This window comes from Symphalangus syndactylus, chromosome 24 (genome assembly GCF_028878055.3).
Source record: "Symphalangus syndactylus isolate Jambi chromosome 24, NHGRI_mSymSyn1-v2.1_pri, whole genome shotgun sequence".
Taxonomy (NCBI): domain Eukaryota; kingdom Metazoa; phylum Chordata; class Mammalia; order Primates; family Hylobatidae; genus Symphalangus; species Symphalangus syndactylus.
This window is the reverse complement of record NC_072446.2, coordinates 28874720-29015853: the sequence shown is the minus strand read 5'-3', so window position 1 is coordinate 29015853 and position 141134 is coordinate 28874720. Positions and strand designations below refer to the sequence as shown.

The 141134-nt window shown below is 47.1% G+C and overlaps 3 protein-coding genes and 1 pseudogene across 8 annotated transcripts; 3 read left to right on the top strand and 1 right to left on the bottom strand.

The window, feature by feature from the left end:
- Positions 1-2232: 2232 nt before the first annotated feature.
- L3MBTL1 (L3MBTL histone methyl-lysine binding protein 1) lies at positions 2233-43461 on the top strand. 2 transcript variants are annotated; one of them, XM_063634194.1, is made up of 22 exons: positions 2233-2634; positions 6025-6170; positions 6369-6592; positions 7166-7307; positions 7541-7691; positions 7825-7948; positions 8627-8711; positions 21200-21288; positions 21806-21910; positions 22826-22961; positions 23341-23432; positions 25611-25762; positions 26180-26256; positions 26846-26931; positions 27122-27232; positions 27666-27780; positions 28675-28774; positions 28935-29132; positions 29246-29295; positions 32994-33151; positions 33593-33655; positions 40627-43461. In XM_063634194.1, exons 2-22 carry the CDS (start codon positions 6035-6037, stop codon positions 40759-40761), a joined length of 2529 nt encoding a protein of 842 aa, XP_063490264.1. In that variant the 5' UTR covers positions 2233-2634; positions 6025-6034; the 3' UTR covers positions 40762-43461. The 2 variants fall into 2 exon arrangements, with proteins under 2 accessions (XP_063490264.1, XP_055122332.1); XM_055266357.2 differs by lacking the exons at positions 2233-2634; positions 6025-6170; positions 6369-6592 and having other exon boundaries at positions 6605-7307; positions 28920-29132.
- LOC129474764 (transmembrane protein 14C-like) lies at positions 15734-16100 on the bottom strand (annotated as a pseudogene).
- A 4462-nt stretch (positions 43462-47923) lies between the features above and the next one.
- Positions 47924-73673, top strand: SGK2 (serum/glucocorticoid regulated kinase 2). Of its 3 annotated transcripts, XR_010119532.1 has the most exons (14): positions 47924-51445; positions 52632-52690; positions 53219-53268; positions 53814-53871; positions 54084-54167; positions 55554-55685; positions 56797-56909; positions 57205-57241; positions 58234-58320; positions 61084-61179; positions 62405-62560; positions 66644-66733; positions 69795-70020; positions 71495-71633. XR_010119532.1 is itself a non-coding variant. In XM_063634200.1 (13 exons), the coding sequence occupies exons 2-13, from the start codon at positions 52655-52657 to the stop codon at positions 71657-71659; spliced, it is 1104 nt and encodes a 367-aa protein (XP_063490270.1). In that variant the 5' UTR covers positions 47924-51445; positions 52632-52654; the 3' UTR covers positions 71660-73673. The 3 variants fall into 3 exon arrangements, 2 of the variants coding, with proteins under 2 accessions (XP_063490270.1, XP_063490271.1); XM_063634200.1 differs by lacking the exon at positions 69795-70020 and having other exon boundaries at positions 71495-73673; XM_063634201.1 differs by lacking the exons at positions 61084-61179; positions 62405-62560; positions 66644-66733; positions 69795-70020; positions 71495-71633 and having other exon boundaries at positions 57857-58314.
- Positions 73674-78177: 4504 nt separating this feature from the next.
- IFT52 (intraflagellar transport 52) lies at positions 78178-139542 on the top strand. 3 transcript variants are annotated; one of them, XM_055266393.2, is made up of 14 exons: positions 78178-78345; positions 82315-82439; positions 84356-84443; positions 91987-92116; positions 92410-92485; positions 93224-93295; positions 100921-101047; positions 106471-106557; positions 108382-108450; positions 111210-111364; positions 124601-124688; positions 125833-125941; positions 134839-134984; positions 138963-139542. In XM_055266393.2, the coding sequence occupies exons 2-14, from the start codon at positions 82321-82323 to the stop codon at positions 139008-139010; spliced, it is 1314 nt and encodes a 437-aa protein (XP_055122368.1). In that variant the 5' UTR covers positions 78178-78345; positions 82315-82320; the 3' UTR covers positions 139011-139542. The 3 variants fall into 3 exon arrangements, with proteins under 3 accessions (XP_055122368.1, XP_063490269.1, XP_055122369.1); XM_063634199.1 differs by having other exon boundaries at positions 78218-78639; XM_055266394.2 differs by lacking the exons at positions 78178-78345; positions 82315-82439; positions 84356-84443; ... (2 more) ...; positions 93224-93295; positions 100921-101047 and adding an exon at positions 105780-105888.
- The last annotated feature ends 1592 nt before the right edge of the window (positions 139543-141134 follow it).

Sequence of the window (141134 nt, the reverse complement as noted above, 5' to 3'; positions counted from 1 at the left end):
GCTCGGACCACAGCTAGGCGCTGGGCGGCCACCGGCTGGCCAGGCAGGTAAGCACCCAGCGGTGCGTGGGCTCAGACCTTGCGTCCCCTGGGCGCCGCGCCACCCCGCTCCGTCCAGAGCGGCGAGGGCTCGGGTCTGCGGCCCCGGCGTCTCGCTCCTTCCGAGCGCCTCCGGCGCGGGGCGCGGGCTGGGGAGGAGGTTCGGGAAAACGCCGGGGAAAGCGGTCTGGGCGGAGCGCGCAGGGGACCGGGCGGGTGCGGGACTCCAGGCCCAGCCGACCCTGCGGCGTGGCTTTGGGCTGCGATCAGGAGGGGCGTGGAGGATGGAGGCTGCGTGTTTGGAGATATGCAATCAATTAAGAGTTTTTTATTAATGGAAAGGAGGTGTGGAGGGCGGGGTTTTGGTTTTCTTGGGAAATGAATGAGTCATTTGGCAAACTTTCCTACCATTAATTTTCGATTTTTATAATGGAATATGGAATTTTTTTTGTTTCTCTTTTTTGTTTTTTGGTGGGGTTTTTTTTGGCCATAAAGAGAAAGAATAAAAAGAATTCCGCCATTTTAGCGTTTTAAAAAGTAACCGTTCCGCGGAACTGTCGGATCAGTGACCGCCCCGCCCGCCTTTGCCTGTACGAATCCCGGGAGGCTGGTGGCGGGTCCCGATCCTGGAACCCTGCGCTCAGGGCCGCTTCTGTACCCTCCCGCGTCCAGGAAGCAGCTGCGGCGAGGGGCGGGGCCGAGGCCCCAAGTTTGTGGCCCTCAGCCTTGCTGTGTGTTGTTTTCGGGGTAGCTGTCGAAGGCTCTACTCCCCACCCAACACCTATAGTAAGGGCATTTATTGGGTGTTTTTGTACACAAGGCCTTGGAAGGCAAGGGATTGAGGAAACCTTGTCAGACATCAAGAGAAAATACCCATGGACACATTCAGCCAACAGATATTTATTGAGCATCTGCTATGTGCACGGCTCTGGGCTGGGGCTACAATGGTTGTTTTAGGTCGGGTCCCCTGGAAACAGACTCCAGTAGCAAGATTTGAGTGTAGGTTTATCGGAGTGCTCTTGCGAATATCACCAGTAGGGGAATGACGGGTTGGGCGGAAGAAGCTGAACTGCTGATGTAGTCTCAACAGAGGCCTCAGCCTGACCTAATGGAAGCTCTGGAACTGAAATGGCCCTGCAGAGGTGTTCCAAAGTAAGGCAAGGGGGTGGGGTCTTTACACCTCATAGCAACTCGTCATTGGCTGGCGGCTTCTAGGAGAGCGTTCAAGTGAGGTAGCTCCCTGGGCTCGGAGCAGTTCCAAGAGAGGCTGACGGCAGAAGGCTGAAAACTTTCTTCAGTGTCCACCAGAAACCCAGACTCTTCTGAGTCCCCTCTTACTTCATGGCAGACTCCTTCTCAGTCCCTTTTGCTAGACCCGTTTCCTGTTCCCAACCTATAAATGTGGGTGTGCTCCAAAGTTCTCACTTTTTTCTTTATACTCAGTTATGTGGTTTTCTTTTTCTTTTTTTTTCTTTCTTTCTCTCTCTCTCCTTCCTTCCTTCCTCCTCTCCCCTCCCCTCCCCTTTCTCTCTGACAGGGTCTTGCTTTGTCGCCCAGGCTCGAGTGTAGTGGTGTGATCACAGCTCACTGCAGCCTTTACCTCCCAGGCTCAAGCAACCCTCCTGCCTCGGCTTCCCCAGTAGCTGGGACCACAGGGGTGCACCACCATGTTCAGCTAATTTTTAAAATCTTTTGTTGAGGCTGAGGCCTCACTATGTTGGCCATGCTGGTCTCAAACTCCTGGGCTCAAGTGATCCTCCCACCTTGGCCTCCCAAAGTGCTAGGATTACAGGCATGAGCCACCAGGCCTTGCCCCAGTTCTGTGGTTTTAAATGCCATCTACACATGCTGGTCTTCAAATTTATGCCTCCAGCCCCAACCTCATCCATTATCTCCAGAATATAAGCTTCATGAGAGCATTTTGTCATGTTTGTGACTGTAAACCCAGAGCACAGAATGGTGGTGACACCTACTTGGTCCTCCCATGCTTGCTGGAAAAGAGGCAGCAAACCCAAACAGAAACGCAGTCTTCAAATCCAGCTTCTTCAATAGACCTGAGATGTGACAGGGTTTGACACAGAGTGAAATTCTTTCAGAAGTAACCACATTCACTCTTAACTGCCAATATTTCAAATAAAAAGATTATTTATTTATTTATTTATTGAGACAGGGTCTCATTTTGTCACTCAGGCTGGAGTGCAGTGGCGCAATCTTGGCTCACTGCAACCTCCACCTCCTGGGTTCAAGGGATTCTCCTGCCTCAGCCTCCCAAGTAGCTGGGATAACAGGCGTGTGCCCCCATGCCCAGCTACATTTTTGTATTTTTGGTAGAGATGGAGTTTCAACATGTTGCCCAGGCTGGTTTTGAACTCCTGGCCTCAACTGATTGGCCTCCCAAAGTGTTGGAATTACAGGCATGAGCCACCACACCTGGCCTGCCTGGCTAACTTTTGTACTTTTTCTAGAGATGGGGTTTCACCATGTTGCCCGGGCTGATCTCCAACTCCTGAGCTCAAAGCAATCCACCCACCTTGGCCTCCCAAAGTGCTGGGATTACAAGCGTGAGCCACCACGTCTGGCCTAACTCTATTTAAAGGTATTTAAAATAGTACAAGTACTTCAGCTGTGCAAAGCAAATTGGAATTGAAATTCAGGGAATTATGTTTTATAATTTTTTTTTTTTTTGAGGTGGAGTCTTATTCTGTTGCCCAGGCTGGAGTGCAGTGGCATGATCTTGGCTTACCGCAACCTCCACCTCCTGGGTTCAAGCAATTCTCCTGCCTTAGCCTCCCAAATAGCTGGGATTACAAGCGCCTGCCACCACACCTGGCTATTTTTTGTGTGTGTGTGTGTTTTTAGTAGCAATGGGGTTTCACCATGTTGGTCAGACTGGTCTTGAACTCCTGACCTCAGGTGATCTACCTGCCTCGGCTTCCCAAAGTGCTGGGATTAGAGGCGTGAGCCACTATGCCCAGCTAATTTTTTTTTTTCTTTAGAGACAGGGTCTTGCTCTGTCACCTAGACTGGAGTACAGTGGTGAGATCATGGCTCACTGCAGCCTTGACCTCCCGGGCTCAAGCAATCCTCCTGCCTCAGCCTCTGGAGTAGCTGGGACTACAAGCATATACTGCAACACCTGGCTTATTATTTTTTTTTTTTTTTTGAGACGGAGTCTCACTCTGTCGCCCAGGCTGGAGTGCAGTGGCGCAATCTCGGCTCACTGCAAGCTCCGCTTCCCGGGTTCACGCCATTCTCCTGCCTCAGCCTCTCCGAGTAGCTGGAACCACAGGCGCCCGCCACCACGCCCGGCTAATTTTTTTGTATTTTTAGTAGAGACAGGGTTTCACCATGGTCTCGATCTCCTGACCTCGTGATCTGCCCGCCTCGGCCTCCCAAAGTGCTGGGATTACAAGCGTGAGCCACCGCACCCGGCCTATTTTTTAAATTTTTTATAGAGACAGGGTTTCCCTGTGTTGCCTAGGCTGGTCTTGAACTCTTGGGCTCAAGCAGTCCTCCCACCTCAGCCTCCAAAGTACTGGGATTACAGGTGTGGGCCGCTGCATTGGGCCCATACAGTGTTTTTTTGTTTTTGGTTTTGGTTTTGGTTTTTGAGATGGAGTCTTGCTCTGTCTCCCAGGCTGGAGTACAGTGGGACAATCTCGGCTCACTGCAGCCTCCACTCTCCACCTCCAGGGTTCAAGCGATTCTCCTGCCTCAGCCTCCCCAGTAGCTGGGATTACAGGCACATGCCACCAAGCCGGCCCCATACACTGTTTTTTATTAACAAGTTCAAGTTACTGAAATCCAACACAAGGACTTATTAAGCACCTACTATGTGCCAGGTACTAAGTGTCGGGGATACAGCAATGAACAAGACAGTCAGCATTTATGTGGAGATGACTGATCAAACACATAAATAAATAAAGATCACTATTGATTATAACAAAGGATGATAAAGAAAGAAATATATAATAGTAATGAGACAGATAGTGGTGGGATGGGGTGAGGGGTGTGCTGCTGCTTTAAATTCCTTGGTCAGGCTGGACTCGATGGCTCACGCCTATAAACCCAGCACTTTGGGAGGCCGAGGTGGGCGGATCACCTGAGGTCAGGAGTTCCAGACCAGCCTGGCAACATGGTGAAACCCCGTCTCTACTAAAAATTCAAAAAATAGCCAGGCTATGTGGTATGTGCCTGTAATCCCACCTAGTCAGGAGGCTGAGGTAGGAGAATTGCTTGAACCTGGGAGGCAGAGGTTGCAGTCAGCCGAGATGGCACCACTGCACTCTAGCCTGGGCAACAGAGCAAGACTCCGTCTCAAAAAAAAAAGAAAGACCTCTTCTGAGGAGGTGACTATTGAGTTGAGGCCTGGAGGATGGGAAGGAGCCAGTCAAGCAGAGAGCTTGGGGAAGGGCGTTCCAGGGGGAGGGAACAGCAAGGGCAAAGGCCGTGAGTGGGAATGTTGGTCAAGCAATAGAAGGAAACCAGAGTCTGTTGAGTGGAGAGAACAGGGGAAGGGTGGTGGAGGATGAGGCCAGAGGGAAAAGCAGAGGTCAGATTTTCTAGGGCAAAGCACTTTGATTTTACTGTAAGGGCAATAGAGAGCCAATGAAGAATTTAGATAGGGAAATTCTGTGATTTGGTTTATGTTTTTAAAGCTTTTTCTTACTGGAGAGTAGACTGTAGGGGTGCAGGAAAGGAAGCAGGGAGATGGGTTAGAAGGTAATTTCAGAAGTCCAAAGAGAGCTGATGTTGGCTGGGACTAACATGGCAGCAATGGAGATGGACAGAAGTGGTTAGACCTTCAGTGTGTTTTGGAGGTAGCACTGACAGGCCAATTTTAATACGTCTAAAGCTGTGCTGTCCAATACAATAGTCACGGCTACTGTCGCTATTTATTTACTTATTTATTGTCAGAGACAGGGTCTCGCTATGTTGCCCAGGCTAGCCTCAAACCCCTGGGCTCAAGCCATCCTCCCGTGTCAGTCTCCAGAGAACTTGGGACTACAGGCATGCACCACTGTACCTACCTTCTGGTCACTATTTAAATTTAATTAAAATTAAATAAAATAAAAAATTCAGTCCCTCAGTCATAGTAGCCCATTTCAAGTGCTCAGTAGCCACATGTGGCTAGTGGCTACTGTGTTGGACAGTTTAAGTATTGAACATTCTCATTATCACAGAAAATTCTACTGGACAGTGCTGGTAAGGCAAGTAGGACAGTGGTCAGTACATTTTAGGTGCTGAGTAAATAGATATTAAATATATTCTTTGTATCTCTAGGTCTTTTTCTTTACGTCTTTACCTGTTGAATGGACTCTGTGAAATGCTTCTACTGCCTTTGCGTTATTAAAACAAAATCACGTACTGACTTGACTGCGTTTTCGTACACTATGTCTTTGCTCTTCAGATGCATACATTTGTTCAGCAGATGTTTGAGTGCCCACCCTGTGCTTGGGGTTGGAGGGAGTGGTGGACAGGGCCATAAAAGAACATCATCAGGAAAAATCCCACCTCCCAGGAAGATGAACCCTGTATGGGTGAAGGAAAACCTGGTACTTGAGGTCTCTGAATCCCCAGAGGGAGGAGGGAGTGATTCCAGTGGGGATAGAGGTGGGGTCAAGAAAAAGGTGAGTTTGGATGTGGCCTGGGCTATGTCCTGGAGACAACTGGCCAGACAGAATCTTGACCTGAGTCATGCTCCCCAGAGTCAGTTTTGTACATCACAGTTTACAAAGTACCCTCACACATGCCACCCTACCCATCCTTACCATCCTTACAGAGACTGGGGAGGTGCGGGGCCTGGCCAGACCTGATGCTGGCCTATGAAGACACCCTACTCCCCACAGGACTGAGGCCTTTCTCTGCAGGTTACGGGTTTGAAGGTGGCTAGCTTCTCAAAGAAGCCCCATCCCTTCACATCTCCATTGCTGCTGTAGCAAAGGTCCCCACCTGATCACCCTGGGGGGCTATGTTTGGCTTGTAGGCCTGCCAGGATGGAGGGGCATGCTGAAATGGAGATGCTGAGGACACTGAAGGGGCCTTCCACAGGGGAGGTCAGCGTGCACTTGGTGGCCGGAGACAGCCCTGGTTCTGGTCCTCACCTGCCCGCAACTGCCTTCATCATTCCAGGTGAGTCAAGCTAGGGTAGGAGTCTAGGAAGGAAGAGCATCTCTGTACCTGCTCAAGCAAGTATGGATCCTGGAGAGGGGATGACCGTTTTCACTCTCCTCCACCTGCCTTCCTTCACATGCCTACACATGCATGGCCGGATTGAGGTAGGGCCACTAGACTCACCTGTGTCGTGTCTATTTGTGTATCTGTTTACAGCCAGTTCGGCCACTCTCGGCCTGCCCAGCAGTGCCCTGGATGTGTCTTGCTTTCCCCGGGAGCCAATCCATGTGGGTGCCCCGGAGCAAGTGGCCGGCTGCGAACCAGTTTCTGCCACCGTCCTGCCGCAGCTTAGCGCCGGGCCGGCCAGCTCCAGCACCAGCACAGTGCGGCTTCTGGAATGGACAGAGGCTGCGGTCCCGCCCCCAGGGGGCGGCCTGCGGGTCAGTGTCTGTGGGGATTGGCTAAGCCTCGTAAACCACAGCCATGGGGCGGGGCTTGCGGGCCCGGAGGCCGGACCTGAGGCGGAAGTGGGAGAAGCTGGCCCAGATGATGGGCCCTAGGGGTGGGCTTTGAGCGAGGAACTCTCGGGGCGTGGCTTGAGTTGAAGCACTCCTAGGCCCTGGGGACTATGGGGGCGTGGCTTGGAGTGAGGCACTCTGGGACTGGGCCTGTGGGTGTCTGGGGGCGTGGCTTAGACTGGGGCACCCTGACTGGGCCTGTGGTAGTTTGGGGGCGTGGCTTAGAGTGGGGTACCGTGGGACTGGGCCTGTGGGAGCCTGGGGGAGTGGCTTAGAGTAGGGCACCCTGGGACTGGACCCTGCAGGTGCTTGGGGGCGTAGCCTGGAGTGAGGGTTTGGCTGGTATATCTTGGAGTGAGGCGCCCTGGCGTGTAGTCTTGAGGCCTGCTGAGGACGTGAGCTGGCATGAGGCGACAAGAGGGCCATGGCACCGACTCCGAGGTGGGTCAAGGGCCCGTACGGGAGTCGCAATCCTCAGACCCTCCCGCGCTCCAGTTCCGGATAAGCGAGTACAAGCCGCTGAACATGGCGGGAGTGGAGCAGCCCCCGAGCCCCGAGCTGCGGCAGGAAGGCGTGACCGAATACGAAGATGGCGGGGCCCCGGCGGGAGATGGCGAGGCGGGCCCCCGACAGGCGGGTAGGAGCCCCGCTCCCCAGGCCCTGAGCTGGGCGCTGTGCAGGGTGGGGCGAGGCTTGAGCCCCAGAAGGTTCGGGGGCGGGGCTTGGGGTGGTCCTGGGGTGGAGAAGGCTGGAGGAGTCCATCCGATGCGGAGATGGACCGAGGCGGAGGCAGGGCCTGAGGGGGCGTGGGCGGAGCCTGAGTGTGGCTGCGATGGGGAGGGAGGCCTGAGGCCCATTTGGCCCCCGCAGAGGACCACCCCCAGAATCCTCCAGAAGATCCCAATCAGGACCCCCCAGAGGATGATAGCACCTGTCAGTGCCAGGCGTGCGGGCCTCACCAAGCCGCGGGTCCAGATCTTGGTTCCTCTAATGATGGCTGCCCTCAGCTGTTCCAGGAGCGGTAAGGGGAGGAGGTTGCAGCCCTACTTGCTCTACCTTCAGCCCCCAAAGCCTCATTTCCTGTTCAGGGGTTAGGAGAGGGGCTGGGTGGTGCAGGGCGGGTGATTCTTTCCCTGAGGCCAGCCCTTCCTCAGGTCAGTCATAGTGGAGAACTCCTCAGGCTCCACCAGCGCTTCTGAGCTCCTCAAACCCATGAAGAAGAGGAAGCGCAGGGAATACCAGAGCCCATCAGAGGAGGAGTCGGAGCCAGAGGCCATGGTAGGAAGAGGGCAGTGGGGAAGGGAGGGGGAAGCTATAGCCTATGCCTCAATTCCCACTGTCCCCTCCCATCAATCCAGATTATGGAGCTGGGCCAGAGAAGACACACATAATGACTCACTCATCATGTTTTGGGGTCCCATCCTGAGTCAGGTCCTATACCTGGTTGAAGGGAAATGAATTAATCACTCTCTTGATTTTCCAGAGCTCCCATCTCAGTTTAGTGTCAAGGTTAAGGCATAGTCACGTGAACTAGCACCCAAAGTACATGTGCAGGCAGCTGGAAAACTCCATCACTGGAGTCCAGTGCCTAGGCCAAAGGCCAGGGAACACCCAGGGCTCTAGCTGCAGAAGCTGGAAGGGGCAGAGCATGAATTCTACTGGGCGTGTAAGAGCATCACAGAGGAAGTTTTTGTGTACTCAGTTTCTCTACCAGATAATAAAGAGAGTTGTAGTCAAGCTGTTTAATTAGGATGTGCATGCTCATGTGAGTCTGTGCTCAAGTGATAGGGGGATGTCTGCTGGAGCTGCACTCCTGCTGGCGGCCTAGAAGAAATACTGCCTGTTTGGGGCAGAACACCACATGGCCAGAGAGCCAGGTAGGGGCCAGGATCAGACCCTAGGGCTTCATCCCAAACCATGAGGAGAAGAAGCTGGGATCAGGCTTGCCTTCTACAGGAGAAGCAAGAAGAAAGAAAGGACCCAGAGGAACAACCCACCGCTAGCACCCCAGAGAGTGAGGAGTGGAGCAGCAGCCAGCCTGGTACGGTGGCCTGTGTGTATATATTCGTGTGAGGTGTGTATATACCTTTGGAGGTGTGAGGCTGAGAGTGTGGGTTATGATTGTGATGGTAGGTTGTACATGCATAAATGAGCATGAGTTAGTGTGTGTGAAAGAGAGAGAGACAGTGAGAGACTATTTTGGGTTTGTGTATTAGTGTATGTGTTTTCTTGGGGGTTATATCATATGTTTGTTTATCCTCTATTATCCAGTCATGACTAGGCCCCAGTGTCAGGGAGATCTTGGCTCAATTTTTGAAGACATTAGTAACTTTTACTGGCACTACATGTCATTGCTTCTCTTTAGTGGTGGGGCAGGCTGCCCTGGTTATTGGTCTAACATTTCTGTTTGGAACCCTATTCTCACTCTTTGATTCTAAGAAAAATGGAGCAGAGGTCATTCATTTCTCTAACCTTCAGGCCTTCTCTATTACCATCTCCACATTCCCACGTGACAACTGTCAACTGTAGCTAAGTAGCATACTTGTAATCACATAGATACTGTGTAGCAGTTGGTTTAATGTCTCTCTTCTGCCCTCAAAACCGTCAACACAAGGACAGTATCTGGTTTTTTTTTCATCTTTTAAATTTTTTAAATTAAAATTTTTGGAGGGTGACAAGGTCTTGCTCTGTTGCCCAGGCTGGAGTACAGTGGTGCAAACACAGCTCACTGAAGCCTAGGCTCAAGCAGTCTTCCACTTCAACCTCCTGAGTAGCTGGGACCACAAGTGCATGTCACCTTGCATGGCTAATTTTTTAAATTTTTTTATAGAGATAGGGATCTTACTTTGTTGCTCAGGCTGGTCTCGAACTGCTGGGCTCAAGCAATCCTCCTGCCTAGGTTTCCCAAAGTTCTGGGATTACAGGTGTGAGGTACCACGCCTGGCCCTCTTTTTTTTTTTTTTTTCTTTGAGACGGAGTTTCACTCTGTTGCCCAGGCTAGAGTGCAGTAGCGCCATCTTGGCTCATTGCAACCTCCACCTCTTGGGTTCCAGCAATTCTCCTGCCTCAGTCTCCTGAGTAGCTGGGACTACGGACACATGCCACCACACCTGGCTAATTTTTGTATTAATAGAGACAGGGTTTTGCCATGTTGGCCAGGCTGGTCTCGAACTCTTACCTCAGGTTATCTGCCCACCTCAGCCTCCCAAGTGGTGGGATTACAGGAGTGAGCCAAGGCACCCAGCCTTTTTTTAAATTTTTATTCTTAATATAAGAGACAGAGTTTCACTCTATTGCCCAAGCTGGCGTGTAGAGCTATTCACAGACACACTACAGCTTGGGACTCCTGGTCTCAAGGGATCCTCCTGCCCCAGCCTCCTGAGTAGCAGAGATTATAGGCATGTGCCATTGTACTTGGTTCTTGTATCTGTTTTATTAATCATTTTATCCCTGGTGCTTAGCCAGAGCCTGGTATGGAATAGGTTCTCAATCAGTATTTGTTCAGTGGATGAATGGATTGAATGGATGCTTTGTATGTTGATGGTTTCTCTTGGACTATGGCTTAGTTGCCTCAGTCACTGTCTTTCCTGTCCCACAGAGAACCAGACAGATGAGGTCATTTCTTAGGACATTATCCTGCCTCGATGGATCCAGTGCCAGCTGGAGGAGCCCAATCTGCACCCAGGGCTCTGAACTTTTTATAGTGCTTCTTCCAATTCTGCCCATTGTAGCCAAACCAGAACTTCACTATTATGTCTCACCCATGGTGTTCATATCAGAAGGCAAAGGTTTAGCTCACTTTGGTTTATGGCCTCTTAAGACTTATGCAGAGGAAAGAAGCAGTGTCTTAACTCTGTGGGCTCAACTCCTCTATCTTACTCAGATAAATAGATTCATAAATCAACATTCTTTTAGCTGGGTCCTGTTGACCAGTACAAAGTTATCTTTTGAAGCATACTACTCACTGTCTCAACTGTGAATATTAGTGTGACATTTTCCCCCAATGCCTTTTTTTTTTTTCCCAAGGAAAGAAACTGTATCAGTAGACAGAAGTTTGCATCTATGACTGAAATGTTTCCTACTCATTTTCAGTCTTCTGACAAAAGAATCTGGGGGATAGGAATGGGGGTTGGGATTGCTTGAGTTTCTTGTATGTGGGAAGAATCTATGTTTGATCTATATTCTATTTGGCAGTTTGATGGCCAGCTGTTCAATTCACGTCCCACAGACCTGACATACCTAGTGCTGACGGAGTGCTCTGGTAGTTTAAGAGTTAAAAACGTATGACTTGTGCCCATTTGGGCCTTCTCTCTCATAGATCTTCTCCTTTTCGATAACCATATTTTGTGAATGATTTTCTAACACACCATTGCAAGTTTCTACAACTTACTTAGTCATTAATAGATATTCTGACTGTGTTAACAGTTATAGTAGTCCCCTTTTATCTGCAGGGAATACATTCCAAGAACCCCAGTGGACGCTTGAAACCATGGATAGTACTGAACCCTATAGATACTGTGTTTTTTCCTATCCATACCTACAATAAAGGTATGATAAATAATACAATTTAAGGCCGGGCACGGTGGCTCATGCCTGTAATCCTAGCACTTTGGGAGGCCGAGGCGGGCGGATCATGAGGTCAGGAGTTTGAGACCAGCCTGGCCAACATGGTGAAACCCCATCTCTACTAAAAATACAAAAAAAAAAAAAAAAAAAAAAAAAAAAAAAAAAAATAGCCAGGCATGGTGGCTCACACCTGTAATCTCAGCTACTCGGGAGGCTGAGGCAGGATAGTTGCTTGAACCCGGGAGGAGGAGGTTGCAGTGAGCCAAGATCGCGCCACTGCACTCCATGGACAACAGAGCAGGAGTCTGTCTCAGGGGGAAAAAAGAAAAAAGAGAATAGACTTTAAGGCTAGGCATGGTCCCTGTAATCCCAGCACTTTGGGAGGCTGAGGTGGGTGGATCACTTGAGCTCAGGAATTCAAGACCAGCCCGGGCAACATGGTGAAACCCTGTCTCTGCAAAAAATACAGATATTAGCTGGGCATGGTGGTGAGCATCTGTGGTCCCAATTACTCGGGAGGCCGAGGCTGGAGAATCACTTGAACCCAGGAGGCAGAGGTTGCAGTGAGCCGAGAGTGCACCACTGCACTCCACCCTGTGTGACAGAAAGAAACCCTGACTCAAAAAAAAAAAGGCTGGGCGCAGTGGCTCACTCCTGTAATCTCAGCACTTTGGGAGGCCGAAGCGGGCGGATCAAGGTTGGGAGTTCGAGACCAGCCTGACCAACGTGGAGAAACCCCATCTCTACTAAAAATACAAAATTAGCCAGGCATGGCGGCGCATGCCTAAAATCCCAGCTACTCGGGAGTCTGAGGCAGGAGAATCGCTTGAACCTGGGAGGCAGAGATTGCAGCGAGTCGAGATTGTGCCATTGCACTCCAGCCTAGGCAACAAGAGTGAAATTCGGTCTCAAAAAAAAAAAAGAAAAAGAAAAAGATGAGGTCTTGTTGTATTGCCCAGGCTGGAGTACAGTAGCGATTCACAATGCAGTCTTAGCACATTGTAGCCTCAAACTCCTGGGCTCAAGGGATCCTTCTACTTCAGCCTTCTGAGTAACTGGGACTACAGGCACCCTGCTCTTGTTTTTGTTTTTATTTTTTTCTAAATGGTGTCTTTTAAGGAGCAGAAAGTTCGTTTTGATGGTGCCCAATTTGTCAATTTTTTAATGATTTAGTGCTTTTTCCATACATTTTTATAAGGTACCAGTTCTTAATAGCTTTATTGAGATATAATTCACACACCATACAATTCATCCATTTGAAGTGTACAATTCGGTGGGGGTTTTTTTTGGTGTATTCACAGAGTTCTGTAACCATCACCACAATAAATTTTAAAAACATTTCCATCACTCCCAAAAGAAGTCCTGTTATCTATTAGCCATCATTCCCCCTAAAGGCCACCAGCAGTCTGCTTTCTATATACCAGATTTGCCTATTTTGGACATTTCATATAAATGGAATTATATATTGTGGTTTTGTATGCCTGGCTCTTAGCACAATGTTTTCAAGGTTTACATATTTTAGGCTGTATGTGCTTCTTTTTATTGCTGAATAATATTCCATTGTATGGGCATACCACACTTTGTTTATTCATCAGTTGATGGACATATGGATTGCTTCTACTTTTGCGCTATTATGAATAATGCCAGTATGAACATTTGTATACAAGTTTTTGTGTGGACATATGGACTCATTTTTCTTGGGTATATACTTAGGGGCGGAATTGTTCAGCCATATGGTAACTCCATGTTTAGCCTTTTGAGGAACTGTCACACTGTTTTTCAAAGTGTCTGCACCATTTTACATTCCCACCAGCAGTATATGAGGATTCCAGTTTATCCCCATCTTCACCAATGCTTGTTATTATCTTTTTAATTATGGTCATTCTAGAGGTTATCAAGTGGTATCTCATTGTGGTTTTGATTTGCATTTCCCTGATGGCTAATGATGTTAGCATGTTTTCATGTGCTTATTTGCCATTTATATATTTTCTTTGGAGAAATGTCTATTCAGATCCTTGCCCATTTTTAAATTGGGTTTAAAAAACAGATTTTATATTGAAATACGAGGACTGCCATATGGAGTTGGTGAACAAGTTGAGAATATGAGTGTGTAATTCAGTACCAGACATGGATCAGTATGCTACTTAAAGCAGCACTTACTTAACTGTGGTCCTTAATCTAAGTTTACATGCAAAATTCTGTGACTTGTTTATGTGAATTGTCCATGGCTTTCATTACATTTTCAAAAGGGGTCCATTTATGCTTCCTAGAAACCAAAGGCAATTTTAATGGCTGACACCAGGTAAACAATAGACTATAACATTTTGGAGTCCAGCCTCTTCAGTTTGGTGTTCCCAGGCGTAGATCCCTATAAGACACATGTTAAATATAAATGTCAGGCTCTTGGTTAAACTTTCAGTGTCTTAAAATGAACTGATTATGAATTGGCTAACCATGCTCTATAGGAGAGGCAAACATGCAAATATCTCTGTAGCAAATTGAAAGCAAAAAGACCCAGCACATAGTGGTACCCTGATGACTGCTTGTAATTAATTGGTTCTTCTTGAATCTTGGCATTCTATTCTTCCCTTTACATTTTCTGTAGACGTCGTAGTGAAAGGTCTGACTAGAACCATTAATTTTTGGATTATCTGTACTGAAGTAACTGAAAGTATCCTGAAGAAGCTTCCCGAGGGAATGAGAAAGGAAAGAAGATGGGAAGGAAGTACTGTGTTGGTTTCTAGGTTTGCATCATTGAGGATCAGGGTTGAGGCAGGAGGAGGAAGAAGAATAGAGCTAAGAGAGTGTGGTAAGAAAGAAATGCCAAGATGGAATGGGTAGTTGGCAGCACATGAAGATCAAGAGTTGAAGAATAAGAATAGGTCATTGGATTTTGACCTTAGTAACTGAAGAGAGCAATTTCACTAGTGTGTAGAGGTAGGCATGAGACTAGGTGATTAAGAAAGGAATTCATCAAAAGGGCATAAAGTTCATAATACCCCCTTTTAGTTATTTTATTTTTTATCATTATTTTTAGAGACAGGGTCTTACTGTGTTGCCCAGACTGGCCTTAAACTCCTGAGTGCAAGTGATCCTCCTGCCTCAGCCTTCTGAGTAGCTGGGACTGCAGGCATATACCACTGTACCTGGCTCCCATTTTTTATTTATAGTAAACTTTATTTTCATTGATACTCCATTTAACATAATTTCAAAGTAGCTGTGTGCCCTAAGATGAGCAAAAGAACAGATATCCTAAATATCATAAGAGATTTTCTTCACACTGTTCCTTTGAGCACAGCATGAGGTTTCGGAGCCCCCAGTGTTGCCACTTAACATTTTATTCCTTGAGATTTTACCTATAAGATACAGAAAGAGGCTGGGTGCAGTGGCTCACGCCTATAATCCCTGCACTTTGGGAGGCCGAGGCGGGTGGATCACGAGGTCAGGAGATTGAGACCATCCTGGCCAACATGGTGAAACCCCATCTCTACTAAGAATACAAAAATTAGCCAGGCATGGTGGCGTGCCCCTGTAGTCCCAGCTACTCAGGAGGCTAAGGCAGGAGAATCGCTTGAACCCATGAGGCGGAGGTTGCAGTGAGCTGAGATCGCGTCACTGCACTCCAGTCTGGGCGACAGAGCAAAACTCCGTCAAAAAAAATGATACAGAAAGAAGATATAATATCAATACACAATAATTAAACTGTATTAGGGTATCTGTGGGGTTGTAATGGTAACTGAGTTTTTCCCTGCTAAGTTTGGTGTCTTTTTTTTTTTTGGAGACAAGATCTGGCTCTATCACCCAGGCTGGAGTGCAGTGGTGCGATGTCCGCTCACTGTGACCTCCGCCTTGCAAGACTCAAGCCATCCTCCCTCCTTAGCTTTCTGAGTAGCTGAGACTACAGGCGCACACCACCATGCCTGGCTAATTTTCGTGTTTTTGTAGAGACAGGGTTCTGCCATGTTGCCCAGGCTAGTCTCAAACTCTTGATCTCAAGCCATCCATCCGCCTTGGCCTCCCGAAGTGCTAGGATTACAGACATGAGCCACTGCGCCCGGCCAGTGGTGTCTTTTTTTTTTTTTTTTCTAAAGTAAAATGTCAGATGGCCGGGCATGGTAGCTCACCTCTGTAATCTCAGCACTTTAGTAGGCTGAGGCAGGTGGATCACTTGAGCTCAGGAGTTTGAGACCAGCCTGGTCAACGTGGTGAACCCCATCGCTAATAAGAATACAAAAAAAAAAAAAAAATTAGCTGGGCATAGTGATGCACACCTGTAATCCCAGCTACTCAGGAGGTTGAGGCAGGAGAATCACTTGAACCTGGGAAATGGAGGTTGCAGTGAGCCGAGATCCGCCACTGCGCTCCAGCCTGGGTAACAGAGTGAGACCCTGTCTCAGAAAAATAATAAAAATAAATAAAGTAAAATGTCAGAATATGCAAAAATGCTGTACTTATTTCTGAAAATAAATTACCTTGAAAATAGTGGAAGTTTGAAGATTTTTAATTCTTCAAGAGTCCAAGCTGGGAGATGACTGCTACTGATGGGGTTTATTCAACATACTGATTCCAAGCTTGGCGACCATCAGCAAACTGGTACCTGCAATTAAACCTGGAGACATAAATTTTCCAGAGTGGTAGAATCTCATTCCCATAGTGCCAGCCAAGGTCTCAGATGTAGCTAGGAAAACCCAAGCATCCCTTGGATCCTGAGAGCTGATAAGCACCCAGGCCTGTTAAACCCCCAAAGAGGAATAGCATTCTACCTGCTTTTGCATAGTCAGTGATCCCTCCAGAGGCAACCAGTGCTGCCTAGCCAAAAGCCAAACCAGTGCAAAGGCACTAGTGGACCAGTATCCTGTGGCATTGTTCTCTTCTCACCCTGTCCTGTCAGACAGGAGACTATATAGCAGGCCTGCATTTGCACCGCTCTCCTGAAGGTCTGTACTGGTCAACAAGATCCCCTTATCCTTTTAATATCTGTAGGACATTTTTAAATTTCTCTTATTTTCTTTTTATTTTTAACTTTTTTTAAAGATAGAAATAGGGGAGGCCAAGGTGGGCGAATCGCCTGAGGTCAGGAGTTCGCAACCAGCCTGGCCAACATGGTGAAACCCCATCTCTACTAAAAATACAAAAAATTAGCTGGGCGTGGTGGCGCATACCTGTAATCCCAGCTACTCGGGAGGCTGAGGCAGGATAATCTCTTGAACCGGGGAGGCGGAGGTTGCAGTGAGCTGAGATCGCACCAGTGCACTCCAACCTGGGTGACAGAGTGAGACTCCATCTCAAAAAAAAAAAAAAAAAAAAAGAAACAGGATGTCACTATGTTGCCCAGGCTGGTCTGGAACTCCTGGCCTTAAGCAATCCTCCTACCTCAGCCTCCCAGAGTTTTTCTTTGTTTATTAATCAGTCTTTCCAGAAACTTACTAATTTTATTTGTCTTTAAAAAAATTTATTTCCATTTTCTTTGGGTTAATTTTACTTTTCTAACTTCATGAGACAGATTTATTTTGATTTTTAAATTTCATTAATTTTAGCCGTCCTCCTTTTCTAATATGTTTATTTAAGGCTGTCATTTTCCTCTAAATATTGCTTTGGCTGCATCTCAGTTTTTGATACATAGTTATTTCCATCATTGTTCTTTTATTTAACAAATACTAAGTGCCTCCTATGTACCAGATAGTGGGCTAGATGCTAAGAGTTCAGAGTAAGCAAAACACAGTACTAGCACTTAATGAGCTCGTAATCTAGTTGCAGAAATAGATATGTCAACAGATTATTATATAACCATATAATAAGTGTTATGTTTGAGGTATGTAAATACAAGGGGCTGTCACAGAACAAACTCTGCCTGCTGGAGTATAGAAAGGCTCCATGGGGTAGATGGGATGATATTTCATCCATCCATCCACTCATCCATCCATCCATCCTTATAGTCATTTAACAAGCATTTGTTGTGCATCTATTTTATGTAAGTATTGTGCTAGGTGCTGGAACTATGGCTATGTCTTGAAGGATGTGAAAAAGATAGGCTAATAGAACAAGGTGGGGGTGGGATTTTAAAGCAGAAGTATCAACCTATGCAAAGGCACAGAGGCACAGGGGCATGGAAATGCATGATGAAGCTGGCACGATGGGAAGTAGCTAGTTCACCAAGGCTGTATGTGGTGTGGAAAGGTGTTTAGATTTTTGGGTTTTGGGTTGGAAATGAGAAGCCATGGAACTTAAAGCAAAGAAAATAAACACGTTTTTTTATTTGATATGTATTCTGGCAGTAGAATAAGTGTGAGGCAGAGACCAGTTAAGAGGCTTTTGGACTAGGCTCAAAGCAAGGACAGTAAATGTGGAGAGATGGATATAGATCCAAGAGATACCTAGGAGTTGGAATCAGTAGAATGGAAGGATCCTGGGGAGTTTAAAAAAAAAAAAGGCATAAAGGATCACTTCCAAGTTTCTGGCTTGCGTGACTGGATGAATGGATGGTGGTGCCATTGACTAGGGTAACGAATACCAAAAGGGCCACAGGCTTTGGCAGAGAAGTTACAAGTTTGGTTTTAGATCAGGCTGAGCTTGCCAAAGAAAGTGCTATCCAAGAGCATCTGGTCTAAGGAAGCAGGAATAAACAAAGGAGCATTTCTGGAAGTGGAGAGAGGATCAGTGCCACCGCTAGCCAATATGGTACCTTTGTACAAGTTGTAAAAAAAAAAAGCACCTCTCCTGGGCAGACCAATTAGAAAAGGGCAACCTTTCTTCACAATAGACTCAGCCACTTGGCTTGGCAGAAAGCCCAGGCTGTATTTCAGCCCCATTCACTCCCTTGGCTGGGCACCTATGTATAGTGCACAGATTGTACAACCATACACAGGAGACTTGGGACTTACTTGGGTTTAGGGATGTGCCTAAGGGCTCAGCCCATTGTTCACCAATAGAAAAAGGAGACAGGAAACTGAATTTGGCTGGAGGGTTGGTCAGGGAAGGAATCTAGTAATTGCTGAAGGATTTGGTGATCAGGCCTTTTTCCAGTGGATTACATTGAACTTCTGTCCTCACCTGTGAAAGGGGTTACTATGAGCCCTCCCTATCATCTAAGGGCATTATGAGGACTCAAGGAGACCATGTATGTGAAGTCTTTCAGGCATCTCTGTACCCCCAATTTCTAGTACCAGACATGGCACACAGGTTTAACCACTAAATGGTAAAAGGAATGGTTAAGGTCAAATGAAGAGGTGCATAATGGTAAACTGAAGAATGTATACTTGGTAAGTGTTGTGACTAGTGAGCAAATATGAAGATAGTACAGGCCCAGGGAGGGACATCTTCAGGGGACCAGTGGTAAGAGATAATGGCAGATAAAGAGGGTGTTGGTCAGAGGTGTCTGCTGTGGCATGGGGGTCTCAGAGCTTGGTCTCTGGAGTATGGGTAAAGGGAAGCAAGCTGAGAATTGAAGCACCAAGGAGCAGCAGAGGCATCTGAGACAAGAAATCTGGCAGGTAGTCAGCCCCTTAGCTGATGTTACGGTTTGGGAAGAGTGAGGCAAAAAGAAGAAAGTCATCCAGGGAGGAAGAAATGGCTGTTGGGAAGGGTTCTGTCATAGTAGACAAGATTTGGGAAAAGTGAAGAGGTCTTATGCATGATGATGTGGAATCCCAGTGGCAAGAAACAGCAGGATGATGGCATCCTGAAGTCTACTCTCTCTTCTCTTTGCCCTACTCAGTAAGAATGGATGAAGACCGAGTGGGAGAACTGGAGGGTTTCTTGAGGGAACATAGTAGGTGATATGTTGTAAGGGACAATCCAGGTTTTACTCAGGACAAAGAATAGCCGGAAGAGATGAGCTCTAGATTGGTGTCCGCGTAGGTCCCTGAGAGCTTGATAGCTTGCTTGATCCATTGATGAACAAAGTATCTGCTGTGGCCCAACTGGATCAGGCAGTTGAGATCTCAAGGTTTGGTACAGTGACTGAGGAATTTAGGCAGCTGCAAGACAGGTGCTTCTAGGCCGAGTGTGGTGGTTCACGCCTGTAATCCCAGCACTTTGGGAGGCCAAGGCAGGCGGATCACCTGAGGTCAGGAGTTAGTGGCCAACATGGTGAAACCCCATCTCTGCTAAAGATTTAAAAAATAGCCACGCGTAGTGGTGGGCACCTGTAAACTCTACTCGGAGGCTGAGGTAGGAGAATCGCTTGAACCCGGGAGGCAGAAGCTGCATTAAGCTGAGATTGCACCACTGCACTCCAGCCTGGGCGACAGAGTGAGACTCTGTCTCAGAACAAACAAACAAAAACAAAAAACAGGTGCCTCTAGCCACTTAGGTCCCAACTAAAGCAAAAAGGGAAAAAGCATCTTCCTGAGAGACAGACCACTCTAAGCCTGAATTATCCAGGGCAGTAGCCAAGAGAAGCAGAGCTAGAATCCAGTCCTACAGCCTTAGTGAAGACCCAGGAGCACTGGTAACAGAAGTCCAGCACTCTGTATTTCATAAGGATCTTTTATACATAGATCTGACTTAATCATCATACTGATCCTGTATGGTGGATATCTGCATTTCACAGATGACAAAATAGAGGTGTAGAAGTTTCTAGAAGAAGCTGGAGCCATTTACCTAAGGGATATGAATTGATTCTTGTGAGTTGTTACCTCTTTAGTTGTCTGTAGACTTCGATTGGAGGCAGCTCATGCTGATCTGGTCAGCCTACATGTAACTGGATATTCTAGCCTTTAAAGGGTGTTTGTCCTCTGTTAGAGGCTAGGACTCCACCTCAGGCTAGATTGAAGGTGCTGCAGGGGTATTCATCTCCCTCCCCAGGACCCTGAGACTTGGAGGCATGGACAGGACCTGGGCTGTAGGTCCTGACCATAGTGTATACGTGTGAGTATATGTGTGTGTGCATATAGACTGTGTGTGTCTGGGAGGGCTGTGGAATCAGTATATCCACTCTGGGGGGCACCCACCAAGCACACATATGCACATTTGTGTAAGTTTCTATAAGTGTTCAGGGGAAGAAGAATAAAAAAAGTGGTTTTTTTGGTTTGTTTTTTTTTTTTTGAGACAGGGGCTCCCTCTGTCACCCAGACTGGAGTGTAGTGGCATGTTCTCGGCTCACTGCAGCCTCCGCCTCCTGGGTTCAAGCAATTCTCCTGCCTCAGCCTCCCAAGTAGCTGGAACTACAGGCGTGTGCCACCATGCCTGGATAATTTTTGGTTTTTTGTTTGTTTTTTGAGACAGAGTCTTGCCCTGTTGCCCAGGCTGGAGTGCAATGGTGCGATCTCGGCTCACTGCAACTTCTGCCTCCCAGGTTCAAGCAATTCTCCTGCCTCAGCCTCCTGAGTAGCTGGGATTACAGGCATGTACCACCACGCCAACTAATTTTTGTGTTTTTAGTGGAGACGGGGTTTCACCATGTTGGCCAGGCTGGTCTCGAACTCCTGACCTCAAGTGATTCACCTGCCTCGGCCTCCCAAAGTGCTGGGATTACAGGCTTGAGCCACCGTGCCCAGCCGTGTTTCTTATTTCTCCAACTCTTCCACTTCTTCCTATTTCATGTTTTTCTTCTCATTTCTCTTTTTCCTCTCCTTTCCTTGTGAGTTTAGATGGCATTGTGATTAACTTCTCTGGCACAGGACTTGTCACTCAGCTTTGTCATGTCAGAGGACAGGGTCCCTCTGTGGCTGAGACTTTGTAATTTCAGACAGTTGCTGAATAATCCAGAGTACTTCTGCAGACAGTGGCCTGAGGGGGTGGGGGGGAAGTGATGGGCAGAATTTGGTGTAGCCTCACCTGAGACTGAGCCTCCCTTCAGCCCCCTGTGTCTGGCACCATCATGGTGGGTGGGACCAGAGGATACATGTGAACACAGACAAAAGTTTGTTTTGGGGGTGAAGGTAGAGCTTGGTCAGGAGAAGCTGAAGAAAGTTATGTATCAGGAGCAGCCCAGGAGTTAGCCTGTCTGTCCCCTTTCCACAGCAACAGGTGAGAAGAAGGAATGCTGGTCGTGGGAGTCCTACCTAGAGGAGCAGAAGGCCATTACTGCCCCAGACAGCCTCTTCCAGGACGTGAGTTGGACAATTTCCCCCTAGGAACAGCTTGTCTTCCCAGTCTAGGGACACACCACCAAACTCAGGCCTTCTGGTGTTTTCTGTGTCAGGCATGCCTCAGTGGACTAGCAGAATGGAAAGGGAGAGACTGTTTAGGGGCCCAGAGTGGAAAAGGGCCCGCCATAAGGGGCTGCAGGGTGGGAAGAAATAGAGAGGTAGAATCTAGGCTCACTCATCACTGGGCCTGCAGACTTTTGAATTCTGGTAACTTCTACTCAATTCAGCATTGATCTTTCCATGACTTTGGAGAGAGGGAGCCCTTGAGTCCAGCCCTGACTCACCCACATTTTTCAAGGGACCTGGGAGATACTCTCTCTCTCTCTCTCTAGATCCCTGTAGTAACGATCCCCAGATAAGTTGCCCCTTTGGAAATACCAGGCGGGTGGGGCCTAAAGGCAGCTCCTTCACCCCAAGCCCACTAGGCAAGGATAAGGCTGGATGGAAGCTGGGTCCTCTCCACTCTGTGCGTTGACAGTCCCAGGCAGTCACTCACAACAAGAATGGCTTCAAACTGGGCATGAAGTTGGAAGGCATTGACCCTCAACACCCGTCCATGTACTTCATCCTCACCGTGGCTGAGGTGAGCTGGGGCTTGGTACCACCTTTCTGGTGATGTCACTCAGTGTAGACTGATGGATCTTGCTGGGGACATAGAAGGAAATACCTCCCTCCCCTCAGAGCACACACAATCTAGTAGTGGATTAAGTTGGAATACATAGAAAGCTTAAAAGAACAAAAACCAGATGGAGTGTCATGGGACAGTCCTATTACTGGATGAATGTATACTGTCCACTCTAGGGGAGCTTGAGGAGATCCCGAGGGCCAGGGATGTTGGCATGAGTCAAACAAGGTCCTTGTCCTCTAGGAGCTCACAGTTGTCTGGGGAATCAGCCAAATAAACATGTCAGTGACATGCCACAGGGGTGGCAACAGACTTGAGCTGGGAGGCACAGCTGGGTCAGTTCTGTCTGGGGAGCAGCAAAAGCATAGAGGAAGGGCCTCCTTTGCAGAGTCTTGAGAGATAAGTTGTGAATAAGGAGGGAGCTCCAGGCAGAAGGAGCAAAGTGGGCAAAAGCCCTGGGGCATGGAACGGACTGCTACCTTCAAGGAATTGCCATTAGCTCAGCAAGACTGGAAGCAGAGTGTGAGTGGGGAGCAGTGAGAGAAGGTAGCAGAGGGAAGGGTCATCAGGAGCCCTCAGCAGTCCTGAACCTTGGTGGCTGCCCTCAGAATTCTGTCCAGGGCTCACAAAGGCAAGAGACTGTCATAGGGTCCACCTCCCTTGCATCCAGAACTCAGGGCTCATGAGTACATGAACTGTCCTCACTGCAGAATAGGACAGGATGGGGTACACTGGGAGCAAAGAAAGGTGGGGTTGGGGAACCTGCTAGCATTAGAGCCCCTGAGACCACCAGACTGGGCCAGGAGAGCTGAGGGAGATGGGGAGTGGGGCATCTCCTGACATTGGAGTTCCTGATTCCCCTCATGGGGCCAGGTATGTGGCTATCGCCTACGCCTGCACTTTGATGGGTATTCTGAGTGCCATGACTTCTGGGTCAATGCCAACTCCCCTGACATTCACCCTGCTGGCTGGTTCGAGAAGACGGGGCACAAGCTGCAGCCTCCCAAAGGTAAGGCCTAACTGGGTTGGTCACAGTGAGGCAGTGAGTCCTCAGACCCTTCGCTTCTTCCCCGTGGGTCCCCCGGCTTCCAGCTCTTTTGTTTTCTGACCCCGTACCCTGTTCCAAAGCCACCCTCTCTTCATCGCATCCTGATGACTCTGCCCTGGGGTCAAGTTGACCAGAAGCCCTAGAACTTCCGCTTTGCACTTGCCCTTTGAGTGTCTACTCAAGTCGTGTCCTGCTTCAGTAGTGGGGGATCCCTGGGCAAGTTCTTGAGGGTTGGGGGGAGGTCCTCAGGCATGCCTGATTCTGCTGCTTCACTGTGGGGTGCCCTCGCCGTGGCCCAGCCTCTGCACGGCGCTCTGTTCATCCCCCTCGAGGGGCCTAGGTTACAAGGAGGAGGAGTTCAGCTGGAGCCAGTACCTGCGCAGCACAAGAGCTCAGGCTGCCCCCAAGCACCTGTTTGTGAGCCAGAGCCACGTGAGTGCCCCTGAGTGAGAGTGGATGTCACCCCCATGTGCCAGAGTCACTGCAGCTGGCCCAGGGTATCTGACTCATCAGAAGGGAGCTCATCTACTGGTTCTCTCAGCTTTGTTCTGATCTCTCATATCAGATGGGAGGGGCATAGGTGGGCAGGATCCAGGGCCAGAGATGGGAAGCTGGTTATAGTTTTTTCCCGACTTCCCTCCCTCCTTTACTACTGCAGATACCCTGTCCTCACATCCCCCTGGAGCCCCTGGCCCACTACCCTAGTCTGAGCACTGAGATGTCATTGCTCATATATTCTTGCTTTGGCTTGCTCTGCAGTTCCTTGGTGTACGGTCAATGCCTCTATTCTGGGAGCTTCTTTTTCCTTCCTTTTGCCCAACATTGAGACTCTTCCATTTATTTCCAACAATTCATCCATTGTCCTTTCCTCTGTTCAAGGCAGCTGGCAGCTTATCCGGCAGTTAAAGTATCTCACATAATCCCAACCAAAAGGCCTAAGAGATATAGGGAGCCTCCATTAAAAATATCATACTGGACCGGGCGCGGCGGCTCATGCCTGTAATCCCAGCACTTTGGGAGGCTGAGGCGGGTGGATTACCTGAGGTCAGGAGTTCAAGACCAGCCTGGGCAACATGGTGAAACCCCGTCTCTACTAAAAATACAAAAAAATTAGCTGGGCCTGGTGGTGGGCATCTGTAATCCCAGCTACTCAGGAGGCTGAGGCAGGAGAATTGCCTGAGCCTGGGAAGCGGAAGTTGCAGTGAGCCAAGATTGCACCATTGCACTCTGGTCTCAGCAACAAGAACGAAACTCCGTCTCAAAAAAAAGAAGTATATATCAATCTTACTGGCCGGGTGTGGTGGCTCACACCTATAATTCCAGTACTTTGGGGCCGGGCACGGTGGCTCACGCTTGTAATCCCAGCACTTTGGGAGGCCGAGGCGGGCGGATCACGAGGTCAGGAGATCGAGACCACGGTGAAACCCCGTCTCTACTAAAAATACAAAAAATTAGCTGGGCGTGGTGGCGGGCGCCTGTAGTCCCAGCTACTCGGAGAGGCTGAGGCAGGAGAATGGCGTGAACCCGGGAGGCGGAGCTAGCAGTGAGCCGAGATCGCGCCACTGCACTCCAGCCTGGGTGACAGAGCGAGACTCCATCTCAAAAAAAAAAAAAAAAAAAAAATTCCAGTACTTTGGGAGGCTGAGGCGAGAGGATCACTTGAGCCCAGGAGTTTGAGACCAGTGTAGGCAACATAGACCCCATCTGTACAAAAAATGTCATTAAATTAGCTGGGCATGGTGCACGTGCCTGTAGTCCTAGATACTACAGTAGCTAGCTGAGGTGGGAGGATTGTTAGAGCCCAGGAATTCGAGGCTACAGCAAGCTATGATTGTACCACTGCACCCCAGCCTGGGCGACAGAGTGAGACCCTGTGTCTAAACAAAAAACCATATTGAATGTCTAGAGTTCCCATGGGCCCAGGACTCGACCATGCTCTTCAGGCAGAGACAGTTACACCCCCACTCCAGTCCAGCCCCAGAGTTCATACTTGCAAGTTCCCAGGTGACAGGTGGGGTCCTGCCTGCTGTTGTGACAACAAATGCCGACTTTTAATTCAAACTATTTAAATACTGGCCCCGCCATTGACTAGCATTGTGTTCTGGGCCAAGTGATTTAACTTAAGTGGGAATAGCGTTGTTGTAAAGGTCCAAGGAGGTGATGTCTTTTGAAGCTTACATGGCAGGTACTCAGTTTATACTGGTTCCCTGTCTGCCTCCATGCCATAGATGTCCGCTGTTTCTTCCCAGCCACCCCACTGTTGCCACAACTGCCTCAGGACAAGCTGGGAAGGGCTTGTCTGGGTAGGGAGGATTTATACTTGGTTCACCAGGTTCTTTGGGCGAACGCATAGCCTCCTTCCAGGCACTTACCTTCTGGCACAAGCCAGGCCTCTGAGTGCACCTTGGAGGCCAGAGGTTACTGAGTGCCTCAGGGCTCAGGTTATGATTCTGCCCTGGAGGGCCCTCTTTCCCAGCTTATTTCTCCTTCCTTTCTCACTGCCCACACCCCAGGCTTTCCTAGAGAACCTATTCCTTTGTTTGCCAATGGGCTCTGGGCTGGTCCTAGCCAGCTTGTCCCTGGCCCTGGCAGCTCCTCTTTTTCCCCTAGAGTCCCCCACCCCTGGGCTTCCAGGTGGGCATGAAGCTGGAGGCTGTTGACCGCATGAACCCGTCCCTTGTCTGCGTGGCCAGTGTGACCGACGTGGTGGACAGCCGCTTCCTGGTGCACTTTGACAACTGGGATGATACTTATGACTACTGGTAGTAGGAGGGTCCAGACTTGGCCTCAGGGGGTGAGGGGATGGCAGGGGGCAACTGCTTTCATATCTCAGGTACCGTGTGGCCCCACTCAGTCCAGTTCTGACATTCAGATCTTCTTCCGCTTGGAAAATAATTGAATTGAGCTTTATCATAAGAAATACAGCTCAATATTAAATGTTTCATCTAAAAATACCATGGTTAAGATGAGCAAGCCCCTATGATTCATGATTTTCCCTTAGATATTATGGTGATGGTAGAGTTTGTAATTCATGTTGCAATTTTCTAACTTTGTCATTGCCATCTGTCTCCCTATCACTAAGAAGTAGATGAGGGTGGGCCCTGAGCCGTGCTTTCAGAGGATGGCAGGCTCAGGGCCTCAGGTTTCTCTTGGGACAGTGACACGTTCTTGGATTTCAGGTGTGATCCCAGCAGCCCCTACATCCACCCAGTGGGCTGGTGCCAGAAGCAAGGAAAGCCCCTCACCCCTCCACAAGGTGACCCTGCAGCCTGAGCAAGCCCCCTTTCCTAAGCCTGGCTCTGCTTCCCTCTCCACTGACCCCTCACCAGTAGTGCCCCAGTAGCTGGCTCTCTAGGGTCAGGGTGAGAGAACAGACATGTCCTGAAGCCTCAGCTTCTTGGCCTGGGAGTTGAGAACCCTTTGATTTTAGGAGACTCCTGTCAAACCCTGACTCCATTGGGGTTTAGGGGAAGAAAGTTACATGACCATCTCAGCAAGGAAACAGGGAATCAGAAGTAAAGAAAACGAGTCCTTCATCCTGGGAGTATTGCATTGGCCCAAATACAATAGAGATTCAGATGGGGCTGGGGTGGGAGCAACAGGCCAAGAGTGACAGGAGTCAGGGTTCCCAGACAGCCCTGTGAACTATTAGGGTAGTGCTGTGCTTGGTTCTACTAGCACCCATCTGCCTGAGGAGCCCAGTGCAAGGAGCTGGCTGTGGTGCTGGTGGGAGAGATTCTACTCCAAAGGCCTCTGTCCCTTCCATGTTCCTGGTCCTGCTTGGGGGCAGAGGGCTTCCCCAGTACACCTGGGTGGCTAGACATTGCTTTCATCCTCTCCTCCAGATTACCCAGACCCTGATAACTTCTGTTGGGAGAAATATCTGGAAGAAACTGGGGCCTCTGCTGTCCCTACTTGGGCCTTCAAGGTGGTGAGTCAGTGCTCCCTGCCCCCAGAGCTGAGCTCAGAAAGACATGGAGCACTCAGCTAGCCAGGCTGGGGCCCTAGCCTTCTCCTTTGGGCAGGCCCCAGTTTCCCCAGGCACAGCATTTGGGCTCCCTCTGTGGGGCTCAGCTCTGCTGAGCTGGGCCTTGGCCTGAAGGCAGCTGTCCCCTCTGCAGCGACCCCCTCACAGCTTCCTGGTCAATATGAAGCTGGAGGCTGTGGACCGCAGGAACCCAGCCCTGATTCGCGTGGCCAGTGTGGAGGATGTGGAGGACCATCGGATAAAGGTGGCTCTGGGACCCTAGGGCTGGGAAGTGGACAGGCCAGTTGGGCAGGAATTCTGTAGACTATTTAGAGGTCAAGGGCATCATGGCATGAGAGAAATGAAGCCAAAGATCTTGAATCTCATTCTTGCCTCATTTGTGACTTGTTTTTGTGGGCTTGGACAAGTCATTTTCCCTCTCTAAGCCTTACATCATCTGTAAAATGGGCCTAATAATCCTCGTCCCACCTAAGGATTGCCAGTGGGAGATGCCAGTAACTTAATGAGTGATGCCGTTGGAAAATGTGGTGGCCAAAACTGATTATTGCAGGGTTGGCCCCTTGGTTCTTCCAATCCAGGATCTTGCTTCTGACAGGTCCCAGGGATGGGGAGAGGACCTTCTGGCTGAGCTGGGCTCCATGAGAAACGCCTGACTTCCAAGAGCCTTTCCTCCCCAGATCCACTTTGATGGCTGGAGTCATGGCTATGATTTCTGGATCGACGCTGACCACCCAGACATCCACCCTGCCGGCTGGTGCTCCAAGACAGGACATCCCCTGCAGCCTCCTCTCCGTGTGTACCCCTAGGGCACTCTGATCTTTTCCTTCCCCCCAGGTTCTGACAGTCCTGTAGTTTGCCTACAGAGCTCTAACTCCCCATGCCCAAATGTGACACAGAGGGCTCTGATGCCTACCATGAGTTCCAGAATCCCCCATCCACCCCACCCCCGGACTATCTGCTACACTAAGCAGTGCTTCTGGCTACCCCACTTGTCGGGGTTTGGGGTGTTGAGGTGCGAAGGGGCAAGCTCACTTGGTTGCATGTGCTTCAGAGGTGGTCAGCCACCCAGGGATTTCTCTCAGCATCTAGCAGAGCCACACCGAGCGTGCACTGTGTTTGCTAAGGACATGATGGCTTCCTAAAGTAAATTCTGATTGTCTGCAGGCAGGGGTTAGAGTTCAGGTCACTGGGCTGCTCAGCCCCATTTTGACCCTTAGGATTCCCCTTCCTTATTTCCCTACTGCAACCGTGTTTGTCTCACATGGGGTGTTGATCCTTCTTGAATGTTCTCCAAGCATAGGCAGAGCTTTAAAAAAGTTACCAAAGTCTTGGGGATGAAAACAAGAAAAAGAACTGAGAGTAACATGAATCTGCCAGATGTGGCTTCTAAGGTATGGCTACACCCAACCAGCTCTGAGTGGCTCTTCTCCCCCCGAGTTCTCTCAGAGACTGAGGGCATAGCCTGCAGGTTTCAACAAAGTATTAACATATGAGAGCTAAGCCCTCCTTACCCAGAGAGGGGCAGATATCCAGTAATAGAGAATGGTGTCACAGTCAATGCAGGGCCCTCATCCTTGGGGAGTGGGTTTCTAGTGCTGATCTCCCCAGTGGAAACTGTCTCTTTCCCTGCCCCGCACTCCCCACCCCCAGCACTCCATGAGGACCCCCTCCTTTCTGCTCTTTTAGGACCCAGAGAGCCCAGCTCTGCCTCCCCTGGGGGCTGTCCCCCTCTCAGCTATAGGAGCCCACCCCACACTAAGACCTCCAAATACAGCTTTCACCACCGGTGAGTGAAGGTTCCTGCTGAGAGACCCTCAGCGTTGTTTTGCACTTACTGCATGCAGGCGACTGGGGTCCACCAAAACACACTCCAGATGGGACCAGGGCTGAGGAGGGCTCAGCGGGGACCAGTGGATTCAACCCAACTGAAGCCTCTTCTTCCCCAGGAAGTGCCCCACTCCTGGTTGCGACGGCTCTGGCCATGTTACAGGGAAGTTCACAGCTCACCATTGCCTCTCAGGCTGCCCACTGGCTGAGAGGAACCAGAGCCGGCTGAAAGCAGAGCTATCTGACTCGGAGACCTCAGCCCGCAAGAAGAACCTCTCAGGCTTCTCCCCAAGGAAGAAGCCTCGCCATCACGGCCGGTATGGAGGCCAGGGAATCAGGGCCCAGGCTTCCTGGGGGTGTGGGGCCTCGTAGCCTCTTGGACTTGCCGGACACTGATTCCCTGCCATGGACCTGGTCCCTCTTTCTCCAGAATTGGACGCCCTCCGAAGTATCGAAAGATTCCACAGGAAGATTTCCAGAGTAAGTCTGGGTTATCTGCTCCTATGTCCTCTGCTGCAGAGTGTTCACAGTGAGTGCTCTGTCATTGGTGGGATGAGACAGATTTCCCAGAGTGGGAGAAGCTAGAAGGAGGGCTGTGCCTCTTCATTTGAGATACTGAGAGCACAGAGCAGTGGCAAAAGCGGTGGAGGGGCCTTGAGTGACCTTGCGTTCCAGTCTCATGTCCCCCATGGCCTTGCTGTGAGTCTGTGGGGAGGGTACAGAGCCTCTCGGGGCCTTTGGTTCTCACTGTGAAGCAGGATGATGCTCCTGCTCTTCTCTGATTCTAGGCTTCCTGGGAAGGAGGCCATGGCTATCACTTTCTACCTGTGTGAGCTTAAGCAAGTCACTTAACATCTTTGAGCTTCAGTTTCCTCACTTGAGTAATTGGATAAAACCTGCCTTTCCATTGTCAATACCTGAAATAACAGTGGTTACTACCACTGCTTACTGAGCATCTACTATGGGCCAGGCACTATGCCAGGTGCTTTACACATACTGTGTCTAACTCTCACAAGAGTTCTCTAACATGTATATTGTTCTTCTGCGAGAGGAGGAATGTGAGTCTCAGAGGGTGAAGTCACTTGCCCAAGGTCATTCACCTTGTAAGGGGCAGAGCTGGCATTCCAACTCAGATCTGACCTGACTCCTCCTGCTGCATGCTGCTGGTATAAGAGACATAAAGTACCTAACCCAAATGTCAGTTCACTTCTCACTCCCTTTGCATTAGCGTGCTTGCTGCCGTAACAAAAATACCATAGACTGGGTGGCTTACACAACAGAAATTTATTTTCCACAGTTCTGGAGGCCAGAAGTCCAAGATCAAGGTGTTGGCAGGCTTGATTTCTTCTGAAGCCTCCCTCCTTGGCTTGCAGATCGCTGCCTTCTTGCTGTGTTCTCATATGGTCTTTCTTCTGTGCACAAGCATTCCTGGGGTCCCACGATGTGTCCCAGTATCTCTTCTTGTAAGGATACCAATTGAATTGGATTAGGGCCCATCCTAATGACCTCATTTTAACTTAATCACTCTTTAAAGGCCCTTTCTCCAAATGCAGTCCCATTCTGAGGCACTGGGGGTTAGGGCTTCAGCATATGAATTTTGTGGGGACACATTTCAGCCCATAACATACTTCAGGGGAGGGGCATAGTGGCTGAGCCCTCCCCTAGGTGGTGAATTCATCTTACATCTTCAGCCACTAGTACAGGGCCTGATGCACAGCAGGGATGCCTCAGTTGAATGGAATGCATGTTGTTTTAAGGCTAAAAGAGACCTTGAGAAATCACCTGGTTTAATGCACCTTTGGCAAGACCCAAGCTGTCCCAGTTCTTCAAGAACAGTCTCTGTAACCTGGGCAGTAAGTAACAGTGATAAAAAGCATAGCCCTGAAGTCAGACTACCTTTTACAGGCTGAGAGATCTTGGGTGGGTGACACTGCCTCTCTGAGCCTCACCTTCCTCATCTGTAAAATGCTGATAATAATCGTACCCACTGTATGATGTGGTAAGAGGCTTAACTGAGATGTTCCGTGTGAGGTGCTTAGCACAGCTCCCTGCCAGTATTATTAGTCTGAGTCTCTTGCCTCACTTCCTCTTGCTGTCATCTCATACTGTTTCCTCTTTGTGGAAACAAGCAATTTCTTCAGCCTCAGACCTGAGTGATGAGGGTCTTGGCCAGCACCTAGACCCTCAGAGTAAGGACTCCTAAGGATCAAACTGCAGTGGGCACCTCTTGTACCCATCTGTGGTACCCATGGTCAGGTCCACTGCAGGACCAAGTTCTGACCACCAGAGGGCACTTGCCTACTGTGTTCATCCCAGAATTAGGCTGTAGAATTCTTGGGAAGCTACATCTTTCCAGAGGCTGAGACTGTCACGCAGCTGGCAAAGAAGGATTCACCCAGAGCCTTGAGGCACTTCAAGGATAGAGCAGGGGCCGTTGCCCAGGTCTCACTTCTGCAGGGCACCCCTGCTCTTCTAGCTGGCCCGTCACCCAGAAGAGCCACTGGTCACTCTGGGTTTTGTTCCAGAGGCAACTTCTTACACGCTGGTGGGTAGACCTCCTTAGTGTAGGCTCTGAGGTTTGCTGGTGAACAATTCCATAGGAAGGTCTGCCTGGAGAGGACAGGGCTTGGCTGGGCTTAGTCTTTAGGCCTAGGAGTGTCAGCTACTGAAGGAACTGAGGAGCCATGTTTGAGGAGCCACGTCTGACCTGCAGCTGGGTGGTCTGCAGTTAGATAAGACACTGTAACTGCTGGTAAGTGCTCCTGGTCTGTGCTCTTCCCTGTGCTCTGGGGAAGAAAGATAAGGAGAAAAGCTCCCTACAAACTTGATGTTGTCTCCCAAACCCCACCCCAGGGTATGAAACCCAGATACAGAGTTTCGGAGAGGGAGTACCTGGGTGTACCAGAGGCCAAACCTGTGGCCAGGTAGATGAGGTGCTAGTGGTAGTAGCTGTCATGAGAGATGCTGAGTGTGCCCCAGACGGGCCATGAGAGGAGCTGGCTGAGCAGGGAGATGGGGCTGTCTGGGATATGGGCAGGTAGTAGGGTTCCGCTGATGAACAGAGAGCAGCAGGAAGGCAGTGGCACAGAAGTGTGGTTGGTAGGGCTGAGGATGGAATCCCAGAGGCTTTGTGGGTAAATAGGGGTGGAAGAGCCAGGCTGAAAGGCTGACACTCAGGGAGAGAGGGCAGGACAATCTGTGACCAACAGGGAGGGTCTTTGACAAGAGGGCACTTGGAGGTGCTGCATTGATGAGCATCTGGAATTAGCACCAGGAGAATAAAGAGCCAATGCTCCTGGACCATGGACAGAGGCTGGGAAAACCCCTTGGGAAAGTGACCACATTGCACAAGGCTAGCCAAGGCTGACAGCAGTGAGTGGGGCCAGGTTTGTCAAAGCAGCCAGAGGGGGATGAAGTCCAAGTTGGCACGTGCCAGGCCCCACCAAGGAGGAGGCCAAGGTCAGCAGCATTGGTCATCAGCTCAGTACAGCTGCTTGAGGTAGGAGGTTGGGGCCAGTGATCCCAGAGGCAGACCAGGAAGCAAAGCCACAGGCAACATGGAGCTGGGGAGTGGGTCAGGGATCACCCTCTAGTGCTGGCATAGGCAGTAGTACAGACTGGGCTGGTGAAGGAGGGGGAGGAACTGGAGCTTGAGGCATTGGCAGTGGCCAGAGGGGTGGTCTTCAGCCTAGTCAGGGGGACTGTGATCCTGAAGCAGAATCACTCTGGCTCTGAGAAAGTTGGTTGTGGCCCAAAAGGACTCACGAGAAGAAGAGTAAACAGAGTGGACTTCTGACGTCAAGGCTGAGCTTGTTTGGATGTTAAGGACCCTTTTGATGGATGGCATCTAGAAAATTATGTCTTTAGAGATGCTGCAGCAGCTCTAAGAGACTATCCTTGCAGGGCCCAGGGTGGTGCAGCCTCAGAGAGACGGGGTGAGGGTCATTCCAAATAGCTGACCTGAGAGTCTTTGAGAGAGCCACTTTACCAGCAGGAGTGAACAGTACATGAGGAGTCAGGAGATATGGCTCACCCTCTTGACTCTACAGGCTGTCAGAAGGGGCCCAGAGTCCTGTCTACTCTGCCAGCCAGTCTCCTGAGTGGTGTGGGTATGCATGGGCTTCGGGAACAGTTTAGTCCTCCGCGTAGGCCTGCCAGCCTCTGGCTCTGCTTTCCAGCACTCACGCCCGATGTCGTGCACCAGTCCCTCTTCATGTCAGCCCTGTCGGCCCACCCTGACCGCTCACTCTCAGTGTGCTGGGAGCAGCACTGCAAGCTCCTGCCAGGAGTAGCGGGCATCTCAGCCTCGACAGTCGCCAAGTGGACCATCGATGAGGTGAGGAGCGAGGGCCCTTTATCCTTCTCTTCCTCTCCTCCTCCCTCTCACTATACCCTGGTGGAAAGGCCTAGGTCAGATAGAACCCGGTACCACTCCTGGCACTACCTCTTGCTCGTCTGTCCTGTGCACAGTCCCTTCTAGCTGCCCAGTGGGGGATGACTGAGACCCTTCCTGATAGGCCCATCGTGGCAGAGGGGGCGGGAGCTGTGCTGCTGTTTCAGCCAGAAATCCAGCAGGAGAGGCAGGCTTCATTCCCAGGCCTCAGAAGCAAGGGGCCCAACTTGGCATATCTGCCAGCATAGAAACCCTAGGATCCTTTTAGGCTGGTGAGAAAAAGCAGCATTGGCACAGCTTAGAAGCACCTAGGCCGTGGAGGCCAGCTCTCCCTACATGCCTAAGCTCTGTCCTCTGGTCAACATGTGATCTTTGGTTTCCAAGGTCTTCGGCTTTGTTCAGACCCTGACAGGTTGTGAGGACCAAGCACGCCTCTTCAAAGACGAGGTAAGGTGCAAGTGCAGAGTGGGAGACAGAGCCGGGGTCACTGTCCTTAAGACGGCAGGAAGCAGGTGCCCTCCCCAGCGCCACCTCAGCTAGGGAGGGACCCGTGTTGCCCCACCGGGCAAGAATAGTCAGAGTGACCCATGTGTCTGGGAAGAATCTAGTCTGGACTGTGGCCCAGCTTGGGGACCCTGTGTGCTCAGATCATCTTCAGGAAGGAAAAGGCATCCTGGAGACAGGAGTCCATTCACTCCTCTGCTCTCTAGCCACTCATTTGCTTGCCAAACTTAGCTTTGCCAGCGACAGTCAGTAAATTAAAGTGTACTTTTTTCCCCCTTTAATCCAATATAGCTGATAATTAAAGTGTATTTTGAATGACACAGATATTGTGATTTACTGCAAGGATCCTAAGACACACATAAAATCAAGAGCCAAGGAGTAGTGAGTTGTAGATAAAAAAGAATGTCAGCTTTGGAGACAGTCTGGGTTTAAATCCCAGTTCTGTCAATTTCAGCTGTTTACTGTCTCTGAGCCTGCATCTTCTTGTCTGTAAAATGGTGATAAAGTGGGTATAATGAGGTCTACCTTGCAGAGCCATTGTGAGCATTGGAAATGATGAATGAATCATACCAGAATGTCTAGTATAATTACAGTCATGCATTGCTTAACGATGGGGATACATTCTTAGAAATGTGTCACTAGGCAATTCTGTCATTGTGTAAACATTATAGAATGTACTTACACAAACCTAGATGTTATATGTATTTTTATTTATATGTATATTTTCACATGAAAACCAAACGTCCCAGCATTATTACTGAATGTCAGTCATTTCCCCTACTTGATCTGCAATGCCAATATCAAGGGCCATGCATCAGGTTTCTGTATATGTTCCACTATAATCTTATGGAACCATGGTTTTAAATGTGGAATCATTGACAGAAATGTCTTTCTGTAGCATATGGCTGTGTATCACTAGTATATAATAGAGCAATATTATGGAGGAATATGTAGATCCAGTCACTTTACCTATACAAAGTGACTGCTATGGTGGGAACACAATAAACACCAGTTTTGACTTTTAGTGCATAGTTGCCCTTAAGCAAAGAACTTTGTCGGCCGGGCACAGTGGCTCATGCCTGTAATCTCAGGACTTTGGGAGGCCAAGGCGGGTGGATCACCTGAGGCCAGGAGTTCAAGACCAGCCTGGCCAACATGGTGAAACCCTGTCTCTACTAAAATTACAAAATTAACTGGGCGTGGTGGTGTGCACCTGTAGTCCCAGCTACTTGGGAGGCTGAGGCAGGAGAATCACTTGAACCTTGAAGGTGGAGGTTGCGGTGAGCCAAGATTGCACCACTGTACTCCAGCCTGGGAAACAGAATGAAACTCCGTCTCAAAAAACATAAAAAGAAAGTAGTTGGCTCTTCTTGCCCTGGAAGAATGTCTGTATCCAAGCCCAGCACGGCCAGTTTCCTCCTTTGAGCTGTGTGTAGTGGAGCTCCCAAACTCCTCCCACTTCCAGGTGCTTTCCTTGCCCTCTGTGTTGGTGATCTTCTTCTCTTCATGTACATGTCCAGAGCTGAACTCCCTGTTTTCGATGGCCTCTGGCCAACATAGAACACACTGGGGTGCTGCTCCCCTAGAAGTGTTTTAATTGAGATAAAATGCCTATAGAGAGATAGGCACACATCTTAAAAGTACAACTTCACAGGTTTCATGACATGGTCTGCCCTTGAACTCAACACTTCATTCAAGATACAGACATTTCCTCTCGTGTTAAGTCATACAAAATAAATTAACCAAAAAAAAAAGAAAAGAAAAAGATACAGACATTTCCCTCATACCAGAAAGTTCTTTCTCAGCCCCTTTTAGTCAGTCTGCACCCCAAAAGACAACCACTTTTCTAATTTCTAGCACATAGATGAGCTTTGCCTGTTCTTGAACTCATATAAATGGAATCATAGAGCATGTACTCTTCTAGGTCTGTCTCTGCACAGCGTCATGTTTTTGAGGCTTCTCCATGTTGTTATCTGTATCTGTAGTTTGTTTATTGCTGACTGGTGTGCCATTTTATGAGTATACCATAATTTCTTGTTAATGGACATTAGGGTTATTTTCTCTTCCCCTAGATTTGAACCCTATTTTTTTGTTAGCAAAACTTAAGTTTGCCCTAGCTTTATTATAGCCACATCACACCAGTTTGGGGTTCATAAAAGCCCCCAGGTGGTTTTCATGTCAACTACGGTCGAACCAAATTTTCCAGTGAGTACTTGCACCACTGAGATTTTTTTTTAATTAACCTAATATAAAACTTTGCATCCACCCTATTAAATGTTATCTGGTTGGTTTCATAGCCTTGTTTTAAATCTTGATTCTGTCATCTATGATGTTAATAAGGCTTTCCAACCTCATACAGCTTGCACATTTGATAACTAAGCCTTCTGTGTCTTTGTCCAAGTCTTAACATGTTTTATGAGAAGGCAGAACCATGTGGCACCCTGTTTCAAACCTTTCTGTAGGTTGACCGTAGGTCATAAGTCAACACTCTTCGAAGGTAGTTGTTCAGCCAGCTGCAGAGCCACCCAAGTTTCATCCTCCAGCCTGTGCTTGGCTTTGCATTCTCTTCTTCTTGGGACAAGGGTTGTGTCTCCCAGGAACATCTGCTGTGTCTCTTGGTTCAGCATGGTCTGTAATATAAAAAACTAGTGGCCAAAGGGAGGTGTACTGGTAGACTGCCAGCATTAAATAGAATCTCGGAGTGGAGCAGGACCTTTATGGGGTCTGAGGATCACCATCTCCAGTGTCTAGCCCATGTCATCAGTTTCCCCAGGTAAGACGATGCTCCAGGAGTGGGCTCTCTCTGGCTTAACTGATGATTGGGTATTCAGAGACACCAGTCAAGATGTTCTCCATCTGGGACACAGACCAGCCAGTAGAGGGTTGCTTCATGAGTGAGGAATTAGAGCAAAGTGCATAGATGGTCTTATGGTTGTTCTGTACTGATGGCCCTAAAAGTAGTCTGTCCAGTCCTCTCTTTGTCATCTTTATTGTAGCCATTGTGTATTTTTCTAATTCATCAGCAAATAATTATTGATGTTTACTTTGTGCCTGGCCTTGTACAAGGTGATGTGATACTGAAGCAGGTAAGAACAGATCCCTGCTCTTAAGGTTCTCTGTATGGTAGGGGAGACAGAATTGTAAGTTGTTGCTCCTGGTGGAGTGTGGTAAGGGCCGTGAAAGACACGTGTGCAGGTGTCCTGGGAGCCCAGAGGAAGGGGAGGACAGAGAGGGGCCGATGGGCTCTACTAACTGTGCAGCCAGATGGATACTGGCAGCTTTCTGCTTCCCAAATGTCCGATTTTCTTGGGCTCCTGGTAGACCACACCTTTCTGCTGTGAAAGCATAGAAGTCCCAGTGGAGTTTTGAAAGTGCTGATTAAATCTTAGCTTGACCTGTGTTAAACATTCCATGTGTGGCTCTCTCAAGATCTATCCAGATCACCTCAATTTTAGGAAATTCCCTGGACTTCTCCACAGCACTGCAGGCTGTTGCTTAGGGTGGAGTATTGTATGCCTTATTTTATCCATTTTCCTGTTGATTTCCTCTACCTTCAAGGTCAGAACATGACCCTTCTCCTGATCATATGACTCAAAACTCCCCATACCCACCAGCACACAGACAACATCTTAGATTTTCTGAGGTCATTCCATTGTTCCCTTACCTAGTCTCAGACTGCCAGACCACAGACTCTGGCCTTTGCTTTGAAGAACCTGGAACCTGGGCCTTGGCAGTTACTGTGGGTGAGAAATCTCAGGCGATGCACAAGGAACCGTATACCAGTGGGTTCTCTGAATGATAAGAACTGAAATCCTGGCCAGGGCGGTGGTTCACTCCTGTAATCCCAGCAATTTGGGAGGCCAAGGCGAGTGGATTATTTGAGGTCAGGAGTTCGAGCAGCCTGGCCAACATGGTGAAACCCAGTCTCTATGAAAAATAAAAAGAAATTAGCCAGGCATGGTGGTGCATGCCTGTAGTCCAGCTGCTCAGGAGGCTGAGGCATGAGAATCGCTTGAACTTAGGAGGTAGAGGTTGCAGCAAGCTGAGATCGTGCCACTGCACTCCAGCCTGGGCACAGAGCAAAACTCTGTATCAAACAAAAAAAATAAATAAATAAAAATAAATGAACTCCTATAAGAATCCATACTTAACTCTGCCAGGGGTTCCTTTCCTTCATATCCTGAACTTCGAGATCTCCCTGGCTAGGCTTTGTGATTCAATGGGACCATCAAGAAGGAGCCCCAGAGGCCGGGCATGGTGGCTCACATCCATAATCCCAGATGTCGGGAGTTCAAGACCAGCCTGGCCAACATGGTGAAACCCTGTCTATACGAAAAATACAAAATTAGCCGGATGTGGTGGCACATGCCTCTGGTCCTAGCTACTCAGGAGGCTGAGGCAGAAGAGTCGCTTGAACCTGGGAGACGAAGGTTGCAGTGAGTGGAGATCATGCCACTGTACTCCAGCCTAGGTGACAAAGCGACTCAGTCTCAAAAAAAAAAAAAAAAAAAAAGGTGGGGAGCTCCAGAGCCAGACCGGCATGAGGTGTCTGAATCTGGATGTTTCTGCACAGACACATCTGCTGAGGGTCAGCAAAGAGAGCTCCTCAGGTCCAAGGGAGCTGCCTCCTGGGATGACCACTTGGCATCCCCTTCACAGCTCCCAGTGTCTCAGGCAAGCAGTATCTCCAGTGCTTCCCCATCGAGGAGGTGCTGGAGAGAGAATAGAATGGCAGACTCCTTGAGAAAGGGGGAAATGTGCTTATTCACCAGACCCTGGTCTTAGACCTGGGAAGCCCCTTTTCACTTGAGGGGTCATTTTAGAGCATTAGAAAGGAAGCTTAATGCAGATAATCTCATCGGTGTGTTTGGCTGCTAGACTTTTCATTTTCTTTTGGGGGGAAGGTTTTTAGCCATCAGAAGTGCCAGTTTTCAGAGCCTCCTTGGTTAGTGAATTGGGAAAGACCAGTTAACTGTTTTCTCAGAGCTGCTGGGGGGACAGATATATGGGGTTCATTCCCCCACTCTGTCCTGCCTCTGTTTAACCTCTAAGGTTGCCAGCCTCTCTGAGATACAGTCCTGTTGTCGCCACACCTCAGAGATTCTTTCATTCATTCTTTCTGGATTTACAGAGCACCTGACATGTCAGGTAAGCAGCCCCCTGGTGCTCCTGGAAGGCAAATGAAGAAATCTGTAGAATTCAGGGGAGTTTGTGGAACTGTGTGAACTCTAGACAGAGTGGAAGGAGTGGGCAGTTCTGACTGCTGGGAGAAGCTTGCTGACAGTGAGCAGGGCTTCCTGGCAGGGGTGGTAGAGGGAACAGAGCTGCAAGGCAGAACACACCCAGTTATTGGGGAAGGGTCTGTAGTGCAGTCTGTGGAGCTAGGTGTGAGGAGGGCTCCCTTGGAACTGTGGGGCAGGGCCAGGCTTGGGCGGCGGCGCCCCCTGAGCTGCATGAGTCATGTCCATAGGATACCCCTACCCAGCTCTCACAGTGGTTAAGAACACAGGTCAGCACTTATAAGCTAGGTATATCTTGGGCAAATTCTGTAGCCTGCCTGCCCTGGTTTCCTCATCTGTATAATCGAGATAATGCTGGTATTTCTTCATAGGGTTATTGTGAGGATTAACTGAGTTAATACACAACAGGTGCTTAGGAGTAGTGCCTGGCACATAAGAAACAACATAGAAGTGTTTTCATTGCTATGATGCTTGAGGGGTGAGCATAGGAGGGATGGCATCTCCTCAAAAACAGGGTCCCCCGGCTCAGTCTCTTGACCCCCACAGCCTGCCTCCCAGCTCTCTTCATTCTATCCTGTCCTCCAATACTGACTTCCCTCCTTGACTCTACCCATATACCTAGCTGCTAGAATTAACAATTACTAATATTTGCCATATTTGCTTCACCTATATTTGGATGAAGTAATTTTAAGTAAATTTTAGACATCATGACATTTCACTCCTGAGGACATAACTTGCATCTCTAAAAACTGAGGACTTTCTTTACATAACCACAATATTGTTATCCCACTACCAAATTGCAAATAACTCCTTTATATCATCCAATACCCAGTCTGCATTCATATTTCCCCAGTTCTCAGGATACTTTTTGCAGTTTTTGAGCCAGAATCCAAACAAGGCCTACATAATTAGTTTTGGTTTTTATGTCTCTTAAGTTTCTTCTGTTCTAGAAGAGCCCCCCCATCCTTTTTTTTTCCTTTTTTAATGACATTTTTAAAAGTCTTTCAGAATGTGGTTTTTTGGATTTGTCTTGTTGCTTTCTAGTGGTGTCACTTTACTTGTTCCTCTATCCCCTGTATTTCCCATGAACTGAAAGTTATATCCAAAGGCTGGGTTAGACTTAGGTTAAGTTTCTCACTGTCACTGTCTCTGTTCCTCTCTCTTTGTCTCTCTGTCTCCCCCTGCCCCCCTCTGCTTTTGGCAAGACTAGTTCCTAGGTGATACTATGTACTTCGTACTGCCTCATGTCGGAATGCACACAATGTCTGCTTGTCTTGTTGTTAGCAGCACTAAGGTTGACCAATGAGGTCATGTGGGGACAACAACGGCAGGTTTCTCAAAGCCACTGTCTGTGAGGACTCAAAAGACATTTTGCGGAACAGACCAGTCAGCAGAAAGAGAGAAAGAGAACAAGTGTGTGAACACGGGGAAACCAGTGGCTGGCTTTCTTTCCTTCTCCGTCCCCATTGCTGTCTTCCTTTTTTCCTTTCTCCCTCCCTTCTCCTTTCTCCTGGTCCTTTCTCTCCCCCTCTCTCCTCCTTCCCTTTCTCCCACATATCCTTTACTCCTACTCCCCTCCCCCATTCCCCATGCACACCCCTCCCTTTCCTTCACCCCTGCCCCGTGACCCTTCCCACCTTCTCCACTTTCCACCTCCCTCCCGCAACCCCTCAGATGATTGACGGCGAGGCCTTCCTTTTGCTGACACAGGCGGACATTGTGAAGATCATGAGCGTCAAGCTGGGCCCAGCCTTGAAGATCTATAACGCCATTCTCATGTTCAAAAACGCCGATGACACCTTAAAGTGACTGGCCCAGGGCTGGGCCCTCCTGCGGCACCTGCTTGGCCTCCCTCTCCAGCTGATGCTTTCTTCCTGACCTGAGTTCCTCATACCCCACACGTCCCCATGCTCCACCTATATCTGACCAGGGCTGGTCCTTCTTAGAGGGTGCATGGGAGCTGAGGAGCCCTGGGGAGGGTAGGCACCCAGCCCCAAGTCCTAGAGCTCATTTGCCACCAGGCATGTCAGTGAGGGCATGACTGGCAGGGGCATTACTCATGGAGTCAGTTGGACTGTGGCAGCACCACAGCCCCAGTGGACTTTTATTTTATTACCAAAGTGTCTTTTCCTTATTAGTTGAGGAGAGACTAGTAGAGCAGCAGTCCTTCAATCTGAGGCCCCTTTCCCTTTTTTGGTATCTCTGTGTACTTTTCTCTCCTTGGCTCCTTTCCTCCTGCCAAGAAGTGACCCTGCCAGAAACATATTTACTCCTGGAGGCATCTCCTCCCTTTCTATCTGCTGGTTTTGCTGCCCTCATTCTGCTGCTTCGTTTCCTGGGCAGTGCCCCCAGCCAGACCCCATTGGCTCTTCCACCTGAGATATGTGAACCTCGGAAACATGTTTTCATAAGATCCCTTGGAAGTCTCTAGCTGCCTTTCTCTCTTTTGCCCAGAATTGAGAGATTCTGAGCCAAGATGCCTTCCTGAACTTGCCCGGTTCTGGACCAGTTGGCATTTTAGTATCCCACACCAAGTCCAAGTTCCAGCAGAATGAGCAGGTGGCTAGAGCCTGTTTTATAGATGGCAGAGGTTGAGGTTCCACTGCTGTTTTCCATACACCCTTCATGTGTGGAGTGTGGGAAGGAGTAAGCCTAGCCTGCCAGTAGCCTAGGTTAAGAGACCAGCATAAGGATTTGTTAGACAATCTCGGGTCTCTGGCCAGAGGGGCAGCTCCAGCAGGCATAGTGGTGCCTGAAGTTAGGAATAGTGTCCTCTCTGTAGCCTTGGACCTCAGCCAAGGTATTGCCCATGGGGTGATGGCTCCAGGCCTGCCAGGCCTTCTGCCATGAGAATGTAGCACTCTGTGCAGCACACACCCCCGTGACATCATTCAACCTGTCCCTTAAATGTTTACCACTAGCCCTTGCAGAGTCTTACAAAGACGGCTTGAAGTTGGGAGTTAGGAAGGTGAACTTTTCTATCTGAATTCTCCGAGTCCCTGAAGCCCTCCTTGCCACTCTCCATCTGTCTTGCACTGCCAGCTGGGTCCCTGCTGAGGCTCTGGGACTTCCATTTCTCTGTCCACATAGGAACTCAGCTTCCACTGAGTCACTGCCAAACCTGCCTCCCAGCCTGGGTGGGAAGTGGGAGAGCCACTGGCAGGAGCCAGCCCCACATGGAGGTGAGGAGCCACTGCCAACCTCCCGTGCCCAGGTGCTGATGTGGGCCTGCAGAGTGTGGGGCCGGTGCCTTCCCCCAGACCCCTTCTCTCAATCATGTGATACGTGTGTGTGTGCACGTGTGTGTGTGTGTGGCACTCTCAGAAGTGTTTGACAGGGTGCAGATGTGAGGCTCAGTGTTGGGAAAATGCCAAGGGCTATTATCATTAAAATTTGAAGCTTTATTTTTCCCTTAGAAGTGGGAAACCCAGAGCTCTGTTGATTTCCTACCACAACCCAGTAGGGGCCTCTCTCTCCCATGGGCTGGACAGCTTTTTGAGGAAGCCATTCAGCTCCCACAGTTGAGCTCCCACAGGGCTTCAAGTGTCCCTTCCCTTTCAACTGCTTAGAGGCAGCTTTGAGCACAGCCTTCCTGGAAGGAAGCTAGGCAAGCCCTGCCACACAGCGAAGGTTGGGTTTACAAGGGTGACATTGGTACTCCCTTGGCCAAGAGTAAAGAACAAGTCTAAGCCTTGCTTTTATCTTGGTTGTCTGGGTGGTGGCAGAACTCATCAGCTCCTTATCCTCAGTCTGTTATTCTAAAAGATGAGAGATGTTCACTGACTTTGCGCGGTGAGAAGGCAGCAAGTACTCACGGCTGGTGCTGTGGGACCTCACAGCTTCTAAGGAGAGGGGCTGGGAGAGCCTTTGCTATTGGATCTGCCAAGCACCTAATGCTTGCCTGTGATGAAGGCAAGATGGACCAAGGGCCTTGGAGAAAGGGGCTCCCAGGCCTCTGAACTTTGAGGCCTCGGCACTTTCTGCACTACTGTCAAACTCTCTGGAAAGAAGCCAAATCATAAAAAAGTAGAAAGAAATCTGCCTCTTGTCTGCCCTACTGCCCCTTTACCCGCACTCTGTCCCCAGATGATATTATTGCACCTTGACCTGGGAGTGCAGAGGGAGGAGGGAGTTGGCAGAGATTCCTGGTGTCCTCTGCCCTCCTAGCAACAGGTGCCACTTATATTTTGGCCCCTGGCAGCCTCGCCCAGCCCCTGATCAGCCCAGGCCTAGGGCAGTTAGGACCTTTCTGTTTATTTTCTGAAGCAGAGAGAATGATCTCAGAGTTTGCAAATGAAGCCTTTTTTGCACTTTCATTCACATGCACTTTGGTGGGGTTACATTTTTGTACTTGCCTCTTGTGTGTGCACATGTATGTATGTGTTCTTTAAGAGAATCTTCTGGCTTAAGCTAAGGTGACTCTTGAGGGAGAAAAAGTTACAAACAAAATGTGGTGTGATTTGTCAGTGTATCAAAACAACATAAATAAACTTGAACAACTGATGTGCAGCCAGAGTCTGTTTCTATTTTCATGATAAAACATCCAGAGAACACAAAATGATTATCAGTAGTGGCATTACTGAAGAGACTAAAGTGTTTTCTTTGTTGTTAGCTAGGGTCCTTATAGTTTTTAAGGTAAGAAGCAAAGGATAAGGATAAATGGGTATCTGTCTGCATTGTAAGTGTAAACAGTGGGAACTCCCAGAGATCAGTGTGTAAAAGGGCCTGATCCTTAACATTTGATAAATGATCAAGGGCAGAAAATTCAATGAAACCTCTAATTTTTAAAATAATAATATCAGGCTGGGCACAGTAGCTCACGCCTGTAATCCCAGCACTTTGGGAGGCCGAGGCGGGCAGATCACAAGGTCAGGAGATCGATACCGTCCTGGCTAATGCAGTGAAACCCCATCTCTACTAAAAATACAAAAATTAGCCGGGCGTGGTGGCGGGCGCCTGTAGTCCCAGCTACTCGGGAGGTTGAGGCAGGAGAATGGCGTGAACCTGGGAGGCGGAGCTTGCAGTGAGCTGAGATCACGCCACTGCACTCCAGCCTGGGTGACAGAGTGAGACTCTGTCTCAAATAAAAAAAAAAAAAGAACCCAGGGCCTGGGAAGCTTTGGGTCAACCCCTGAGAAAGCCTTCCCTGTTCTCCAGGGTGAGCTAATCTCTGGTTCCTAAGCCTCAAATCTCTGAAGGGCAGAGTGGGGCATGGGTTTCAACTCAGCTGTGATTCTCCCAGAACGGTGCCAGGGCAGTGCTAGGTCGGGTAGGCTCTGGGTGGCAGTCTTTGGCTTAACACAAGAAATTGCCAGAGGCTGGCTCAGGGGGAAATGAGCTGCCCAGCCCTGGAAGTTTCCATGAAATGACTGAACATAGAGGCTGGTGGCCCCCATTAGGGAAGGGGTGGAGGAGAGTGTTGTGTGAGACCAACCTTTCAGTTGCTGATTCACTAGGTTCCAAGCGAAAGGGAAGATGACTCAGCAGAGGGAATCAGGGAAGGCTGTGTAGGAGTCAGCATTTAAGCTGGACCTTGAGAGAGTGCGGCAGTCCCAGTGTTGAAAGGGACTTCAGAAACTGTCCCTCCAGCAGGACACACCATCCATCACCAATTCACATGAGGCTCAGGGAGCTGAAGTCAGTTGCCCATGGTCACATAACAAGTTGTTTTTTTTTTTTTTTTTTTGGAGACGGAGTCTCGCTCTGTCGCCCAGGCTGGAGTGCAGTGGCGCAATCTCGGCTCACTGCAAGCTCCGCCTCCCGGGTTCACGCCATTCTCCTGCCTCAGCCTCTCCAAGTAGCTGGGACTACAGGCGCCCGCCACCACGCCCGGCTAATTTTTTTGTATTTTTAGTGGAGACGGGGTTTCACCATGGTCTCGATCTCCTGACCTCGTGATCCGCCCGCCTCGGCCTCCCAAAGTGCTGGGATTACAAGCGTGAGCCACCGCGCCCGGCCTTTTTTTTTTTTTTTTTTTTTTGAGATGGAGTCTCGCTCTGTTGCCCAGGCTGGAGTGCAGTGGCGCAATCTTGGCTTACTGCAAGCTCTGCCTCCCGGGTTCACGCCATTCTCCTGCCTCAGCCTCTCCGAGTAGCTGGGACTACAGGCGCCCACCACCACGCCCGGTTAATTTTTTGTATTTTTAGTAGAGACGGGGTTTTACCGTGGTCTCGATCTCCTGACCTCGTGATCCGCCCGCCTCGGCCTCCCAAAGTGCTGGGATTACAAGCGTGAGCCACTGCGCCCGACCACAAGTTGTACTTTTAAAAATTCAGAGAGTCCCCCAGGCAGGGCCCATCCAGGAGCCAGTGGGTGCAGCCAGCTTGGTAATTCAGGTCCAGTGGTTAATTAGTAACTGAAAGGCCCTGAAGCCAGCTTCCAGCAGGCAGGGCTGGGAGGTTGAACTTGAGCCGGTTTGGGAGCCAGGAGCGAGTGGGTGACAGGTCATTCCTGACTGGGAAGGTTGCTCGACAAGTCAGTATTGTGCCTCCAGTCAGAAGGACCATGAAGAGAGAGAACAGGGCAGAGCCGTGCATGGGGCTGCTCCCCAGGACCTGAGCTGGAACCTGGAGTTTTCAGGTGAGAGGCTCACCTATGAGCAGGATGCCTGCCTGCTGGCCTATTGGTCTCCAGATTGACTAGTTACCTAGCTAACATCTTTCCTAGTACCTGTTTACTTTCTTTCCTTCCTTTCTTCCTTCCCAACTTCTTTCCCTTCTCCCTCCTTCCTTTCCTTCCTTCCCCCCCAACTATCTGCTTTCTCAGCTGCCTAATTTTCTTCCTCCTTAACTAACCAACTTACATCCTCACTTCCTTCCCACTAACTTCATTTTTTCCTTTTCTAGCTTTCTATTGTCTTCCTGAAATTCCAGGCGGTGGGCTCTGCAGTCAGATGGCCTGGGTTCAAATCCTGGTTGTGTCATTTATTAACTGTCTTGATCATGTCACTTCCCTCTCCTTGCCTCAGTTTTCTCCTCCTTAAAACAGGGATGATGATAGTTCCTAACCAGTGGGGTTGTGGGAACAAAATAAGATCAAGTTGGCACTTGAACTGGGCAGGCGTGTAAATGAACAAGTTACAGTGAAGACAGGGACAGCAGCAGGAAAGGGTGCATGGGATCAGCGGGTCATCTGGCTTCCAGGAAAGGCAATGAGAACAGATGAAAAGGTGAGCTGGAAAGACCAGGTTTGTTGGGGAATGTTCCAAGGAGAGAGAACTGTGTGACACTGTCCCACCCCCACACCCCATTTGGCAGGGCCAGGGAGCTGTAAGCAGGTCCGTGTAACAATGGGACAGAGGGAGGCAAGTCCGGGCTGTGGCAAGTTAGGAAAGGGACAGGCTTGAGGACTCATGGAGGGGCTTGAGTGGGAGCTCACGGAGTCTGAAGAGTTAGGAGAATATATTGATGTCCAGCTTCTGGCCAGAAAATTAGAACACTGTGGTGCAAGAGAGAAGAAAGCCTTAGGAACTGAGGGTTGCTTAGGTATGGGGGTCACAGTCAAGGTGATGGGGGAGGGTGTGATGGGCCATGGCCATGCCAGGTTCCCACCAGGAGCTTAGTACTTGAATATTAACAGCAATATCTTGAGAAGCTTTACACAATAGTACAAAGATAAAAGTTAAAATAACCGGCCGGGCGCAGTGGCCCACGCCTGTAATCCTAACACTTTGGGAGGCCGAGGTGGGCGGATCACCTGAGGTCAGGAGTTCGAGACCAGCCTAGCCAACATGGTGGAACCTCGTCTCGACTAAAAATACAAAAATTAGCTGGGCATCGTGACACATGCCTGTAATCCCAGCTATTCGGGTGGCTGAGACAGGAGAATTGCTTGAACCCAGGAGGCGGAGGTTGCAGTGAGCAGAGATTGCACCACTGCACTCCAGCCTGGGCAACAGAGCGAGACTCCATCTCAAAAAAAAAAAAAAGTTAAAATAACCTAAGAACCCGCTGTTACCTTGGGTCATGGCCCTCCAGTCTTTTTTTGGCAGCTGTACTCACAAATGTGTACGTGCATACATGTCTTTTGTTTTTCTTTTACAAAATTTGTACCCCTACAACACCTACTATTTTGAAACTTGGTTTTCTGCTTGATATTGTATCATATATATATTCCTGTTTTGGTTTATGTAGGTTTTATATAGTTTTTGGTTGTGTGATTTTCTACTTTATATATGTACCAACATTTATCATTTATTGATTCATTAGTCAAATATATACTGGACACCTACTATATTCCAGACCCCTTGTTCAGTGCTGAGGATTCAATAGTTGAACAGGAAGTATTTGCCCTCCTGGAGCTGATGTTCTAGTTGGCGATAGAAAATAAAAACTAATAGATACGTGATAAGGCATCAGTGCTACAAAGTAAAATATAAAGTAGACAAAATGTATAGGGAATGAGCAGGACTGGTATCAGAGTGACTAACCATCCTGGTTGGCCCACGACTATAGCGGTTTTAGCACTGAAACCCGTCAGTCCCAGACAAACCAGGATGACCTGTCACCTGTAATCAGTACAAGCCTCTCCAAGAGGTGACTTTAAGCAGAAACCTCTATGACGTTAGTGGAAAACAGCCATGCAGATGCCTGGGGGAAGAGTGTTGCAGGCAGAGGGAAAACTAAGTGCAAGGGGCTGGAGGCCAGAGAGCGCTTAGTGTGTCTGAGGACAGCAAGAGAAAGCAGAGAGGCTGAGGGCAGTCAGGAAGGAGGGGAGTGGAAGCCAAGGAGGAGATGGAGACAGCAAGCCAGGTCATATGGATCTCATAAACCATGGTAGAGGCTTTGGATTTTTTTTTTTTTTTTTTTTGAGACAGAGTCTTGCTCTGTCACCAGGCTGGAGTGCGGTGGTGTGATCTCAGGATCTCAGCTTACTGCAACCTCTGTCTCCCGGGTTCAAGCGATTCTCCTGCCTCAGCCTCCTGAGTAGCTGGGACTACAGGCACATGTCACCACGCCCAGCTAATTTTTGTATTTTTAGTAGAGACGGGGTTTCACCATGTTGGCCAGGATGGTTTCGATCTCTTGACCTCATGATCCACCCGCCTCGGCCTCCCGAAGCACTGGGATTACAGGTGTGAGCCACTGCACCCAGCTGAGGCTTTGGATTTTAATTCCAGGTGTGTTGAGAAACCACTGGAATTTTTGAGCAACTAAGGCAGATGATCTGATTTACATTTTAAGACTCACCGTGGCTTTTCATGGAGAAAGATTGTAGTAGGTAAATGGAGAAGCAGGGAGTCAGTGGAGAAGCTATTGCAATAATCCACGCAAGTGATGATGGGGGCTCAAGCAGGGCGGTTGCAGCAATGATGGTGAGCAGTAATGGTTTCTGGATATATTTTGAATGGAATTTCATGATGGAATGGAGGTGGACTGAGGGTGCACGCTTTCTGGAATGAACTCAAAAATTGCTGGCTTGAACTTTTGAGTAGGCGGTAGTGCCATTATTGAGGCTGAAGACTGAGGGAGGAGCAGACTGGGGCAGAGTGGAAGGAATATGAGTCAAGACCTTTGTTTTGGACATGTTAACTTCCAGATACCAGCCAGGCTGCAGAGCTAAACTATGTCTCAAAAAAAAAAAAAAAAAAAAAAGATTGAGATGCTTTGGCCGGGCATGGTGGCTCACACCTGTAATCCTAGCACTTTGGGAGGCAGGGGCGGGTGGATGACATGAGGTCAGGAGTTCGAGACCAGCCTGGCCAACATGGTGAAACCCAGTCTCTACTAAAAATACAAAAATTAGCCAGGCGCAGTGGCGGGTGCCTGTAATCCCAGCTACTCAGGAGGCTGAGGCAGGAGAATAGCTTGAACCAGAAAGCAGAGGTTGCAGTTAGCCAAGATCGTGCCATTGCACTCCAGCCTGGGCAACAGAGTGAGACTCTTTCTTAAAAATAAATAAATAAATAAATAAAGATTGAGATGCCCCTAGACATCTAACTAGTGAATTGTCAAGGAAGCAGTTAAATATTTAAGTCCAGAGTTCAGGAGAGAATCAGGACTAGGCTGGGCACAGTGGCTCATGCCTGTAATCCCAGCACTTTGGGAGGCCGAGACAGGCAGATCACTTGAGGTCAGGAGTTCGAGACCAGCCTGGCCAACATGGTGAAACCCCCATCTCTACTTAAAAAAATACAAAAATTAGCCGGCTATGGTGGCAGGTGCCTGTAGTCCTAGGTACTCAGGAGGCTGAGGTGGGAGTATTACTTGAACCTCGGAGGCAGAGGTTGCAATGAGTTGAGATAGCGCCACTGCACTCCAGCCTGGGTGTGACAGAGTAAGACTCTGTCAAAAAATAAAAAGGAAGGAAGGAAGGAAGGAAGGAAGGAAGGAAGGAAGGAAGGAAGGAAGGAGAAAGAAAAGAAAAAGAATCAGAACTAGAGAGAGAGATTTGGGAACTGACAAGTATAGTTGGTTAAACCATTACAATGGTAGCGATCAACTAAAGAACAAGTACGCGTAGACAGAAGCCCAAAGACTAAGCCCTGGGATAGGCTTAGTGTTTAAGGATAAAAAGAGGAGGAAAATCCAGCACAAAAGATAGAGGAAGAGCAGTCAGTGAGCTAGAAGGAAAACCAGGAGTTCCTGAAGCCAAATGGGGAACATGAGCGCACCAGATTCTTCTGAGAAGTTGAATAAGATGAGGATGAGGAACTCATCACTGGCTTTGGCACACAGAGGTCACTGGTCCATGGTTTCACTGAAGTGTTGGGTTGACAGCCTGTTTGGAATGGGCTCAAAAGAGAACAGGAAGAGGAGTGGAGACAAGGAGTCCAGACAACTCTTTTAAAGAGTTTAGCTGAAAAGGGGTACAAAGAAATGGGACCGTATCTGGACACAGTATATGGTCAAGAGAGGGAGCTCTTGCAGCTGGCAAGCATTCTGAAGTGCCCTGTGGTGGGACACTTAGGTTACTATTAGCACAATTATTTTGCTGTTATAAATAGTGCTCCTGAATGAGGGCCACATCAGGATCTTGTTTTTGAAAAGAAATGTCCTTGTTCTGGGTATGTGTTTCGTCAACATGACATCCTGCTGATCATGAATTGGCTCCACATTTCTATTTTGTTCAAGATGGAAGGCTTTGATACTGTGCACTCAGGTTTTCTCTGGTCAGCACTTCCAGATCCTCTGCATTTCAGAGCCCACAGAGAACCCCTGAGGCCCCTGGGCTCAGTTCCCTCCCTGACCAACTTTCTGGGCCCTAGCCCCATGTGTCCCTCTCCTGTAGTATACTGTAGCCACACAAAGTTTGAGAAGGGCGGGGGCTGTGGGCCCATCCACTCCTTTATTCCTGAGAACAACTGCCCACCCCTCGGGATCCTGGGGAGAGGAAGGGACCTTGTGAGTACCTAATGACCGCCCCAGGCAGCAAGGCCTTCAGGAGCCAGGGTGCTCTCTGGGACCATTTCTTACACAGCAGGAGAGTCATGGGCCAACCAGGCCTGCCCTGAGGACTGGGCCAGAGCCCTTGAGGGGCCCGCAGGGAAAGGCCCAAAGGACCAAGTGCTCAGTAAAGACCAAGGCAGGCTGGACTGAGCTAGACACCCAGGCTCCAGGTTCCTTCCTCTGAAACATCTGCAGGTTTTTGGGAGGCGAAGGGCTCTCAGCTGCCATGGCTGATGTCTGTGGGACTTTTTCTTCAGCTCCAGATGGTCTACACAGGGTTCATATACACAGGCCCCTACACGCACGCATGTGTGCACACCCACATGCACACACACACACACCCCAGAGTAAATTCACTGATATACACCAATATGAACACAGACACACAATGACTTACCTATACACACATATGAATAGATACCCATACTGCTCTGAACACACAGACATCCACACAGACTCACACTCACCCACATGCACACACACTGACACAGCACATTCACATACAAAGATACACACTGACGTGTACTACACAGAGACACGCTGAAACACATCCATATACACACCACACACTGAGATACAGTGACGCACACAGTCACAGATGCACAGACATATGCTGATGTGTATGTACAAATGTGGTCACACTGACACAAACATGCAACCATCTACTCAGACTCATACAAACCGACACAAATACCTGAAATACAGAGCCACAGACAGACACACACGGAAGCACTCTATGCACAAAACACTCACACAGTACATACCATGCCGCACACACACTGACCCAAACAGTCTAACAAGCCCCGAGGGTCTCCAGGGCTGCCCTGGGGCTACTGCCCACCCCTCCCACGTCCCCGCCAGGGTGAGATGGTGTTCCCCAGGGAACAGATGTCTCCAGTCCCATGTTAAGCTCTGCTGGATCCCGCGTGACATCAACCAGCCCCCTCGAGGCTGCCGGGAGCTGTGAGCTCTGTGCTGGGGCCAGGCCGGCACCGGGCACAGACACTTAGGCCCTTGTTGGGAGAACAGAGAGAGGCTCTCTTGTCCACTGCCTGTCTTCAGTTCCAGCTGCTGATTCTCCTAGAGGCCTGTCCTCAGACTCGCAGGTATGTGGGACCAGGGAGGCCAGGTCCTGGCCGAAGGGCCATTGGGGTCAGCCCAGGAGAGGGTGTGGCAGTGTTGTGGGCTGTTTGCAGCAGCACACACGTCTGGCATTGGCTAGGGGCAGGCTGCGCTTCCTTAGCAGTTCTGCAGCTTGCTCTTAAGGCTTGGCAGGGCTGGGCCTCAGGGCAGCCCGAGCTGGGGGATCCTCTCAGTTCGCCTTCACTTTCTCTGTTCCCAAGAAGGCCATGAGGTTGGTGCTCCAGGACCCCCCCTTGTAAAGACAGGAAATCTCTACTCAGAGAGGCTGGGCTGCAGCCCAGGCCCCACAGTGGACCAAGACTAAGGTCTTGAGATGCACAGCAACTGGGCTCTCAGGTGAGACCTCTGCTCTCAGCCTTTGCCAAGCAAGGATGAGGCTGTGGGGCCCCAAGCAATCTGTGGCGGGACCTGGGCACCCTGGCCTCCTCTCCCCTGCAGGGTGGAAGCAAGGAAGACACTATTCCTGGCCACATAGATCAGCTGGTCACACCTTCTGTTGTTTGGCCCCGAATAGATACTGGCCAGTCTTGGGTCTCTCTGTGGCCCCAGCCCAAGGCTTCCAGGACAGCTGCCTTTCCTGAGGCGTTGGGCAGAATTCCTTGTGGCAAGGAGATCATAGCACAGAGCCCAGCTGGGAGTGCGCCCAGTAATTCAGGGTTGCCATTGTTCCTCTATGGGAGTCCGGAGAGCCCAGCCTGTGCTTCACAAGGCTGTGTGGCCTTAGGAAGGTCCTTTTTTAGGCCACAGGCCTTCCACCTGTGAAATGGGGGACAGGTTCAGACTTTATGCCCTGAAAAGGTCCTTCCAGCCCTGGCCGTCTTGGACTTCTGGAGCTACCCTGGCTCACAGGGGTCTTGTTGCCCTGGGTGTCCTCAACTCTTGAAAAGAATCAGCCTGGGAGGGGCCACACCCTGAGCATCCCCCTTTATCCCTTCTGAGATGTTTGTTAGGAAGTCTGGGTCCAGGGGATATCATTTCTTGTTCCATTCATGCAGGGATTGCTTACCTCTGGGGTAGGGAGCCCTCAGGCGGTGGCAGGTGCACAGGTAGGGGAGGATGGAGAGGGCAGTGGTGCCTGAAGCCCTGGATGGGCGGAGCTGACACCCCAGCACCAGCTCTCTCATGCCTGCTCCTCCCTGTCCCCCCCAGAGCTGCCTGATCATTGCTACAGAATGAACTCTAGCCCAGCTGGGACCCCCAGTCCACAGGTGAGTGGTTCTTGGTCCCCCACCCATCATCAGGGGGCTCACTTCCTCCCGAGGCTAAGGAAATCTGTGGGTCCCAGACAATGTTAGGGGCTGAGAGGGTCACTGCAAGCACACAGAAATGAGTCACTTGCAGGGTGAATAGAGGAGAGATTTGAAATAGGGCTTCAAGATGAACTGGAAAAATCATGGGATTTGTCATGAAGACACCTGGGTTCTATCCCAACCTGGTTGCCTGTGAGACCCTGGGCAACTCCTCTCAGGGCCTCAGTTTCCTCACCTATTCAATTAGCACAACAGCCAGCTGCCTCCCAAGGCTGTTTTGAGAAGTGGGTAAGATGGTGGGTAAGTGGATTTGTGGGTGGGTAGAAGGAGCAAGGGAGGGAGGGAGGCGGGCAGGTGAAAAAAAAGAAAAGAAAAAGGCAGGCAGGCCTAGTAGAGTTGTTGGAGAAGGGATCAGGGCCTGGGCCAGGAGAAAGGGAGGTCGCCAAGGAGTAGGGATCTGCTGATCGTAATCACTTCTTTCTTTAGCCCTCCAGGGCCAATGGGAACATCAACCTGGGGCCTTCAGCCAACCCAAAGTGAGTTCTGGTTCCTCAAGCACCTTTCCTACTTGACTCCCCTCATACCTGGCTCCCCTTGCCTTGGGAATAAAATCCAAAATCTCTGGTCTAGCATTCAAGACTCTCTGCCATCTGGGCCCAGGACCTTTCCCCAGCTTTATCTCCCACAAATTTCCCAGCCTCTGCCCATGCTGAACCCTTTTCCTGCAATGCCCCCGAAATGTCTGCATTGTTAGCAACTCCCCACACTTCAGGCCCTTCTCAGGGGCTTTGGGTACCAGAACCCTGCCTTCTATGCAGGCCTTCTGTGCAGTATGTCTGGTTTTATCTCCACTCTGCCTGTTGTTTAACTTGAATTTGAGTTGCCCTGGGGCCAGGGTGAATCTTACAAGCCCTCTCTCAGCTGGGAGAACATGGGGTTCTTCGGGGGTGAGGAGGCATGGCTCCTGGAAGGCTCTCTGTATTTCCCCACTCTAAAGTTAAAAAGAAGCCCAGGTTTGTTCTCAGGCACCAGGTTTCCAGACCTTGCAAATGCTGATCCATGTTTTTCCCACTTCCCCCAGCGCCCGGCCCACAGACTTCGACTTCCTCAAAGTCATCGGCAAAGGGAACTACGGGAAGGTGAGTGACTTGGTGAGGGTGGGAAGCCTGGGTCTTCCCTTCTGCAGCCTGGGTCTTCCCTTCTGCAGCCTCTTCCAGCCCCTGCTGCCACTTGTATGTGTGAAGAGAGCGCTCACACCTGCAGACAAAAGCAGGGGCAGGCGGGAGGCCTTGTAATGCTGTTGGGAAGTCCAAAGTCACCTACAGGGCCTCAAATTCGTGTTTCTGTTCAGGTCCTGCTGGCCAAGCGCAAGTCTGATGGGACGTTCTATGCAGTGAAGGTGCTGCAGAAAAAGTCCATCTTAAAGAACAAAGAGGTACCAGAGCTCGGGCACAGGTGTTTCCTCTTCTGCTTCTCAAACCCCAGCCTAGGGTGGCTTTCAAAGATGGGTCCCACCTCTGACAGGTCCATGGGGCTGGGTGCAGAAGTGGTCACAACAAAGGGTAGAGGGGGGGTGGTACGCAGGATGGTGGCCCTTCTCAAAGAAAGCAGGCCAAGCCACCTCACCATAGGGCTTTCAGGAAAACCAGCCTGGCTTTGCCTTCCCCTGGGAAATGCAGGTTCCACGATGGACAAGTCTTCTGCCCGCTCCGAGTGGCAGGCTCCCTATCTGTATAATGTGGAGCCCCACTTTATTCTCTCTAAAGACCCTTCATGCCATCAGGCCATGTGGCTGGAGTGCAGTAGTGCAATCACAGCTTGCTGCAGCCTCAAACTCCTGGGCTCAAGCAATCCTCCCGCCTCAGCCTCCCAAAGTGCTGGGATTAGAGGCATGAGCTACATGCACAGCACATCATGGACTTCTTTTGTTGTTGTTGAGATGGAGTCTTGCTCTGTCACCCAGGCTGGAGTGCAATGGCACCATCTCAGCTCACTGCAGCCTCCACCTCCTGAGTTCAAGTGATCTCATGCCTCAGCCTCCTGAGTAGCTGAGATTAAAGGCACCTGCCACCACCCCTGGCTAATTTTTGTATTTTTAGTAGAGATGGGGTTTTGCCATGTTGGTCAGGCTCCTGGCCTCAAGATATCTGCTGGCCTCAGCCTCCCAAAGTGCTGGGATTACAGGCATGAGCTACCACACTCAGCCCCATCGTGGATTTCTTGATGCCTCAGCTGACCTGAGTTCCTTTAACACCTCACTCCATTAGTAGGCCAGAGCAGGCCCAGAGAGAGGATTGCATAGGAGATCAGGGGACTCAGAGAAAAGAGTGATTAATGTTAACAAGGTGTCAGTAGGGGATGGGAATGGGAGGTCTTCCTGAGGGAGGCAGCAGTGCAGCTGGCCTTGACGGTGGGATTCTGATGGTCTGAAAAGAGGGTGCGACATCCAGGAAGAGGAAATAGCACGAGCAAATGCATGAATATGGATAGTGCGTGGCTTCTTTCCCTTAGGAACTCATTTATGTAGGCCTCACACATGCCTTTGCTTTTCACTCCAGGGGCAAGAAGCTCTGATCTAGGGGCTAGAGCGGTGCCCACATGAACTAGCTTAGGATGAGGCTGACCACCCTGAGCCCTGAATACTAAGGAAGGAACTTGGGCCTGGCTCTGAGGGCAATAGGGAGCCATTGTGGTGTTTGAGCAGGGGCATGAGCAAGTCCTGGGTAGGATGACTCCCACCCACAAGCTTATATTGGCTGAGCGGGAATAAAAGGGGCTGTTGTGGGCTGTGACATGGACCCCTCTCTTTGTGACTCCACAGCAGAGCCACATCATGGCAGAGCGCAGTGTGCTTCTGAAGAATGTGCGGCATCCCTTCCTCGTGGGCCTGCGCTACTCCTTCCAGACACCTGAGAAGCTCTACTTCGTGCTCGACTATGTCAACGGGGGAGAGGTGGGTGGGCCCATAGGGAGGCTTCCCTGGGCTGGCTCTCGGCTGGGAGCTGTCCCTCCCACATGCCCACTGCATGCCAAGTTCTGGAATGATCTCACCTCATCTTACAATAGACCCATTTTGTAGCTGAAGAAACTGAGGTTCAGGGAGGTAATCATTTGCTCAAGGCCACCCAGCCCATACCTGGTAGAGTTAGGACTTGAATTCAGGTCTGTTAGACTTCCCACCATAATGCTTTCTTGCCTGCCTCATTCAGAGTTGCCCATAGATGCACTTTGATAGACCCAGGAAAGGTCAATGCTAAGAGGAGCTCACGGTCAAGGTTTCTAGTGTTCCCATTTTGCCCCATAGGCCACAGGGTGGGATTGACTGGTCACTGTGGTAAACAGAGACCTCAGGCCACCTCGTGACCCAGAAGCACAGCTGGGACAAGCGGGGCTCCCTCCTGGGCTTCACTCTGTCTCTCTGGTCAAGATGGCAAAATGTAGTGGGGCTCCACTCAGTGACCCCAGAGTTAACCTGCGTGACCTCATGCCTTTCAGAATGATGCCAAGAGGGGGGTTTTTGTCCTGCATCCCTAAGTGAAGGGCTTTCCATGCCAGCAAAATAGTCCAAAAACATTGGCCTATGGGTGGATCTAACCTGAGCTCAGTCTGACAACTGTATCATCTTATCGCCTGGATTGATGGAAAAGCATAATCTTTGAACCACGCAGGTTCAAATGCCAGCTCTGCCAATTATAAGCTACATGACCTTGGGCAAGTCGCCTAGCCATTCTGACCCCCGCCCAGCTTCCTCTTACATGAAACTAGCATGACATTTGTACCTTGAAGGTTGTCATGAGGATTAAATAAGAGATGTGGAAGGGCCTGACTTGGAATCTGGAACACAGGAGGTGCTTAAGCAATGCTAACTCATCTCTTCTTCTGCTGACTCTTTGGACACCCAGGACTGCTGTGTGGGGCGGGGACCAGCATGCACTCTTTTGGTAGGAAGAATGCTGCAGGTCAGAGAGGGAGTGAGCTCTCAGCCACACAGTGCGGGGAGCAGGTGCGCCCTAGCCCTACAGCAGCCACCCAGTAACTCCTATCACACTCCTCCTCCTCTCCAGCTCTTCTTCCACCTGCAGCGGGAGCGCCGGTTCCTGGAGCCCCGGGCCAGGTTCTACACTGCTGAGGTGGCCAGCGCCATTGGCTACCTGCACTCCCTCAACATCATTTACAGGTGAGGCCTGCCTGTGGCTCAGAGCCAGGACCAGGCCTTTCTTGCTCCAACAGCTAGGGGTTGTGTGGACCCTAAATCCTGATGAAATCCTGGTGGACTTGGTCCTTTGTTTTGGGTAGGGTTGGAGTCTCCTCCTCCGAGGTCCAAGTACCCAGCCTTCCTGGGCTCTCCCTCTGCATCTCTGGGAACCTCCATGAATAGTTCTCTTGCCAGGACCACCCCCCCACCCAGGTCTCCAACTCTCCTCACTAAATGGCTGAGACACCTCAAGGCTCTTTTCTCTTATTTTCTGCAGGGACCTGAAACCAGAGAACATTCTCTTGGACTGCCAGGTTGGTGTGTGTGTGTGTGTGTGTGTGTGTGTGTGTGTGTGGACATGGTTGCACAGGTACATTATCTGACCATGAGTCTGTGTGCATGGGTGTGTGTGCATTGTACATGCATGCATATAGGTAGAGGAGGCATTTGAGCATGTGTGTGTGTGTGCCCATGCACACACATGCATATGTGCACATGAGACTGTACATGTATATATGTGCATGCATGTATACAAGGTGGCAGGGGTGGAGCCAGGTGGGGGCTAGTGGAGTTTGTCTTAGACTGGGCTCCGTGGAAACAGACTCTGAGATGGAGAGGAGGCAGAAGCTTTATTGGGGAACATTCTCAAAAGAGAACACTTTTAAAGGGGTGAAAAAACAGGATTGGGCAAAGGAAGAAGCTCACCTGCGTTGTGGTTGCCAGTGGGGCCTCAGCTGATCTTGCAGGGGTGGGGAGGGCCTGAGCTGGGATGGCTGTCTAGGATTGTCCCAAAATGAAGCAAAGAGGATGGGCCTTTGTGCCCCTGAACACGGATTGCTCCTAGGGAGCGGGCATAACTTTGGGTGCGGGCAATGTTCTAGCAGCAGGGGGATGGGGATAGGCATGGTTCTTCTGTACCCTGGTTTCAGAAGAGGGATCCAGGCAGAACCCCACAGTATCTACTCACTCTACCTTCCTGCCCAGCTGCCACAAGGTATGATTGCTTTCTGAGTCCCCAGCCTCTGTCTAGGGGGTTTCTGTCCACAAGCTGCCACTGTTGTAGGGGTGGGTCTGAGTTTGTGATGAGCTGTGGGAAGACAGTGGAATGCATGTGCCCACCTGGCCCCCTGTGCTGCTCCTGGCATCCAGTCCAGGAGCCCTGGGTTGGAGTGGAGCCTCCAGCCTGTGCCTGGGCATCAGATCCCACAGCTGCTGCTCTGGGGTGTGGCATCTGGGCTTTGGGGTTAGGCCTGGCCATACCCTTGGCTTATACCACCTTCCAGCCCATTCTCTCCCTCATTCTCAGGGACACGTGGTGCTGACAGATTTTGGCCTCTGCAAGGAAGGCGTAGAGCCTGAAGAGACCACATCCACCTTCTGTGGTACCCCTGAGGTAAGCATAAACATTCCAGGAGAGGGGAGGTCATGAGTGGGTGAGGCCACAGCTCCTGATTACAGCCAACAGGTTACAGTGAAGGGGACTCACTCCTTTGACCCAAGCTTTTCTCCTGAGTTGGCTATACACTGAATCTTGGTTTCCTCATCTGTGTAATGGGGACACCAGTTCTAGGACTGCTGAGACCCAGCCAGCTAGCCGCTGGTGAAGCTCTACCGCAGTGCTATCCAGTAGAAATAGAAATAGAAACGCAGGCTGGGGGCGGTGGCTAATGCCTGTAATCCCAGCACTTTGGGAGGCTGAGGTAGGTGCATCACCTGAGGTCAGGAGTTTGAGACCAGCCTGGGTAACATGGTGAAACCCCGTCTCTACTAAAAATAGAAAAAAATTAGCTGGGCACGGTGACGGGCACCTGTAGTCCCAGCTACTTGGGAGGCTGAGGCAGGAGAATCGCTTGAATACAGGAGGCGGAGGTTGCAATGAGCCAGGATCGTGCCACTGCACTCCAGCCGGGGCAACAAGAGTGAAACTCCATCTCAAAAAAAAAGAAAGAAAGAAATAGAAATGCAAACCACATACACAATTTAAAAATTTCCAGCAGCCACATTTAAAACGTAAGAAAGTAACAGGTGAAATTAATTTTAATGATGTATTTTATTTAACCCAATATATCCAATATTCTCATTTCAACATACCATCAGTATAAAACTGGTTGAACTATTGTATTCATTTTTTTTTTTTTTCTAACTAAGTCTTGAAAATCTGGCATGAATTTTAACACTTACAGCCCATCTCAATTTGGAGCAGCCACATTTTAAGTGTTCGATAGCCACGTGTGGCCAGTGGCTGCTGTATTGGACACTATTAATCTGCAGTCCACGTGCAACAAGAGGGCCTGGCCTGAGAGTTAAGACCTGGGCTGGCAAGTGTAAACCACAGGTCCATGTCCATCTTCCAGCTGCCAAGAGACGGGAGGGTTACAATTTGCAGATCTCAGCAGTCATTCAGACATGTCTACATGTCCTACCAAGGTCTCTCTGCAGCCCTGAAGTTAAAACCTTTCTTTGGGCCAGGCGTGGTGGCTAACGCCTGTAATCTCAACACTTTGGGAGGCCAAGGCAGGCAGATCACCTGAGGTCAGTAGTTCGACACCAGCCTGGCCAACATGGTGAAACCCCGTCTCTACTAAAAATACAAAAATTAGCCAGGCATAGTGGCAGGCACCTGTAATCCCAGCTACTCAGGAGGCTGAGGTGGGAGAATCGCTTGAACCCGGGAAGCAGAGGTTGCAGTGAGCCGAGATTGTGCCATTGCACTCCAGCCTGGGGGACAAGAGCGAGACTTTGTCTCAAAAAAAAAAAAAAAACTTTATTTGAATTCCCACCAGTCTTGGACCTTGGACCTTGGACCTGAAGGGGCCCCCAGTGGCTAGACAGACATCAGGGTGAGGGTTGAAGGGCTGAGGCTACAGACTGGGAGACTCCTCCCCACCTGGCATGAGACAGGACCTCATCTGCTCTCTTTTTCTCCATGTGCTTGAAAAACTAGGTCTTGGATCTAATGGCCTCCTCACTTTGGTTCTAGGGTAGCTGATGGTCGGATGACCTCTCTGAGCAGGAGCCATTGTCTGTGTTTGTGCATGGCGGGTGGTGTTTGCTGGATAAAGCCAGCCCCCCAAAGCCTGACAGTACAGCCATCCCTTCCTTGGACGTTGCTAGGGACGGGAACAAAGGATATGGAACCCCAGCTCATGTAGGAGACATGTGGCCCCAACACATCACCTTTACCATGACTCAGCCACTGCTGTGATGTTGGGGGGCATAGGCAAGAGTAGCCATGGTTGCTCCCATTGTTCGAGGGCCAGCACACATGTTGGCATCTTAGAACGACGTCTAGGAGGGATTTGGCATATTCATTTTTAGGATGAGAAAACCAGGTTCTGAGAGGTTAAATGCCCTGCCTGAGACCACACACCAACCAGGGCTCGGGTCTGTGTGATTCTGCCCTTCCCTAGACCCACACGGTCTCTCAGAGCAGCTTTTCCTGTTGCTGAGACCTTGCCCCTGACTCAGTGGCAGAGACACCAGGCTAAAGTCAGTAAGCCTCTACTTTTTGTTCCCAGGTTCTCTTCCTCATACAAGGCATACAGACATGGTGTACACTTATTTATCAATAGCTCAGGGGTCACCCCCTCCTTCCTGACCCTCCCGTCTGACCCTAGAGTTTCCAGCACAAGGATATGCCACATTTACTTTTACTTACACTCACATTAGTCTCTACACTGCCCTGTGAGAGTACTCCTGGGGCCTTCCGTTCCCAGGACACAGATAGCCCACTGAATGCCTTTGCAAAAATAGAAAAAGGCATCCCCTCCAGGCAGACTAATTAGAAAAAGCACCGCTTGAAACAAAAATAAAGTTGCCGGATAATACCTCTGAACTAGTGTTGCAGCTTGGTGAGTGGATCACAGCCATGATTGCAGCCCCCTTTACCCTTTTGGCTGGTGCTTTTGTGTGGTACACACCATGTAAATTGCACAAAGCAGTCCTGGCTGACCTCTTCTACATCCCCAACCCGTGGCAAAGGGCCCTGCAGAAAGCAGGCCTTTGCTGAATGACTGATGCATGAACACACGCACAGCCACAGAGCACACGCACAGCAGGGTCAGCTCTTGGTCATGTTCCTCCAAGTGCCTTATTTACAGCTGGGGCAACTGAGGCTTAACGACTTATTTCAAATAAGTGTGTTTCCTTCTAACAGTACTTGGCACCTGAAGTGCTTCGGAAAGAGCCTTATGATCGGGCAGTGGACTGGTGGTGCTTGGGGGCAGTCCTCTATGAGATGCTCCATGGCCTGGTGAGTCAGGGGTAGCCGTCGACAAGGGCTATCTGGCTAGGGATGGGTCTATCTCTCATGTGGTCTACGCAAGCTCTGTCCAGGAAAATGAGCAAGCCACCTCTTCATTCCAGACTAAAAAAGATAACGCCAAGGCGAATATGTGAATTATTATTTTTTTTCAATAATGTTAGTTTAGGCCAGGGGCGGTGGCTCACACCCATAATCCCATCACTTTGGGAGGCTAAGGCAGGTGGATCACCTGAGGTCAGGAGTTCAAGACCAGCCTGGCCAACATGGTGAAACCCCATCTCTACTAAAAATACAAAAATTAGCTGGGCGTGGTGGTGGGCACCTGTAATCCCAGTTACTCGGGAGGCTGAGGCAGGAGAATCACTTGAACTTGGGAGGCAGAGGCTGCAGTGAACCGAGATCGCACCACCGCACATCCAGTCTGGGTGACGGAGGGAGACTCTGTCTCAAAAAAAAAAAAAAAAAAAAAAAGTTAGTTTACAAAACACTGTCTCACCTTGGGTGCCTCAAAATAGCCTTTGGAGGCTGACACAGCAGGAAATGGAGTTAATCATATTTTGCTGATAGGGAAATTGAGACCAAGGGAGATCACAGTCCTGATAGGTTGTGGAACCAATCCCTGACCCCAGTCCTAGGCTGCTTGCTTAGGTAGAGGCATGTGTAGATTTGCCCTAGGCCATGCTTTGCTTTGGAGTGGTTTCACCAGCATAGCTTGGTCCCTAGGAAGGAACAAACTCTGTGGATTAAGGGGAAGGAACAGCTGGAAGAGGTGTGGGAGGAAGAATAGTGAGAAAGAGAAGGGGACCCTGGATATGGTTTGGGGCCTGGCTGTCTTCCTAACTGTGCCACATAATTGCTCTGAGCCTTGTTTTCTTATCTGAAAAATTACAACTCTCTTGGAGGATGGTTATGAGGCTGAGGTGAAATGATTAAGGTGAAAGTGCAAATGTTGCCAAATGCAAAGTCGGTGTGCAAGCTAGATGAAAAGAGATGGGCCTCACACTGGTGGGAAGAGACTTCTGGCCTTCCTAGCAACTCTCTCCATTGTGCCGGAAGCCTGGAGTCCTGTCTCTTTCCAGTCTACCATGTGAGCCATTGCACAAGACAGGGGTCATACTGAATCCTCCCAGCCGCCCACCTTGCTTCAAGTCTCCCCGAGCCTGTGTTCACTTTTGCACAGGTGATCTTCCAGCTGCTCTCCCTCTCTCCCCAGCCGCCCTTCTACAGCCAAGACGTGTCCCAGATGTATGAGAACATTCTGCACCAGCCGCTACAGATCCCCGGGGGCCGGACGGTGGCTGCCTGTGACCTCCTGCAAAGCCTTCTCCACAAGGACCAGAGGCAGCGGCTGGGCTCCAAAGCAGACTTCGTAGGTGACCTGCCAGTGGAGCACTGACCCCCATGGGGCTCGCAGCTTCCTGCAGAGGCAGCTCAGAAGCACATTAATATACATCCTGCTGCCTTCTAAAACCAGGCGCTGCTCACTTGTTCATTTGGAAATTCACTACTGCTACTAGCTGACTACTTTCTCTAGTCTAGTTCTCTTAGTCAATCAATATTTACTAAGCACCAACTATGTGCCAGGTATTGAGCTAGGTGTTAGGGATTCAATAGGCTGGGTCTCTGTCCTTATTAAGTTTGGGGTGGGGGCCAGGTGCGGTATTCACGCCTGTAATCCCAGCACTTTGGGAGGCGAGAGTGGGTGGATCACCTGAAGTCAGAAGTTCGAGACCAGCCTGGCCAACATGGTGTAAACCCTGTCTCTACTAAAAATACCAAAAATTAGCTGGGCGTGGTGGTGGGCATCTGTAATCCTGGCTACTTGGGAGGCTGAGGTAGGAGAATCACTTGAACCTGGGAGGCGGAGGTTGCAGTGAACTGAGATCGCGCCATTGCACTCCACCTGGGCAACAAGAGCAAAAATCCATCTCAAAAACAAAAACAAAAAAAAAAAAGTTTGGGGTTGGGAGCAGGCAAAAAACCCAAACATTATATACAATTATCACAAGGTATGACAAGTGTCAGGAAGAAAATGAATAATGAGCTGAGATAGACAGTAATGGGAGGGGGGCAAATTAATACTGGCATGGTCAGGGAGTTCTCTCTGAGGAGGTGACAATTAAGCTGAGGCTTGAAGGATGAGAAAGAGGCAGCCATGAAGACAACTGAGCAAAGGCTCCCCAGACACAGGGCACAGCATGTGCAGAAGTCCTGCTATGGGAACAAGGAGGAGAGTGGCCAGTTTTAGGGTGTTTTGAGCAGAGGTGTGGCATGACCTGATTTAAGTTTTTAGAAGATTCCTCGGGCTTCTTTGCGGAGAGTGGACTGCATTTGCTTTTTTTTTTTTTTTCTTTTGAGATGGAGTCTCGCTCTGTTGCCAGGCTGGAGTGCAGTGGTGCAATCTTGTCTCACTGGAACCTCCGCCTCCCGAGTTCAAGCGATTCTCCTGCCTCAGCCTCCCAAGTAGCTGGGACTACAGGCACGCACTACCACGCCCAGCTAATTTTTGTATTTTTAGTAGAGATGGGGTTTCACCATGTTGGCCAGATGGTCTCAATCTTTTGACCTTGTGATCCGCCCACCTCGGCCTCCCAAAGTGCTGGGATTACAGGTGTGAGCCACCGTGCTTGGCCTTTTTTTTTTTTTTTTTTTTTTTTTGAGACATAGTCTCGCTGTCGCCCAGGCTGGAGTGCAGTGACGCGATCTCGGCTCACTGCAGGCTCCGCCCCCCGGGGTTCACGCCATTCTCCTGCCTCAGCCACCCGAGTAGCTGGGACTACAGGTGCCCGCCACCTCGCTCGGCTAATTTTTTGTATTTTTTTTTTTTTTTTTTTTTTTTTTTTTGAGTCAGAGTCTGGCTCTGTCCCCCAGGCTGGAGTGCAGTGGCACCATCTCGGCTCACTGCAAGCTCCGCCTCCCGGGTTCACACCATTCTCCTGCCTCAGCCTCCCGAGTAGCTGGGACTACAGGCGCCCGCCACCACGCCCTGCTAATTTTTTTGTATTTTTAGTAGAGACAGGGTTTCACTATGTTGGCCAGGATGGTCTCGAACTCCTGACCTCGTGATCCGCCCACCTCGGCCTCCCAAAGTGCTAGGATTACAGGCTTGAGCCACCGCGCCCAGCCTTTTTTTTTTTTTTTTTTTTTTTTTGAGACTGAGTCTCGCTCTGTCACCCAGGCTGGAGTGCAGTGGCGTGATCTCGACTCACTGCAACCTCCACCTCCCAGGTTCAAGCAATTCTAATGCCTCAGCCTACTGAGTAGCTGGGACTACAAGCACCCGCCACCATGCCTGGCTAATTTTTGTATTTTTTTAGTAGAGATGGGGTTTCACCATGTTGGACAGGCTGGTCTCGAACACCTGACCTCAAGTGATCTGCCCGCCTCAGCCTCCCAAAGTGCTAGGATTACAGGCATGAGCCACTGCGCCCAGCCAGCACTTGCTTTTTACAAATATCTGAGTACTTCTTCCTTGCCAGACCCCAGGCTGGGCAAATGGGATATAGGGATAAATGATTCATAGTCCATTCTTAGCAAATTCATTATATTCATTCATTAAAGTGGCACTTTAAAAATAATCCTACTTTTTTTATTCAACACAAGGTAATTTGGATTTACAAAAAGAAGGCCACAATACTTTTCTCACCAGGAGTTTGCTTGCTTTTCTAACATATTAAGATGAATGGACTAGGCCAGGTGCAGTGGCTCACACCCATAATCCCAGCACTTTGGGAGGCCAAGGCGGGCGGATCACCTGAGGTCAGGAGTTCGAGACCAGCCTGGCCAACATGGCGAAACCTGGTCTCTACTAAAAGTACAAAAATTAGCCAGGTGTGATGGCAGGTGCCTGTAATCCCAGCTACTAAGGAGGCTGAGACACGAGAATTGCTTGAACCTGGGGGTGGGTGGAGGTTGCAGTGAGCTGAGATGGGCGCCACTGCACTCCAGCCTCAGCAACAGAGTGAGACTCTCTCAAAAAAAAAAAAAAAAAAGATGAATGGACTATGAGGCAGACTACCTGGGTTCAGATCCCTCCTTCACCACTTACTAGTGACAGGACCTTGGACATGTTGCTTAATTTCTCTCTGTGAGCCGCAGTTTCCCCATTGTAATAACAGCACCTAACATAGCCGTTTTGAAGATAAAATGGATTAGTATTAATATATGCAAAGTACTGTCAGCAGTGTCTGGCACACAGTAAGTGCTTTTTAAGTATTTGTACCAAAAGCTTTACATTCCAGTTACTGTAAATCGTAACAACATAGGGCATCTGCTGCCTATTCCTGGACAGCTTAAAGAACAGGGGCTTCCATGAAGATAAGTCTCCTGTTCCAAGCAAAAAAATTTGCATCTTAAAAAAATATGTATGACTCTTAAAATAAGTTATACATTCACATAGATCAAAATTCAAAGGGTACAAAAGAGTATCCAGAAAAAGTCCTTCCAGCCACCCAGTCCCTCAATTCAGAGGCAACCAATGTTACCAATTTCTTGGGTATTCTTTTGGAGGCTTTTTTTTTTTTTTTTTGAGACAGAGTCTTGCTGTGTTGCCCAGGCTGCAGTGCAGTGGCATGATCTCGGCTCAATGCAACCTTGGCCTCCCAGGTTCAAGCAATTCTCCTGCCTCAGCCTCCCAAGTAGCTAGGATTACAGGCACACACCACCACGCCTGGCTAATTTTTCTATTTTTGTAGAGACGAGGTTTCACCATGTTGGCCAGATTGGTCATGAACTCCTGACCTCAGGTGATTCACCTGCCTTGGCCTCCCAAAGTGCGTGAGCCACTGCACCCAGCCTTTTATGGAGATATTTTGGTTCTGGGTTGTTAACCAGCCCACTGGGGTTCCTGATATAGGGAGGTGGAGAATAATTATTTGAGAAACACAGATAGAGGATGTGATGGAAAGAAGTTGGTGCCAATGTTGATTTTGATTAGGAAAGGTGGTGAATCATGACCAGGGCTGAGTCCTAAAATCTGGGTGTCTGGGAATCTGAAGGTCTTCTTGGGGGCTTTATTTTTCAAACCTTCCCTAGTGAGTTGATTTAGTCTACTTCTCTGGTTTGCATACTGGAAAACTCAAGACATACTGAAGCAGAGTGAGGGGAGGGGTCTCCAAGCTCCCACTGGTACTCCCTCACCCCCAGAGCAGATTCTGATGTATTATTCACTGACACCCCCAAAGCCTGGCAAAGGGTCGGTGCCCAGAGAAGATGCTCAGTAAATAGTTTTGGAATAAACAGATGCTGTAATGGGGAGAAGGGTTTGGATTCTGGATGATGAGAGAGGCTTGGCTGCAAAACTCTCTTGTCCCAGGAAACTAGCCAGAACTGCAAGTTAATTTCCAGTTGACAGCCAGTTGCTGGTGGAGCTCTGGAGGATGTGGGGGTGAGGTGAGAGCACCCATGGGGAGGGCTACTTCTAACCAGCACCTTTTTTCTGCACTTCCTGCAGCTTGAGATTAAGAACCATGTATTCTTCAGCCCCATAAACTGGGATGACCTGTACCACAAGAGGCTAACTCCACCCTTCAACCCAAATGTGGTAAGAGGTCACAGCATTCTGGACGCTGGATTTCTGGGGCTAGGGGAGCTTGCTATGCATGCCAACTCTCCTTATCCAGATGGAAAAATTGGGGGTCCAAGAAGCTCAGTCATTTGTCCTAGGCTACACAGTCAGTTAGAGACAGAACTGGTCCTGACTACAGGTGCAGCTCTTGGATAAAAAGCCATGTTGCTGCTCCATTATCTTGAGCAACAATAAATAACTCTGGCTGCAGACACTTTTACAGTTTGTGAAGTGCTCTGTGTCACATAGCACACCCACATAGGGCCAAGCCCTTTAGAGATATTTTATCTTGTTCTATTTATAGACTTTTTCCTGATAATAAAAATGACATGTATTCTTATAAAAAGTATGTAAAACACAGGCCAGGCACAGTGGCTCACGACTGTAATCTCAGCAGTTTGGGAGGCTGAGGCGGGCAGATTACTTGAGGTCAGGAGTTTAAGACCAGTGTAGCCAACATAGTGAAACTCCATCTTTACTAAAAATACAAAAATTAGCCAGACATGGTGGTGCACACCTGTAATCCCTGCTACTCGGGAGGCTGAGGTGGGAGAATAGGTTGAACCTGGGAGGCGAGGGTCACAGTGAGCCAAGATCATGCCATTGCACTCCAGCCTAGGCAACAGAGGGAGACTTCATCTCAAAAAAAAAAAAAAAAAAAAAAGGAATGTACGTAAAACAGAAAAGTTTAAAGTAGCAGTGGGGAAACGCTTATTATCTCACTACTTAAGGGAAACCACTGGCATATTTCCTTCCAGTCACTTTTCTATGTGTTTTTTTTTGTTTGTTTTGTTTTGTTTTTTCTTGAGATGGAGTCTCACTCTGTTGCCCAGGCTGGAGTGCAGTGGTGCAGTCTTGGCTCACTGTAAGCTCTGCCTCCTGGGTTCACACCATTCTTCTGCCTCAGCCTCCCGAGTAGCTGGGACTACAGGCTTCTGCCACCACGCCTGGCTAATTTTTTGTATTTTTAGTAGAGATGGGGTTTCACCATGTTAGCCAGGATGATCTCGATCTCCTGACCTCGTGATCCGCCGGCCTCAGCCTCCCAAAGTGCTGGGATTACAGGCGTGAGCCACCACTGGTTTTTTTTTTTTAACCTAATTAGGTCCTACTTTATAATATCTATATGTGTGTGTGTGTGTGTGTGTGTGTTTATTCATCTATATATCTTCCTCCTTTTTTGGCTAAAAACTGTTATAATTTCCTCATGTAAAAAATTTTATAAATACAATTTTTAGTGGCTGCATAATATTTCAATCTTATGTTGGTAACATAATTTACTCACCCATGTTCCTAATGGCAATCTTACGGTTGTTACCATGTTTTTTCTTTATCATCATGTGCTGATGAACAGCTTTAAGTATATGTCTTTGCCCAGAATTCTGGTCATTTCCTTAAGATGGATTCCAGATGGGGAATTCCCAATGCTAACTTTTTTAGATTTTTTTTTTATTTTTTATTTTATTTATTTATTTATTTATTTTGAGACAGAGTCTCACTCTGTCGCCCACGTTGGAGTGCAGTGGCATGATCTCAGGTTCAAGCAATTCTCATGTCTCAGCCTCCCGAGTATTTGTGATTATAGGCATGGGCACCACACCTGGCTAATTTTTGCATTTTTGGTAGAAACAGGGTTTCACCATATTGGCCAGGCTGGTCTCGAACTCCTGGCCCCAAGTGATCCACCCGCCTTGGCCTCCCAAAATGCTGGGACTACAGGTGTGAGCCACTGCACCCAGCCATTTTTAGATTGTTGATTCATACTACCTTTTCACTGTGTGGAAGGGAGAACTATCTACTTCCTACCAGCGGCACTTGCTGGAGAGTTCTCATCTTGCTTGCCCTCTGAAGCATGTGCGGTTATTGTTTTTTACTTTGCAAACTTGGTAAGTAAAAAACAACATCTCTTAATTGTTTTAATGTGTATTTCTTTGTCTTATAGTAAAGATGGTTAGTTTTTAAAATTTATTTATTTTTTGAGACAGGGTCTCACTCTATCACCCAGGCTGGCGTGCAGTGGCATGATCTCTGCCTACTGCAACCTCTACCTCCTGAGCTCAAGCCATCCTCCTACCTCAACCTCCTGAGTAGTTGAGAAGTGGGTGCCACCACACCTAGCTAATTTGTATTTTTTGTACAAATGAGGTTTTCCTGTGTAGCCCAGGCTGATCTTGAACTCCTGGACTCAAGTGATCCACCCCCTCAGCTTCCCAAAGTGCTGGGATAACAGGTGTGAGCCACCACACCTGGCCAGTTGTTATTTTCATTTTTATTTTTATTTTATTTTATTTTATTGAGGTGGAGTCTCACTTTGTTGCCCAGGCTGGAGTGCAGTGGCGCAATCTCGGCTCATGGCAACCTCTGTCTTCTTGGTTCAAGCAATTCTCCTGCCTCAGCCTCCCGAGTGGCTGGGACTACAGGCATGTGCCACCACACCTGGCTACTTTTTGTATTTTTAGTAGAGATGGGGTTTTACTATGTTGGCCAGGCTGGTCTTGAACTCCTGACCTCAATGATCTGCCCACCACAGCCTCCCGAAGTGCTGGGATTACAGGCATGAGCCAAGGTGCTTGGCTTTTATTTTTATATTTTTGAGATGGAGTCTTGCTCTGTTGCCCAGGCTGGAGTGAAGTGGCACAATCTCAGCTCACTGCAAGCTCTGCCTCTCCAGGTTCAAGCAATTCTCATGCCCCAGCCTCCCGAGTAGCTGGAACTATAGGCGCTCAGCACCACACCTGGCTAATTTTTTTGTTGCTGTATTTTTAGTAGAGACGGAGTTTCACCATGTTGGCCAGGCTGGTCTCAAACTCCTGACCTCAAGTGATCCGCCCGCCTTGGCCTCCCAAAGTGCTGGTTTTGCAATGTTAATTGGTAGTGGCAGTGTGAATGAAAGGAGTCCTACTGGAGGTGGGCGTGTGAGGCTGTGTGGTCTACCTGTAAAGCATGGTGCCAAGCCCCTTCCATCGAAACAGCCTGTATACCAAACACTGCCAATGTTAATTCACCATTTACATTTCTCCTTTGTTTAATTACCTAGTCATGAACTTGTCTTTGGGCACTGGATCAGATAGGATACACTTGGGCCAGGCACCAGAAAAGCTTCTTTTCCTTGGGATTTAAAAAAGACAGTGAAGATAATGTCGAACTTATACCCTGGAGAGAGAACCATACATGGAATACTAGGCAGAGACGAATGGACTTTAGAATGAGACACTCCGGAGCTGGATTCCTGGTTTTGTCACCTACCATTTGTGAGGTCTTCAGTAAGTCTCTTTAGTATCATTTTCTTCTAGGGCCACACAACTAATAAGGGCCAGGATGCACATTCTGATCTCGGAACTCTGAGTGCTGGGCTGGGACTATCTTGTCTTGTAGCCTTATTGAGAAGGTAGAAACTGTGATCTGTTTGGCTCCATAGCCCGACTCACACTCTAAAGCAGATTTGCAAGCCCTCTCCCTTCCTCACCTGCTTACTTCATAAAACCCAGGCCTCCTCCACAGAGAGACTGTATTGGTTAGCTCTTGGTGCATAACAAGCAATTCCAAAACTAGGTAGCTTAAAACAACAATCTTTTGGCTGGGCATGGTAGCTCATATCTGTAACCCCAGCACTTTGTGAGGCCAAGCCATTAGCATTGCTTGAGGCCAGGAGTTCAAGACCAGCCTGGGCAACATGGCGAGACCCCCATCTTTATAGAAAAATAGAAAATTAGCCGGGTGTGGGGCTGCATGCCCAGCTGCTCAGGAGGCTGAGGTGGGAGGCTCGCTCGAGCCTGGGATGTCGAAGCTATAGTGAGCTGTGATCATGCCAGTGCACTCCAGCCTGGGTGACAGGGCAAAAAAGACCTTGTCTCTTAAAAAAAATTATTTTGTTTGGATTCTATGTGGTTTTTTTAAGTCTAAGCCAGGCCAGCTGGTGTCTGTGGAGCTCTCTCATATCTGTGGTCAGCTAGCAGGACAGTTGGCAGTTGTTGTTCTAGAATTGCCTCACTCCCATGCCTGGGAGTTGGCAGGCAGCCAGGGCAACTGAGTTCTTCATGAGCCTCTCGTGCTCCAGCAGGCTAGTCTGGGGCTGTTCACATGGTGGCCTCAGGGTTAGAAGTACAGCAAGAGAGCAACTCCTGATGTGCAATTTTCCAGCCTCTGCTTGTGTCATATTTGGTAATGTCCCATTGGCCTAACCAAGTCATATGGCTGACTTACATTAAAGGAATGGAGAAATAGCCTCCACCTCTAGATGGGAAATGGAAAATTTGTGATCATTTTTGTAATCTCCCTCACAGGTCCTCCTCCAAAATAGCTAGAGCAGCCCCAGTCAATCTCTACCATATCACCCTATTTTATCTTCTTCATAGAACCTATCACCATCCTAAGTTATCTATTTGTACATATGCTTATTATCGATCCTCCTGCCCCCTACACAATGTAAGCTCCATGAATGCAGCGGCTCACTTTGTCTTGTTCTGTGTTCCCAGTGCCATGAACAGTACATGGTAGGCATTCAGTAAGTGTTATGTTGATTAACTGACTTGTCTAAGGATTGGTGTGGAGGCAGAATACCAGGGGGTGAGAGGAATAAAATGATCAATGTAAATGCACAGGAAAGTGACAGTCAAGTATGGATGACTGTGAAGCATGGGGCACTCACAGAGGCCTGACATCCCTCTCTGAGGATTTGGGCTCCTTTGGCAGCTCTGACCCTGGTGTTTTCTTCTCATCGTTGGCTTTTATTGACAGGCAGGACCTGCTGACTTGAAGCATTTTGACCCAGAGTTCACCCAGGAAGCTGTGTCCAAGTCCATTGGCTGTACCCCTGACACTGCAGCCAGCAGCTCTGGGGCCTCAAGTGCATTCCTGGGATTTTCTTATGCACCAGAGGATGATGACATCTTGGATTGCTAGAAGAGAAGCACCTGTGAAACTACTGAGGGCAGCTGGTATTAGTAAGGAATTACCTTCAGCTGCTAGGAAGAGAGACTCAAACTAACAATGGTTTAAACGAGAAGCAGGTTTATTTTTTCCACCACATAAAAGAAAAATAATGTTACGGAGTCCAGGGCTGGCAGGACAGGTCATCAGATACTCAGAGGCTGTATTTCTGCCCTGCCAACCTTGACAAATGGCTTCCAATGTTAGGTTTGCTACAAGATGACTACTGGAGCTCTAGCTGCCAATACTGTGTTTGCGGAAGGGAAAATGGAGGAAAGGGGAGAAGAGCAAAGGGCGCTTTTAAAGAGCTTTCCCAAAAGCTCCACCCAATGACTTCTGCTTCCATCTCACTAAGCACCCACCCCTTCCTGGAATGGAGGCTGGGGGATGTGGCTTATTTGCTGGGTATGTGACTATCCCTAATAACAAAGGGGTTCTGACACTAAGGGAGAAGGGAAGAATGTTGGGTAGGCAGCCAGCACTCTTTACCAGAGGGCCTCCTGGTGTTTGGATTTTGATCTCAATGCATAAAATGACAGAGATGTAACAAGGTCATAGGGTATCAATATCTCTTATTGTTCTACATTGATGATATTTGTCTTTGTTGTGGGTAATATTGGACATTTGTTATTGGGTCTGGGTGCCTGGTATCTGAACCCCTTCTTGTCTCCAGGGAATCCCCTATTTTATGAGACTTCATGGGGTGCAATAACTACCTCCACTTAAGAGTAGCTGAAAATGCTAGACACGGACTTTCCCAGCCTTCCCTTAGCTAGGGCCAGGCATGGGGACCAGGGATGCACCTGTGCCACACTTTGACTCAGGGAAGGGATTGGGAGCGCTCTTTTGTGTGATAACTGTGACAACAGTACCTGCAAAATTGAGTTCCTGGTGTAGAAGTGGCAAGGATGCAAACTGTAGCAGTTGGTGCTCAGTGGCAGTAGCACCATCAGATCAGCCCTGCAATGTCATTCCTGGAAGTCTCAAGTCTTTTTTTTTTTTTTAGACAGTCTTGTTCTGTCGCCCAGGCTGGAGTGTAGTGGTGCTATCTCAGCTCACTGCAACCTCCACCTCCTGGGTTCAAGCAATTCTCCTGCCTCAGCCTCCTGAGTAGGTGGAACTATAGGCACGCGCCATCACATCTGGCTAATTGTTTGTATTCTTAGCAGAGACAGGGTTTCACTATTTTGGCCAGGCTGTTCTCAAACTCCTGACCTCAAGTGATCCTCCCGCCTCAGCCTCCCAAAGTGCTGGTATTACAGGTGCGAGCCACTGCACCCGCCCAAGCCTCAAGTCTTGTCTAGCTTTCCAAATGATCTGAGAATTTCTGATCCTTTTTAATACACTCCGTTTTTGCTTAATTGGCCAAAGTTAGCTTTAGATCGCCTGCCTATGCTTGGCTAGTTGCTGTACTAGACTCTTCCATGTCTGTTACAAATTTTCCATCCAAACAACTCTGAGGTAGGAATTATTACTGTCCCCTTTTTACCAATGAAGATGCAGAGTCAGAGAAGCTGTTCTTTGCCTGACGGTCACATAGCTAATAAGGGCCAGAGCTGGGACTTGGAGCCCTACAAGCTGGCTCCAGGACTCTCACATTGAACTTTTGTGCTGATCTGCTTCTCACTCTGGCTATTAGGTCCAGGCAGAATGACTGCCAAAATCTCTAGTGAGGAGCTAAGTCAAAAGTTGGCTGGAACAAGCCAAGTGTAAGAAATGGGGTCTTGAAGAGGAGACATTGAACGGGATGCCGCTCCTGGTCAGAGCCTGGCTGCCAAGTTCATGCCGTGCTCCACTGCACATTGGGGAGCTCAGAGCTGGACAGAGCTGGAGGCTGCTGCAGACTTGATGCCTAGAGCTTCCTGGCCACCATGGAGCTCCATATGTTCAAGATTAGTCTTTTTTTTTTTAAGACTGAGTTTCGCTCTTGTTGCCCTGGCTGGAGTGCAGTGGCATGATCTTGACTCATCGCAACCTCCGCCTCCCAGGTTCAAGCAATTCTCCTGCCTCAGCTTCCTGAGTAGCTGGGATTACAGGCATGCGCCACCTCGCCTGGCTAATTTTGTATTTTTAGTAGAGACAGGGTTTTTCTATGTTGGTCAGGCTGGTCTCCAACTCCCGACCTCAGATGATCCACCCACCTCGGCCTCCCAAAGTGCTGGGATTACAGGCATGAGCCACCGCACCCAGCCAAGATTAGTCATTTCTAAAGATAATTCTGATCGGACAGAACGTGAGCTATAACACCTCATAAATTCAGAACACCCTGCACTGGCGGGATAGATTGTGCCTCCTTACTTCAGTGGAAAAGTGGTTCGTTTCGGCTGGGTGCAGTGGCTCACACCTGTAATCCCAGCACTTAGGGAGGCTGAGGTCAGGAGTTTGTAGACCAGCCCGGCCAGTATGGTGAAACCCCGTCTCTACTAAAAATACAAAAAATTAGCTGAGTGTGGTGGTGCATGCCTGTAGTCCCAGCTACTCGAGAGGCTGAGACATGAGAATCACTTGAACCCGGGAGGCAGAGGTTGCAGTGAGCCAAGATCGCACCATTGCACTCCAGCCTGGGCAACAGAGTGTGACTGTCTTATTAATAAATAAATAAATAAATAAATAAATAAATAAGTGGGTTTTTTTGTTTTTTTTTTTTTTTTTTACAAATGTGTGGTTCATACTCCTGGGTGGCCTTATTAGCTTTTTTGGTTAGGAGACAAAGGAAGGAACTTTCTTGGATCAGTGTGTGCTGGTGATTTTATTGCCTTTTCCTTTTAATTCAATCCCACTCTTTCTCTTCCTCAAGTCTTGTCCACCCAGCCCCCTGCCCCAGGAATCATGGGGGAGAAGTCTGGGAGACCATGGAAAAAACACCAATGACACTGAGCTATTAGAGATCAAAACTGGGTCAGGAAGAGTTCATGTTAAGCTTTCACATGTGCTAAGAAGGCTGAAAGATACACACTGATTTCCATCTTTTTTTTTTTTTTTTTTTTTTTTTTGAGACGGAGTCTCGCTCTGTCGCCCAGGCTGGAGTGCAGTGGCACAATCTCGGCTCACTGCAAGCTCCGTCTCCTGGGTTCACGCCATTCTCCTGCCTCAGCCTCTCCGAGTAGCTGGGACTACAGGCGCCCGCCACCACGCCCGGCTAATTTTTTTTTTGTATTTTTAGTAGAGACGGGGTTTCACCGTGGTCTCGATCTCCTGACCTCGTGATCCGCCCGCCTCGGCCTCCCAAAGTGCTGGGATTACAAGCGTGAGCCACCGCGCCCGGCCGATTTCCATCTTAATAGTGCCAGTTAACTGACAAATGTGGGACAAGATGAGGGAGAGGTCAAAATCCCCCTAACTTCCCAAAGCAAAAAACAAGAGTATAATGATCAGAAATGTAATAGTAGTGTCAGAAGCACACAATCAGCTATGGATGGTGAAACATATAATGGTTCTATCTGTTCTGAGATTGTAAAAGCACAATTATTTTCATCAGGATAAAAAATAAAAATGAAGAAAAACTATGCTGTTGAATGGAACATGCTACAACCTATGTTTATTGAGCACATTCCAAGTTTTATATGCATTATCTACAGTCCTCACTGTAAGCCAGCATTTAGAAATTATTAACTTCAGGCTGGGCACGGTGGCTCACACCTGTAATCCCAGCACTCTGGGAGGCCAAGACGGGCGATTCAAGAGGTCAAGAGTTCAAGACCAGCCTAGCCAAAATGGTGAAACCCCGTCTCTACTAAGAATACAAAAATTAGCCGGGCATCGTGGCGGGTGCCTGTAATCCCAGCTACCTGGGAGGCTGAGGCAGGAGAACTGCTTGAACCCAGGAAGCGGAGGTTGCAGTGAGCCGAGATCATGCCATTGCACTCCAGCCTGGGCAACAGAGCAAGTCTCGGTTTCGGCAAAAAAAAAAAAAAAAAAAGAAGGAAAGAAAGAAATTATTAACTTCACTTTACAGATAGGATACATTTGCTCAGAGATTATGAAAACTGCCCAAGGTCACCCAGCTGGTACAAGTCACAGCGAGGAATTGAACTTGGTGACAACTACTGATTCTAAAAGTCTTACTCTTGCTTTTTGGGGGGGGCAGGGGGGGAACAGAGTTATGCTCTTGTTACCCAGGATGGAGTGCAATGGTGCAATCTCAGCTCACTGCAACCTCTGCCTCCTGAGTTCAAGCGATTCTCCTGCCTCAGTCTCCCAAGCAGCTGGGATTACAGGCGCCCACCACCACATCTGGCTAATTTTTTGTATTTTTATTTTTATTTTTTTTGTAGACAGGGTTTCACCATGTTGGCCAGGCTGGTCTCGAGCTCTTTTTTTTTTTTTTTTGACACGGAGTCTCGCTCAGTCACCCAGGCTGGAGTACAGTGGCGCGATCTCGGCTCACTGCAAGCTCCGCCTCCCGGGTTGATGCCATTCTCCTGCCTCAGCCTCCCGAGTAGCTGGGACTACAGGCGCCTGCCACTACGCCCGGCTAATTTTTTTTGTATGTTTAGTAGAGACAGGGTTTCACCGTGTTAGCCAGGATGGTCTCGATCTCCTGACCTTGTGATCCACCCGCCTCGGCCTCCCAAAGTGTTGGGATTACAGGCGTGAGCCACCGTGCCCGGCCGTCTCGAGCTCTTGACCTCAAGTGACCCACCCGCCTTGGCCTCCCAAAGTGCTGGGATTACAGGCGTGGGCCACTGCACCCGGCCAAAACTCACTCTTTCTACAATCTCTGACAGTGGGAGAAATGCTCTGGGCAGGTGCTGTAGCAAACACTGACTGCATATCAGGCAGAAAGATCCCAAGATTTGTCCCAGCCTTCAAATGGGACGGCCTACTCTCTCTTCAGTGAGAATACTTCATTTCCATTATTAACTGCAAACTGTATTCACCCAATTTTGCACCAAAATACAGCATCCCCAAGAAGAGAACTCTTTTTTTTTTTTTTTTAATAGACAGAGTCTCACTCACTCCGTTGCCCAGGCTGAGGTGCAGTGGAGTGATCATGGCTCACTGCAGCCCGAACTCCTGGGTTCCAGCGATCTTCCCACTTCAGCCTCCCAAGTAGCTAAGACTACAGGTGTGTGCCACCATGCCTGACTAACTTTATTTATTTATTTATTATTACTATTATTATTGGAGAGAAAAGGTGTTACTGTTACCCAGGTCCCAAACTCCTGGCCTCAAGCAGTCCTCCCACCTTGGCCTCCCAAAATGCTGGGATTACAGGCATGAGCCACTTCATCTGACCAAAGAGAATTCTCAAATCCCCCTCTTCCCACTTTCTTTTTCTTTTTTTGAGACAAGGTCTCACTGTGTTGCCTAGGCTAGAGTGCGGTGGCACCATGACGGCTCATTGCAGCCTCAACCTCCTAGAATCAATCAATCCTCCCACCTCAGTCTCCCAAGCAGCTAGGACTACAGGGGCGCGCCACCACGCCCAGCTAATTTTTCGTACTTTTAGTAGATACCGGGTTTCGCCATGTTGCCCAGGCTGCTCGAACTCCTGGGCTCAAGAGATCCACCTGCCTCGGCCTCCCAAAGTGGTGGGATTACAGGAGAGAGCCGCTGCGCCCGGCCCGTCTTCACTTTTAAAATTTCCAGTGACAGAAATTGTGGAAAGCAACACGAGTTGTGTGTGTTTTAATATCCTAAACTCAAAGACAAACATAAATGTAATTAAAAACTGTCAGAGCTCTCTGCAATCTTCAGTTTGGGTCTTCCAGGCTGCTGCAGCGTTGTTCACAAATCCACACACCTCTAAAGGCAGGCACAGAGCGCTTTCCTGGGTAGTCGGGTGGCCTGTTAGTAGTTGCAGGCTTCTGGTTTCCCACCTTAATGGCGACGATGGCAGGGCAACCTGTATTGGTGATGCTCTTTGCACAAGCAGTTCTTTCTGCCCGGAACGCCCTTCCCCAGCCTTTGCCTTAATGAATACCACTCTCTCTTCAAATCTCTGCTCAACATCGGCGCCTTTTTGACCAGCTTAGTCGTCAGACTCCCTAATACAGTTCATAGTTTTCACATTTTTGTAGAATCTATTCAAGTTTTAACTCTTCACCATGCTTGCCGGCGCTCAAGCCTAGTACCATGGCAAGCGAAGATGCGGAGTTAATAAAACAGAATTATATGGTGTTACCATTCTCAACACTAAACCTGCGCACCCTTTTCCCTTAAGTAGTTCCTAATAGTCCGGCCCAGCCTTCCGCCTGGCTCCACTCTGCGCCTGCGCCTTGGGGAGCGAAGCTGGGGCGTTCTCCAACCCCCCGCTGGAAGCCTTCACTATTCTCCTCCCTGTGGTTGGAGCGAAGTTTGGGCACTTGGGTCCTACCGTTGTTATTAGTCTTTAGTCGTAATTGATATTAAAGAACAAAATTAAATGGGTTTATTTTTGGTGAAAAGTTAATTCTCCTTATGTTTGGATTTGCCCCTCATGCACCAAATGGTACAGTCCCACATCAGCCAGGCTCCCTACCCAACAACCCTGTCGCCTGGGACGGAGAGGCGCCTTCCGTGCTGTCGTCATCACGTCGGCCGGAGCTAGCGCTGCGTCCTGGGCCACGCCTGTCGGCGCACCGCCGCGCCTCCCCGGTTACTAAGGGGCCTTGGATACCTGGCTGATCCCCGGGATGCTGGGCGGTGTCAGGTGACTGGTGGTCGCTGGGCCTCAGGTAAAGGGCTCCAACGTGGTGGGCCAGCTGGGGCGTTGGGGCGGCCTGGGAGCTGGCGAGGGCCTCGCCACACTCTTCGAGGCCGCTGGGCCGGTCATAGAACATCCAGGGTCCACCGAGGTGAAGTAAACTGTGGGCGCGGACGTAGCCCGGGGTCCTGGCGCTCCGGCTGGCCGCCCATCTCCACTGCCTCGGGTGGTGCCCATTTTTTAGTCGTTCCGCTGACTATGAAAGAGCATCGGACGAGGAATCGTAAAATCTTAATCTCTCTTCTGTCGTGGCTGCGACTCCTCGGTATTCATGTGGGAAAATACTGATTTGTCTGGTAATGTTATTGAAGAGAAAGCGAGAGAATGGTTGGGCAGCGTTACCCAAATATTCGTTATTTTTATAGTTTTAAAGGCCTTATACTATTATTAAGGAAATGTATTTCTGGTCAGGTCTGACAGTACAGAAACGCAGACCTGCTACTCTCACCAGGGGCTGAACTAACAGAACAAAAAAAGATAGATGTATCACAGTGGTGGGATCATGGAGGGGGCAGTTTTTCAACTGGACAAAAAGATGTTGAAGTGCTTAAAGAAGAATAAATATGTGAAAGTAGCCAGGAAAATTCTAAAATTAATGGTAATAAGGGAGATTAGCTCTCCAGAACCACCAGATGTTATAACATAAGGTATAGCAATTAAACTAGCATAGAAGATGGGTGCAGCAGTGTGGGCCCGTAGTCCTGGCTACGTGGTAGACTGAGGGGGGAGGATCCCTTGAGCCCAGGAGTCAGAGACCAGCATGGGTATCAAAGGGAAACCGTGTTTCTGAAAATAAATAAATAAATTTTAAAAAAAAGTTTGTAACTCAGCAGGAGCTTACAGGCAGATAAAATATATTAGAACTCAGAATAAGAGCCAGTTATATGTAGGGATTTATTATATAGGCAAGGTGGCACTGTATTTCAAATCAGCATTGAAAAGATGAATTGGAGTCAGGCAGCTTTTTTAGTAATTTAGAAAATAATTAAACCAGTCCAGCGAGGTGGTTCACACTTGTAATCCCAGCACTTTGGGAGGCCAAAGCGGGTGGATCACTGGAGGTCAGGAGTTCCAGACCAGCCTGGCCAACCTGGTGAAAAACTGTCTCTACTATGGCGCGCGCCTGTAATCCCAGCTATGGGGAGGCTGAGGCAGAAGAATTGCTTGAACCCGGGAGGCGGAGGTTGCAGCGAGCCGAGATTGCGCCACTGCACTCCAGCCTGGGTGACAGAGCGAGACTATGCCTTGAAAAAGAAGGAAAAAAAAAAAAAGGAATGAAGCCCATTTTGAGCACCACAATAATTTCCAAATGGACTAAAATTTAAATGTTAAAAAATTACATCACCAATTTAGCCGGGTGAGTTGGGCGCCTGTAGTCCCAGCCACTTGGGAGGCTGAGGCACGAGAATCTCTTGAACCTGGAAGGCGGAGGTTGTGGTGAGCCGAGATCGTGCCACTGCACTCCAGCTTAGGCCACAGAGCAGACTCTGTCTCAAAAAAAAAAAAAAAAAGAAAGAAAGAAATTACATCGCAAAGTACTGAAAGAAAGCATTGTTGAATTTATTTATAATCTTAGAATGACAAAAACTCTTCTAAATGTTTCATGTCATCCAGAAGCCAGAAAGGAAAAGATTAATACTTTTAACTCTGTAAAATTTAAAATCTATATGGCCTGCAAAATTCAACCAAACCAAAAAAACTACCAGAAGCCAAATAAGCTTATGAAAATATTTGTTTAATGATCAATTAGAAAATTATGAAACCCGACCGGGTGCAGTGGCTCATGCCTGTAAACCAGCACTTTGGGAGGTTGAGGTAGGAGGATCACTTGAGGCCAGGAGTTCAAGGGCAACATAGCGAGACCGTGCTTCTACAAAAAATTTAAAAATTAGCTGGACACTGGTGCGCGCCTGTAGTCCCAGCTACCCAGGAGGCGGAGGTGGGATGATTGCTTGAGCCTGGGAGGTCAAGGCTACAGTGAGTCGTGATTGCACCACTGCACTCCCAGCCTGGGTCACAGAGTGGGACTTTTATCTCAAATAATAATAAGAAGAATAAGTTTTTATTTTTTTATTTTATTTTATTTTATTTTATTTTATTTTTGAGACGGAGCCTCGCTCTGTCGCCCAGGCTGGAGTGCAGTGGCGCAATCTCGGCTCACTGCAAGCTCCGCCTCCCGGGTTCACGCCATTCTCCTGCCTCAGCCTCTTCGAGTAGCTGGGACTACAGGCGCCCGCCACCACTCCCGGCTAATTTTTTGTATTTTTAGTAGAGACAGGGTTTCACCGTGGTCTCGCTCCTGACCTCGTGATCCGCCCGCCTCGGCCTCCCAAAGTGCTGGGATTACAAGCGTGAGCCACCACGCCCGGCCAAATAAGTTTTTAAAAAGAAAAATTTAAAGAGAAAAATGATCAGAGTACCTGGACAAGGAAATCAGAAGAAATAGAAGTGGCAGAAATCTATAGCAAGAGACTACTATCTCACTAACTTCAAAGTGGAAATTAAAACAGTAATGAGGGGGATTTTTTGGCCCTTTTTTTGGCAAAGATGACAAAGACTGGAAATAGGATTGTGTGGAAACAGAAGTGTGTTAGTGGAAGTTTAAATGAGTATAATTTTTTGGAGGGCAATTTGGAAATAATTTCCTCAGCCATTCAATAGGTGAGAATCTACAGATATGCAAAGTGCAGAAAAACATGTTTAACACTGATGTTTTTAGTATTGTTTTAGAAAATATTTGATAAAAGATGTCAATCAGTATATGACTGGTTAAATACATTATGGTAGATCCATAAAATGAATACTATGCAGCTGTTTTTGTTGTTGTTGTTATTGTTTAAAGACAGCCTCTTGCTGTGTTCTCCAGGCTGGAGTGCAGAGTGGCGTGATTGTGGCTCATTGCAGCCTCAACCTCCTGGGCTCAAGCAATCCTCTCACCTCAGCCTCCCGAATAGGTGGGACTACAGATATGTGCCACCACGCCCTGCTGATTTTTTTTGTAGAGATGTGGTTTTATCATGTTATCTAGGCTGGTCTGGAACTGCTGAGCTCAAGCGATCCTCCCACCTCAGCCTCCCAAAGTGCTGGAATTACAGGGTGAGCCACTGCACCCAGCCCTGTGTAGCTGTTTAAAAGAATATGGTAGATCCATGTGTACTGACAAAGAAAGATATCAAATATACAAGGTTAGGTGAAACAGGTGTTTCAGAATAACGCATATGGTAAGAACCTATTTCATAAAATAAAACTGTAAGTTAATATATGTATAAAAAGAATCTAGAGCTGGGTGCAGTGGCTCAAGCCTGTAATCCCAGCACTTTGGGAGGCCAAGGCAGGTGGATCATGAGGTCAGGAGTTCGAGACCAGCCTGACGAACTTGGTGAAACCCCGTCTCTACTAAAAATACAAAAATTAGCTGGGCATGGTGACACGTGCCTGTAATCCCGGCAACTCAGGAGGCTGAGGCAGGAGAATTGCTTGAACCCGGGAGATGGAGGTTGCAGTGAGCCGAGATCACGCCATTGCACTCCAGCCTGGGAGACAGAGCAAGACTAGGTCTCAACAAAAGGAAAAGAAAAGAAAAATAGAATCTAGAAGACTATACCCCACGCTTAACAGTAGTTAGCAGTGATGAGTCAGGTTGGAAACATGGTCTTGGGACACAAGAGCAGGGTGATGGCAGGGCAGGGCCATAGGTGTAGGCTGTTGGCAGGATCTGGGCAAGAGGCAGAAAGCAAAAGCAGGTAGGGGAGGGCTGGGTTGGTTTTGGTCTTAGGTTTCTGTGCTATGCATTTCACTCTCAACCTTTGAGAATTGTAGGAGTTTCCTAGATAGATTTCAGTTGTATACCCTTTCTTGATAAATTAGTAGTAGAAGGCAACTATTTATTACTTTTAGGGTCTTTGGAATTGATTTTCTGATCGCATCTTTCTTTCTTAAGGTAACCATGGAGAAAGAGCTGCGGAGCACCATTCTTTTCAATGCCTACAAAAAGGAGCTATTTACCACCAACAATGGCTATAAATCCATGCAGAAAAAACTTCGGAGTAATTGGAAGATTCAGAGGTGACTGACCATGTATATTGTTTTCCCTTCTAAATGATATTGTCCTGCTGATAAAGCTGAGAAGTCTTTATTTTCTTATGTAACATAGATTGTTTAGGTGGGAAAAGCTCAATTTAAAGGTTATTCAGAATTAGGTCTGGCGCGGTGGCTCACGCCTGTAATCCCAGCACTTTGGGAGGCTGAGGCGGGCGGATCACGAGGTCAAGAGATCAAGACTGGCCGGCACGGTGGGTGGCTGACACCTGTAATCCCAGCACTTTGGGAGGCCAAGGCGGGTGGATCATGAGGTCAGGGGTTCGAAACAAGCCTGGACAAGATGGTGAAACCCCACCTCTATTAAAAATTTAAAAAAAATTAGCCAGGCATGGTGGCAGGCGCCTGTAATCCCAGCTCCTCGGGAGGCTGAAGCAGAGAATTGCTTGAACCTGGGAGGTGGAGGTTGCAGTGAGCCGAGATTGTGCCACTGTGCTCCAGCCTGGGCAACAGAGTGAGACTCTGTCTCAAAAAAAAAAAAGATCAAGACCATCCTGGCCAACATGGTGAAACCCCGTCTCTACTAAAAATACAAAAATTAGCTGGGTGTGGTGGTGCGTGCCTATAGTCCCAGCTACTCGGGAGGCTGAGGCAGGAGAATCGCTTAAACCCAGGAGGTGGAGGTTATAGTAAGCCGAGATCATGCCACTGTGCTCCAGCTTGCCGACAGAGCGAGACTCTGTCTAAAAAAATAAAAATAAATTATTCAGAATTAAATAAATTTTTCTTAAAACGTCTCTTAGGCAGGACGCGGTGGCTCATGCCTGTAATCCCAGCACTTTGGTAGGCTGAAGCAGGCAGATCACTTGAGGTCAAGAGTTGGAGACCAGCCTGGCCCACAAAACCTCATCTCTACTGAAAATACAAAAATTAGCCAGGCATCATAGTGCATGCCTATAATCCCAGCTACTAAGGAGGCTGAGGCACAAGAGTCCCTTGAACCCAGGAAATGAATGCCTGTAGTGAGCCGAGATCATGCCACTGCACTCCAGCCTGGGCAACAGAGGGAGACTCTGTGGAAAACAAAAACCAAAAAAAATTTCTTTCGAAATCAGCAATTAGGATATTATTAAAGCAGCATATTATTAAGTTGTCTTCCAAATCACAAACCAAAAAGTTATTTTAATTATACACATATAGCTTTTTAAGGTGTTAGAGGCTTTCTTCATCTTTTGACTCAGGTCAATACTAGGGAAAGGAAACATGAGAATTAAATGAGAATAACTTGGCCGGGCGCGGTGGCTCATGCCTGTAATCCCAGCACTTTGGGAGGCCGAGGCGGGCGGATCACAAGGTCAAGAGATTGAGACCATCCTGGCTAACACAGTGAAACCCCATCTCTACTAAAATTACAAAAAAAAAAAAATTAGCCGGGCGTAGTGGCGGGCGCCTGTAGTCCCAGCTACTCGGGAGGCTGAGGCAGGAGAATGGCGTGAACCCGGGAGGCGGAGCTTGCAGTGAGCCGAGATCGCGCCACTGCACTCCAGCCTGGGCGACAGAGTGAGACTCCGCCTCAAAAAAAAAAAAAAAAAAAAAGAATAACTTTGTGTATGTGTATGTTTTTCTTAATAGGTGAGGATATGTAATCATACAAGCTAATGGTAGGGCTGATTGCATTAGTAGTTGAGGACTTCCTTATGCTTTAGCATGGCTTGATTTGAACACCTTGACTTACTGGAAGTATTTGAACAGAGGCCAGATGACTCTGGGCAGGCCTGTAGAGGGAATTCTCACTTTGGGAGAGAGACTAGACCAGTTACGTCTAAGTCCCTTTGTCTCTGAGCCTCTGTGGCCTCTGCTTCCAAATAGTTGAGAGACTAAAATAATACGTAAATTGATTTAAATTATGGACCTCATATTTGCTTTTAAAATTGTATTTCTAGCTTAAAAGATGAAATCACATCTGAGAAGTTAAATGGAGTGAAACTGTGGATTACAGCTGGGCCAAGGGAAAAATTTACTGCAGCTGAGGTAAGAAATATCCACTAAAGAAGGAATATGGTGAAATGATTAGGAGTCTGGGCTTTGAAATACCAGATTTGAATCCCCCTTCACCACTTACTGTGTGGCCTTAAGGTAGTCACTTCATCTCTCTTTTCATCATGGAGTTGCGATGATTGGATCTTGATTACCTGAGATACTCCATGTAAAGCACCAAACGCATAGTGTGGGCCAATTAAATATTAGCCACACTTCTTTTTTTTTTGAGACAGAGTCTCGCTCTGTCGCTGAGGCTGGAGTGCAGTGGCGCAATCTCGGCTCACTGCAACCTCCGCCTCCCAGGTTCAAGCAATTCTCCCTGCCTCAGCCTCCTGAGTAGCTGGGACTACAGGTGCCCACCACCACGCCCAGCTAATTTTTGTATTTTTAGTGGAGATGGGCTTTCACCATATTGGCCAGGCTGGTCTCAAACTCCTCACCTTGTGATCTGCCTACCTCAGCCTCCCAAAGTGCTGGGATTACAGGTGTGAACTACCAAGCCCGGCCACTAGCCACATTTCTTTGCTATATTTTTCCTTTGAAAATAGGAAAATTCCGCTGGGCGCGGTGGCTCACGCCTGTAATCCCAATACTTTGGGAGGCCGAGGCAGGCGGATCACCTGAGGTCAGGAGTTCGAGACCACCCTGACCAACATGGAGAAACCCCATCTCTACTAAAAATACAAAATTAGCCAAGCGTGGTGGTGCATTCCTGTAATCCCAGCTACTCGAGAGGCTGAGGCAGGAGAATTGCTTGAATCCGGGAGACGGAGGTTGCCGTGAGCCAAGATCGCGCCGTCACACTCCAGCCTGGTCAACAAGAGCAAAACTCTATCTCAAAAAAAAAAAAAAAGACAATAGGATAATTCCATTTAAAATAAAAATGTTTATTATTCTAGTTCATGGAATGGGTAAAGAATGATAAATGTAAGGCCCAGAATACAAATGGCAAGTATTGGTGAGAATGGGAAGTTATTGGAACCCTTCCACAGTGATGGTGGGAATGTAAAATGATGCAGTCATCATGAAAAACGGTATGGTAGTTCCTCAAAAATTTAAGCATAAAATTGCCATATGATGGCTGTGTGCGGTGGCCCACGCCTGTAATCCCAGCACTTTGGGAGGCTGAGAAGGGCGGATCACTTGAGGTCAGGAGTTCGAGACTAGCCTGGCCAACATGGTGAAACCTCGTCTCTACTAAAAATACAAATATTAGCCAGGCGTGATGGTGTGCGCCTGTAATCCCAACTACTTGGGAGGCTGAGGCAGGAAAACACTTGAACCTGGGAGGTGGAGTTGCAGTGAGCAGAGATCGGGCCACTGCACTCCAGCCTGGGCAACAGAGCAAGACTCTATTTCAAAAACAAACAAACAAACAAACAAAAACTGCCATATAATCTAGCAATTCCACTTCTGGGTATATGCCCAAAAGAATGGAAAACCGGATCTCAAAGAGATAGTTGCCCACCTGTCTTCTTAGCAGTACTATTCACAATCGCCAAAAGGTGGAAATAGCCCAAGTATCCATCGGCAGATGAATAGATAAGATATGGTATATACCTACAATGGAATATTATTCAGTCTTAAATAGGAAGGTAATTCTGATACATGCTACACATGGATGAATTTTACGGACATTATGCCAAATGAAAATAAGGCAGACACAAAAAGACAAATACTGTATGATTTCACTTATGCAAGCATGCGGTACGTAGAGTAGTCGAATTCGTAGAGACGGAAAATAGAAGGGTGGTGATTGCCAGGGCCTGGGGGAAGTGGGGAATGGAGAGTTGCTGTTTAATAGGTATAGAGTTTCAGTTTTGCAAGATGAAAACAGTTCTGCAGATTGGTTGCCCAACAGTGTGAGTATATTTAATAGTGCTGAACTAGGCCGGGCACGGTGGCTCACACCTGTAATCCCAGCACTTTGGGAGGCTGAGGCAGGTGGATCACTTGAGGCTAGGAGTTTGAGACCAGCCTGGCCAACATGGTGAAACCTCGTCTCTACTAAAAATACAAAATTTAGCCAGTCGTGGTGGCACACGCTTGTACTCCCAGCTACTTAAGAGGTGGATGCGGCAGAATTGCTTGAACCTGGGAGGTGGAGGTTGCAGTGAGCCGAGATTGCGCCACTGCCCTCCAGCCTGGCGACAGAGACCCTGTCTGAAAAGAAAAAACAAACAAACAAAAAAAACTGATGAACTATGTACTTCAGAATGGTTAAGATGGTAAATTTAGGAAAAGTTAGGAGTGTTTTTTCACAATCAATAAAACAAAAAACCCTGAACATAGAAAGAGCCATTTTACAGAGAATGGGAAGTATCTTTGTGCTCAGAGAGAATATGGGGAGTAGGGAGGTTGAGGCAGGGCATGGCCAATGTGGTCCTTAGATTGAGGCAGGCCAAGGTCTCCTGCTGTTACCCTGGGTGGTGCCATGGGGAAGAGGTCCACTGGGGAGCATTTCTAGTGTCCTTTGTTTCTCAATTTGATTGCAAGGTGACCTTCCCCTCTGGGAATGGCATGGAGAGAGACATGAGTGTTTGATCAGGTTAATTGACAGAAGGAGTAGGAATTACCATTGGGAATGTGGAGGTAACCAGCAACTCCTACCCACTGAGACCCTGAGGGAAATGTACACACAGAGGGCAGTGGCCTGCAGAACAACACTCTATTACTTGTTGGGCTTTGGCTCCATCTCCCCATCCACCTAGCGAAGCCAATGAGAGAGTTGGCCTGGTGTTTGCCAGGGACCAACCAGCCTCAGGAACACAGGGGCATCCACAGAGAGGATCAGAACCTCTTGGGCCTTTTCCCAAGTGGAGATGGGTGCCAGGCCAAGCCTTAGTTTGGGCTTCCAGGGATGGAAGGCTGTCGCATCCAAGAGACACAAGTCCTTCAAGAGGCAAGTTTGATGTAACTTTAGCCTAATAAAACGTCCTCTCTCAGACCAGTCCCTGACACCATGCCTTCTCTTTAGAGTTGGAGTGAGGTGGGAAGAAAAGGGAAAAAAGCTGTTAGCTTTTTTCTAGGAATCAGCATTCCCTTGTGTTACAGTTCTTCCAGTGGGCTCATGCTTGTGAGATCACTGCTTTCCTTGTCATTGCTGCTGGCCTCCTGGACTGTTACTCCTGGAGAGCTGTGTGATGCCTTTTTCATGTTGACTTCCAGAAACTTCTGTGACAGGACAGACATCATATGTCTGATATTAGATGCTAGTATCAGGCTAGAAACTAGGCTGAACAGTCTTCCCTTATTTCGACCTCAACTACATTAATGCATCATACTAGCTTTGTGGTGGTATTCAGTTACGACCAGGTAACCACGTGGCTGAGATGAGTATTTTCCAACCCTAACAGACCAGCGTCCACCTATATTACAAATGCCAACTTTGTTACCCTGAATTGAAATGCAAAGATAATTTAACCCACCACCATTAAAAAAGTAAAGCAATATAACTTCCTAACTCTAATGTACAGAAATTAAAGGATGATTTATAAAAGAATATGTGTACTTCAAATTGTAAATGTTTATGCATATATATACTAGAGGAATATACATATTTCAGTTTGTTAATGCTTGGTCATACATACGTTCGAACACTTCTTTATGTTTGACATTTTGAAATAAATGTTTAATAAATATGTAGAACTTGCCGGGCGCGGTGGCTCACGCTTGTAATCCCAGCGCTTTGGGAGGCCGAGGCGGGTGGATCACGAGGTCAGGAGATCGAGACCACGGTGAAACCCCGTCTCTACTAAAAATACAAAAAATTAGCCGGGCGTGGTGGCGGGCGCCTGTAGTCCCAGCTACTTGGAGAGGCTGAGGCAGGAGAATGGCGTGAACCCGGGAGGCAGAGCTTGCAGTGAGCCAAGATCGTGCCACTGCACTCCATTCTGGGCCACAGAGTGAGACTCCGTCTCAAAAAAATAAATAAATAAATAAATAAATAAATAAATAAATAAATATGTAGAACTTCCATGAATGGGATAGGTACATATGCAGACTGGTGGAAGTGATGTATTGGCAAATCAAATCATGAGCCGTGTTGCTGTCGGTGATGTGATTTTTCCAAAATACTAACTCTTGGTAAAGTTCTATTTTTTTTTTTTCGAGACGGAGTCTCGCTCTGTCGCCCAGGCTGCAGTGCAGTGGCGCGATCTCGGCTCACTGCAAGCTCCGCCTCCCGGGTTCACGCCATTCTCCTGCCTCAGCCTCCCGAGTAGCTGGGACTACAGGCACCTGCCACCACGCCTGGCTAATTTTTTGTATTTTTAGTGGAGACGGGGTTTCACTGTTAGCCAGGATAGTCTCGATCTCCTGGCGTTGTGACCCACCCGCCTCGGCCTCCGGTAAAGTTCTATTAATGAAAAGAGTAAGTATAATTCTTCTCTCAGTTTACATGGTAGTTGGGTACCTGGGAATTCAGTATATGTTAAATCGTGTAAAAAATACTTTGTACATTATTTACATAGAATTTGGGCTGGGCACAGTAGCTTACTCCTGTAATCTCAGGAGTTTGGGAGGCCGAGGTGGGTGGATCACCTGAGGTCAGGAGTTTGAGACCAGCCTGGCCAACATGGTGAAACCTTGTCTCTACTAAAAATACAAAAATTAGCCAGGTGTGGTGGCAGGCGCCTGTAGTCACAACTACTCAGGAGGCTGAGGCAGGAGAATCACTTGAACCCAGGAGGCGAAGGTTGCAGTGAGCCAAAATGAAGCTACTGCAGCATGGGTGACAGAGTGAGACTTCATCTCAAAAAATGAATAAATAAATTGGAGTTAGATTTTAGGCTAAGCTTCTTTCGTTTGTTTGCTTTTTCTTTTTTAAACCTATGTGACTATCTGAGAAGATTTTCAAATGCTGTGGAATAGTTCTTTATTATGTGGGACTGGTCTGAATATTGCAGGACCTTAACTTCCCTGCCCTTCATCCACTAAAATGTCCTTAAACATTAATATTATGGCATTAATATTATGCCATATTAATATTAATATTATGGTGATCCAGAATACATTCTAGATGGTTTAAATGCCTCCACTGAGAGCCACTGGCCTGGATCATCCAGTCTCGATTACAGGAAATATCTCACATTTGCTGTCACACTAACAGTGTGAATGCATTCTAAGCCAATTTCTAAAATTTAAGTCTGCAAAATTAATCATTCTTCCTGTTTTTGCCACAGAGAAATACAAGAACCTCCAATTTGTACCAAATATCTGTTCTTTTGTTAGAAGGGTTTCACTTACGTGCATAGCTGGAAACTGGGTCATAATTCGTGGAAGCTCCTTCAACTTTTGCCCACCTGTGTTATTGCATACCACGTCCTTCATGTATCTTTTTCTTAAAATGCCAGATGGCCAATAGGACACAGTAGATACCAATACCTACTATATACTCATTGCATTTAGGCAACATGGACAAATCCCAGAACCACATAATCATAAAAACCAAGTCCCAGTAGAATTTCCCAAGCAAAAGCTATGTTCTGAGAATATATATTGCAAACTAGACCTGGCTTGCTATTAGCAGTCATAGAACATAGCTTATATTTAGGGCTGTCTGGCAAGAGGAGTTTGAGAGGAAATCAAAAGGAAGAAAAAGGAAGATGAATTTAGGGAGAGATTCAGTCTGTTGTTCAGGGTCCAGGATCATGCAGTTATAACCCATTTGTTTTGTTTTTCTGTTGTTGTTCCAAAAAATATTTACTAAGGATCTGTTATGTACCTAATTATGTGCCGGGTCCTAGGACTAATGCTAGGGATCAAAGTCAAATAGCACATGATCTCTCTACTCAAGGAACTGATAGTCTAGGGGAAATGAAACAAATGGACCATCTACCAATAATGATCTATGTTCTAAGTTCCACATTTCTACAGAAGCACAGAAAAGAGGCATTGGATTATTGGGTGCAGAGGAAATGGACTTTGAGCTGATTTTTTTTTTTTTTTCTGAGACAGAGTCTTGCTGTGTCGCCAGGCTGGAGTGCATTGGCGCATTCTCGGCTCGTTGCAACCTCCACTTCCCAGGTTCAACTGATTCTTCTGCCTCAGCCTGCCGAGTAGTGGGGATTACAGGCGTCCGCCACCATACCTGGCTATTTTTTTGTATTTTTAGTAGACACAGGGTTTCACCATGTTGGCCAGGCTGGTCTCAAGCTCCTGACCTCAAGTGATCCACCCGCCTCAGCCTCCCAAATTGTTGGGATTACAGGCGTGAGCCACTGCGCCCCACCTTAATTTTGATTTTGAAATAATTCATTTTTTATTTTGGTTTTTTTTTGTTGTGTTTTGTTTTTGGGACGGAATCTTGCTCTGTTACCCAGGCTGGAATGCAGTGGTGCAATCTTGGCTCACTGCAACCTCCACCACCTGGGTTCCAGCAATTCCCCTCCCTCAGCCTCCCGAGTAGCTGGGACTACGGGTGCATACCACCACGCCTGGCTAATTTTTGTACTTTTAGTAGAGACGGGGTTTCACCATGTTGGCCAAGTTCCACCATGTTGGAACTCCTAACCTCAGGTGATCCGCCTACCTTGGCCTCTGAAGATTCATTTGTTTTATACAGTGTGGGGAAGGCAGGGGGAGAGGAAAATTCAGGGAGCATGCAAGAGCAAGAGGGCCGTGCTGTGGCAAATCTAGTCTGGGCAGTAGTTTCCAAAGTAGGATGCATATGATGAATCAGTGGGGTGCCAAAAGGAAATTACGTTTATTATTCATATTTTCATTACCCTTAAAACATTTCCTTTTTGGGAGTTGTTTTAAATTTTAAAGTACATATTTTATATAGAGATACATACATATTGAATGTATTTATATACATGTTCAGATTTTTTTCTGCTGGAGTGCTTGATGAAGAAAGTTGAGAAACTGTTTGTCTGGACCACCTACCCCAAATTTTCTCAGGCTAGACCAGCAAGATCAACCCTAGATTTTTCTCCCATCCCCAGCTTTGTGAAAACAAGAGAGAGCTTCCAGGAGATAAGCAGAAAACATGCATTTCTCTCTATGGTTTGGTTGGTCAATGACCTTGAGCAGAATTCCTCCCAGGTGTGGTATGAAATACCTTCACCCTGATACCCTCTGTGGGCAGTCAAGAGAAGGCATTGTCTAAATCAGTGGTTCTTAAACAGCGGTGATTCTATTGCTTCTTCTCCTGAGGGAACATGTGGCAATCTCAAGAGACATTTTTGGTTGCCAGGGGAAGATAGGTACAACTGGCATCTAGTAGGGGAGACCAGGGGTGCTGCTGAATGGAGAACTGAGCGCTTCCTTTAGTTAAGTCTTTCACTTTTGACTTGCTGTCTAGATAGTCAGCTTTGAAACTGTCAATTTACTTTGAGTATTTTGGAGCTTTATGCTCAAAGACAAGCTTGGAGATCCTACATAGAGAGTACTTTTTATCTTATATACATTTATATGTAAATGCCTTATAGATTTGAAGTATTTATTTTTCATCAAGTTAAGGTCTTATTCACGGTATTTCAGGCAAAAGTCTTTTGAGTATGTTCATAGATTGCTTTTTTCTTTTGTGTAGTTTGAAATCCTGAAGAAATATCTTGACAGCGGTGGAGATGTCCTTGTGATGCTAGGAGAAGGTGGAGAATCCAGATTTGACACCAATATTAACTTTTTACTAGAAGAATATGGAATCATGGTTAATAATGGTAATTAGTATTATTATTTTCAATAGAGGCAGTAATTTTCTATCTATTATTTGATATCATAGCCCTCTAGGTCCAGTGGCATAATGGAAAAAGCCCTGGGCTATGTGTGCATGTTTTAATGTTCCATTCTCATCAGCACTCTGAGCCTCCTAGGCTTGGGCTGCTTCCATTTATAAATCGAGATAGATTGGAACCAAGTTCCAGGGTGCCTTTCAGGTCAAAATTGGTATGAGTCTATAATATCAAATTTATTTCTAACCTAAAATATACCTCCTTCTCTTTTTCCCTCATAGATGCTGTGGTTAGAAATGTATATCACAAATATTTCCATCCTAAAGAAGCTCTAGTTTCCAGTGGAGTCTTGAACAGGTAAGCATGTGGAAAGCAGAAATACCTTGTCCAGGCATCGTTCCTCACACCTGTAATCCCAGCACTTTGGGAAGCCAAAGAGGACTGATCATTTGAGGTCAGGAGTTCAAAACCGGCCTGGCCAACATGGTGAAACCCCATCTCCCCGTCTAAAAATACAAAAAAATTAGCCAGGCATTGTGGCAGGCGCCTGTAATCCCAGCTACTCGTGAGGCTGAGGCAGGAGAATCACTTGAGCCCGGGAAGCAGAGGTTGCACTGAGCTGAGATTGCACCATTGTACTCTGGCCTGGGTGACAGGGCGAGACTTTGTCTCAAAAAAAAAATAAAGCAGAAATATCCCTACACATAACTCTCATTTCTTCTACATAAATCTTCCCTCATCTCTTCTCATACATTCTTTTCACTGCCCCTTCTTCTTTCTTGCCTTTTTGTTTTATGTTATTATATTTTACTATATTACTACTACTCATTCATCAAATTATTTTTCTTCATCTTTTGAAACTTACTTCACATTCAACTTATTTTTTATTTATATATATATATGTATTTTTTGAGACAGAGTCTTGCTCTGTTGCTCAGGCTGGAATGCAGTGGTGGGAACACAGTTCACTGCAGCCTTGACCTCCCAGGCTTAAGCAATCCTCCCACCTTAGCCTCATACTTACTGTACTAATGAATGCAGTGTGAAATTCTCAAATTTTTTTTGTTTACTAGATTTTAATTTTTCTTCTTCAAGGGAAATTAGCCGAGCTGCAGGAAAGGCTGTGCCTGGGATCGTTGATGAGGAAAGCAATGGAAACAATGCCCAGTGAGTGTGTTTTCTGATGCCACATGAGGAAGATGTACCATTTTGAAGAGTCTTCTTTTTCAAAATGAAAAGAGCTTTTGTTTCTGGTTACAAAAATAATCAGAATTTGAACAGTTCAAGAGGAAAAAAGTAGAAGCTCTGCACTGTAAGTCCATGCTCCTCCCCCTGAAGGTAGTCTTAATATGGTATTTAGGCCCGGCACGGTGACTCACGCCTGTAATCCCAGCACTTTGGGAGGCCAAGGCGGGTGGCTCACCTGAGGTCAGGAGTTAAGAGATGAGCGTAACCAACATGGCAAAATCCCATCTCTACTAAAAATACAAAAATCAGCCAGGCATGGTGGTGTGCACCTGTAGTCCCAGCTATTCGGGAGGCTGAGACAGGAGAATTGTTTGAACCCCGGAGGCGGAAGTTGCAGTGAGCCAAGATTGCGCCACTGCACTCTAGCCTTGGCAACAGAGCAAGACTCCATCTCAAAAAAAAATAGTATAATATTTAGATTTCTAGGTTTTTTTTTTCCATATATAAAGTTATAGGTAAGTACCTCTTCCTTTTTAATGACTGGATTAAATTGGATATATCCCAATTTATCTAACCAACTCCCTATTATTGGACATTTAAGTAGTTTATAATGTTTTTCTTTAATAATACCACCTAATGTTTGTCAAGCATTGACTGTGTGACAGGCATATATTACCTCATTTAATCATTACAACTCTGGAAATTTAGAGATGAGATACAGAGACGTAATTGCCCAAATGCACATGACTACTCTGTGTCAAAACTTAGATGCAAACATAGGCAGTCTATTCTAGAGCCTGCACTCTTAACTTCTGTTCCGTATTGTTGTTATAAACAATTTTATAGCTGGGTGTGGTAGCTCACTCCTGTAATCGCAGCACTTTGGGAGGCCAAGGCGAGTGGATCACCTGAGGTCAGGAGTTTGAAACCAGCCTGGCTAACATGGCGAAACTCTGTCTACTAAAAATAGAAAATTTAGCTGGGCATGGTAATGGGCGCCTATAATCCCAGCTACTTGGGAGGCCGAGGCAGGAGAATCACTTGAACCTGGGAGGCGGAGGTTGCAGTGAGCTGCCATCACACCATTGCATTCTAGCCTGGGGGACAGAGGGAGACTTCGTCTAAAAAAAAAAAAAAAAATTATATTTGTCATTATAGATAATAAAGCACAAATGAACTTTTTTTTTTTTTTTTTTTTTTGAGATGGAGTCTCACTCTGTCACCCAGGCCGGAGTGCAGTGGCACGATCTCAGCTCACTGCAACCTCCACCTCCCAGGTTCAAGTGGTTCTCCTGCCTCACCCTCCCATGTAGCTGGGATTACAGGCACCTGCCACCACACCCAGCTAATGTCTGTATTTTTAGTAGAGGTGGGGTTTCACCATGTTGGTCAGGCTGATCTTGAACTCCTGACCTCAGGTGATCACCTGCCTCGGCCTCCCAAAGTGCTGGGATAAGTGAACATCTTTGTATGTACACTTTTGTGCACTTATGGTAGTATTTTTTAGGGTAAATTTCTCAGCACTGAAATTTCTGGTTCAGAGGTCTTCCAACAGATGGGTTACCAAATGTAATGTATTACCAGATGTCTCTCAGGGAGGTGGTACCACTTACAGTCCCTATGAGCACACCCCTTTTTCCTCTCTTGCCAGCATGGAGTATTCTAGTAAACATGGTATCTCTTTCTTTTAATTTGCATTTTTTAAAATTATTAGTGCATAGGATGACCTTTAAAGTCTATCGGCTGATTATATTTCTTCTGTGAATTTCATGTTCACTGCTTTTTGGCCATTTTTCTATTGATGGTTTGGTTTGTCTTTTCGCATTCATTTATAATACCTCTGTACTTTGAAATATTTTACCCAATAAAAATTGACATTTTTATGTAGTTATAGCATGTTACAAAGTTTTAGTAGTGAAAATAATGTGGTCCGGGTACTGTGGCTCACTCCTATAATCCCAACATTTTGGGAGGCTGAGGCAGTCAGATCACTTGAGCTCAGGAGTTCAAGATCAGCTTGGACAACGTGGTGAAACCCTGTCTTTACAAAAAAATACAAAAATTTAGCCAGGCGTTGGTGGCTCACACCTGTATTCCCAGCTACGCAGGAGACTGAGGCTGGAGAATTGCTTGAGTCCGGGAAGCAGGGGTGGCAGTGAGCCGAGATCGCGCCACTGCACTCCAGCCTGGGTGACAGATGAGACCCCGTCTCAAAAAATATGTAAATAAAATGAAATTTAAAAATAAAATAATGTGATTGGTCGTGTGCAGTGGCTCACACCTATAATCCAAGCACTTTGGGAGGTCGAGATGGGCCAATGAGTTGAGGCTAAGAGTTCAAGACCAGTCTGGGCAACATAGCAGGACCCTGTCTCTACAAAAAAAAAATTTAGCCATATGTGGTGGCACACACCCGTAGGCCCAGCTACTCTGGAGGCTGAGGCAAGAGGATGGCTTGAACCCAGAAGGTTGAGGCTGCAGTGAGCCATGATCATGCCACTGTACTCCAGCCTGGGTGACAGAGCAAGACTGTCTCAAAAATAAATAAATAAAATAAAATGTGGTCATAATCCAGAAATAGTTTTAAAAAAATAAATAATACAGATTAAAATTAGACCAAAAACATATTTGGAGGGTGGGGGTTATTTGTGTATAGTAAAAGTGGCATTTCAAATATTAGAGATGGATGGCATAATTCTAGGTAACCATTTGAAGAAATAGTTTCATTTTCATACCACACCCCAAAATGTATTCTGGATAGGCTAAAATTTTTAATATTAAAAATGAAAGCATATGCCGGACGTGGTGGCTCATGCCTGTAATCCCAACACTTTGGGAGGCCAAGGTGGGCAGATCACCTGAGATCAGGCGTTCGAGACCAGCCTGACCAACATGGTGAAACCCCATCTCTATAAAAAAACCAAAATTAGCCAGGGATGGTGGCAGGCACCTGTAATCTCAACTACTCAGGAAGCTGAGACAGCAGAATCACTTGAACCTGGGAGGTGGAGGTTGCATTGAGCCGAGATCACGCCATTGCACTCCAGCCTGGGCAACAGGAGTGAAACTCCGTCTCAAAAAAAAAAAAATTAGCCTGTCGTGGTTCTGCATGCCTCTCATTCCAGCTACTCGGGAGGCTGAGGCAGGAGAATTCCTTGAACCCAGAAGGCGGAGGTTGCTGTGAGCCAAAATCGTACCACTGCACTCCAGCCTGGGCAACAGAGCAAGACTCCGTCTCAAAAAAAGGAAAGAAAAGGGCCGGGCACGGTGGCTCACGCCTGTAATCCCAGCACTTTGGGAGGCCGAGGCGGGCGAATCACAAGGTCAGGAGATCGAGACCATCCTGGCTAACACGGTGAAACCCCGTCTCTACTAGGCTGGGCGCGGTGGCTCACGCCTGTAATCCCAGCACTTTGGGAGGCCGAGGTGGGCGGATCACCAAGTCAGGAGATCGAGGCCATCCTGGCTAACATGGTGAAACCCCGTCTCTACTAAAAATACAAAAAATAAGCTGGGTATGGCGGCAGGCGCCTGTAGTCCCAGCTACTCGGGAAGCTGAGGCAGGAGAATGGCGTGAACCTGGGAGGCGGAGCTTGCAGTGAGCCGAGATCGTGCCACTGCACTCCAGCCTGGGCGACAGAGCGAGACTCCATCTTAAAAAAAAAAAAAAAAAAGAAAAGAAACCCCGTCTCTACTAAAAATACAAAAAATAAGCTGGGCGTGGCGGCAGGCGCCTGTAGTCCCAGCTATGCGGGAGGCTGAGGCAGGAGAATGGCGTGAACCCCGGGGGGCGGAGCCTGCAGTGAGCCGACATCGCGCCACTGCACTCCAGCCTGGGTGAAAGAGCGAGACTCCGTCTCAAAAAAAAAAAAAAAAGTAAAGAAAAGAAAAGAAAAAGAAAAATAATTTTAAAAGAAAGCATAGAAGTACTTAAAGAAGCCCAGGTACGATGGCTCATGCCTGTAATCCAAGCACTTTGGGAGACTGAGGCAGGCAGATCACCTGAGGTTAAGAGTTCAAGACCAGCCTGGCCAACCCCCATCTCTACTAAAAAATGCAAAACTTAGCCAGACATGGTGGCACAAGCCTGTAATCTTAGCTACTCGGGAGGCTGAGGCAGGAGAATCACTTGAACCTGGGAGGCGGATGTTGCAATGAGCCGAGATTGCACCACTGCACTCCAGCCTGGGCGACAGAGGGAGACACCAACGCAAAAAAAAAGTGCTTAAAAAAAATAGGTGAATATTTTAAATTATTGGAGTAGGGAAGACCTTTCTTAGTAGAAACCAAAGTAAAATCATAAGGGGGAATATGCATAGCAATATAATTCACAGAGTTAATATTTTTGACTGTCAAGAATCAATCTAGGCTGGGCACGGTGACTCACGCCTGTAATCCCAGCACTTTGGGAGGCCGAGGCGGGTGGATCACGAGGTCAGGAGATCAAGACCGTCCTGGTTAACATGGTGAAACCCTGTCTCTACTAAAAATAAAACAAAACAAAATTAGCCAGACATGGTGGCGGGCACCTGTAGTCCCAGCTACTCAGGAGGCTGAGGCAAGAGAATGGTGTGAACCTGGGAGGCGGAGCTTGCAGTGAGCTAAGATCGCACCACTACACTCCAGCCTGGGTGACAGAGCAAGACTCCATCTCAAGGCCGGGCGCGGTGGCTCACGCCTGTAATCCCAGCACTTTGGAAGGCCGAGGCGGGCGGATCACGAGGTCAGGAGATCGAGACCATCCTGGCTAACAAGGTGAAACCCCATCTCTACTAAAAATACAAAAATTAGCCGGGCGAGGTGGCAGGCGCCTGTAGTCCCAGCTACGCGGGAGGCTGAGGCAGGAGAATGGCGTGAACCCCGGGGGGCGGAGCCTGCAGTGAGCCGAGATCGCGCCACTGCACTCCAGCCTGGGTGAAAGAGCGAGACTCCGTCTAAAATAAAAATAAAAATAAAAATAAAAAAAAAAAGACTCCATCTCAAAAAAAAAGAATCAATGTAATTATTTCACTTTGTGTCAGTTCATCCAATTGGTATAGGTAAAAGAACTGTAGACTTGGAGTTAGAAGGAATTATTAGAAGTTCCTGATTCCCTCTCTTACTTGCCAAGGGTGACCCAAGGCATAGTAACTGTTAGCATCTGTTTCCCTATCTGTGTAATGGGGACAATGTTAACCTTGAAAAATTGTTGGAAAATTTCAGTAAGGTGATATTTGTGAAAGTGCTTTGTAAAGTTTGAAGCACAGTGCCCTACCTGTTGTTGTATTATGACTTTGTAATTAATTATAGTGAAGGGAGTATGTCTAGTTGTTCCTTTCCTGGATTATCCAGGAAACACAGCTTCCTGGTAGGCTTTGAGGTATGGACTAGTCCTGCTTCGTGCCTTGAAGTATCTTTGCCTGTTGGAGTCTCAGATTCTCCTTTATCCTTATTTCCTATTATGTCCCTTCTCCCTTCTCTCACTCTGCTGTAGCCACACTGACTTGGTTTCAGTCCTTAAATAAGTGAAGCTTGTACTCATCTTAGGGACTTTACACAAGCTAGGCGGGTGGATCACCTAAGGTCAGGAGTTTGAGACCAGCCTGACCAACATGGTGAAACCCCATCTCTACTAAAAATACAAAAATTAGCCGGGCGTGGTGGTGCGCACCTATAATCTCAGCTACTCAGGAGGCTGAGGCAGGGGAATTGCCTGAACCCAGGAGGCAGAGGTTGCAGTAAGCTGAGATCACGCCATTGCACTTCAGCCTGGGTGACAAGAGCAAAACTCCACCTCAAATAATAATAATAATAATAATAATAATAATAGCGGATAGTTTTTATCTTACTACTCAAGTGTCCATTCTCCCTTATGCCTTGAGAATCATCTTCCATTGATTGCATTTGGGGAAAGTGTGGGGGATAGATGTGCATTGATCTCCATATAACTATTTCTCCCACCTACTTTTTCTTCCTCCATGGACAACTGCTTGTTTTCTTCTGCTTCTGGCCCAGAGATCATGGGCTGTAATCCACCTTGCTGGGATACTGCTGGAGTAAGGGTAGAAGGCGGAGTTTGGAGAATGTGGGCCAGGTACCACTTCTCTTTCATAGTATGACAACAAAAGTCATAGGGTAGATGAGACTTTACTGAAGGAATGGGAAAGATTAACACCAGAGGGAGGCCGGGCCCGGTGGTTTATGCTTGTAATTCCAGCACTTTGGGAGGTCAAGGTGGGCGGATTGCCTGAGCTCAGGAGTTCAAGACCAGCCTGGGCAACATGATGAAACCCGGTTTCTATAAAAAATATAAAAATTAGTTGGTGTGGTGGCATGCATCTGTGGTCCCAGCTACTTAGGGCACTAAGGCAAGAGAATCACTTCAGTCCAGGAGATTGAGGCTGCAGTGAGTCATGTTCATGCCACTACACTCCAGCCTGGGCAACAAAGTGAGATCCTGTCTTAAAAAATAAAACAAAACAATCAAACAAAAACACTAGAGGGAAATAATTTTAAACTTAAGCTAAAAAGAATTTTTGTGGTCTAAAGAAAAAGGGAAATTAAAATCTCTATGAGGAACTCCTCATGGGTGCTTCCCCTATACCCCTGCCCCAGTTTCTAACCTTATGCTCTGGTGTTGAGATCTGTGTTTCTCTCCATTCTGACAGCACTTCCTTCAAGCTTTGCAGAGCCCCATCTTTGAGTAAAACCTTAGCCCCTCCTAAATGGGTTGGCCTCACCCCAGAATCTGCACCCCACCTTTGCTCCTGTATCCCACACCCTCTCCAGGAGTACGTTGCCCCAGGTCAGACCAATTCACTCTAGATAATCTAAGACAAGTCTTTGTTAGGACAGTGGAGAGTAGAAGAGGGACTCCAAAGCAGATCTGTGTAGAAGTGTCCATTGTAGCGTATATTTATGCCTCTGTTCATGTGACATTTAACTGATAACATACCCTTCCAGTGACATACATTAATTCTTAGAGATAGCACTAGCCAAACCTAACGAAGAAGAACGTATTTACCACTAAGATATTATTATGCAAAGCAGCTCGAGTTCAGTTCTTGGATGAGGCCACATCCTCTTCCTCCTCCCTCCATCAGGGGCTACTTTAATTCTCCCAGTTACAGTCATTTACACTTTCCTGTTAATTTACTTTCATGTTTTTTAAAATGCTTTATTAAATGTGTAGCTAGAGTTGTCCCAGTTTTTAAGTTAACAAACCAAAGCTTAGGAAAAATGTTGTGTTTGATAATGAATCAAAGAGTGTTACTCGGCTGAGCACCGTGGCACACACCTGTAATCCCAGCACTTTGGGAGGCCGAGGCGGGCAGATCACTTGAGGCCAGGAGTTCAAGACCAGCCTGGTCAACATGGTAAAACCTTGGCTCTACTAAAAATACAAAAATTAGCTGGGCGTGATAGCAGGCACTGAGGCTGGAGAACAGCTTAAACCTGAGAGTCGGAGGTTACAGTGAGCCAAGATCGCACCACTGCACTGCAGCCTGGGTGACGGAGTGAGACTGTTTCAAAAAAGAGTGTTACTCTAGAAACATTGAGATTATTTTCAGAATTTTTGTATTCATGTTTTTAAAATTTGAATGTGTTTCTTTAATTTCTTACAGGGCTCTCACCTTTGTGTATCCTTTTGGTGCCACATTGAGTGTCATGAAACCAGCAGTGGCGGTTCTGTCTACAGGTTTTGTCTGCTTCCCACTTAACAGACCCATTCTGGCTTTCTATCACTCAAAGGTACAGCCTTTCTTAGAGATGGGTATAGATGTTATTTTTATTGTTGAAATAATAAAAACCACCTTACCATTTCCAGAAGGCTTTTATATGTTTTCTCATTGGTCTTCCTGCCAGTCCTGCAAAGTAATATTTCAGCTATATACATTTTGCTTATGAGGAAACAGTGGATTGTCCAGTAATTGATGAGGTTAAGGCCTAAACCTAGCTCTTATTATTCTAAACCTGAAGCTTTTCCACTGTAGCATGAGGCTACCTGTATTATAACTTTTTTTTTTTTTTTTGAGACGGAGTCTCGCTCTGTTGCCCAGGCTGGAATGCAGTGGTGCAGTCTTGGCTCACTGCAAGCTCCGCCTCCTGGGCTCACGCCATTCTCCTGCCTCAGCCTCCCGAGTAGCTAGGACTACAGGCGCCTGCCACCACGCCCAGCTAATTTTTTGTATTTTTAGTAGAGACAGGGTTTCACCATGTTAGCCAGGATGGTCTCGATCTCCTGACCTCATGATCCACCCGCCTCGGCCTCCCGAAGTGCTGTATTATAACTTTTAAAATAACTTTTTTTTTTGATCCCATGGCAGCATATTGATGAAAATAACTTTTAATCCTGTGACTATGGACTGTCACCCTCAGTGTAAAGAGAATACATTCAGGAACAGATGGAGTTAACATATTACACAAAATAGCACAGAATTATGTTGCTGTTAGTTTATCCTAGGAAAATATATCAGAAAACTATTTTTCCAGTTATTATCCTAGAGACCCCATAGAAATGTGGGCACAGCTAGTCCCAGGCAGTGACCCAACATCCCACTGCCATTCTTTTTCTTTTTTTTTTTTTTTTTTTTTTTTTTGAGATGGAGTCTCACTCTGTTGTGCAGGCTGGAGTGCAGTGGCATGATCTTGGCTCACTGCAACCTCCGCCTGCCGGGTTCAAGCAATTCTCCTGCCTCAGCCTCCCGAGTAGCTGGGATTACAGCCGCCTGCCACCAAGCACGGCTAATTTTTGTATTTTTGGGAGAGACGGAGTTTCACTTTGTTGGCCAGGCTGATCTCAAACTCCTGACCTCAAGTGATTCACCCACCTTGGCTTCCCAAAGTGCTGGGATTACAGACATGAGCTCTGTTGCCCAGGCTGGAGTGCAGCGGTGCAATCTTGGCTCACTGCAGTCTCCGCCTCCCGCCTCAGCATCCCGCCTCAGCCTCCCAAGTAGCTGGGATTACAGGCCTGCACCACCACGCCCTGCTAATTTTTGTATTTTTAGTAGAGATGGGGATTTACCATGTTGCCCAGGCTGGTCTTGAACTTCTGAGCTCAGGCTATCCCCCCCAACTCAGCCTCCCAAAGTGCTGGGATTACAGGCATGAGCCACTGTGCCCAGCCCCCACTGCCTTTTAATTCACATTTTGCTGAATTTACCTTCATCTGCCCCCTAAGACAGAATTCACCAGCTGATCTCCTAATTTTTTTTCTAGGGACCTAGGTGTCTCTAGCTCTTAACAATCCTATTTTTCTTTGTGGTACCTAGGAATTACCTTTCCCTTCTTATTTAAAAGCTCTTGGGCTGGGTGTGGTGGCTCACGCCTGTAATCCCAGCACTTTGGGAGGCTGAGGTGGGTGGATCACTTGAGGTCAGGAGTCCAAGACCAGCCTGGCCAACCTGATGAAACCCTGTCTCTACTAAAAATACAAAAATTGACCAGGCGCAGTGGCTCACGCCTGTAATCCCAGCACTTTGGGAGGCTGAGGTGGGTGGATCACTTGAGGTCAGGAGTCCAAGACCAGCCTGGCCAACCTGATGAAACCCCGTCTCTACTAAAAATACAAAAATTGACCAGGCGCAGTGGCTCACGCCTGTAATCCCAGCACTTTGGGAGGCGAAGGCGGGTGGATCACGAGGTCAGGAGATTGAGACCATCCTGGCCAACATGGTGAAACCCCCTCTCTACTAAAACTACAAAAATTAGCTGGGTGTGGTGTGGTGGCATGTGCCTGTAATCCCAGCTACTCAGGAAGCTGAGGCACGAGAATCGCTTGAACCCAGGAGGTTGCAGTGAGCCGAGATCGTGCCACCGCACTCCAGCCTGGGGACAGAGTGAGACTCCATCTCAAAGAAAAAAAAAATACTGAAAAATTAGCCAGGCATGGTGGCGGTTTATGCAGCATTTGCTGTTAACGTGGTACAAGTCAGAGTTTTTTTTACCAATTTTTAAAAAATTTATGGAATGTGTGTATTTATATCTCTTGACATCTCTGGCTTAATATAATTCTTTTCCTAGGGAAATTATAACTATGCCTGTTCCCTGTATGTGATGTAGCTAAAAAAACCGATTTCATTTTGTATTTTTACTATTGAACTGGTTTTCTCATTACAAAAGTAATATGTGCCTATTGTTGGGCTGGGCGTGGTGGCTCACAACTGTAATCCCAGCACTTTGGGAGGTCAAGGCGGGGGAATCACTTGAGGTCAGGAGTTCGAGACTAGCCTGGCCAACGTAGTGAAACCCTGTCTCTACTAAGAATACAAAAATATTAGCCCAGCATGATGGTGAGTGCCTGTAATCCCAGCTACTCCAGAGACTGAGGCAAGAGAATCACTTGAACCCTGGAAGCGGAGGTTGCAGTGAGCCAAGATCATGCCACTGCACTCCAGCCTGGGCAGTGGAGCAAGACACCGTCTCCAAAAAAAAAAAAAAGTAATGTTGTAGAAATGTTACAATAATTGTAGAAAAAATGAACAATACAGAGATAAAGCAGAAGAAAAAAATTCCCCCATCGCACTACTCCAAGACTCTAAGACAGCCCAGGTTGACATATTATTCACTTTCTCCCACTTTTGCTTTGCCTTATTTTTATTTATTTGCCTCATAAGCTTTAAAGTAGAATAGCAATATAATTTATAGTATAGGTCAGGCGTGGTGGCTCATGCCTATAATCTTAGCACTTTGGGAGGTTAAGGAGGTAGGATCACTTGAGGCCAGGAGTTTGATACCAGCCTTGGCAACGTAGCAAGACCTGTCTCTACAAAAAAGTTAGCTGAGTGTGGTGTTATGCTCCTATAGTCCTGGCTACCTGGGAGGCTGAGGCAGGAGGATCACTTGAACCCAGGAGTTCAAGGCTACAGTGAGCCATGATTGTGCCACTGCATTCCAGCCTGGGAGACAGAGTGAGACCCTGTGTCTAAAAATGGGAAAAAAAATTATAGTATACTTTTTTTTAACCCAATGATGTGTTGGAAGCATTTTCCCATGTTACTGAAAACCCTTTATAATATGAAATTTAACTGCTAAAGAAGGTTCCATCATTCTGAATTACTTTTTTGTGAACATTTGGATTTATTTCTAATTTTTGGTGACTATAACTATACAACTGGGCATAGAATTTTTTATGTTTCAGACCGCTTTTGTTGCATATGTTAATAGTTTCAGCAACAATGTGTGAAAGAACTTATTTCACTAAAATTTGACTAGCGCCGTTTATATCGTATTTTCTTTTTTTTTTTTTTTTTTGAGACGGAGTCTCGCTCTGTCGCCCAGGCTAGAGTGCAGTGGCGCGATCTCGGCTCACTGCAAGCTCCGCCTCCCGGGTTCACGCCATTCTCCTGCCTCAGCCTCTCCGAGTAGCTGGGACTACAGGCGCCCGCCACCGCGCCCGGCTAATTTTTTGTATTTTTAGTAGAGACGGGGTTTCACCGTGGTCTCGATCTCCTGACCTCGTGATCCGCCCGCCTCGGCCTCCCAAAGTGCTGGGATTACAAGCGTGAGCCACCGCGCCCGGCCTATATCGTATTTTCATATTTATTTATCTGATAGGAAAAAGTACTTTGTTTTTATTTGTTTAAAGTTACAAGTATTGAAAATTTTTCTTATTAACCAGTCGTTATTTTATGACTCTTTCATGCTTGTGCCTTAGTTTTCTGGTTTTTTTTGTTTGTTTTTTTTGGTTTTTTTTTTGAGACAGAGTCTCACTCTGTTGCCCAGGCTGGGGTGCAGTGGTACGATCTTGGTTCACTGCAATCTCCACTTTCCCAGATTCAAGTGATTCTCATACCTCAGCTTCCTGAGTAATTGGGATTACAGGCATGCACCACCATGCCTGACTAATTTTTGTATTTTTAGTAGAGACGGAGTTTCGCCATCTTGGCCAGGATGGTCTCGAACTCCTAGCCTCAAGTGATCCACCCGCCTCGGCCTCTTAAAATGCTGGGATTACAGGTGTGAGCCACTGCGCCCAGCCTTGCCTTAGCTTTCTTTGAGACTGAGTCTTACTCTGTTGCCCAGGCTGGAGTGCTGTGGCGCGATCTCAGCTTGCTGCAACCTCGCCTCCCAGGTTCAAGCAATACTCCTGCCACAGCCTCCCAAGTAGCTGTGGGAGTACAGGGGCATGCCACCAACCCCAACTAATTTTTGTATTTCTAGTAGAGACAGGGTTTTGCCTTCCATGTTAGCTAGGCTGGTCTTGAACTACTGATCTCAGGGTGATCTGCCCACCTCAGCCTCCCAAAGTGCTGGGATTACAGGCGTGAGCCACTGCGCTCAGCCTGCGTTAGCTTTCTATTTGGATCTTACTTAAATACTTTTTTTTTTGGTACCTATAGGTATCTTTAATTGTACAGACTGTCTTTGAGTTTATCTTTTTTCCCTTTAAAATTATGATCTTCATTTATAAGATAAATAACAATGGGAAAATGCTGTAGAACCAATTTAATTTTTTTTTTTTTTTTAATTTTTAGAGACAGGGTTTCCCAAGCTGGAGTGCAGTGGTGCAGTCATAGCTCATTGTAACCTCGAGCTCCTGGGCTCAAGTGATTCTCCTGCCCCAGCTTCCCAAGTAGCTAGGACTACAGGTATGCCTCACCACACCCAGCTAATGTAGAATTAATTTATGTTAGTTTTCGTTAAAGCCAAATAGAAAAATACAGAAGTATCTAAAATGAGAGACAGGTTAAAGTGTAATAGTTATTATAGTTGGTCTTTCTTTTTTTTTTTGGGATGGAGTCTCGCTCTGTTGCCCAGGCTGGAGTGCAGTGGTGTGATCTCAGCTCACTGCAACCTCCGCCTCCCAAGTTCAAGTGATTTTCCTGCCTCAGCCTCCCGGGTATCTGGGACTACAGGCGCATGCCACCACACCTGGCTGATTTTTTTTTATTTTTAGTAGAGATGGGGTTTCACCATGTTGGCCAGGCTGGTTTTGAACTCTTGACCTCAGGTGATCTGCCCGCCTCGGCCTCCCAAAGTGCTGGGATTACAGGCTGAGCCACTGCACCTGGCCTATAGTTGGTATTTCTAAACTTTAAAATCTGGGTGTGAATTGACACTCTTCAGTATATAAGACAGTTGCTAGCATGATTCTGATAAGTGTCTGGGGACTAGGATACATGAGATGCATTTTCGAATTTGAGTATCTGACCCTGCTTTGTCATCAATAGAACCAAGGTGGGAAGCTGGCAGTGCTTGGTTCATGTCACATGTTCAGTGATCAATATTTGGACAAGGAAGAAAACAGCAAAATCATGGTAAGCTTTTCCTTTCATCACATTAATGTACAATGTGTATTATTTTCATGTCATTTAAAAAAATACTGGTAAGTTTATTTGCTCATTTAAAACCAGCTACTTAGAACCCATTATATGCCAGGCACTGAGAATACAAAGTTGAGTCAGGCATCGTCCCAGTTCCTGCTTTGGAAAAGTTTGTAATACATTGAGAGAGAGAGAGACAAATTAGTAAACCCAGAAGGCTGTTTCTGAGCATGTCAGGTGGGATGGGAGCTGAGCCTGGAGAAGCAGAGAGGAACAGGCTCAATAGCAGTATCACGTGTAAGGCCAAGGAGCTTGAACTTGATGCTGAAAGCCACAGGGAGCCCTTGGGTTTTCAGCAGCCTTGAGCATAGCCAGATCTGTGTTTCTTCTTTTTGTTGTTGTTGTTGTTTATGAAAGAACTTCTAGAATGTTTTGGAAAGATTCTTCTGTCAGTTGTGTGGAAAGTGTAAAGGAGGAGGCAGCCTAGAGCCAATTAGGAAGGCGGTGGTGTCCCCAGGCAAGGAGGAATGGGGACCTGAATTACGGGAGTCAAGGTGTGAGTGGAGAGGAGGGGCTGGTGGGAATGGGAATTAGGAAGTGCTCTGTAGAGGACTACTCACTGACTGATGTGGCATATAAAGTAAAGGCATTGCAGTTTTGTCAAAAAAATGCCAAGGGAACATGTCTTATGGAAGATGGCAGAGTGGGGAAGCACATGTCTGTACAGCATGTGCCAGAGCTGTCCATTGGTGATTCCAGTGAGAGAAAGAAACGCCTTGTAATTGTTATATTGGGAGATTGATTAAGATTTTATTTCTGTGGAATTTACATGAAGTTTCAATGTCTCTAGACACATTATGGGAGATCTAGATATTCTACTTTTTTTTTTTTTTTTTTTGACATGAAGTCTCTCTCTGTCGCCCAGGCTGGAGTGCAATGGCACCATCTCGGCTCACTGCAACCTCCGCCTCGTGGGTTCAAGCAATTCTCCTGCCTCAGCCTCCTGAGTAGCTGGGATTATAGGCACGTGCCACCACACCAGGCTAATTTTTGTATTTTTAGTAAAGATGAGGTTTCACTATGTTGGCCAGGCTGGTCTCGAACTCCTGACTTCAGGTGATCCGCCCATCTCGGCCTCCCAAAGTGCTGGGATTACAGGCGTGAGCCACCACGCCCGGCCTAGATATTCTTCTTTTCAAAAGTTTTAATTTCAGACTTTCATCACAGTAAGTAGGGATTAATTCAGGATTGTGAGCAAAGGTTAATAAATTTTAGCTTGTGGTTAGAGGTTAGAGTGCTTAAAGATACATTATAAATTTCTGATAAAAGTTGCATTATGCTGGTCACAGCAGCTCATGCCTGTAATCCTACCACTTTGGGAGGCTGAGACAGGCGGATCACCTGCGATCAGGAGTTTGAGGCCAGCCTGACCAACATGGTGAAACCCCATCTACTAAAAATACAAAAATCAACTGGGCCTAGTGGCAGGCACCTGTAATCCCAGCTACTCAGGAGGCTGAGACAAGAGAATCGCTTGAACCCAGGAGGTGGAGGTTGCAGTGAGCCGAGATCGCGCCACCGCACTCCAACCAGGGCGACGGAGCAAGACTCTGTCTCAAAAAAAAAGGTGCATTAGGATGAAGAAAACCTTTGAGTTCTCATATGATTTCATCAAGACAAGGCTGGCTACCCTTTTCTGAATCACTGGTTTAATCTTTTTTCCTTTATCGTTCTTCTTGATTTAATTCTCTAGTCTTGACCTTCAGCTTTTTCAAATAACCAACTCTCCTAATTATATACTTTTTTTTTTAAATGTAGGATGTTGTTTTCCAGTGGCTCACGACAGGAGACATCCACCTAAACCAGATTGATGCTGAGGACCCAGAGGTAGGCACCGAATTATTAGAAACTTTTAAATGAAAAATGAGTCCAGCTTCTCAGTACCACTTCTGACAGCTCAAAAGGAATACATGTCTGTTTTACCTCATCTGTAAGACAAATGGAAAGAAGGGATGATTTTGGGGAGATGAAGGCCATATTGTAAAAAATAAGTAAATAAACAAAATATGTAATTAATCATAGAATTAATTGGAAGGGGAGCATACATACATACAGTATGTATATAAATTAGAATTTAAATTATGGGCACTCTGGCCCAAACTTTCAAAATGAGCATCTGCAGAAAAATACTTTTTTCATAAATCTGAAATTTTCTTACAAAGAAACAAAGACTATCAGAATTTATGTTGTAAACTATAATTTTGTTGCCTTTAGATTTAACAATTCTAAAGGCATTATGATAATATTCATCAGACAAGGGAAAGTGGTGAAACCAGCACAGTGAAATCACCACTGGCTCTTGGACCTTATACAGGTTCTTTCTGACCATTTTTCGTCCTAGTTTTCTTTATGGAAAAAAAAATATTTTGTTTTATTTATTTATTTTTTGAGATGGAGTCTGGCTCTGTTGCCCAAGGCTGGAGTGTGGTGGCACAATCTCAACTCACTGCAACCTCTGTCTCCTGGGTCCAAGTGATCCTCCTGCCTCAGCCTCCTGAGTAGCTGGGATTACAGACGTGAACCAACATGCCTGGCTAATTTTTGTATTTTTAGTAGAGGTGGGGTTTCAGCATTTTGGCCAGGCTGGTCTCAAACTCCTGACCTCAAGTGATCCACCTGCCCCAGCTTCCCAAAGTGCTGGGATTACAGGCATGAGCCACTGGGCCCAGCCATCTAGTTTTCTTATCTGTGAACAGGGAACACTAATACCTGTGTTCTCTGCCTCACAGGATGATTGTGCGGGCTAAGTTAATAGATGGTAATGTGTCAGGCATTGTATGCCATATACTTCCACATAAGCCATCTTATTTAATCCTCATAACCGCCCTGGGAGGCAGATGGTCTTATTCTTATTTTATAGATGAGGAAACTGAAATCCTTCAAGATTGCAGTGTGTTCAAATGGCAGGCAAGTGCAGAGCCAGGATCCAAATCCAGGTCTCCTAATTCAAACTGCACTTACTCTACAATTGTTTCTCTATTTCTTAAACTCTGAAATGTCAGGAAAATGATTTCCTGGCCATTGGTCATAGGAGGTAGGTGAGAAGACAGTCGAAGATGGCTGTCCACTGACTGCTTCCTCCCTCACCTAGGGACATGGCTTCTCAGAGACTGATTTGGGTTAGGAAACAGGAGAAGTGCATGTCTAAAATATTTCCTTATATGGAAATATTAAGCATATGGATATTTTGCTTCATTATTTAAGTGTAATATATTTAACTACTCTCGGCCAGGTGCAGTGGCTCACGCCTGTAATCCCAGCACTTTGGGAGGCTGAGGCGGGCAGATCACGAGGTCAGGAGATCGAGACCATCCTGGCTAACACAGTGAAACCCCGTTTCTACTAAAAATACAAAAAAAAAAATTACCCGGGCGTGGTGGCAGGTGCCTGTAGTCCCAGCTACTCGGGAGGGTGAGGCAGGACAATGGCATGAACCCATGTATGTACATATAAATGTATATATTTTATATGTAAATATAAATATATATTTTTATATGTAAATATAAATATATATATTTTTATATGTAAATATAAAAATATATATATATTTAACCACTGTCCTGTTGGCAGGCATTTATGTTTTCCTGGTCTTTTACTGTTACTAGTCCACAGCATGTGTCATGACTGAGGGCTCTCAGCAATGCTGGAGGGATGTCCTTGGCTAGGGGAGAAAGACTGGGGTCTAGTGTACCAGTGGAGGAACTGTCTATACTGGTGTCACAGGTGCTCTGGCATGTATCAGGAGGAAAGAAGCCGTTAGGGCCTGGATGCTAGGGGGTGGGTACATGTTATGGTGGGGGCTTGTGGACTTTCTTTCATGATTTCCTCTATTTTCTTACTAAAATAGAAAATAAGGTCATTGCTAAAATGGTGAAAGGGAAAACCAATTTTTTTTTTGAGACTGAGTCTTACTCTGTCATCCAGGCTGGTGTGCAGTGGTTTGATCACAGCTCACTGCAGTGTTGACCTCCTGAGCTCAGGTGATCCTCCCACCTCAGCCTCCTAAGTACCTGAGACTACAGGCACACACCACCATGCTCAGCTAAATTTTTTTGTATTTTTGTAGTGACAGGGTTTTGCCATATTGCCCAGGCTGATCTCCAACTCCTGGGCTCAAGCGATCCACTCACCTCAGCCTCCCAAAGTGTTGTAGGTGTGAGCCACTGCACCCAGGTGGGAAAATCATTTTGATGGCTGAACTGACAAAAGGGAAGTACTGCCTAGAAGAATGGGAAAGTGAGTAGACTACGGAGATGTAGTTGATTGCTGAGCGCTCAAGATCAGAGATCATGAAATTAAAAGACCAGTTGATAGGACTGTGTGTTTCTCCAGCTGTTTTCAGCCATGTGAGTACTGGTGTAATTGGAGATTTGGATTTAGCCAGTGCTGGGGTTTAGCCAAGTGAGTTTTGTTCCTCTTTCCACATAAATTGGCTTATTTAAGGTTTAGTGGTCAGTGATCATGAACAGTAAAATTTCTTGGCAAGAGAGTATAAATGTTGCAGATTTAGACCTGAGACAGTGGAGACTTGACAGAATAAATGCTTGCTCTTGCTGTGCTGAAAGGAACCCTCTTGTGGCTTTCAGATTTCTGACTACATGATGCTGCCCTACACAGCCACCCTATCAAAGCGGAATCGAGAGTGTCTCCAGGAGAGCGATGAGATCCCGAGGGACTTTACCACCCTCTTCGACCTGTCCATCTTCCAGCTGGATACCACCTCCTTCCACAGCGTTGTCGAGTCAGTACCTGTGGGCCTCTGAGCCACACTGCACTCCATTCTGAGTGTTTGGTTTGGAAACATGAACCTGGGAACGGGAATTAGGGTCACAGTAAATGTGACATGCAGAACATGTTCTCAAATCTATGATGAGGTCAACAAAGAAACTGGGCTGGGCATGAGGGGTTGATGTAGAGGAACTGCCAGAGGTTATTAGCCCCTGCGTGTTCCAGATTCTGGACCAGGCATTTAGGGTGACCAGCTTGTTTCATTTTGCCCGACTTCTGGTTTTAGCAGAGAGAGTCCCCAGTCCCAGGAAAACCCTCAGTGAATGGAGATGGTGGTCACCCCATTTCTCTCTGGGTATCTGGGCAACTGGTAATGCTATTAACTGGCACTTAGAATGCAGGAAAAGGAAAGATAAATGGGCTGTGTTCTGGGTATTCTCAGTCTAGTGCGGATGTGCAGGTGGAATTACAAGTTTAAAGGTGAAAAGATCTGTAAAGCCGTTAGGGAAGCTGTGGGATGGGATGAGGACATCAGGGACAGCACAAGAATGGGAATTGGCCTTGAGACAGGACCTCACAGCTGTCAGTGCTTGAGAGGCAGGAGAAGAAGAGGGCCAAAGACGGAAGCTGGGGAAAAGCAGTTAAAAGTACAGGATGGCAGGCAGCATCCTGAAGGCAAAGGAAGAGGAAATGACACAGAAGCAGAGGGGTTCAGAAAGGGGCCAGGGCTCATCTTCACTGTTTCTAACCTGAATTTCGCTCAGGGAGAAAATTGTTTAGCTTGTCTTCCTTTCTCACCCCCCTGTATCCGGAGAGCAAGAGCCATGTCTTATCAACCTGGAATCCTCATTGCCTAAGACCCAGAGCCCAGCAGATCCTGGGCATTTGGGGGATGTTTATGAAATTAGCATGCTGCCATTCTCCCTGTGCCTTGCTTATACATCCACTCAGCAAGTATTTGTGGCACAACTACTGTTCCAGGATCTTGGGATGCTTCAGGGACCTCAATAATGAAAATCTTTGCCCTTGGCCGGGCGCGGTGGCTCAAGCCTGTAATCCCAGCACTTTGGGAGGCCGAGGCGGGTGGATCACGAGGTCAGGAGATCGAGACCATCCTGGCTAACACGGTGAAACCCCGTCTCTACTAAAAATACAAAAAAATTAGCCGGGCATGTTGGCGGGCGCCTGTAGTCCCAGCTACTCGGGAGGCTGAGGCAGGAGAATGGCGTGAACCCGGGAGGCGGAGCTTGCAGTGAGCCGAGATGCACCACTGCACTCCAGCCTGGGGGACAGAGCAAGACTCCGTCTCAAAAAAAAAAAAAAAAAAAAAAAAGAAAGTCTTTGCCCTTTTGAAGTTTATTATCTAGCAAAACAGGCATCAAGACATTTCTATATGTGTGATGTAAATTAAAGAATATGTTAGAAGATGATTACATACGTCAAGCAGAGTACTGGGGAAGAGGAGTGCCAGGCACATTGCATTTTTAATAGGGTGATCAGGCCAGACATGGTGGCTCATGCCTGTAATCCTAGCCCTTTGGGAGGCCAAGGTGGGAAGATCATGAGGTCAGGAGTTCGAGACCAGCCTGGCGAACGTGGCAAAACCCCGTCTCTACTAAAAATACAAAAATTAGATGGGCACGGTGGCGGGCGCCTGTAATCCCAGCTACTCAAAGGCTGAGGCAGGAGAATCGTTTGAACCCGGGAGGCAGAGATTGCAGTGAGTCGAGATCGCACCATTGCACTCCAGCCTGGGCGACAGGGGAAGACAACATCTCAAAAAAAAAAAAAGGTGATCAGGATGGCTTCATTGAAAAGGTGATGTTTGAGGAAAAACTTGAAGGAGGTAAAGAATTTAGCCTTGTGGCTATCTGAGGGAAGAATATTCTGGGCAAAGGAAACAGCCTGTCCTAAGACTGCAAGACGGAGGAATGCCTGATATATTCAAGGAAGAGCAACAAGGCCATCGTGGCCACTGCAGAGTGAGTAGGGGTGAGAATGGTGGGAGATCAGGCCTGGCCTACTTGTTTGCCTCTGTAAGGACTTCCTTGGCTTTCACTCTGGGTGAAAAGAGGAGCCACTGAGAGTTCTGAGCAGAGGTATGGCATAATGACTTCCTTATATCCTGAACATCAAGGAGCAAGAGTGGAGGCAGGGCCTGAAGGGAGCTGTCACAGTAACTCAGGCATGAGTTACTTGGAAGGCTAAGGTGGGAGGATTGCTTGAGCCCCAAAGGTTAAGGCTGCAGTGACCCACTCCAGCCTGGTCAACAGAGAGATATCTTGTCTCAAAAAAAAAAAAAAAAAGTTGCAATAACTGAGTTGAGAAAGACTGTGAGTAGATTTTGCAGGAAGAGCAGAAGTTCAGTTTGAGGTATATGGAGCTGAGATGTCAATTAGGTGTCCAGATGATGTTTAGTAGCAGTTTTATATGTTAACCTGGTGGTCAGAAGAGATATCTGAGCTATACATTTAGTTTGGGAGTTTGGGGGCACATCTGTATTTCATCTAAAGCACACATCTTTTCCTTTTTTTTTTTTTTTTTGGAGACAGAATTTCACTGTTGTTGCCCAGACTGGAGTGCAGTGGCGCAATCTCTGCTCACTGCAACCTCTGCCTCCCAGGCTCAAGCAGTTCTCCTGCCTGAGCCTCCTGAGTAGCACCACCATGCCCAGCTATTTTTGTATTTTTCGTAGAGACGGGGTTTCACCATGTTGGCCAGGCTGGTCTAGAACTCCTAACCTCAGGTGATCCACCTACCTCGGCCTCCCAAAGTGCTGGGATTAAAGGCACGAGCCACAGCACCTGGTCCTATTTTCAAATCTATAAAATCAGGATGAATCTTTTTTCTTATTTTTTGCCTTTTTTTCTGTTTTTCAGGATGAATCTTAACAATACATGATGTATTAGTTTAATTAGCATTTTTTTCTTTCAATGGGCCATAAATTATGATGCATCTTACCTTTGGTGGATTCTTAGATTTGATGAAATATGGTAGATAGTATGTAAAGCCATGTGACTGGATGAGCTCACAAAGTGTTATAAGTGTTGATAGAGAAGAAAAAAGGAGCCGGGCGCGGTGGCTCACGCCTGTAATCCCAGCACTTTGGGAGGCTGAGGCGGGTGGATCATGAGGTCAGGAGATCGAGACCACGGTGAAACCCCGTCTCTACTAAAAATACAAAAAAATTAGCCGGGCGTGGTGGCGGGCGCCTGTAGTCCCAGCTACTCGGAGAGGCTGAGGCAGGAGAATGATGTGAACCCGGGAGGCGGAGCTTGCAGTGAGCCGAGATTGCGCCACTGCACTCCAGCCTGGGTGACAGAGCAAGACTCCGTCTCAAAAAAAAAAAAAAAAAAAAAAAAAAAAAAAAAAAAGAAAAAAGGACCATCTATTGAGCCCTGGGGCACCCCAGAGTTTAGAATTTAGGAAGAAACAGAAAAGCCAGCTGGGCATGGTGACTCACACCTGTAATCCCAGCACTTTGGGAGGCCGAGGTGGGTGGATCACTTGAGGCCAGGAGTTTGAGACCAGCCTGGCCAACATGGTGAAACCCCATCTCTACTAAAAATAGAAAAAAAATAGCTAGGCATGGTGGCACACGCCTGCAGTCCCAGCTACTCGGGAGGATAAGGCAGGAGAGTCACTTGAACCCGGGAGGCAGAGATTGCAGTGAGCCAAGAACACACCACTGGACTCCAGCCTGGGCAACAGAGCAAGACTCCATCTCAGGAAAAAAAAAAAAAAAAAGGGAAAGGAAGAAATAGAAAAGCCAAAAGAAGAGAAGGAAAAGCAGCAGCCAGTGTGAGATGAAGAAAATCAAGTGCATGATATTCTGCGAGCCAAGCAAAGAAAGTCTGTCAAGATGGAAAGGGTAATCAGCTGTGTTACATACTTCTGATGGGTCATAAAAAATGAGGGCTGAGAATTTATCATTGGATTTAGCAACATGGAGGTCACTGGTGATCTAGACAGGGTCTTTTTTATGACATGGTGAGGGTGAAAGCTTATTTGAAATTGGTTTAAGAGAGAATTGGACATAGCAAATATAGATAGCTCTTTTAAGGTATTTGCTACAGAGAGGAACAGAGCAGGGGCAAGGGCCAGGGTCAGTAACTAGCTGGAGGAAGTAAGGTCAAGAAGGTGTTTTTTGGATGGAAGAAGTCACAGGATATTTTTATACTGGTGGGAATGTTCCAGTAGAAAGAAAAATGGATAATGTAGGAGAGAGCGAGGAAAATGGCTGGCGTGAAACACGAGAGTAAGCAAGAGACAGTGGGAAAGGGGGTTTGGTAAGTGGTCTTAGCTCTTTTTCTTTTTTTTAAAGACAGGTTTCGCTGTTGCCCAGGCTGGTATGGAACTCCTGGGCTCAAGCAGTCCTCCCATGTTGGTCTCCCAAAGTGTTGGATTATAGATGTGAGTCACCATTCCCAGCCTGGCCTTCGCTTTTATTTTTATTATGTCAAATATATATATATAGAGAGAGAGAGGTTTTTTTTTTTGAGATACAGTCTCACTCTTTTTTTTTTTTTTATAAATTTTTTTTTTTTATTTTTTTTTTTTATTTTTTTTATTTTTTTTGAGACGGAGTCTCGCTCTGTCGCCCAGGCTGGAGTGCAGTGGCGCAATCTCGGCTCACTGCAAGCTCCGCCTCCGGGGTTCACGCCATTCTCCTTCCTCAGCCTCTCCGAGTAGCTGGGACTACAGGCGCCCGCCACCACGCCCGGCTAATTTTTTTTGTTATTTTTAGTAGAGACGGGGTTTCACCGTGGTCTCGATCTCCTGACCTCGTGATCCGCCCGCCTCGGCCTCCCAAAGTGCTGGGATTACAAGCGTGAGCCACCGCACCCGGCCTAGTCTCACTCTTTACTCAGGCTGGCGCGCAGTGGCACGATCTCGGCTCACTGCAACCTCTGCCTCGTGGGTTCAAGTGATCCTCCTACCTCAGCCTCCCTAGTAGCTGGGACTACAGGAGTGCACCACCACACCTGGCTAATTGTTGTATTTTTAGTAGAGATGGGGTTTCACCATGTTGGTCAGGCTGGTCTCAAACTCCTGACTTCAAGTGATCCACCCGCCTCAGCCTCCCAAAGTGCTGAGATTACAGGCATGAGCCGCCACACCCGGCCCAGTCTTAGTTTTTAGACAGGAGCATGGATCATTCAGTTGGTAACAGATGGGAAACATGGGTGCAGACTCTGGTGGATGAGAAAAGTTGTTGATTGAAGATTGTGGAAGTTCTCAGGGCTTCAGTCCTTTTGATGAAATAGGAAACAAGATCATCAGTTAAAAATTGCCAAAGAAGCCGGACATGATGGCTCACGCCTGTAATCCCAGCACTTTGGGAGGCCGAAGCGAGCAGATCACGAGGTCAGGAGTTTGAGACCAGCCTGGCCAATATGGTGAAACCCCGTCTCTACTAAAAACACAAAAATCAGCCGAGCTTGGTGGTGTGTGCCTGTAGTCCCAGCTACTCGGGAGGCTGAGGCACAAGAATCTCTTGAACCTGGGAAGTGGAGGTTGCAGTGAGCCAAGATCGTGCCACTGCATTCCAGCCTGGGCGACAGACAGAGCAAGACTCCATCTCAAAAAAAAAAAAAAATTGCCAAAGAGATAGTGGAGATTTAGGAGAGAAGGCATATATTAGGCCTCTAGGGGAGTGGGAGAGGGAGTAGACAAGGTTTCTGTAGAAGGATTTGCCAATCCCACTGGAGGTTAGAGGTTTTGGATCTAAAGTTCTACAAACCAGTAGAGTGGTATGTTTTCCTCCAAACTTGTTTAGCTGTGTAGCTGCAGGCAGAGTAGGCCCAGACATGGATTTAACCATTGTGATTTTGTCAAGCAAGTGGTATAAAGAGGAAAGGGCAATATCTTTTGTAAATGCCCAGGAATTATTTAGTTGCATGTTTTAGTATAAACAGTAACTGCTATAATTGTGGTTTGAATTAGCTTATTTTGTAAAACCTTATACATCATATCCAAAAGCTCTGTTGTACATTTTTGTTTTTTGTTTTGTTTTTTTTTTTTTGAGATGGAGTCTTGCTCTGTCACCCAGGCTGTAGTGCAGTGGTGCGATCTCGGCTCACTGCAAGCTCCGCCTCCCAGGTTCATGCTGTTCTTCTGCCTCAGCCTTCCCTAGTAGCTGGGACTACAGGCACCCGCCACCACACCCAGCTAATGTTTTGTATTTTTAGTAGAGACGGGGTTTCACTGTGTTAGCCAGGATGGTCTAGATCTCCTGACCTCGTGATTCGCCTGCCTCGGCCTCCCAAAGTGCTGGGATTATAGGCGTAAGCCACCGAGCCTGGCCCCAACTTAAGTTTTACAGACATTGAACCCCCACTTTCTGCCAGGAGCCTGTAAATACTACCACATTTACTGTTTACAACAATTCTGAAAAGTAGAGAATAGCTCCATAGTTAACTTCTAAGAAGCTGAGGCGTGGGACAATTTGCTCTAAGTTAAACAGCTACTAATCAAGCCCTAACAATTATCCTTAGCTCCCCTCTCATCTCCCCTTCCTTCAATATTAATAACAACTAACATTTATTTTAGTTAATAACATTTATTTATCATGTAGCAAGTACCACAGTATGTTTCTTATGTACTTTGCATTATCATGTAACAACCAAAGTGAGGTTGTTATCTCCATTTTACATCTGAGGACGCTGGGGCACAGAGAAATTAAGTGATTTGCTCAAAATCACACAACTAGTTTTCATTGGGACCTGAATTTGAAGCCAGGCAATTTTAACTCTGAATCTTGGAAGAAATTATTTGAAAATGTGTTACTGTAGGAGGTGAGGGTGCTTTTAAGAAACAGCAGGACCAAAGCCTCCAGAGCTACCAGGGTGTGGCATCTGCATCACCCCTTCCACAGGTGACAGCCCGGTCACAAATCCTGTAGCTCCTGGCTGCATGTTTGGCTCTTAACTTGCTTGGTTTTGAGCTCTGGTGTTCTCTTCCTCCTCTGCAGCTCAGGGCTTTTCTTAGAATAAAAAAAGATACATCTGATCACTCCGCTAGCCAGTTGCAGTCTGACCAGCTTCTGCTGTTTTGGCCTAATTCTCCCCGATATGTTTAAACCAGATCATTATGGTAACTCTTCAGTGTTAAATGAAGGATTAATTGGAACTGCCTATCTTAGTGTCAGCCGAGTCAAATAGTGGATGTTTCAGAGACTTAGACAACTCTTGTATTTGTCTTACATACCACAGCAGAGGCCAGTAGTTACTGGCTTCTGGTGTCTATATGGTAAGCTCAGATATTTTTATTTGCTAGTAACATCTTTCAATAGTTTATCTTTTCTGAGTTAAAATTCAGTTAGGCTTTAAATATTTATGTCAACTACGAGGTGTTGCTCTGAAGTGATTTCATTTGTCCATTGGGTGTTTATCAATGCCTGTGGAGTATGAGGTAGAGGCAGATGGTGTGGAGTCCCTGCCCTTAGAGTTCATGGTCTGATGGGCTGGGGCTTGAAACATGGAGTGGTGAAAACGCTGTGCCAGAGGTCAGGCCATTCCCGAAAGATCTAGTTCAGCGCCATTTCACAGATTTATATTTAGCTTTGGCATCTGTTCTTCCCTTGGTTTTAAGATGAGTTTCTCCAGTCCCCTACCTGGTTCCCATCAAGCCATGTTGGCTAATGGTAGGAGGATAATTAGGGCAGGTGGTGAGCAGAGTGGAGGAAGGGAAGACTTAATGGGACAAAGCCTTTGCTCCAGCACAGTCAGCTCTCTCTGGGGACAGAAAGCAGAAATAAATTCACAGCTGGGATAGCCGAGGTTAGGACTCAGCAGCAGGATTCTTTGTGAGCAGGTAGTAAGAACTTTAGTTTAAAACTGCCCCTAATCACTTTTGATTTTGGGGCAGACCAAAGTAAAGATTCTGGTTGGCAGAGATTGGCTACATCTGAGTTCTGATCTTGCCTTTGTCCCATCTTAACCATATGACTTTGGGAAGCTACTGTTTATCATTCCTGTACCTCAGTTTCTTCTATAAGAGATTATACCCACTTTCCACAGTTGTATTGAGGATTAAATAAGTTTAAGTGCCTAGCACAAGGTTGGCATAATACATGGCATATAACAGGTGCTCAATAAAAGTTATTTCTCTTCTCTCTGTGGAGATCCGCTGCTCAGTGCTAGGAAGGATTCTCCCCAAGCACCTGGAAATAGTGGAGCAGGTGACAGCAGTGAGCTCAGCTAATCGTCTTTCTGCAGTTACAGACCTCACTCATAGAAAAAAGCTGCCATGATCTTTGTCCACTCATTGGCATTTGGTTTTCTAGCTTAACTTTGAAGGGCCACAAATATATATATAATTTAAACTGGATGATGATATTTTACTTTGCCTCTTCCCCAGAAAAATTTAGCCAGCTTAAAAAATTGCATACACTGCAAAAGGATAACATGAATGTTTGAGAGAATGAAGGCCAAGGAGAAGCCACAATAGAACAATAATGCAGGGGTAAGATGAGCTCAGCTCTGTAGGCTCGCTCCTAACACTGATCCTCTGCAGGAGTCACTCTGGCTGGCCTGCTCTTCTGTGAAAATGCCAGGCACCCTTCTGCCTGTTCTTGCTCTTGCCTCTGCCAAGGACATTTTGGAAGATAACTGCATGACTTCCCCACTCCCTCACTCAGGGCTCCTCTGACAAGCCACACTCCCTGCCCCTTCCCTGTCTCTTTCTCCTCTGATTTATTTGTCTTTTTTTTTTTTTAAGACGGAGTTTCGCTCTTGTTGCCCAGGCTGGAGTGCAATGGCATGATCTCCGCTCACCACAACTTCCGCCTCCCAGGTTCAAGCGATTCTCCTGCCTCAGCCCCCTGAGTAGCTGGGATTACAGGCATGCGCCACCACACCTGGCTAATTTTGTAGTTTTAGTAGAGTCGGGGTTTCTCCATGTTGGTCAGACTGGTCTTGAACTCCCAACCTCGGGTGATCCGCCTGCCTCGGCACCCCAAAGTGCTGGGATTACAGGCGTGAGCCCTATGCCCAGCCTATTTGTCTTCTTAATACTTATCAGTTCTTGACGTCTTTTTTTTTTTTTTTTTTTCCGAGACAGGGTCTCGCTCTGTCTCCCAGGCTGGAGTGCAGTGGTGCGATCTCGGTTCACTGCAACCTCCGCCTCCCGGGTTCAAACAATTCTCCTGCCTCAGCCTCCCGAGTAGCTGGGATTACAGGCACGTGCCACCACACCCAGCTAATTTTTGTATTTTTAATAGAGATGGAGTTTCACCATGTTGGCCAGGCTGGACTCCAACTCCTGACCTCAGGTGATGCACCCGCCTCAGCCTCCCAAAGTTCTGGGATTACAGGCATGAGCCCCCACACTTGACCAGTTACTGACATCTTACTAGTTTTTTTGTTTAGTGTGTGCCTCCCCTCCCCCTACAATGTAAGTTCCGTGATGGCCTGCCTTGGCATCTTCTTTTACTGTTGCTGTACTCCTCGTGTGTAGGACTGCCTGGTACGTAGTGGCTATTCAGTAATTATTTGTTGAGTGAGCACACAGAAGTGCATATCATACAGATCTGCTTACTTGCCAGAAACATACTTCAGATTTGACTCCTATCTCTTAATGGTGAAAAGAAATAAAAAAACACAGGAGTTATAAGATTCACTGTGTCCATTAGGCAAAAACAAAAAGCTTATTTAGAAGAAACCTGATATGAAACTTGAAAGAAATGTTTCTTTTCAGTTCTCAATGAGTAATAATGTATGATATGGTAGAGAAGATTCCTGAGAGGATCATTACATTATTTATAACAACACATTTTGTCTATTTTTAATTTGGGTTTTATTATATTCATACCTTTATCTTTTTAAAAGTCAAAATTGGCTGGGCTAGTGGCTCATGCCTGTCAACCCCAGCACTTTGGGAGGCCAAGGTGGGAGGATCACCTGAGGTCGGGAGTTCGAGACCAGCCTGACCAACATAGAGAAACCCCATCTCTACTAAAAATACAAAATTAGCCGGGCGTGGTGGCGCATGCCTGTAATCCCAGCTACTCGGGAGGCTGAGGCAGGAGAAATGCTTGAACCCGGAAGGCAGAGGTTGCGGTGAGCCAAGATCGCACCATTGCCCTCCAGCCTGGGCCAGAAGAGCAAAACTCTGTCTCAAAAAAAAAGGTCAAAATTATTTATCTTTGAAATCATGTATTAACTATTATTTGTAATCCACTATGATTAAGACAGAATTTGGGGCTGGGCACAGTGGCTCTCACCTGTAATCCCAGCACTTTGGAAGGTTGAGGCGGGTGGATCACGAGGCCAGGAGTTCGAGACCAGCCTGTCCAACATGGTGAAACCCCATCTCTACTAAAAACACAAAAATTTGCTAGGCGTGGTGGCATGCGTTTGTAGTCCTAGCTACTCAGGAGGTTGAGGCAGGAACATTGCTTGGACCTGGGAGGCAGAGGTTGCAGTGAGCTGAGGTCGCACCACTGCACTCCAGCCTGGGCGACAGAGCGAGACTGTCTCAAAAAAATAAATAAAAGAATTTGGCTGCCTTTGGTGAGCAGTTAATACCAATCAAAAGGAAATTTAAGATTGAAGTAGCTGTAAAGAGTGATGAAGACCCTCATTCCCAGGAAATCAGTTGCCATCTTTGGACAAATCTCAATACCAGAAACTGATTTAAGAAGAAAAGTTTGGGTGCGGTGGCTCACGCATGTAATCCCATCACTTTGGGAAGCTGAAACAGGAAGATCTCTTGAGACCAGGACTTCAAGACCAGCCTGGGCAACATAGTGAGACGTTGTCCCTACTAAAAATTTTTTTAAAAATTAGTAAGGCATGGTGGTGCACACTCACTCGTAGTCGTGGCTACTCAGGAGGCTGAGGTGGGATGATTGCTAGAGTCTAGGAGTTCAAGATTAAAATGAGCTATGATCGTACCACTGCACTCTAGCCTGGGTGACAGAGTCAAAATTTATCTCAAAGTAAGTGTTTAGATTGTGGTTTTTGTGCATAAATGAAAAAAATAAAAAAATAGAAGAAGAAGAAAAAAGATAAAGCACATAATACTTTAAACATATTGATGCATATGAGTGAGATGGGAAGAATAAATTCAAATTTCAAAGTTGGAATTAATATAGGTATTATTATTTTGGAAGGGGAAATCTCAAACCTTTACACTAAATCAAAGAAAAAAATTCAAAATTTCAACCAGTCACCAAAGAAAGTGAAACACTACATATCTACATGAGTATCTGAAACAGACAGAAACTAGACTAACTGCCATGAAATTAAATTCCATTAAAATGTTTCATTGAAATCCCATTGAAATACGTTAACGGCCAGGCGCAGTGGCTCACGCCTGTAATCCCAGCACTTTGGGAGGCCGAGGCGGGCGGATCACGAGGTCAGATCAAGACCATCCTGGCTAACACGGTGAAACCCCGTCTCTACTAAAAATACAAAAAATTAGCCGGGCGTGGTGGCAGGCGCCTGTAGTCCCAGCTACACGGGAGGCTGAGGCAGGAGAATGGCGTGAACCCGGGAGGCGGAGCTTGCAGTGAGCCAAGATTGTGCCACTGCACTCCATCCAACAGAGCAAGACTCCGTCTCAAAAAAAAAAAAGACGTTAACATATTCTGATCTAAAAGGAAAAAAGATTTAACTATGTAATCTATGTAAGTTAGAATGCATATTCTATTTAGAGAGTTGATTAACATTGATATTATTTTGTGAGGTTTTTTTTTTAACTTTTAAGTTCAGAGGTACAAGTACAGATTTGTTAACTAGGTAAACTTGTGTCATGGGGGTTTGTTGTACAGATTATTTCATCACCCATGTGTTAAGCCTAGTATCCATTAGTTATTTTTCCCGATCCTCTCCCTCCTCCCACCCTCCACCCTTCTGTAGGCCCCAGTGTGTATTCTCCCCTATGTGTCTGTGTGCTCTCATCATTTAGCTCCCACTTATAAGGACATGTGGTAGGCTGGGCACAGTGGCTCATGCCTGTACTCTCAGCACTTTGGGAGACCGAGGTGGGTGGATCACGAGGTCAGGAGTTCAAGACCAGCCTGACCAACATGGTGAAACCCCATCTCTACTAAAAATATAAAAATTAGCTGGGTGTGGTGGCGCGTGCCTGTAATCCCAGCTACTTGGGAGGCTTAGGCAGGAGAATTGCTTGAACGTAGCAGGCAGAGGTTGCAGTGAGCCGAGATCGTGCCACTGCCCTCCAGACTGGGTGACAAAGCAAGACTCTGTCTCAAAAAAAAAGAGAAAAAAAAAAGGACATGTGGTATATTTAGTTTTCTCTAGTGCCATCCATGTCCCTGGCAAAGGACATGATCTCGTTCTTTTTTCTTTTTTTTTTTTTTTTTTTTTTTGAGACGGAGTCTCACTCTGTCGCCCAGGCTGGAGTGCAGTGACGCGATCTTGGCTCACTGCAAGCTCCGCCTCCCGGGTTCACGCCATTCTCCTGCCTCAGCCTCTCCGAGTAGCTGGGACTACAGGTGCCCGCCACCACGCCCGGCTAATTTTTTTGTATTTTTAGTAGAGATGGGGTTTCACCGTGGTCTCGATCTCCTGACCTCGTGATCCGCCCACCTCGGCCTCCCAAAGTGCTGGGATTACAAGTGTGAGCCACCGTGCCCGGCCTTTTTTTTTTTTTTTTTGAGACAGAACTTTTGCTCTCTTGCCCAGGCTGGAATGCAATCACGTGATCTCTGCTCACTGCAACCTCCGCCTCCTTGGTTCAAGTGATTTTCCTGCCTCAGCCTCCTGAGTAGCTGGGATTATAGGCGCCAGCCATCACACCCAGCTAATTTTTGTATTTTTAGTGGAGACAAGGTTTCACCATGTTGGCCAGGCTGGTTTTGAACTCTTGACCTCAGGTGATCCGCCCACCTCGGCATCCCAAAGTGCTAGGATTATAGGGGTGAGCCACTGCACCCAGCCAATCTCATTCTTTTTTATGGCTGCATCATATTCATAGTGTATATGTACCACATTTTCTTTATCCAGTCTGTCATTGATGGGCATTTGGGTTGATTCCATGTCTTTGCTATTGTGAATAGTGCTGCAGTGAACATATGCATGCATGTGTCTTTATAATAGAATGATTTATATTCTCTTGGGTGTGTACCCAGTAATGGGATTGCTGGATCCAATGGTATTTCTAAAAATAGTACTGAACCACTGTATTTCATGGAGAACAACACAGTGTGGTCAGTTAGATGTGCTGTGCTATGGTGTCTTGTCTTGATCCCTGCTTTTTTGTTTGATTATGAACACAGGGCTCACGAGCAGCTAAATGTGAAATGTGAACCACTCCAGCTCATCCAGCCTCAGTTTGAGACGCCGCTGCCAACCCTTCAGCCTGCGGTGAGTAGGTGTGCTTGGAGGGGGGATCCCACTGCAGAGCCCCACTGTTGCCCTTATCTTGTCAGCAGGCCTTCACCGTGGTCCCTTCCATGTGCCATTTGTGGCACTCCTTGTGAAGTCATAGTGCTCTGTCTCTAAATATACATGGACACCAAATTTGTTAATGTTCTGTAGAGACTTCCATGTGGTATGCTTCCAAATTGAGGAATCAAGGATGTGGAGCCTTCTGGCTATTAAACATTTCCTATTCCCATCTTGTAGGGTTGAAAGGCATATATGAGATTTCTTGGATAAAAAGGAAGAAAACTTTGTACTGCCATTCCAGGTGTCGGGGCCTGATTCATAGCATAATTCTCACAGCCCAGGGGATAGTTATGGCTATATGTGTAAATAGGTTATTTTTCAACATTTCAGTCCAACATTCACTCAACTTGCCTTTAAAATTACCTTGTCTCACCACACTCTGAAATGTTATGAGCCAGTTGGCTTGATCTTGCTTGGTAGCTTGAAATTGGCCATGGTGAGAGGATTTACATTACAGAAAATGGTAAATGCTGCAAAACAGGCCTTCAGTTTTGTTTTGTTTTGTTTTGAAAGTAGTTAAACATTTACCCGCGTACCATTGGTTCATATCTACAAAATCTGACTCCAAGTTCAATACTTTCTACACTAATCTGCATCTAGTTCTTCAAATAACTTCCATCCCTAAAAACTTATGATTAAATGAGAAACAAGTTGTACAATCAAATGTTCAACACAAACCTAAGCCCCAAGCTTTGTGTCATCATTCTGAGTTAATTAGCATTGGTATGTCAGTTTGGTCAGTTTAATGGTAATTAGAGCTGGTTCCACTTGGTTGTTTACAGTGGGCTAATAATCTTTCTTGATATGGGTCTAATGGGTGAGGGTAGACGAGGTGATGGGAGTTTGGGTATTTCATCCTCAGGGAAGAGCCAAGTTACTGTTCTGTAGGGATTTCCATGTGGTGTGGTTCCCAACTGAGGAATTAAGGATGTGGACTTCCTTATTCTCCTTGTGTCTCGTCACTGTTAGTTATGACTTTGGACAAGCTCTTTCTTGAGAGACTTTATTTCCTTTACCTTATCCTCCCTCATATCTAAATGATGACTTTATTTCCTTTTAGGTTTTTCCTCCCAGTTTCCGGGAGTTACCTCCTCCTCCTCTGGAGCTGTTTGATTTAGATGAAACGTTCTCCTCTGAGAAGGCACGGCTGGCTCAGATTACCAATAAGTGTAAGTTTGGCCAACTTTTTTTTTTTTTTTTTAGACGGAGTTTCACTCTTGTGGCCCAGGCTGGAGTGCAATGGTGCGATCTCGGCTCACCGCAACCTCTGCCTACCAGGTTCAAGCGATTCTTCTGTCTCAGCCTCCCGAGTAGCTGAGATTACAGGCATGTGCCACCACGCCGGGCTAATTTTTGTATTTTTGGTAGAGACAGGGTTTCATCATATTGGTCAGGCTGGTCTCGAACTCCTGACCTCAGGTCATCCACCCGCCTCGGCCTCCCAAAGTGCTGAGATTACAGGCATGAGCCACCACGCCCGGCCTAAGTTTGGCCAACTTTTAAACTTTGTTTTCTCTTATGAGGTTTATTTAATTGTGAATTTCTGAGAATTGCTATGAGAGAAAGCTTAGAGTTTGTTTAGGGAAAACAAAATATGAATAGGAGTATAAACTTACCGTTCTTATTTATGTCATGTAAATAATGTTGGTTGTTCTTCTCGAGGCTATTTAGTTCAGTGAATTAGAACATAGTGCCAAGCAGAAAGCCAAAGGTCTCAGCTTTGATCCCTGTGAGTCCTTAGTTCTGACCTATTGAGAGACCATAGAATTAATCTTTTTTTTTTTTTTTTAATTATACTTTAGGGTTTTAGGGTACATGTGCACAATGTGCAGGTTTGTTACATATGTATCCATGTGCCATGTTGATTTCCTGCACCCATTAATTCGTCATTTAGCATTAGGTGTATCTCCTAATGCTGTCCCTCCCCCCTCCCCCCACCCCACAACAGTCCCCGGAGCGTGATGTTCCCCTTCCTGTGTCCATGAGTTCTCATTGTTCAATTCCCACCTATGAGTGAGAACATGCGGTGTTTGGTTTTTTGTCCTTGCGATAGTTTACTGAGAATGATGTTTTCCAGTTTCATCCATGTCCCTACAAAGGACACGAACTCATCATTTTTTATGGCTGCATAGTATTCCATGGTGTATATGTGCCACATTTTCTTAATCCAGTCTATCGTTGTTGGACATTTGGGTTGGTTCCAACTCTTTGCTATTGTGAATAGTGCCACAATAAACATACGTGTGCATGTGTCTTTATAGCAGCATGATTTATAGTCCTTTGGGTATATACCCAGTAATGGGATGGCTGGGTCAAATGGTATTTCTAGTTCTAGATCCCTGAGGAATCGCCACACTGACTTCCACAATGGTTGAACTAGTTTACAGTCCCACCAACAGTGTAAAAGTGTTCCTATTTCTCCACATCCTCTCCAGCACCTATTGTTTCCTGATTTTTTAATGATGGCCATTCTAACTGGTGTGAGATGGTATCTCACTGTGGTTTTGATTTGCATTTCTCTGATGGCCAGTGATGAGGAGCATTTCTTCATGTGTTTTTTGGCTGCATAAATGTCTTCTTTTGAGAAGTGTCTGTTCATGTCCTCTGCCCACTTTTTGATGGGGTTGTTTGTTTTTTTCTTGTAAATTTGTTTGAGTTCATTGTAGATTCTGGATATTAGCCCTTTGTCAGATGAGTAGGTTGCAAAAATTTTCTCCCATTGTGTAGGTTGCCTGTTCACTCTGATGATAGTTTCTTTTGCTGTGCAGAAGCTCTTTAGTTTAATGAGATCCCATTTGTCGATTTTGGCTTTTGTTGCCATTGCTTTTGGTGTTTTAGACATGAAGTCCTTGCCCACGCCTATGTCCTGAATGGTATTGCCTAGGTTTTCTTGTAGGATTTTAATGGTTTTAGGTCTAACATATAAGTCTTTAATCCATCTTGAATTAATTTTGGTATAAGGTGTAAGGAAGGGATCCAGTTGCAGCTTTCTACATATGGCTAGCCAGTTTTCCCAGCACCATTTATTAAATAGGGAATCCTTTCCCCATTTCTTGTTTTTGTCAGGTTTGTCAAAGATCAGATAGTTGTAGCTATGCGGCATCATTTCTGAGGGCTCTGTTCTGTTCCATTGATCTATGTCTCTGTTGTGGTACCAGTACCATGCTGTTTTGGTTACTGTAGCCTTGTAGTATAGTTTAAAGTCAGGTAGCGTGATGCCTCCAGCTTTGTTCTTTTGGCTTAGGATTGACTTGGCGATGCGGGCTCTTTTTTGGTTCCATATGAACTTTAAAGTAGTTTTTTCCAATTCTGTGAAGAAAGTCATTGGTAGCTTGATGGGGATGGCATTGAATCTATAAATTACCTTGGGCAGTATGGCCATTTTCACGATATTGATTCTTCCAACCCATGAGCATGGAATGTTCTTCCATTTGTTTGTATCCTCTTTTATTTCATTGAGCAGTGGTTTGTAGTTCTCCTTGAAGAGGTCCTTCACATCCCTTGTAAGTTGGATTCCTAGGTATTTTATTCTCTTTGAAGCAATTGTGAATGGGAGTTCACTCATGATTTGGCTCTCTGTTTGTCTGTTATTGGTGTACAAGAATGCTTGTGATTTTTGTACATTAATTTTGTATCCTGAGACTTTGCTGAAGTTGCTAGTCAGCTTAAGGAGATTTTGGGCTGAGACAATGGGGTTTTCTAGATATACAATCATGTCATCTGCAAACAGGGACAATTTGACTTCCTCTTTTCCTAATTGAATACCCTTTATTTCCTTCTCCTGCCTGATTGCTCTGGCCAGAACTTCCAGCACTATGTTGAATAGTAGCGGTGAGAGAGGGCATCCCTGTCTTGTGCCAGTTTTCAGAGGGAATGCTTCCAGTTTTTGCCCATTCAGTATGATATTGGCTGTGGGTTTGTTGTAGATAGCTCTTATTATTTTGAGATACGTCCCATCAATACCTAATTTATTGAGAGTTTTTAGCATGAAGGGTTGTTGAATTTTGTCAAAGGCCTTTTCTGCATCTATTGAGATAATCATGTGGTTTTTGTCTTTGGTTCTGTTTATATGCTGGATTACATTTATTGATTTGCGTATGTTGAACCAGCCTTGCATCCCAGGGATGAAGCCCACTTGATCATGGTGGATAAGCTTTTTGATGTGCTGCTGGATTCGGTTTGCCAGTATTTTATTGAGGATTTTTGCATCAATGTTCATCAAGGATATTGGTCTGAAATTCTCTTTTTTGGTTATGTCTCTGCCAAGTTTTGGTATCAGGACGATGCTGGCTTCGTAAAATGTGTTAGGGAGGATTCCCTCTTTTTCTATCGATTGGAATAGTTTCAGAAGGAATGGTACCAGTTCCTCCTTGTACCTCTGGTAGAATTCAGCTGTGAATCCATCAGGTCCTGGACTCTTTTTGGTTGGTAAGCTATTGATTATTGCCACAATTTCAGAACCTGTTATTGGTCTATTCAGAGATTCAACTTCTTCCTGGTTTAGTCTTGGGAGGGTGTATTTGTCGAGGAATTTATCCATTTCTTCCAGATTTTCTAGTTTATTTGCATAGAGGTGTTTGTAGTATTCTCTGATGGTAGACTGTATTTCTGTGGGATCGGTGGTGATATCTCCTTTTTCCTTTTTTATTGCATCTATTTGATTCTTCTCTCTTTTCTTCTTTATTAGTCTTGCTAGCGGTCCATCAATTTTGTTGATCTTTTCAAAAAACCAGCTCCTGGATTCATTAATTTTTTGAAGGGTTTTTTGTGGAGAGACCATAGAATTAATCTTGACCCTGGCTGCCACTTAGCAAATCTCAGTCAGCAGTCATAGGAGCAGCTAAATAAGGCAATTTGAGTTGGGTCCCAAAGAATCATAGAGACTTCAAATTGGACAGGATCTGAGAGAGAGCCAAGTGTGCCCACCTTGACATGTGGATGAAGAAATGAGGCCCCAGGCCACACAGCTCCATGGTGAGTGGTCCTCCTGACTTTTGGTCTAGGGCTGCTCCTGACCTGAATTGCCTCCAACACAGCAAATGGGTCTGCACATATATGCTCAGAGGCATAAAATTAACCATCCACTTTGAGGCAGTGACCCCACTCCTGGGAGTCTAATCTAAGGAGATTATTTTATTTATCTTTTTTTTTTGAGACAAAGTTTCACTCTTGTCACCCAGCCTTGGGTGCAATAGCACGATCTCGGCTCGCTGTAACCTCGGCCTTCTGGGTTCAAGCGATTCTCCTGCCTCAGCCTCCCAAGTAGCTGGGATTACAGGCGCCCACCACCACCCATGGCTAATTTTTGTGTTTTTAGTAGAGATGGGGTTTCACCATGTTGGCCAAGCTGGTCTAAAACTCCAGACCTCAGGTGATCCACCCTCCTCAGCCTCACAAAGTGCTGGGATTACAGGCGTGAGCCACCGCGTCCGGCCAACTTCTATACTATTTATTTTAAAAATACAATAAACTCGGGAGGCTGAGGTAGGAGGATCACTTGAACTTAGGAATTTAAGACCAGCCTGGGCAACATAGCAAGACCCTGTCTCTAAAAATATATTTTAAAAAATAACAATTTTTAAAAATAGAAAAAAAACATAAATTTGGGAATAGCTTTAATGTCCACTAGCAGAGTCATGGTCATAAACTGTGTCACAATCATTTGGTAGGGGAATATGTAGTCATTATAAAAGAGGTTCACAAAGGCTAGGGAATGACACATATGACACACACAGAATTTAAGAGAGAATCCTGAATGAAGAAAGCAAGATATAAAACTGCATGTACAAGAGGATACCAGCTATGTCAGCAACATCTGTATGTGCCCAAAGCCCAGAAAGGAGTAAGCAAAATGGAAACAGTTCAGTGTAAATGAAGACCTTACTGCATCTCTATTCTGTGCCAGGCATTGCTGTGGGTCCTGGGTAGTCAAAAATGAGCAGGACATAGTGATGAGTCCAGGAGGAATCACAGAACGGTGAAGAAGCAGAAGCTTTGACTTGGCATTTCTGTTTCTAGCAACTGTCCTATGGAAATCCTTGTAGAAATGCAAAACAAAAAAGACATAGATATTAATTATAGCATTCAAAAAATTGGAAACAGTCTAATGGTCCATCCATCAGTAGGGGGATTGGTTAAAGAGTATGAAATAAGCCTGGGTCACATAGACCCCATCTCTGAAAAAAAAAAAAAAAATTGCCTGGGCACAGTGGATCATGCCTATAATCTTGGCACTTTGAAAAGCCAAGGCAGGAGGATCAGTTGAGGCCAGGATTTCAAGACCAGCTTGGACAACATAATGAGACCTTGTCTCAAAAAACAAAAGAAAAGGCTGGGTGCGGTGGCTCACGCCTGTAATCCCAGCACGTTGGGAGGCCAAGGTGGGCAGATCATCTGAGGTCAGGAGTTCAAGACCAGCCTGACCAACATGGAGAAACCCCTTCTCTACTAAAAATACAAAATTAGCTGGGTGTGGTGGCACGTGCCTATAATCCCAGCTACCCAGGAGGCTGAGGCAGGAGAATTGCTTGAACCCAGGAGTTGGAAGTTGCGGTGAGCTGAGATTATGCCTTTGCACTCCAGCCTGGGCAACAAGAGCGAAACTCCGTCTAAAAAAAAAAAATTTAAGTAGCCAGGTGTGGTGGCGCATTTTTATATTCCTAGCTACTTGGAAGGCTGAGGTGGGAGGATCACTTGTGCCCAAGAGTTGGAGGCTGCAGTGAGCTATGATACACCTTGCACTCCAGCCTGGGTGACAGAGGACCCTGTTTCTGGAAAATAAATAAATAGAAACAAAATAGAATATTACATATTTGTTAAAAGAAAAATGTAGCCTGGGTGCAATGGCTCACACCTATAATTCCAGCACTTTAGGAGGCTGAGGCAAGAGGATCACTTGAGATCAGCCTGGGCAACACAGTGAGACCTCTTCTCTATAGAAAAATAAACAAAATTAGGCCGGGCGTGGTGGCTCACGCTTGTAATCCCAGCACTTTGGGAGGCCGAGGCGGGTGGATCACGAGGTCAAGAGATCGAGACCACAGTGAAACCCCGTCTCTACTAAAAATACAAAAAAAAAATTAGCCGGGCGTGGTGGCGGGCGCCTGTAGTCCCAGCTACTCAGAGAGGCTGAGGCAGGAGAATGGCGTGAACCCGGGAGGCGGAGCTTGCAGTGAGCCGAGATCGGGCCACTGCACTCCAGCCTGGGTGATAGAGCAAGACTCCGTCTCAAAAAAAAAAAAAAAAAAAAAGAAAAAGAAAAATAAACAAAATTAGCTGGGCATGGTGGCTCACTCCTGTAGTACCAGCTACTCAGGAGGCCCAGGTGGGAGGATTGCTTGAGCCTAGGAAGTCAAGGCTACAGTGAGCTAAGATTGTGCTACTGCACTCCAACCTGGTTAACAGAGTGAGACCCTGTCTCAGAAAGAAAAGGTCAGGCGCAGTGGCTCACACCTGTAATCCCAGCACTTTGGGAGGCCGAGGCGGGTGGATCACAAGGTCAGGAGTTCAAGACCAGCCTGGCCAAGATGGTGAAACCCCGTCTCTACTAAAAATAAAAAAAAAATTAGCTGGGCGTGGTGGCGGCTGCCTGTAATCCCAGCTGCTTAGGAGGCTGAGGCAGGAGAATTGCTTGAACTCTGGAGGTGGAGGTTGCAGTAAACCAAGATCACACCACTGTACTCCAGCCTGGGTGACAGAGTGGGACCCCATCTGAAAAAAAAAAAAGAAAAGAAAAAAAATGGAGGGCATAAACTTTGACATGGAATGTCCATAATACATCATTAAATGATGAAGTCCTTAGAAAACTATTCTAGTTTGATCCCATTTTTGTGAAAACACGTTTACACACAGAAGCGTACATAGCAATAATAATTCTAGGTAGCTGGTGGCAATAGAACTAGGATGAAAGATTGTTACAGCTGTGGGTTCAAATGTCTTAGTAAAAAACATACATTTCTATCATAACTTAAAATGCAAATCAGAGGGAGAATAAACAAATTACAGCCAGGCGCAGTGGCTCACGCCTATAAGCCCAGCACTTTGGGAGGCCAAAGCAGGTGGATTGCTGTAGCTCACGAGTTTGAGACCAGCTTGGGCAACATGGTGAAATATCAAATGTCTCAAATAAAAAAAATCAGCCAGGCATGGTGGTACACACCTGTAGTCCAAGCTACTTGGGAGGCTGAGGTGGGAGGATGGTTTGAGCCCAGGAGGCGGAAGTTGCAGTGAGCTGAAATCATGCCACTGCACCCCAGCCTGAGTGATAGAGCCAAACCTTGTCTCAAAAAAAAAAAAAAAAAGAAAGAAAGAAAGAAATTACAGTATAATGTGAGAAGGGCAGTAATGGCTGTCTATCCTACACGTAGGGCTCCAGAGGATGGCTTCGCAGAGCTATGTTTTTTTGTTTTTTTTTTGAGACGGAGTCTTGCTCTGTCGCCCAGGCTGGAGTGCAGTGGCGCAGTCTCGGCTCACTGCAAGCTCCGCCTCCCAGGTTCACGCCATTCTCCTGCCTCAGCCTCTTCGAGTAGCTGGGACTACAGGCGCCCGCCACCACGCCCGGCTAATTTTTTTTTTTTGTATTTTTAGTAGAGACGGGGTTTCACCATGGTCTCGATCTCCTGACCTCGTGATCCGCCCGCCTCGGCCTCCCAAAGTGCTGGGATTACAAGCGTGAGCCACCGCGCCCGGCCCACAGAGCTATGTTGTTGGTGGAATTATGGGTGATTTTTTTCTTTAATTTTCTTTCTATAATATTGTTTGTTTTTTGCGGTTTTGTTTTGTTTTGAGACCTACTTTTGCTCTTGTTGCCCAGGCTGGAGTGCAGTGGCACGATCTTGGCTCACCACAACCTCTGCCTCCCGGGTTCAAGCGATTCTCCTGCGTCAGCCTTCTTGAGTAGCTGGGATTACAGGCATGCGCCACCATGCCTGGCTAATTTTGTATTTTTAGTAGAGACAGGTTTTCTCCACGTTGGTCAGGCTGGTCTCAAACTCCCTGCCTCAGATGATCCACCTGCCTCATCCTCCCAAAGTGCTGGGATTATAGGCGTGAGCCACCACGCCCAGCCTTGTTTTGTTTTTGAGACGGAGTCTTGCTCTGTCGCCCAGGCTGGAGTGCAGTGGCGTCATCTCAGCTCACTGCAACCTCCGCCTCCCAGGGTTAAGCAATTCTCCTACCTCAGCCTCCCGAGTAGCTGGGATTATAGGTGCATACCACCATGCCCGGCTAATTTTTTTGTATTTTTAGTAGAGACAGGGTTTCACCATGCTGGCCAGGCTGGTCTCGAACTCCTGACCTCGTGATCCACCCACATTGGCCTCCCAAAGTGCTGGGATTACAGGCGTGAGCCTTCACGCCCAGCTGTTTTGTTTTGTTTTGTTTTGTTTGAGATGGAGTCTTGTTCTATTGCCCGGGCCAGAGTGCAGTGGCTCAATCTCTGTTCACTGCAACCTCCACCTCCCCAATTCAGGTGATTCTCCTGCCTCAGCCTCCCGAGTAGCTGGGATTACAGGCCTGCATCACCACATCCGGCTAATTTTTGTATTTTCAGTAGAGAGGGATTTTGCCATGTTGGCCAGGCTGGTCTTGAACACCTGACCTCAAGTGATCTACCTGCTTCAGCCTTCCAAAGTGCTGGGATTACAGGCATGAGCCACCACACCCAGCCAATACAATATTATTTTAGTAAATGCTATTTTTAATTTACCCATATGCTTTTCTCATAGTCATCTTTGTTGCATTCAGGGAATGATAATTTGATTTCCTACTGTTGCACCTGTGCTTTCTAATGTAGGAATACTAGATCTGAGGAATAGGAAAGCCAGTACCAGTCCAGTTTTATTCTGATTAGGAGTGTCACACTTCCGTCCTAATTTATAAAAGCAGCACATTAGAGAGCTCTAGAGTTTTTCAGTGTTGAAATCCTGTAGTCACATTACTTTAGGAAGAGGTGAGTGATCTTAGGAAATGTGGAAACATGATAGGGCATACCTGAAACACACTAAGTCTGTACTTTGGGAAGGGCAGAAGTTAAGAATTAATCTAACTACTGCTCCAACTGTCTTAGGTACTGAAGAAGACCTGGAATTCTATGTCAGGAAGTGTGGTGATATTCTTGGAGTAACCAGTAAACTACCAAAGGACCAACAGGATGCCAAACATATCCTTGAGCACGTCTTCTTCCAAGTGGTAGAGTTCAAGAAATTGAACCAGGTACAGAGCCTACAAGGCACAGTATACTGGGAGCCCCTCCAGTACTGGTGTCTTCCATGAACTGTGCTTGTCATGTTTTATGATGTTGATTCAGCCTCTAAGTATTTATTAAGCATCTACTAGGTGAACAAAACAGACAATAAACCCTGTACTTATGGAACCTATATACTAGCTGGAGGATATAGACAATAAGCAGTAAACATAAGTGAGTCACATAGGATGCTAGAAAATGGTAAGTGCTTTGGTATAAAAGAAGTGGAGGCCGGGCGCAGTGGCTCACGCCTGTAATCCCAACACTTTGGGAGGCCGAGGTAGGCAGATCACCCGAGGTCAGGAGTTTGAGACCAGCCTGACCAACATGGTGAAACTCCCTCTCCACCAAAAATACAAAAATTAGCCAGGCGTCATGGTGCGTGCCTGTAATCCCAGCCACTCGGGAGGCTGAGGCAGGTGAATCACTTAAACCCGGAAGGCAGAGGTTGTGGTGAGCTGAGATCGTGCCATTGCACTCCAGCCTGGGCAAGAGAGTGAGACTTTGTCTCAAAAAAAAAAAAAAAAGAAAAAAAAATAGAGCTGGGTAAGAGGGATCAAGTGCGCTGAGTGTGGCCATGATGACTGGTGAGTATTAAATAGGGCGATCAGGGTGGGCCTCATTGCAAAGTTGTATTGGAGCAAAGATTTGAAGGTGTTGAGGGACTTAGCCATGCAGATATCAGGGGGAGGAGTGTCCTAGGCAGAGGGGAGACATGTGCAAAGTTCCTGAAGCAGGGCTGTGCCTGGTATGTTTGACGAATGGCAGTGATGGCAGTGTGACAAGAGAAGAGAGGAAAGGATAGAGCAGTAGAACATGAGGTCATCACCTTATGTTAGAAATCATCTTTCTCAGGCCAGGCACTGTGGCCCACACCTGTAGTCCCATCACTTGGGAGGCCAAGATGGGCAGATCACGAAGTCAAGAGATTGAGACCATCCTGGCCAACATGGTGAAACCCCATCTCTACTAAAAATACAAAAATTAGTTGGACGTGGTGGTGCATGCCTGTAGTTCCAGCTACTCGAGAGGCTGAGACAGGAGAATTGCTTGAACCTGCAGAGGTTGCAGTGAGCCAAGACCACACCACTGGACTCCATCCAGCCTGGTGACAGAGCAAGACTCTGTCTCAAAAAAAAAAAAAAAAAAAGAAATCATCTTTCTCTGACTGTATCCCTGGCCTTCTTTTTTCCATTCCTTGACAGGATTTCAAAACTTGAATGCCCAACCAGTGTTGGTAAATAGACATTCATACACTACTGATGGGAGAATAAGTTGGTTCCACTTGTCTGGAGATATTTTTATAATACTGTTGAAAAGCCCTAAAATGTATATGCCTTTGACCCATTCTAATCTTCAGAATTTGTTTTAATAGTATAATTCTGAATATGTACAGATTTATCAACCAGGATTCTCAGTGCAGCATTATTTTATAGAAGAAAAATCTTCATCAATAGGGAACTGGTTAAGTATCCTAGGGTACATCCATAAGATTAAAAATGTTTTTAAAAATGTTTGGCCAGGCATGGTGGCTCATGCCTATAATCCCAGCACTTTGGAAGGCCGAGGCGGGTGGATCACAAGGTCAGGAGTTCAAAACCAGCCTGACCAACATGGTGAACCCTCATCTCTACGAAAAATACAAAAATTAGCCAGGTGTGGTGGCGTGCGCCTGTAGTCCCTGCTACTCAGGAGGCTGAGGCAGGAGAATTGCTTGAACCCAGGAGGCAGAGGTTGGCAGTGAGCCAAGAATGTGCCATTGCACTCCAGCCTGGGAGACAGAGTGAGACTCCATCTCAAAAAAATAAATAAAAGATAAAAATAAAAATGTTTAAGGACTTGGGCCAGGCACTGTGGCTCACGCCTGTAATACCAACACTTTGGGAGGCCAAGTAGCTGGATCACTTGAGGTCAGGAATTCGAGACCAGCCTGCCCAACATGGTGAAACCCCATCTCTGCTAAAAATAAAAAAATTAGCTGGGTGTGGTGGCCCGTGCCTGTAGTCCCAGTTACTCAGGAGGCTGAGGCAAGAGAATCGCTTGAATCTAGGAGGCGGATGTTGCAGTGAGTCAAGATTGTACCACTGCACTCCAACCTGGGCAACAGAGTAAGACTCAAAAAAAAAAAAAAGTTTAAGGACTTGGGAATACATTCATGATACAGTAAATATGGGGCGGGGAGAGACTAAAGAACAGTATATAGAGAGATTCTACTTTCTTTACAGAATACACACAATACACACATATAATTATTTTGCATAATAAAAAAAAACATAAAGATATTTATCCTTGGGGCCCGGCACGGTGGCTCACGCCTGTAATCCCAGCACTTTGGGAGGCCGAGGCAGATGGATCACGAGGTCAGGAGATCGAGACCATCCTGGCTAACACAGTGAAACCCCATGTCTACTAAAAATACAAAAAATTAGCCAGGCGTGTTGGCAGGTGCCTGTAGTCCCAGCTACTTGGGAGGCTGAGGCAGGAGAATGGCGTTAACCCGGGAGGCAGAGCTTGCAGTGAGCTGAGATTGCGCCACTGCACTCCAACCAGGGTGACAGAGTGAGACTCTGTCCCCCCAAGAAAAAAAAACAAGATATTCTTGGGCTGGGCACAGTGGCTCACGCTTGCAATCCCAGCACTTTGGGGAGCCAAGGCAGGTGAATCATCTGAGCCCAGGAGTTCTAGACGAGCCTGGGCAACAGAAACTCCACCTCCATAAAAAAATACAAAAATTAGCCAGGTGTGGTGGTGTGCATCTGTAGTCCCAGCTACTTGGGAGGCTGAGGTGGGAGGATCATGTGAGCCTGGGGAGGTTGAGGTTGCAGTGAGCCGTGATCATGCCACTGCACTCCATCCTGGGTGATAGAGTGAGAACCTGTCTTAAAAAAAAAAAAAGATAGTGTTTAATTTTTATTTTCCTTCTTTATTAAAATTTCTGTAGTGGGCCACGCGCGGTGGCTCACGCCTGTAATCCCAGCACTTTGGGAGGCTGAGGCAAGAGGATCATGAGGTCAGGAGATCGAGACCATCCTGGCTAACACAGTGAAACCCCGTCTCTACTAAAAGTACAAAAAAAAAAATTAGCCACACACGGTGGCGGGTGCCTGTAGTCCCAGCTACTCGGGAGGCTGGGGCAGGAGAATGGTGTGAACCCGGGAGGCAGAGCTTGCAGTGAGCCAAGATCATACCACTACACTCCAGCCTGGGCAACAGAGTGAGACTCGATTCAAAAAAAAAAAAATTCTATAGTGACTGTGTCATTTTTGCAGCAAAAAAAGAGTGTTTTGTTTTTTAATGTAAGCAGGCAAAATTCAAGCTTAGGATTTTAGATGCTGAGTGGAAAGACCAATTAGGATCTGAGCCTCTCCTGGATGGAAGCTGGCTCTGCCGGATGCTCATTTGGCAGTGTTTTACTCTCCACCTCTAGCATGGTGCTGGAGGCTGGGGCCATAGCAGTGAACAAGATGAGTGCAGTCCTTGCTGTGCCTCTCAGAGCTCTGTGTAGTGGGGTACAGAAGTGTATGGGCAGTTACCGTGGTCTAAGTGCCATCCATGAAGGGAAGCCAGAGATGAGGGTTTTGATGTGGCTGCTCAGCAGTGAACGATGGGATGGGAGGTCAGGTAGGTTCCCAGCAGTACTCACTCTGGTGGCATGCTAGGACAGGCACCCAAGGCCAATGTAAAAAGTCTGGTGTGGTCTTTGCACCAGTGCTTTCAACTCTGTTACTCATCATGGTGGGTGGTGGGCAGTGGTCACAAGCCCTGCCCTGGTAGGGCAAAAGGATCAAGATTTGATCCTTGGGTTGGATTCAGCCCTAAAGCCAGATATTATGTGTATGTCCTAATTAATGAAGATTCAGAATCTCTAAATTCCAAAGCACTGAAGAATATACATTTCAGGCTTTATACTGAAATACTAAAATTCTGTGTCTTATTCTCTCATCCAGGAACATGACATCGATACAAGTGAAACAGCATTCCAGAACAATTTCTGAAGACCATGCCTCTTGAAGCTTTTTCTGCCTCCTGATTCTTTCTTTGTAAACTATTTTCAAATTGTTTTTCAACTCCTTATCAAAATTGTTTATACACTTTTTCCTCCATGAGCTATGGAAGGTATATGCATCTTCTGTAATACTCAGATAGGTATAAGATTTTTCAGGCCGGGCACGGTGGCTCACGCTTGTAATCCCAGCACTTTGGGAGGCCGAGGCGGGCGGATCACGAGGTCAGGAGATTGAGACCACGATGAAACCCCGTCTCTACTAAAAATACAAAAAATTAGCCCGGCGTGGTGGCAGGCACCTGTAGTCCCAGCTACTCGGAGAGGCTGAGGCAGGAGAATGGTGTGAGCCCAGGAGGCGGAGCTTGCAGTGAGCCGAGATTGCGCCACTGCACTCCAGCCTGGGTGACAGAGCGAGACTCCATCTCAAAAAAAAAGATTTTTCACAAAATCCTTATGTAAGTTACATTCCATTTTTAAAAATTAAATGTATGGTTGCATCTGTCTTTTTATACCCTATGAAACAGTCTTTCATTGAATTTTTTTTTTCGACCCCAGTTCTGGATTTGAGTCTTTTATCAAAGACATAATTAACTCTCAAGCTTGTTGTAAATACTGTACAGCTTTCTGAACCGGTTGAAAGGATACAACACTGGCTGGACACGGTGGCTCACTCCTGTAATCCCAGCACTTTGGGAGGCCGAGGTGGGCGGATCACTTGAGGTCGGGAGTTCAAGACCAGCCTGGCCAACATGGTGAAACCTGTCTCTACTAAAAATACAAAAATCAGCCAGGCATGGTGGCACATGCCTGTAATCCCAGCTACTTGGGAGGCTGAGACAGGAGAATCACTTGAATCTGGGAGGCAGAGGTTGCAGTGAGCCGAGATCACGCCACTACACTCCAGCCTGGGTGACAGTGAGACTCTATCTCAAAAAAAAGGCGGGGGGATGGGAGACCAGGTACAGTGGCTCATGCCTGTAATCCCAGCACTTTGGGAGGCCAAGTTGGGTGGATCACCTGAGGCCAGGAGATTGAGACCATCCAGGCTAACACAGTGAAACCCCATCTCTACTAAAAATACAAAAAATTAGCCAGGCGTGGTGGCACGTGCCTGTAGTCCCAGCTACTCGGGAGGCTGAGGCAGGAGAATCACTTGAACCTGGGAGGCAGAGGTTGCAGTAAGCTGAGATCACGCCACCGCATACCAGCCTGGGTGTCAGAGCAAGACTCCGTCTCAAAAAAAAAACAAAAAGGATACAAAACTTAACCCATAGTCTGTTTACCCCACTGTACCTAAAGAAAAAGATAAAAGAGTAGATAGATACCTTCCTTATATAGATCACTCATCCCTTCATCTCCCAGTAGCCCATAGGACACAACCATGTAGAGCAAGCTTGTCCAACCCGCAGCTGCATGCGGCTCAGGACGGCTTTGAATGTGGCCTAAAACAAATTTGTAAACTTTCTTAAAACATTACGAGGCCAGGTGCAGTGGCTCATGCTTGTAATCCCAACACTTTGGGAGGCCAAGGCGAGTCGATCACCTGAGGCCAGGAGATAGAGACCAACCTGGCCAACAGGATGAAACCCTGTCGCTACAAAAAATACAAAAATTAGCCAGGTGTAGAGGCCGGGTGCAGTGGCTCATGCCTATAATGCCAGTTCTTTGGGAGGCTGAGGTGGATGGATCACTGGAAGTCAGGAGCTGAAGACAAGCCTGGCCAACATGGCGAAAACCTGTCTCTACTAAAAATACAAAAATTACCCGGGTGTGGTGGTGTGGGCCTATAATCCCAGCTTCTCAGGAGGCTGGGGCAGGAGAGTCGCTTGAGCCCCGGAGGCCGAGGTTGTGGTGAGCTGAGGTTGCACCACTGCACTCCAGCCTGGGCGACAGAGCAAGACTGTCTCAAAAAAAAAAATTAGCCAGACGTGGTCAGGCATAGTGGCTGGTAACTGTAGTCCTAGCTACTTGGGCGGCTGAGGTGGGGAAAGTCATTGAACCTGGGAGGCAGAAGTTGCAGTGAGCCAAGATCACATAACTGCACTCCAGCCTGGGTGACAGAGCAAGACTGTCTCAAAAAAAAAAAATTAAGGGATTTATTTATTTTTATCAT

Excerpts from the sequence above, each read along its gene's own strand:
- L3MBTL1 (XM_063634194.1), top strand. The coding sequence starts at position 6,035 with ATGGAGGGGCATGCTGAAATGGAGATGCTGAGGACACTGAAGGGGCCT. Across the intron at positions 7,308-7,540 it reads GGCGGGCCCCCGACAGGCGG|AGGACCACCCCCAGAATCCT; the intron begins GTAGGAGCCCCG and ends TGGCCCCCGCAG. Across the intron at positions 26,932-27,121 it reads CTACTTGGGCCTTCAAGGTG|CGACCCCCTCACAGCTTCCT; the intron begins GTGAGTCAGTGC and ends TCCCCTCTGCAG.
- SGK2 (XM_063634200.1), top strand. The coding sequence starts at position 52,655 with ATGAACTCTAGCCCAGCTGGGACCCCCAGTCCACAG. Across the intron at positions 52,691-53,218 it reads CTGGGACCCCCAGTCCACAG|CCCTCCAGGGCCAATGGGAA; the intron begins GTGAGTGGTTCT and ends TTCTTTCTTTAG. Across the intron at positions 57,242-58,233 it reads ACATTCTCTTGGACTGCCAG|GGACACGTGGTGCTGACAGA; the intron begins GTTGGTGTGTGT and ends CCTCATTCTCAG.
- IFT52 (XM_055266393.2), top strand. The coding sequence starts at position 82,321 with ATGGAGAAAGAGCTGCGGAGCACCATTCTTTTCAATGCCTACAAAAAG. Across the intron at positions 101,048-106,470 it reads TGGCTTTCTATCACTCAAAG|AACCAAGGTGGGAAGCTGGC; the intron begins GTACAGCCTTTC and ends TGTCATCAATAG. Across the intron at positions 124,689-125,832 it reads TGCCAACCCTTCAGCCTGCG|GTTTTTCCTCCCAGTTTCCG; the intron begins GTGAGTAGGTGT and ends ATTTCCTTTTAG.